This window comes from Scyliorhinus torazame, chromosome 10, assembly GCF_047496885.1.
Source record: "Scyliorhinus torazame isolate Kashiwa2021f chromosome 10, sScyTor2.1, whole genome shotgun sequence".
Taxonomy (NCBI): domain Eukaryota; kingdom Metazoa; phylum Chordata; class Chondrichthyes; order Carcharhiniformes; family Scyliorhinidae; genus Scyliorhinus; species Scyliorhinus torazame.
The window spans coordinates 126,067,895-126,185,600 of record NC_092716.1 but is presented as its reverse complement, the minus strand read 5'-3'; the positions used below and the strand labels follow the sequence as shown (position 1 = coordinate 126,185,600).

General features: G+C 48.6%; 1 protein-coding gene across 1 annotated transcript; it reads left to right on the top strand.

Moving 5' to 3' along the window:
• Positions 1-30,932: 30,932 nt before the first annotated feature.
• Positions 30,933-104,240, top strand: LOC140430909 (uncharacterized). Its single transcript, XM_072518706.1, has 7 exons — positions 30,933-31,007; positions 35,605-36,613; positions 95,822-95,833; positions 98,171-98,784; positions 99,492-99,851; positions 101,276-101,432; positions 101,520-104,240. Exons 2-7 carry the CDS (start codon positions 36,031-36,033, stop codon positions 102,251-102,253), a joined length of 2,460 nt encoding a protein of 819 aa, XP_072374807.1. The 5' UTR covers positions 30,933-31,007; positions 35,605-36,030; the 3' UTR covers positions 102,254-104,240.
• Positions 104,241-117,706: the final 13,466 nt, after the last annotated feature.

Sequence of the window (117,706 nt, the reverse complement as noted above, 5' to 3'; positions counted from 1 at the left end):
CAGCGCGAGAGGGCAGCACGGTAGCCTTGTGGATAGCACAATTGATTCACAGCTCCAGGGTCCCAGGTTCGATTCTGGCTTGGGTCACTGTCTGTGCGGAGTCTGCACATCCTCCCCGTATGTGCATGGGTTTCCTCCGGGTGCTCCGGTTTCCTCCCACAGTCCAAAGATGTGCGGGTTAGGTGGATTGGCCATGATAAATTGCCCTTAGTGTCCAAAATTGCCCTTAGTGTTGGGTGGGGTTACTGGGTTATGGGGATAGGGTGGCGGTGTTGACCTTGGGTAGGGTGCTCTTTCCAAGAGCCGGTGCAGACTCGATGGGCTGAATGGCCTCCTTCTGCACTGTAAATTCTATGATAGGAGAGAAAGCCGGGACATTGAAAACAGCGCGAGAGGAGAGAAAGCCGGGAGATTTTAAAAGCGCGGGAGGAAAGAGAGCCGGGGCATTGAAAACAGCGCGAGGGGAGAGAGAGCCGGGACATTGAAAACCGCGTGAGAGGAGAGAGAGCCGGGAGATTTAAAAAACACGGGATATTTAAAAAGCCCGCGGGAGGAGAAAGAGCCGGGACATTGAAAACAGCGCGAGAGCCGGGAGATTTAAAAAGAGCGGGAGATTTTAAAAACGCGGGAGCTGCGAATCAGAGCGGAGATTTTAAAAGATCGCGGCCTAGTTTCGGGAGCTGTTCGGAGGAGGAGGAGCAGTCTCTGTCAGGGAGAGAACCTGAGAACATCTAAGACACTCAGAAGGTAAGTAAGTGATTTTTACTCATTTTTACTTTTATACCTTTTTCAAATTGCGTGTGTCAGGGGGAAACAGAAAAGCTGTGACCTGAGAGGCAGGTTGGGAATCTACACTAAATTAAAAAAATTAAGCATTGGTAACTAATTAAACATAATTCTTAATTATAATTTAATGGGGTATCTAAGCCAGAGATCAGAGAGTACTATATTTAGCTTTCGCATTTATATTAGAAATCTAGTGCTAGGAAACAGATGGTTAACAGTAACTTTAAAAAATATATATTAAAAACATTTTTAAACTTTTAATTTTAATTAATTGACGCAATGTCAGTTAGAGGGGTGCAGTGCTCTGACTGTGAGATGTGGCAGGTCTGGGAGGCTTCCAGCGTCCCGGATGGCTTCATCTGCAGAAAGTGCACCCAACTGGAGCTCCTCACAGACTGCATGGTTCAGTTGGAGCAGCAATTGGGCTTAGATGGGGCGGAGTTTGTAAGAACCATCCAGGAGGGCTTCTTAAAACAATATGTGGACAGTCCAACTAGGGAAGGGGCGGTACTGGACCTGGTATTGGGGAATGAGCCCGGCCAGGTGGTAGATATTTCAGTAGGGGAGCATTTCGGGAACAGTGACCACAATTCAGTAAGTTTTAAAGTGCTGGTGGACAAGGATATGAGTGGTCCTAGGATGAATGTGCTAAATTGGGGGAAGGCTAATTATAACAATATTAGGCGGGAACTGAAGAACATAGATTGGGGGCGGATGTTTGAGGGCAAATCAACATCTGACGTGGGAGGCTTTCAAGTGTCAGTTGAAAGGAATTCAGGACCGGCAAGTTCCTGTGAGGAAGAAGGATAAATACGGCAATTTTCGGGAACCTTGGATAACGAGAGATATTGTAGGCCTCGTCAAAAAGAAAAAGGAGGTATTTCTCAGGGCTAAAAGGCTGGGAACAGACGATGCCTGTGTGGAATATAAGGAAAGTAGGAAGGAACTTAAGCAAGGAGTCGGGAGGGCTAGAAAGGGTCACGAAAAGTCATTGGCAAACAGGGTTAAGGAAAATCCCAAGGCTTTTTACACGTACATAAAAAGCAAGAGGGTCCCCAGGGAAAGGGTTGGCCCACTGAAGGACAGGCAAGGGAATCTATGTGTGGAGCCAGAGGAAATGGGCGAGGTACTAAATGAATATTTTGCATCAGTATTCGCCAAAGAGAAGGAATTGGTGGATGTTGAGTCTGGAGAAGGGTGTGTAGATAGCCTGGGTCACATTGAGATCCAAAAAGACGAGGTGTTGGGTGTCTTAAGAAATATTAAGGTAGATAAGTCCCCAGGGCCTGATGGGATCTACCCCTAAAGGAGGCTGGAGAGGAAATTGCTGAGGCCTTGACAGAAATCTTTGGATCCTCACTGTCTTTCAGGTGATGTCCCGGAGGACTGGAGAATAGCCAATGTTGTTCCTCTGTTTAAGAAGGGTAGCAAGGATAATCCCGGGAACTACAGGCCGGTGAGCCTTACTTCAGTGGTAGGGAAATTACTGGAGAAAATTCTTCAAGACAGGATCTACTCCCATTTGGAAGCAAATGGACGTATTAGTGAGAGGCAGCATGGTTTTGTGAAGGGGAGGTCATGTCTCACTAACTTGATAGAGTTTTTTGAGGAGGTCACTAAGATGATTGATGCAGGTAGGGCAGTGGATGTTGTCTATATGGACTTCAGTAAGGCCTTTGACAAGGTCCCTCATGGTAGACTAGTACAAAAGGTGAAGTCACACGGGATCAGGGGTGAGCTGGCAAGGTGGATACAGAACTGGCTAGGTCATAGAAGGCAGAGAGTAGCAATGGAAGGATGCTTTTCTAATTGGAGGGCTGTGACTAGTGGTGTTCTGCAGGGATCAGTGCTGGGACCTTTGCTGTTTGTAGTATATATAAATGACTTGGAGGAAAATGTAACTGGTCTGATTAGTAAGTTTGCAGACGACACAAAGGTTGGTTGAATTGCGGATAGCGATAATGACTGTCAGAGGATACAGCAGGATTTAGATTGTTTGGAGACTTGGGCGGAGAGATGGCAGATGGAGTTTAATCCGGACAAATGTGAGGTAATGCATTTTGGAAGGTCTAATGCAGGTAGGGAATATACAGTGAATGGTAGAACCCTCAAGAGTATTGAAAGTCAAAGAGATCTAGGAGTACAGGTCCACAGGTCATTGAAAGGGGCAACACAGGTGGAGAAGGTAGTCAAGAAGGCATACGGCATGCTTGCCTTCATTGGCCGGGGCATTGAGTATAAGAATTGGCAAGTCATGTTGCAGCTGTATAGAACCTTAGTTAGGCCACACTTGGAGTATAGTGTTCAATTCTGGTCGCCACACTACCAGAAGGATGTGGAGGCTTTAGAGAGGGTGCAGAAGAGATTTACCAGAATGTTGCCTGGTATGGAGGGCATTAGCTATGAGGAGCGGTTGAATAAACTCGGTTTGTTCTCACTGGAACGAAGGAGGTTGAGGGGCGACCTGATAGAGGTCTACAAAATTATGAGGGGCATAGACAGAGTGGATAGTCAGAGGTTTTTCCCCGGGGTAGCGGGGTCAATTACTAGGGGGCATAGGTTTTTGGTACCTGGGACTTCGATGTTGTGGCCATTTCGGAGACATGGATAGAGCAGGGACAGGAATGGATGTTGCCGGTTCCGGGGTTTAGGTGTTTTAGTAAGCTCAGAGAAGGAGGCAAAAGAGGGGGAGGTGTGGCGCTGCTAGTCAAGAGCAGTATTACGGTGGCGGAGAGGATGCTAGATGGGGACTCTTCTTCCGAGGTAGTATTGGCTGAAGTTAGAAACAGGAAAGGAGAGGTCACCCTGTTGGGAGTTTTTTATAGGCCTCCTAATAGTTCTAGGGATGTAGAGGAAAGGATGGCGAAGATGATTCTGGATATGAGCGAAAGTAACAGGGTAGTTATTATGGGAGACTTTAACTTTCCAAATATTGACTGGAAAAGATATAGTTCGAGTACAATAGATGGGTCGTTTTTTGTACAGTGTGTGCAGGAGGGTTTCCTGAAACAATATGTTGACAGGCCAACAAGAGGCAAGGCCACGTTGGATTTGGTTTTGGGTAATGAACCAGGCCAGGTGTTGGATTTGGAGGTAGGAGAGCACTTTGGGGACAGTGACCACAATTCGGTGACGTTTACGTTAATGATGGAAAGGGATAAGTATACACCGCAGGGCAAGAGTTATAGCTGGGGGAAGGGCAATTATGATGCCATTAGACGTGACTTGGGGGGGATAAGGTGGAGAAGTAGGCTGCAAGTGTTGGGCACACTGGATAAGTGGGGCTTGTTCAAGGATCAGCTACTGCATGTTCTTGATAAGTATGTACCGGTCAGACAGGGAGGAAGGCGTCGAGCGAGGGAACCGTGGTTTACCAAGGAAGTGGAATCTCTTGTTAAGAGGAAGAAGACGGCCTATGTGAAGATGAAGTGTGAAGTTTCGGTTGGGGCGATGGATAGTTACAAGGTAGCGAGGAAGGATCTAAAGAGAGAGCTAAGACGAGCAAGGAGGGGACATGAGAAGTATTTGGCAGGAAGGATCAAGGAAAACCCAAAAGCTTTCTATAGGTATGTCAGGAATAAGCGAATGACTAGGGAAAGAGTAGGACCAGTCAAGGACAGGGATGGGAAATTGTGTGTGGAGTCTGAAGAGATAGGAGAGATACTAAATGAATATTTTTCGTCAGTGTTCACTCAGGAAAAAGATAATGTTGTGGAGGAGAATGCTGAGCCCCAGGCTAATAGAATAGATGGCATTGAGGTACGTAGGGAAGAGGTGTTGGCAATTCTGGACAGGCTGAAAATAGATAAGTCCCCGGGACCTGATGGGATTTATCCTAGGATTCTATGGGAGGCCAGGGAAGAGATTGCTGGACCTTTGGCTTTGATTTTTATGTCATCATTGGCTACAGGAATAGTGCCAGAGGACTGGAGGACAGCAAATGTGGTCCCTTTGTTCAAAAAGGGGAGCAGAGACAACCCCGGCAACTATAGACCGGTGAGCCTCACGTCTGTAGTGGGTGAAGTCTTGGAGGGGATTATAAGGGACAAGATTTATAATCATCTAGATAGGAATAATATGATCAGGGATAGTCAGCATGGCTTTGTGAAGGGTAGGTCATGCCTCACAAACCTTATTGAGTTCTTTGAGAAGGTGACTGAACAGGTAGATGAGGGTAGAGCAGTTGATGTGGTGTATATGGATTTCAGCAAAGCGTTTGATAAGGTTCCCCACGGTAGGCTATTGCAAAAAATACGGAGGCTGGGGATTGAGGGTGATTTAGAGATGTGGATCAGAAATTGGCTAGCTGAAAGAAGACAGAGGGTGGTGGTTGATGGGAAATGTTCAGAATGGAGTACAGTCACAAGTGGAGTACCACAAGGATCTGTTCTGGGGCCGTTGCTGTTTGTCATTTTTATCAATGACCTAGAGGAAGGCGCAGAAGGGTGGGTGAGTAAATTAGCAGACGATACTAAAGTCGGTGGTGTTGTCGATAGTGTGGAAGGATGTAGCAGGTTACAGAGGGATATAGATAAGCTGCAGAGCTGGGCTGAGAGGTGGCAAATGGAGTTTAATGTAGAGAAGTGTGAGGTGATTCACTTTGGAAGGAATAACAGGAATGCGGAGTATTTGGCTAATGGTAAAGTTCTTGAAAGTGTGGCTGAGCAGAGGGATCTAGGTGTCCATGTACATAGATCCCTGAAAGTTGCCACCCAGGTTGATAGGGTTGTGAAGAAGGCCTATGGAGTGTTGGCCTTTATTGGTAGAGGGATTGAGTTCCGGAGTCGGGAGGTCATGTTGCAGCTGTACAGAACTCTGGTCCGGCCGCATTTGGAGTATTGCGTACAGTTCTGGTCACCGCATTATAGGAAGGACGTGGAGGCTTTGGAGCGGGTGCAGAGGAGATTTACCAGGATGTTGCCTGGTATGGAGGGGAAATCTTATGAGGAAAGGCTGACGGACTTGAGGTTGTTTTCGTTGGAGAGAAGAAGGTTAAGAGGAGACTTAATAGAGGCATACAAAATGATCAGGGGGTTGGATAGGGTGGACAGTGAGAGCCTTCTCCCGCGGATGGATATGGCTGGCACGAGGGGACATAACTTTAAACTGAGGGGTAATAGATATAGGACAGAGGTCAGAGGTAGGTTCTTTACGCAAAGAGTAGTGAGGCCGTGGAATGCCCTACCTGCTACAGTAGTGAACTCGCCAACATTGAGGGCATTTAAAAGTTTATTGGATAAACATATGGATGATAATGGCATAGTGTAGGTTAGATGGCTTTTGTTTCGGTGCAACATCGTGGGCCGAAGGGCCTGTACTGCGCTGTATTGTTCTATGTTCTAAGGTGAGAGGGGCAAGGTTTAGAGTAGATGTACGAGGCAGGTTTTTTACGTAGAGGGAAGTGGGTGCCTGGAACTCGCTACCGGAGGAGGTGGTGGAAGCAGGGACGATAGTGACATTTAAGGGGCATCTTGACAAATACATGAATAGGATGGGAATAGAAGGATACGGACCCAGGAAGTGTAGAAGATTGTAGTTTAGCCGGGCAGCATGGTCGGCGGGGGCTTGGAGGGCCGAAGGGCCTGTTCCTGTGCTGTGTTCTTTGTGGCGGCGGCGGCGGTGGTGGTGGTGGTGGACACGCCACGCTGCTCCGACGCCAATTCTGAGGCGACCGGAGAGAATCGGTGCCAATTGCGTTCGTACAGTCACCACGGCACCGGCCGGGGGCGGTTGAAAGCAGCCCCCGCAGCAACTCTGCGCGCTTGAGGGGCCGAGTGCCCGCTGAGTCCCACTGCCATCGTTTGCGGCGGGACTTCGGAGTTCAGGCTGCGGGGGCTGTCCTGGTTGGGGGGCGGGGGGAGCCGACTCTGGGAGGGGCGTCCGCGGTGGCCAGGGCCGCGATTGGGGGCAACCGATCGACGGGCGTGCTAATTCTGGGGGCCCTATGTTCCTCCGTGTTGGGCCCCTGTAGGGCTCCGCCATGTTGCCTGCGGGCCGGCGCGGAGACGGCCGTGGCAGCTTGTGCTGACCCGCTTCGGCCATGGCGCGCATGCGCGATCACGCGCCGGTTGCGGTGGACCAGCTTTTGGCGCCGGTGCAGCGCACAGCATTCTGTCACTGTTCTAGCCCCCGAGGACGGGGAGAATAACTGGGTCTGGAGACCCGTTGACGCTTGCGCCGCTATTGATGCCGGCATCAACACTTGGCCGGGATTTCGGAGAATCCTGGCCAGGGAGTCTGGTAGTAATAGCTTTGTTGAGAATGTGGAGGCAGTTTCGCCAGCACTTCGGGTTGGGGTCAGGGTCAAGGGAAATGCCGATTCGGGGGAACCATAGATTAGAGCCAGGGAAGTGGGATGGAAATTTTCGGAGATGGGAGGAGAAAGGAATTAGGACACTAAAAGATTTGTTTCTTGGGGTTGGTTTGCGGGATTGAAGGAGCTGGAAGCGAAGTATGGGCTGGAGCAGGGGGAAATATTTAGATACATGCAGGTTCAAGACATTGCCAGAAAGGAGGTACTGAGCTTCCCAGTAGAGCTGGCTTCCACATTGCTGGAGGAGGTGCTGACGACAGGGGGACTGGGGAAGGGGATAGTATCGGTGGTTTATGGGGTTATTTTGGAGGAGGAGAAGGCACCACTGGAAGGGATTAAGGCAAAGTGAGAGGAAGAGTTGGGAGAGGGTATGGAGGATGGTTCTGGTATGAGGTGCTCCAGAGGGTGATCGCCTCCACCTCTTGTGCGAGGTTGGGGTTGATACAGCTGAAGGTGGTGTATAGAGCACACCTTACAAGGGCGAGTATGAGCCGGCTCTTTGAGGGGGTAGAAGATGTTGTGAACATGGTTGGGGGGGTGTAGCCATCTGGGATGGCAACTTTCAGAATACAAAATGGACACTCATAAAGAATATAGGGAAATATGGACAATAATAAGCAACAAGCAGGCACAGAGCCTGAATGTATATTTGGGAAGCAGTCAGCAGACGGAATCGAAACTCTAGGGTTGATTAACATATTGATGGCCCATCTCCGGGAAACAAAGGACTAATACTCAGGTAGCCGATACTGTCGCAGACATCCCGGCGCCAGTACCCCAACCGACAGGCACAGACAAAGCAAGACCAACGGCCACCTAAGTCACGCCCAGCCATCAGGGCACCCACCACTTTATTGGTTTAGATTGATGACAATGATCAAGAAGCTGCCCAATTAATTGGGACCAAGTTTAAGGCCCGCCTAAAAGCGCACAAAGCCCCTCCAAGTAAAAAAGGAACCCCCGACAAAGATTCAGTTTCTTGGATTCGGCTCTCAAAGCGGAGAGACCCATCCACCAGCATCACCAGAAGCAAGTAAGTTCAAGGTCAACGCTCGCTACCAGACGGACGACCTTAGCTGTTCTCCTGTTTCTCTTCAAACCCAAAAGCCTCAGATCCGAACAACGGCCATTGTTCCTCTGACTAAGTGGGCACCCGAAGTTAAGTATAGGTGTTAGTGTTAGAGATAGTTTAGTTTGTAGTATTATCGTGCATGAGTAGATCTTACTGTGTGTGTAAATAAATACCATTGACTTTGAACTAACTAACTGGTGTACTGGCTCTTTGATCAGTATTCAGGTTGAACCTTGTGGCGGTGTCGAGAGATACCTGGTGACTCTGAAAGTACATCCATAATTAGGATTAAGAAAGGCGGCCATATTGACCGCCATATTTATAACCAAATAAATATAGCAACATTACGGGGGGCGGTGCCCACAAACCATGTTCTGATGTTTTGGTCCTGTCCAAAGTTGGACGATTACTGGAAGGAGGTTTTTAGGGTAATCTCTAAAGTGGTGCACATGACCCGGGCCATCTGGAGGCCTTATTTGGGGTGTCGGGCCAGTCTGGGTTGGAAACACCACGGGTGCAGATGTAGCCAGCACCTCGTTAATCGCCCGAAGGCGGATCCTGATAGGGTGGAGGTCAACCTCTCCGCCCTGTGCCCTGACATGGCGGGGGTACCTGCTAGAATTCTTGACGCTTGAAAAGGTCAAATTTGAACTGAGGGGAAGGATGGACTACAATTATAATAATAATCATCAATAATAATAATCACAAGTAGGCTTCAATGAAGTTACTGTGAAAAGCCCCTAGTCGCCACATTCTGGCGCCTGTTCGGGGAGGCTGGAACGGGAATTGAACCCACGCTGCTGGTCTTGTTCTGCATTACAAGCCAGCTGTCTTACCCCACTGTGCTAAACCAGCTCCTGGGCGTTATTGGATTGGATTGGATTTGTTTATTGTCACGTGAACCGAGGTACAGTGAAAAGTATTTTTCTGCGAGCAGCTCAACAGATCATTAAGTACATGAGAAGAAAAGGGAATAAAAGAAAATACATAATAGGGCAACACAACATATACAATGTAACTACATAAGCACTGGCATCGGATGAAGCATACAGTGTGTAGTGTTAATGAAGTCAGTCCGTAAGAGGGTCATTTAGGAGTCTGGTGGCAGTGGGGAAGAAGCTGTTTTTGAGTCTGTTTGTGCGTGTTCTCAGACTTCTGTATCTCCTGCCCGATGGAAGAAGTTGGAAGAGTGAGTAAGCCGGGTGGGAGGGATCTTTGATTATACTGCCCGCTTTCCCCAGGCAGCGGGAGGTGTAGATGGAGTCAATGGATGGGAGGCAGGTTTGTGTGATGGACTGGGTGGTGTTCACGACTCTCTGAAGTTTCTTGTGGTCCTGGGCCGAGCAGTTGCCATACCAGGCTGTGATGCAGCCTGATAGGATGCTTTCTATGGTGCATCTGTAAATGTCGGTAAGAGTCAATGTGGACATGCCGAATTTCCTTTGTTTCCTGAGGAAGTATAGGCGCTGTTGTGCTTTCTTGGTGGTAGCGTTGATGTGGGTGGACCAGGACAGATTTTTGGAGATGTGCACCGCTAGGAATTTGAAACTGCTAACGATCTCCACCTCGGCCCCGTTGATGCTGACAGGGGTGTGTACAGTACTTTGCTTCCTGAAGTCAATTACCAGCTCTTTAGTTTTGCTGGCATTGAGGGAGAGATTGGTGTCGATACACCACTCCACTAGGTTCTCTATCTCCCTCCTGTATTCGGACTCATCGTTATTCGAGATCCGGCCCACGATGGTCGTATCGTCAGCAAACCTGTAGATGGAATTGGAACCAAGTTTTGCCACGCAGTCGTGTGTGTACAGGGAGTAAAGTAGGGGGCTAAGTTCGCAGCCTTGCGGGACGCCAGTGTTGAGGACTATTGTGGAGGAGGTGTTGTTGTTCATTCTTACTGATTGTGGTCTGTTGGTCAGAAAATCGAGGATCCAGTTGCAGAGTGGGGAGCCAAGTCCTAGGTGTTGGAGCTTTGATATGAGCTTGGCTGGGATTATGGTGTTGAAGGCGGAGCTGTAGTCAATAAATAAGAGTCTAATGTAGGAGTCCTTGTTTTCGAGATGCTCTAGGGATGAGTGTAGGGCCAGGGAAATGGTGTCTGATGTGGACCGGTTGCAGCGGTATGCGAATTGCAGTGGATCAAGGAGTTCTGGGAGTATGGAGGTGATGCGCTTCATGATCAACCTCTCGAAGCACTTCATTACGACTGAAGTCAGGGCCACTGGTCGGTAGTCATTGAGGCACGTTGCCTGGTTCTTCTTTGGTACCGGTATGATGGTGGTCTTCTTGAAACAGGTGGGGACGTCGGAGTGGAGTAGGGACAGGTTAAAGATGTCCGTGAATACCTCTGCCAGCTGGTCCGCGCAGGCTCTTGAGTGCACGACCAGGGATCCCGTCTGGGCCCGTCGCCTTCCGAGGGTTCACTTTCAGGAAGGCCTATCTGACTTCGGAAGCTGTGATGGTGGGTATGGGTGAATTATGGGCTGCTGGGGCACTCGCCAGCGGATTGTTGCTTACCTGCTCGAACCGAGCATAGAATGCATTGAGTTCGTCGGGGAGGGGTGCGCTGCTGCCAGAGATACTGTTCGGCTTCGCTTTTTAGCCCGTTATGTTGTTTAGTCCTTGCCACAACCGCCGAGAGTCTGTCTGTGACTCTAGCTTGGTTTGATATTCTCTCTTGGCATTCCGGATGGCTTTGCGGAGGTCGTACCTGGATTTCTTGAAAAGGTCACGGTCGTCTGCCTTGAACGCCTCAGATCTGTCCTTCAGTCGGGAGTCAATCTCGCGATTGAGTCATGGTTTCCGGTTGGGGAACGCACGTACTGCTTTCTTTGGCACGCAGTCGTCCACACATTTGCTGATGAAGTCTGTGACGGTGGTGGCATACTCATTTAAGTTGGTCGCTGAGTTCTTAAATATGAACCAGTCCACTGTCTCTAAGCAGTCACGTAAGAGTTCCTCTGTCTCCTCGGACCAGCACTGCACAGCTTGAGTTTCTGCTTGTATGCCGGGAGAAGGAGCACCGTCTTATGGTCTGATTTCCCAAAGTGCGGTCGGGGGATGGAACGGTAGGCGCCCTTGATTTTTGAGTAGCAGTGGTCAAGAGTGTTGTCGCCCCTGGTGGGACAGGAGATGTGCTGGTGGAATTTTGGCAGTACACTCTTGAGGCTGGCCTTGTTGAAGTTTCCGGCCACGATGAACAAGGCCTCCGGGTGTTCTGTTTCGTAGTTGTTTATTACTGTGTGTAGTTCGTCCAGCGCCTTCCTCACTACTGCCTGGGGTGGGATGTAGTCTGTGATAATGGCTGAAGTGAACTCACGTGGAAGATAATATGGGCGGCACTTCACGGTCAGGTATTCCAGGTTCATTATGCACTTTCGAGAATTGGATAACATCGAACATTAGGGCGCATGGGGCTGGGAGGGTTGGGGAGAGGGAGATTGTATGTGTTCATGGTGACTATGGGTGATTCCTGATTCCTTTTTGTCATTTGTTTATGTTAACATGCGGGCTAATGTTTTGGGTTTGGTGGGAGGATGGGATCGTTGTTATTGATATGGAGATTGACATTGCATTCGTTACTGATTATTGTTGTGTGTAAATTTGGGAAAAATATGAAAAAGGAGAATAAAAATATTTTTTTGAAAAGCCTGCCTCATTACACTTCACCAAATCCAGAATTGCCTGTTCCCTAATCGGCGTTGTCACAAGCTGTTCCAGAAAACCATCTCTGAGACATTCCACAAATTCCTTTTCTTGGGATCCACTACAAACCTGATTTTCCCAGTCCACCTGCATATTGAAGTCCCCCAGGATTATTGTAATATTGCCTTTTTTACTTGTCTTTTCTATCTCCTGATTTATTTTCTGCCCCACGTCCTGACCACTGCTCGGGGCCCTGTACATAACTCCCATCAGGGTCTTTTTACCTTTGTGATTACTCAACTCTACCCACAAACATTCTATGCCTTCTGATCCTATATCGCCCCTTGCTATCGATTTAAGTTCATTCCTTACTAACAATGCAACATCTGCCTTTTGCCCATCTGCCTGTCCTTTCGATAGGACACATATCCTTGTATAGTTAGATCCCAGACCTGATCCCCTTGCAGGCACGTCTCTGTGATGCCCACAACATCGTACTGGCCAATTTCAATGTGCGCAACAAGTTCATTTACCTGTTCCATATACTGCGCGCATTAAGGTACTACACCCTCAGTCCTGCATTGACCACCTCCCTTCTCACACTTGTCACATTTTTTGCTCTGCCTGAGGGTGATAGAACAAAGAATAAAAGAACAAAGAAATGTACAGCACAGGAACAGGCCCTTCGGCCCTCCAAGCCGGGGCCGACCATGCTGCCCGACTAAACTACAATCTTCTACACTTCCTGGGTCCGTATCCCTCTATTCCCATCCTATTCATGTATTTGTCAAGATGCCCCTTAAATGTCACTATCGTCCCTGCTTCCACCACCTCCTCCGGTAGCGAGTTCCAGGCACCCACTACCCTCTGCGTAAAAAACTTGCCTCGTACATCTACTCTAAACCCTGCCCCTCTCACCTTAAACCTATGCCCCCTAGTAATTGACCCCTCTACCCTGGGTAAAAGCCTCTGACTATCCACTCTGTCTATGCCCCTTTTGTATAATTTTGTACACCTCTATCAGGTCTCCCCTCAACCTCCTTCGTTCCAGTGAGAACAAACCGAGTTTATTCAACCGCTCCTCATAGCTAATGCCCTCCATACCAGGCAACATTCTGGTAAATCTCTTCTGCACCCTCTCTAAAGCCTCCACATCCTTCTGGTAGTGTGGCGACCAGAATTGAACACTATAATCCAAGTGTGGCCTAACTAAGGTTCTATACAGCTGCAACATGACTTGCCAATTCTTATACTCAATGCCCCGGCCAATGAAGGCAAGCATGCCGTATGCCTTCTTGACTACTGTAGCGCACAAAGACTCACGAGAGACGAATAGAGATGAAATCGATGAGGCTTTATTAAGCGTGACTTGTTCCCCGCAGTTCAGTAACAGACTGGCCTGCGGGGGAGAACTCCTGGTTCTTATACTCTGCCTTCAGGGCGGAGCTAGAGGTCAACAGCCAACCAGGACCCGGGATCTGTCAGCCAATGGCATCACGGCTTCACAGTCCCACATGACCCCTAATGCATACTACCACATTCACCCCTTGTTAAAAATGAACCCGGCGGGGTGGTGCTTCGCATGGTGGTAAGGGTTTACAAGGCTGGTCCTGGGAGGAAAACTTTTGCATGTCATCACAGTATGTACAGGGTTTTTTTGTTTTGCACTATTTACAGTGGTCGTAAGGGGGAAAGGAAAAAAAGTTCTCGTTAAAGTCCACAACATTGTAGTGTTACATCCGTGCCACGAGTCGGTCGGGCGGTCTGGTCGTTCTTGTCGATCGCCTCGGCCCCGGTGGTGGTGCTTGTTCCCGTGTTGTCGTCTCAGCTTCAGCTTCACTTCTGGTCGGACCTGGGAGGAGGACCGATCCTCCCGGGAAGGGGTAGGTGGCGGGGTGCGCCGGTGGCAGGGAGGGGGTGATTGGTGTCGGGGGGGGTGTGCGTGTTGCCGGCGGGCGCCAGATCTCGCAGGGAGACCGTGTCCTGTCGGCCGTCAGGGTACTCCACATAAGCGTACTGCGGGTTCGCGTGGAGGAGGTGAACCCTCTCGACCAACGGGTCCGACTTGTGCGCCCGCACATGTTTTCGGAGCAAGATGGGTCCTGGGGCCGCCAGCCAGGTCGGCAGCGACGTTCCAGAGGAGGACTTCCTGGGAAAGACAAGGAGGCACTCGTGAGGCGTTTGGTTAGTGCTAGTACACAGTAGCGACCGGATGGAGTGGAGGGCGCCTGGGAGGACCTCCTGCCACCGTGAAACTGGGAGGTCCCTGGACCGTAGGGCCAGTAGGACGGTCTTCCAGACCGTGCCGTTCTCCCTCTCTACTTGCCCGTTCCCCCGAGGGTTGTAGCTGGTCGTCCTGCTCGAGGCTATACCGTTGCTGAGCAGGAACTGGCGCAGCTCGTCACTCATGAAGGAGGACCCCCTGTCGCTGTGGACGTATGCGGGGCAACCGAACAGTGTGAATATGGTGTTGAGGGCTTTAATGACTGTGGCCGCTGTCATGTCAGGGCAGGGGATGGCGAAGGGGAAACGGGAGTACTCGTCCACCACATTCAGGAAGTATGTGTTGCGGTCGGTGGAGGGGAGGGGCCCTTTGAAATCCAGACTAAGGCGTTCAAAGGGACGGGAAGCCTTGATCAGGTGCGCACCATCCGGCCTGAAGAAGTGCGGTTTGCACTCTGCGCAGATGTGGCAGTTCCTTGTGACTGTACGGACCTCCTCCACAGAGTAGGGGAGGTTGCGGGACTTTATAAAGTGGTAGAAACGAGTGACCCCCAGGTGGCAGAGGTCCTCGTGGAGGGTTTGGAGGCGGTTAATTTGTGCGTTGGCACATGTGCCGCGGGATAGGGCATCGGACGGCTCGTTCAGCTTTCCGGGACGGTACAGGATCTCATAGTTGAAGGTGGAGAGCTCGATCCTCCACCTTAAGATCTTGTCGTTTTTAATTTTGCCCCGCTGTGCATTATCGAACATGAAGGCTACCGACCGTTGGTCCGTGAGGAGAGTGAATCTCCTGCCGGCCAGGTAATGCCTCCAATGTCGCACAGCTTCCACTATGGCTTGGGCTTCCTTTTCCACTGAGGAGTGGCGGATTTCTGAAGCGTGGATGGTTCGGGAGAAAAAGGCCACGGGTCTGCCCGCTTGGTTAAGGGTGGCCGCTAGAGCTACATCGGAGGCGTCGCTCTCGACCTGGAAGGGGAGGGACTCGTTGATGGCGCGCATCGTGGCCTTTGCGATATCCGCTTTGATGCGGCTGAAGGCCTGGCAAGCCTCTGTCGACAGAGGGAAAGTCGTGGTCTGTATTAGGGGGCGGGCCTTGTCTGCGTACTGGGGGACCCACTGGGCGTAATATGAAAAGAACCCCAGGCAGCGTTTTAGGGCTTTTGAGCAGTGAGGGAGGGGAAATTCCATGAGGGGGCGCATGCGTTCGGGGTCGGGGCCTATTATCCCATTGCGCACTACATATCCCAAGATGGCTAGCCGGTTTGTGCTGAAAACGCACTTGTCCTCGTTGTATGTGAGGTTCAATAAGTGCTAGTACACAGTAGCGACCGGATGGAGTGGAGGGCGTCTGGGAGGACCTCCTGCCACCGTGAAACTGGGAGGTCCCTGGACCGTAGGGCTTTAGCGGTCTGGAGGAATTTTTGGAGGTTGGCGTCGTGGTCCTGCTGATCGTGGCCGCAGATGGTTACGTTGTCGAGATACGGGAACGTGGCCTGCAACCCGTGTTGATCAACCATTCGGTCCATCTCTCGTTGGAAGACCGAGACCCCGTTTGTGACGCCAAATGGGACCCTTAGGAAGTGGTATAATCGCCCGTCTGCCTCGAAGGCTGTGTACTTGCGGTCACTTGGGCGGATGGGGAGCTGATGGTAGGCGGACTTGAGGTCCACGGTGGAGAAGACCTTATATTGGGCAATCCGATTGACCATGTCGGATATGCAGGGGAGAGGGTACGCATCTAGTTGTGTGTACCTGTTGATGGTCTGGCTATAGTCTATGACGATCCTTTGCTTCTCCCCTGTCTTTACTACTACCACCTATGCTCTCCAGGGACTATTGCTGGCCTGGATTATGCCTTCCTTCAGTAGCCGCTGGACTTCAGACCGAATGAATGTCCACTCCTGGGCGCTGTACCGTCTGCTCCTCGTGGCGACGGGTTTGCAATCCGGGGTGAGGTTTGCAAACAAGGATGGGGGCTCAACCTTGAGGGTTGCGAGGCCGCAGATAGTGAGTGGGGGTATTGGGCCGCCGAATTGGAAGGTTAGGCTCTGCAGATTGCACTGGAAGTCAAATCCCAGTAATGTGGGCGCGCAGAGTTGGGGAAGGACGTAGAGCCTGTAGTTTTTAAACTCACTCCCTTGCACCGTTAGGGTTACTATGCAGAAGCCTTTAATCTGTACGGAGTGGGATCCTGCAGCTAGGGAAATCTTTTGCGCACTGGGACGGATGGTCAAAAAACAGCGTCTTATCGTGTCGGGGTGGATGAAGCTTTCTGTGCTCCCGGAGTCGAGCAGGCATGGTGTCTTGTGGCCGTTTATCAGCACCGTTGTTGTCGTCGTCTGGAGCGTCCGGACGCTTGGTCCAGCATCATTGAGGCCAGACGTGATCGTAGTGCTTGAGCGTCTTGAACGAACCCCGTGGAGCCGTCGACACTGGGGTCCGTTGTTGCCGTCCAAAATGGCGGCGGGGGTGGACAAAATGGCCACCCCCATGCGTCGTACAGGGCTGGGGGGTCCCAAGATGGCGGCGGCCCTCCTCCCCTCGTGGTGGCCGGGACCCAAAATGGCGCCGCCTGCGGGTTGCACATGGGGCGCTGGGGGGGTTGGGGAGCGTTTGAAACGTGCAGGACTCCGTGTTCTCCGGGGACAGCGGTGGCCGGGACCCAAAATTGCTGCGCTTGCGGGTCGTACATAAGGCACTGGGGGGGTTGGGGAGCGTTAGAAATGCGCAGGACTGCTTCTTCTCCTGGGACAGCGGCGACCTCCCGGGACCGGCACACAGCCGCGAAATGGCCCTTTTTCCCGCAGCTTTTGCAAATCGCTGCGCGGGCCGGGCAGCGCTGCCGGGGGTGTTTCGCCTGGCCGCAGAAATAGTAGCGGGCTCCCCCGGGACGACTTGGAGTCTGGACCGCGCAAGCCTGTGGGGTGGGGAGGGGGTTGTCGCGACGGGGGTCCACAGAGCCCAAGGGGCTGCCGCGCGGTCGGGGCCGTACGCGTGGGCGTTTCGCGCGGCTACATCCAGGGAGGCTGCAAGGGCCCGTGCCCCTGAGAGTCCCAGCGACTCTTTTTCCAAAAGTCTTTGGCGGATTTGGGGAGAGTTCATACCTGCGACAAAAGCATCGCGCATCAACATGTCCATGTGTTCAATCGCGTTTACCGGCGGGCAGCTGCAGGCCCGTCCCAAAATTAGCAGCGCGGCGTAGAATTCGTCCAGCGATTCTCCGGGACTTTGCCGTCTCATTGCGAGTTGGTAGCGTGCGTAGATCTGGTTCACTGGGCGAATATAGATGCTCTTTAGTGCTGCGAACGCCGTCTGGAAATCCTCTGCGTCTTCGATGAGAGGGAAAATTTCCCGGCTTACCCTCGAGTGCAGGACCTGTAGTTTCTGGTCTTCTGTGACCCGGCCGGGGGCCGTTCTGAGGTAGGCCTCGAAACAAGTCTGCCAGTGTTTGAAAACTGCTGCTGAGTTCACTGCGTTGGGCTGATCCTCAGGCATTCCGGGATGATCCTGAGCTCCATAGTCCTTTAAGCACGCTTAATAAATTGTAGCGCACAAAGACTCACGAGAGACGAATAGAGATGAAGTCGATGAGGCTTTATTAAGCGTGACTTGTTCCCCGCAGTTCAGTAACAGACTGGCCTGCGGGGGAGAACTCCTGGTTCTCCTGACCTAGAGGTCAACAGCCAACCAGGACCCAGGATCTGTCAGCCAATGACATCATGGCTTCACAGTCCCACATGACCCCTAATGCATACTACCACAACTACCTTCTCCACCTGTGATGCCCCTTTCAATGACCTGTGGACCTGTACTCCTAGATCTCTCTGACTTTCAATACTCTTGAGGGTTCTACCATTCACTGTATATTCCCTACCTGCATTAGACCTTCCAAAATGCATTACCTCACATTTGTCCGGATTAAACTCCATCTGCCATCTCTCCGCCCAAGTCTCCAAACAATCTAAATCCTGCTGTATCCTCCGATAGTCCTCATCGCTATCCGCAATTCCACCAACCTTTGTGTCGTCTGCAAACTTACTAATCAGACCAGTTACATTTTCCTCCAAATCATTGATATATACTACAAAGAGCAAAGGTCCCAGCACTGATCCCTGTGGAACACCACTGGTCACAGCCCTCCAATTAGAAAAGCATCCTTCCATTGCTACTCTTTGCCTTCTATGGCCGAGCGAGTTCTGTATCCACCTTGCCAGCTCACCCCTGATCCCGTGTGACTTCACCTTTTGTACTAGTCTACCATGAGGGACCTTGTCAAAGGCCTTACTGAAGTCCATATAGACAACATCCACTGCCCTACCTGAATCAATCATCTTAGTGACCTCCTCAAAAAACTCTATCAAGTTAGTGAGGCACGACCTTCCCTTCACAAAACCGTGCTGCCTCTCACTAATACATCCATTTGCTTCCAAATGGGAGTAGATCCTGTCTCGAAGAATTCTCTCCAGTAATTTCCCTACCACTGAAGTAAGGCTCACCGGCCTGTAGTTCCCGGGATTATCCTTGCTACCCTTCTTAAACAGAGGAACCACATTGGCTATTCTCCAGTCCTCCGGGACATCCCCTGAAGACAGCGAGGATCCAAAGATTTCTGTCAAGGCCTCAGCAATTTCCTCTCACGCCTCCTTCAGTATTCTGGGGTAGATCCCATCAGGCCCTGGGGACTTATCTACCTTAATATTTTTAAGACACCCAACACCTCGTCTTTTTGGATCTCAATGTGACCCAGGCTATCTACACACCCTTCTCCAGACTCAACATCTACCAATTTCTTCTCTTTGGTGAATACTGATGCAAAGTATTCATTTAGTACCTCGCCCATTTCCTCTGGCTCCACACATAGATTCCCTTGCCTATCCTTCAGTGGGCCAACCCTTTCCCTGGCTACCCTCTTGCTTTTTATGTACGTGTAAAAAGCCTTGGGATTTTCCTTAACCCTATTTGCCAATGACATTTCGTGACCCCTTCTAGCCCTCCTGAATCCTTGCTTAAGTTCCTTCCTACTTTCCTTATATTCCACGCAGGCTTCGTCTGTTCCCAGCCTTTTAGCCCTGACAAATGCCTCCTTTTTCTTTTTGACGAGGCCTACAATATCTCTCGTCATCCAAGGTTCCCGAAAATTGCAGTACTTATCCTTCTTCCTCACAGGAACATGCCGGTCCTGAATTCCTTTCAACTGCCACTTGAAAGCCTCCCACTTGTCAGATGTTGATTTGCCCTCAAACATCCGCCCCCAATCTATGTTCTTCAGTTCCCACCTAATATTGTTATAATTAGCCTTCCCCCAATTTAGCACATTCATCCTAGGACCACTCTTATCCTTGTCCACCAGTACTTTAAAACTTACTGAATTGTGGTCACTGTTACTGAAATGCTCCCCTACTGAAACATCTACCACCTGGCCGGGCTCATTCGCCAATACCAGGTCCAGTACCGCCCCTTCCCTAGTTGGACTGTCTACATATTGTTTTAAGAAGCCCTCCTGGATGCTCCTTACAAACTCCGCCCCGTCTAAGCCCCTGGCACTAAGTGAGTCCCAGTCAATATTGGGGAAGTTGAAGTCTCCCATCACCACAACCCTGTTGTTTTTACTCTTTTCCAAAATCTGTCTACCTATCTGTTGGGAGGCCTGTAGTAAACCCCCAACATTGTGACTGCACCCTTCTTATTCCTGATCTCTACCCATATAGCCTCACTGCCCTCTGAGGTGTCCTCCCGCAGTACAGCTGTGATATTCTCCCTAACCAGTAGCGCAACTCCGCCTCCCCTTTTACATCTCCCTCTATCCCGCCTGAAGCATCTAAATCCTGGAACGTTTAGCTGCCAATCCTGCCCTTCCCTCAACCAGGTCTCTGTAATGGCAACAACATCATAGTTCCAAGTACTAATCCAAGCTCTAGGTTCATCTGCCTTACCCGTAATACCTCTTGCATTAAAACATATGCACTTCAGGCCACCAGACCCGCTGTGTTCAGCAACTTCTCCCTGTCTGCTCTGCCACACTGTCCCTATTCCCTAGTTCTCCCTCAATGCTCTCACCTTCTGACCTATTGCTCCCGTGCCCACCCCCCTGCCATACTAGTTTAAACCCTCCCGTGTGACACTAGCAAACCTCGCGGCCAGGATATTTATGCCTCTCCGGTTTAGATGCAACCCGTCCTTCTTATACAGGTCACACCTGCCCCGGAAGAGCTCCCAGTGGTCCAGATAACGGAAACCCTCCCTCCTACACCAGCTGTTTAGCCACGTGTTTAGCTGCTCTATCGTCCTATTTCTAGCCTCACTGGCACGTGGCACAGGGAGTAATCCCGAGATTACAACCCTCGAGGTCCTGTCTTTTAACTTTCTGCCTAGCTCCCTGAACTCCTGCTGCAGGACGTCATGCCCCTTCCTGCCTATGTCGTTAGTACCAATATCTGCCTGTTTGCCCTCCCCCTTCAGGATGCCCTCTACCCGTTCGGAGACATCCTGGACCCTGGCACCAGGGAGGCAACATACCATCCTGGAGTCTCTTTCACATCCACAGAAGCGCCTATCTGTGCCCCTGACTATAGAGTCCCCTATTACTATTACTCTTCTGCGCTTTGACCCTCCCTTCTGAACATCAGAGCCAGCCGTGGTGCCACGGCTCTGGCTGCTGCTGTTTCCCCTGATAGGCTATCCCCCCCGACAGTATCCAAAGGGGTATACCTGTTCGAGAGGGGCACAACCACAGGGGATTCCTGCACTGACTGCCTGCCCTTTCTGGTGGTCACCCATTTCTCTGCCTGCACCTTGGGTGTGACCACATTTACATAACTGTGATCTATGACGCTTTCCGCCACCTGCATGCACCTAAGTGCATCCAATTGCTGCTCCAACCGAACCATGCGGTCTGTGAGGAGCTCCGGTTGCGTGCACTTTCTGCAGATGAAGCCATCCGGGAGGCTGGAAGCCTCCCGGACCTGCCACATCTCACAGTCAGAGCACTGCACCCCTCTAACTGACATTGCGTCAATTAATTAAAATTAAAATTTAATTTTTTTTAAAAATATTTTTTTTTAAATTTCAAAGTTACTGTTAACTATCTGTTTCCTAGCACTAGATTTCTAATAGAAATGCGAAAGCTAAATATAGTATTCTCCGATCTCTGGCTTAGATATCCCTCTAAATTATAATTAAGTAATTATGTTTAATTAGTTACCAATGCTTAATTTTTTTAATTTAGTGTAGATTCCCAACCAGCCACTCAGGCCACAGCTTTTCTGTGATGTCACTTCAGTTTCCCCCCGACACACACAATTTGAAAAAGGTATAATAGTAAAAATGAGTAAAAATCACTTACTTACCTTCTTACCCTCTGAGTGTCTTAGATGTTCTCAGGTTCTCTCCCTGACAGAGACTGCTCCTCCTCCTCCGAACGGCTCCCGAAACTAGGCCGCGATCTTTTAAAATCTCCGCCATCTATAATGTCATAGAATTTACAGTGCAGAAGGCGCATCGAGTCTGCACCGGCTCTTGGAAAGAGCAACCTACCCATAGTCCACACCTCCACCCTATCCCCATAACCCAGCAACCCTACCCAACACTATGGGTTGCCAACCCTCTGCTATTTACATCCTCAAACATTTGGATGGTAAACCCCACAGTCTGCGAGACGGCTCGCACTGGTTCAGTATTTGTTCTCTTATTTTTGTTTTCTATTTCCCCTTCAGTTATTAGACCTTCTAAACTAATGCTCTGGGTCCCACCCCCCCTGCCAAACTAGTTTAAATCCTTCCAAGTGATTCTAGCAAACCTCCCAGCCAGGTTATTGGTGTCCCTCCAGTTTAGATGCAACCTGTCCTTCTTGTGCAGGTCCCACCTGCCCCAGAAGAGATCGCAATTGTCAAGAAATCTGAAACCCTCCCTCCCACACCACCAGTTTAGCTGCACTATCCTATTTCTAGCCTCACTGGCAAGTGGCACAGGGACTAATCCTGAGATTACAACCCTAGAGGTCCTGCTTTTTAGCTCACTGCCTAACTCCCTGAACTCCTTATGCAGGACCTCATCACTCTTCCTGCCTATGTCGTTGATGCGACCATCAATTCATTCGAGATGGGAGTAGAAGTAAACTGTGGCTTTAATCAACTTAGAACAGTGCCTGCCTGCGACTGATCCAATACTTAGAACCACCTACAGGTCGACTGCTCTTTATACCTCCCTTCAAGGGGAGGAGCCATGGGCAGAGCCCATACAGGCCTCAACATGTTCCCCTATGGATAATGCCACACAATAGTCCAGAGGAGGAGCCCACAAGGGCAACAGCATAACACAGATATAAATACAAGGGCAACAGCACAGATACAATTACAATGGTGGATTATTGGCATAATGCATTCACTACATTCACCCCCTGTTAAAAAAATGAAGTCCGGCGGGGTGACGGGTTCATAAGCTCAGTCGGTCCGGCGCACGGATTGTGCGCTGTGATCGCCGAAAGCTCTGGCGTTGTTGCTGGCCCGGGTGTCGAGCCCGTCCATGCTGGCATCGGTAGTGAGGGCGCCGGTGCGGGTACAGATGTGGACTCCGGGATCGTCTCTTCTGGAGCTTCATTCCTGTGGATCGGTGAAGGGGGGATGGCGGGCGGGAGGTAGCGCGGGAGCCATATACGGACGGGGCGCTGTTCATGGTAGGTTGGGCAGGATATGGTGGGGGGGGGGCGGTGGTGGTGGTGGGACCGGCGGGCGCCAGGTCCCGGAGGGAGACTGTATCCTGTCGGCCATCGGGGTGTTCGATGTAAGCGTACTGGAGGTTGGAGTGTAGGAGCTGGACCCTCTTTACCAGAGGATCAGACCTATGGCTCCTGATGTGTTTTCTGAGTAAGACTGGCCCCGGTGTCTTCAGCTAGGATGGAAGCGAGGCCCCTGAGGTGGATCTCCTAGGGAAAACAAATAGGCGGTCATGAGGGGTCTTGTTTGTGGACGTGCAAAGTCCCTACTTTGCACGGCCACAAACGAGACTCCTCATGACCTAATAGAGTAGAGCGCCTTGGGGAGGACCTCTTGCCAGTGAGAAACTGGGAGATTCCTGGACTGCAGGGTCAGTAGGACGGTCTTCCAGACCGTTGCGTTCTCCCTTGCCACCTGCCCGTTTCCCCTGGGGTCATAAGTGGTAGTCCTGCTCGAGGTGATGCCCTTACTGAGCAGGTACTGACGCAGTTCGTCGGAGAACTCATCAATAATGTTGAGGAAATATGTATTGCGGTTACTGGAGGGGAGAGGCCATAAGACCATAAGACATAGGAGCGGAAGTAAGGCCATTCGGCCCATCGAGTCCACTCCACCATTCAATCATGGCTGATTTCAACTCCATTTACCGCTCTCTCTCCATAGCCCTTAATTCCTCGAGAAATCAAGAATTTATCAACTTCTGTCTTAAAGACACTCAACGTTCCGGCCTCCCCCGCCCTCTGTGGCAATGAATTCCACAGACCCACCACTCTCTGGCTGAAGAAATTTCTCCTCATCTCTGTTCTAAAGTGACTCCCTTTTATTCTAAAGCTATGCCCCCCGGGTCCTAGTCCTGCTAATGGAAACAACTTCCCTACGTCCACCCTATCTAAGCCATTCATTATCTTGTAAGTTTCTATTAGATCCCCCTCACCCTCCTAAACTCCAATGAATATAATCCCAGGATCCTCAGACGTTCATCGTATGTTAGGCCTACCATTCCTGGGATCATCCATGTGAATTCTGCGCTGGACCCCCTCCAGTGCCAGTATGTCCTTCCTGAGGTGTGGGGCTCAAAACTGCTCACAGTATTCTAAATGGGGCCTAACTAATGCTTTATAAAGCTTCAGAAGTACATCCCTTTATATTCCAAGCCTCTTGAGATAAATGACAACATTGCATTTGCTTTCTTAATTACGGACTTACCTTTAGAGAATCCTGGACTCGGACTCCCAAGTCCCTTTGCACTTCAGCATTATGAATTTTGTCACCGTTTAGAAAATAGTCCATGACTCTATTCTTTTTTCCAAAGTGCAAGACCTCGCACTTGCCCACGTTGAATTTCATCAGCCATTTCTTGGACCACTCTCCTAAATTGTCTAAATCTTTCTGCAGCCTCCCCACCTCCTCAATACTACCTGCCCCTCCACCTATCTTTGTGTCATCGGCAAACTTAGCCAGAATGCCCCCAGTCCCGTCATCTAGATCGTAAATATATGAAGAGAACAGCTGTGGCCCCAACACTGAACCCTGCGGGTCACCACTCGTCACCGGTTGCCATTCCGAAAAAGAACCTTTTATCCCAACTTTCTGCCTTCTGCCTGACAGCCAATCGTCAATCCATGTTAGTACCGTGCCTCGAATACCCTTTGAAATCGATACTGAAGCGCTCAAACGGCCGGGATGCCTTCACCAGGTGGGCCTTATCTGGTCGATAGAAGTGCGGTTTACACTCCGCACAGATCTGGCAGTCCCTGGTCATAGCTCTGACCTCGGTGGAGTAGGGCAGGTTGCGGGCCTTGATATAGTGGATAAGCCGGGTGACCCCCGGGTGGCAGAGGTCATTGTGGATAATTCGTAGTCGGTCATCTTGCACGCTGGCACATGTGCTGCGGGACAGGGCATCTGGAGGCTTGTTGAGCTTCCCAGGACGATATACTATATCGTAATTATAGGTGGAGAGTTCGAGCCTCCACCTCAAGATCTTATTGTTCTTGATTTTGCCCCGCTGCGTATTGTCGAACATGAAGGCTACCGATCGTTGGTCGTTGACGAGGATAAACCTCCTACCAGCGAGGTAGTGCCTCCAGTGCCGTACGGCTTCCACGATGGCTTGGGCCTCTTTTTCGACTGAGGAGTGCCGAATTTCGGAGGTGGTGAGGGTGCGCGAAAAAAACGCTACTGGTCTGTCTGCTTGATTGAGGGTAGTGACGAGAGCGACCTCTGATGCGTCGCTCTCCACCTGGAAAGGGACGGACTTGTCCACCGCGCGCATCGCGGCTTTGGCGATGTCCGCCTTGATGCAGCTGAAGGCCTGGCGGGCCTCAGTCGCCAGGGGAAGATGGTGGCCTTGATTAGTGGGCGGGCTTTGTCCGCATCGTTGGGGACGCACTGGGCATAATATGAAAAGAACCTCTTCAGGGCCTTGGGGCAGTGGGGGAGGGGGAGTTGCAGGAGGGGGCGCATACAGTCAGGGTCGGGTCCCAGAACCCCGTTTTCCACAACGTAGCCGAGGATGGCTAGTCTGGTTGTGCGGAAACGCATTTCTCCTTGTTGCACGTGAGGTTTAGGGTTTGGGCAGTTTGGAGAATTCTGTGGAGGTTGGCGTCGTGGTCCTGCCACAGATGGTGACACTGTCCAAGTACGGAAATGAGGCCCGCAGTCCGTACCGGTCCACCATTCGGTTCATTGTTCGTTGGAACACCGAAACCCCATTCATGATGCCAAAGGGGACCCGGAGGAAGTGGAAAAGGCAACCGTCTGCCTCAAAAGCCGTGTAGTGACGATCCTCCGGGCGGATTGGGAGCTGGTGGAATGCAGACTCCAGATCCACCATGGAGAACACCCGGTAGTGTGCGATCTGGTTTACCATGTCTGCAATCTGGGGAAGGGGGTACGCATCAAGTTGCGTGTACCAGTTTATGGTTTGGCTGTAATCTACAACTATCCGGTTCTTTTCCCTAGTCTTGACGACCACCACCTGAGCTCTCCAGGGGCTATTGCTGGCCTCGATGATTCCCTCCCGCAAGAGTCGCTGGACCTCGGACCTGATAATAGTCCTGTCCTGTATGCTATACCGCCTGCTTCTGGTTTGCAGTCGGCGGTGAGGTTTGCGAAGAGTGGGGGAGGGTCGACTTGTAGGGTCGCGAGGCTGCATATGGTGAGTGGGGGTAGGGGCCCCCTGAACTTCAGGATTAGGCTCCTGACGTTGCATTGGAAATCTAGTCCCAATAGGAGAGGAGCGCAGAGGTCTGGGAGCACATATAATTTAAAATTGGCGTACTCGGCGCCCTGTATTGCTAGGGTTGCGGTAGTGCACCCTCGGATTTGCACTGAGTGCGACCCAGAGGCAAGGGAGATGGTTTGGTGCGCCGGGAAAATTGGGAGCGAGCAGCGTCTTACCATGTCCGGGGATGAAGCTCTCTGTGCTCCCGGAGTCGAAAAAAGACGGTCATCATGGAGCTCCGGAGGTGCTTGGGTCGCGACTGGTCCAGGGTGACCACGCTGAGTTGCGGGTAGCCGGCATGGTCGGAGTGCTGGGTCGGTTCCGCGATGGCTGCCCTTGCTGATCGTACGCATCGAGTGGCGTAGCAGATGGCCGGCCGCGTGGGGGAGGATGGCCAAGATGGCGGCCCCCGTGAGTAGCACGTGCTGTGAGGGCTGGAAGATGGCTGCCCCCGCGGACAGCACGAGGCTGATGACGTGTCTACAGGGGGCGGAGTCGGCAGACACGCTGCCACACTGTGGGGTCTGCGGGCCTGTGAGTCTGAGGATCGGGCCTGTGAATTAGAGTTCTTGGACCTGGCCAGGCAAACTTTGGCGAAATGTCCTTTTCTCCCGCAGCTGCTGCAGTTCGCGTTATGGGCCGGGCATGCTGCCGGAGGTGTTGGCACTGGCCGCAGAAATAGCAGGGTAGACCCCCAAGGTTGGCACAGGCCTGTGGTTGTCTTTGGTCGGGGGTCCACGAGGGGGTCGCGTGGTCAGCCGGGAACGCGTTAAGGCTCTGGAACGCTACTTCCAGGGAGGAGGCTAACTTTACCGTCTGATCCAGGTCCAGGGCCCCCTTTTCGAGTAGGCGCTGTCTCACGTAGTTGGACTGGACTCCCGCCACGTAGACGTCTCGGACGGCGAGTTCCATATGTTGAGTGGCCGTAATGGCCTGGTAGTTGCAGCTGCGTGCGAGGGCTTTGAGGTCGCGTAGGTAGTCTTCTAGCGATTCCCCGCGGCGCTGGTGGCGAGTAGTGAGGATGTGTCGCGCGTAGACCTCGTTCACGGGCCGTGCATAGAGGCGTTCGAGCATCACGAGGGCGTCTGCGTAGGAGGAGACCTCGTCGAGTTGAACAGAGATTCGATGGCTCATCCATGTGTGGAGGAGGGAGGCTCAGCTTCTGTTCATCGGTGACGGAAGGCGTGGAGGAGGCTGCGAGATAAGCCTTGAAGCAGCGGAGCCAGTACGAAAAAATTTCTTTCGCCTCCGCGGCCTACGGATCGAGTTCCAGTCGGTCAGGTTTGAGGGCCGATTCCATAGTTGCGTTTAAGTTGATTAAATTGATGCAACCATCAATTCACTCAAGACGGGAGTAGAAGTAAACTGTGGCTTTAATCAATTTAGAACAGTGCCTGCCTGCGTCTGATCCAATACTGAGAACCAGGCCGACTGCTCTTAATACCTCCCTTCATGGGGAGGAGCCACGGGCGGAGCCCATACGTGCCCCAACATGTTCCCATATGGATAATGCCATACAATTGCCCATAGGTGGAGCCCACAAGGGCAGCAGCATAGCACAGATACAAATACAAGGGCAACAGCACAGATACAAATACAATGGTGGATTATTGGCATAATACATTCACCACAGTCGTTAGGACCTATATGTACTACGACCTCTGGCTGTTCACCCTCCCCCTTCAGGGAGGTACTACGACCTCTGTTCGTTCAGTGGCATCCTTGACCGTGGCACCAGGGAGGCAACACACCATCCTGGAGTCTCTTTCACATCTACAGAAGCGCCAATCTGTGCCCCTTACTATAGCGTCCCCTATAACTATCGCTCTTCTGCGTAATCCTCTGCTGAACAACAGAGCCAGTGGTGGTACCACTGTTCTGGCTGCTGTTGTCTTTCACTGATAGGCTATCCTCCAACAGTATCCAAAACTGTACACCTGTAAGAGAGGGGGACAGCCACAGGGGATTCCTGTGCTGACTGCCTGCCCTTTCTAGAGGTCACTTATCTGTATGCCTGCATCTTGGCTGTATAACTCCTATCTATGACACTTTTTGCCACTGTTGCTGATGTTGCCTTAGTTCAATTGCTCTGTTTTATTACCTTTGCTCTCGAGTCGCCAGGTATCTTTATGATACCACCACGAGGGACAAGTCAGAGTATTGATCAATAATCCAATACGCCGATTAGTAATGTTTAAAACAAAGCACATTTATTATACACAGTAATCGCTACTAATGCACAAATTCTACGTCTAAGCTACTTCTACAACTAACAGGCCTCAACTTAACTTGGAACTGGCCCACCAGGTCAGGGAAACAAATGGCCTTTCGTTCGGGTTCTGAGCCTGCGGGATTCGAAGTTGGTACAGGTTGGTAGCTAGGAGCGCCTATCTCGTAGCGAGCGTTGAATTAAACTTGCGAGTTTGATCTTCACTGCTCCGGTCATTGTCACTGTTGGTTCGTTGTTGCTGGGTGACCTGGGCAGGATGAAGAGCGCGAAGAGGTGGAGAGGAAAAGAGAAGAGTGAAGAGCTGGAGAAGCGGTGGAGAACAGAGCAACTTGAACTTGGGGCTCAAGTCTTATAGTCCCCAGGGGCTTCCCGCCTTTCGGGGCGGACCCTGTACCAGGTCCCAAGTAATTGGACTTTGTCCCAATCGCTTGGTTCGATTTTCTCCAATGCTGGAGCGGTTCCCTGATCGATGGGCGGTCTTGAGGTGCTCGTTCACCTCCTTTTGTGTCGGCTTCTGCTGGCGCCGAAGAATCTGGTATTGCTTTGTGGGTCTAAATGTTGCTTACTGTTCCTGGGGATTGCTCATTAGTATGCAGATGCCCTTTTGGCATCCTCCACCTCTCCATCTTTTGCTGCCAATTTCCTTCTCAATTCCAAATTTTCCTTTTCTACCTCGCTTACATCGACATTACTCATTCGATGTATGGCCTCAACTTCTTTCCAGAGCGTCCTAACGACCTCCTCTATGCCTCGCAATTGTGCCAAGCAGGACACGATTGCCATCGGCTTGCGAGCTTTCCCTAAGCTCTTTTTGTGGATATCGCTCAGGTTCTCCCACCAAGTATGTCCTATACTCCCGGGACCTGATTCCTCGTTGTCACAGAATTCATTCCAAAGGGGCCATCCTTTCCCTTTGAGATATTTCCTGATCTCTTCCTCCCAAATGGGACATTGTCCCACTCTACTGCTGCTGGTCGCTGCGACCGCAAATTCCTCTGGGTTCATTAGGCTTTGCATTGCCTGCATTGCCATCTTTCCTATCCGAATGCTGCTCTTCAAATTTGGGACAGGGGTATTAATCCGAATGCTGCTCTTCAAATTTGAGACAGGGGTATTAAGGCGGTGCTGTAAATGCGGGTACGGCTAGCGCTACTTTCCGAAATGTAAACTTCCGACAGTTTTGTCGCAACAAAAAATCTATCAGTTTTACCTTATCGCCCTGTTAGTTACGCATGCATACACACACTTCCGAATTCTGAGTATTGATCAGAACTGCTTGAACACTTGTGGTTTTCTGTTTCCAACTGGATCTCTAATTCAAATTCTGGGTTCTCCCGGAGTGGTTTTCCACTTCTAGTTCGGGTCCCACCAGAGTCGCCAAATAATGTTGCTGATTTTGCCTTAGTTCAATTGCTCTGTTTTATTACCTTTGCTCTCGAGTCACCAGGTATCTTTATACCGCCACGAGGTTCAAGTCCGAGTAATGATCAATAATCCAATACACCGGTTAGTAAGGTTTAAATCAAAGCACATTTATTATACACAGTAATGCACAAATTCTATGTCTAAGCTACTTCTACAACTAACAGGCCTATACTTAACTTGGAACTGGCCCACCAGGTCAGGGAAACAAATGGCCTTTCGTTCGGGTTCTGAGCCTGCGGGATTCGAAGTTGGTACAGATTGGTAGCTAGGAACGCCTATCTCGTAGCGAGCGTTGAATGAAACTTACGAGTTCGATCTTTACTGCTCCGGTCACAGTCAATGTTGGTTCGCTGTTGCTTGGTGACCCGTGCAGGACGAAGAGCGCGAAGAGGTGGAGAGGAAGAGAAGAGAAGAGTGAAGAGCTGGAGAAGTAGTGAAGAGAGCGACTTGAACTTGGGACTCAAGTCTTATAGTCCCCAGGGGCTTCCCGCCTTTCGGGGCAGAACCTGTACCTGGTCCCAAGTGATTGGACTTTGTCCCAATCGCTTGGTTCGATTTTCTCCAATGCTGGAGCGGTTCCCTGATCGATGGGCGGTCTTGAGGTGGTCATTCACCTCCTTTTGTGTAGGCTCCTGCTAGCGCCGAAGAGTCTGGTTTTCCTTTGTGTGTGTAAATGTTGCTTATTGTTCCCGGGGATTGCTCATTTGTATGCAGATGGCTGTGTTTTGTTATGCTGATGGTTGCTGGTATCGATAGTGTCTGGCCTTTCCAGAGGTAAATACACAGCCAACCTGCAGCTGCTCGTTTGTGTCTTGTTGGCTGACTTTCCCATCAGCCTTTGCCGTTCGCCATTTTGAATCGGGAGTTGGCCATTTTAAGTGGCTACATTACCTGCATGTTCCCAAGTGCATCCAACTGCTGCTCCAATCGAACCACGTGGTCTGTGAGGACCTGCCAATGGTTACATTTCCTGCAGACGTGTAACCATTCTCGTGCTCATTGCACCTCTTGCGCCATCAGAGGATCCATACAGGTGAGTAACTGTTCAGGTGTGAAATTTCTGCCAAAATCATCATGGTGCTCGAAATCTCTGTTAAACGTTTACTGGGTGAACTGAGACAGCAGCTCTTTAAGTGATGTTTTATTCAGATGGGACAATGACAAGTTTAAATCGCCTCCTGATCTGCTGATCAAAGTCGCCTCTGTTTCACGGTCAGTTTGCCAAGCTTCAGGAAACTCCTGTCACTCCAGAAATATTTGGATTGGCTGTGAGAGACGACAATCAGAGAGAGTCCACCCACTCTGCCCATTCTCTCCTCTTCCTCTTTCACAGCTGCTTCACATCCTGTAGGGACTGCAAACCAAGTGAGGAGATGGTGAGTGAAGGAGCAGAATTTATAATAATTACATTGCACAATGTCCACACGAATGTTCAGGCAGTCTGACTATCCTGTGGGAATCAGGTGTGGAAATGCCCCTTATGCTGTGTGAGAAGCTGCAGCTGAGAGACCTGGTTACTCGCTGCTTTGTGCTGAGCTGTTTGATTGACTGTGTTGGATATTGAGTGTGTTTATTGGAAGCATTTCCCTTCTGATTTACAGCTGAGATTTGTTGATGGGTCATTACTGAATATGAGAAGGTGAGGTGTAATTATCTGGGAGGGGCAGAGACACATTTATTCAAATGTCTTTTAATGTTTTCTTTAAAGATTTTACCTGAAGGCCTCGGCCTTTCCTGAAAGCCTGGGCTTGGATTTGATATTTTTACCCGGTGCTGTGTGAGAGCTGAATTTGCGATGTGCAGTCTGAGTGAGAACCGTATCTAATTCCCAGGATAAACCTTCAGTCAGCGACACTGAAACAATATTTTCTTCAGCTTCCAGCACTTCCTGCCCAGATGGACAAAGACGAGAGTGGTCCTAAAGAAAGAGTGCTAAATTGGGGAAAGGCCAAGTATAATAAAATTCGGCAGGAGCTAGGGAATGTGGATTGGGAGCAGCTCTTTAAGGGTAAATCCACATTTGAAATGTGGGAGTCTTAAGGAACGGTTGATTAGAATGCAGGACAGACATGTCCCTGTGAAAATGAGGGATAGAAATGGCAAGATTAGGGAACCATGGATGACGGGTGGAATTGTGAGACTAGCTAAGATGAAAAAAGAAGCATACATAAGATCTAGGCGACTTAAATCTGATGAAGCTTTGGAGGAATATCGGGAAAGCAGGACAAATCTCAAACGTGCAATAAAGAGGGCTAAATGAAGGGTTTAGCACACAAGGGGCTGGTTTAGCACACTGGGCTAAATCGCTGGTTTTTAAAGGAGACCAAGGCAGGCCAACAGCACGGTTCAATTCCCGTACCAGCCTCCCCGAACAGGTGGCGGAATGTGGTGACTAGGGGCTTTTCACAGTAACTTCATTTGAAGCCTACTTGTGACAATAAGCGATTTTCATTTTCATAAAAGAGGTCAAAGAACAAGAACAAAGAACAAAGAAATGTACAGCACAGGAACAGGCCCTTCGGCCCTCCAAGCCCGTGCCGACCATACTGCCCGACTAAACTACAATCTTCTACACTTCCTGGGTCCGTATCCTTCTATTCCCATCCTATTCATATATTTGTCAAGATGCCCCTTGAATGTCCCTATCGTCCCTGCTTCCACTACCTCCTCCGGTAGTGAGTTCCAGGCGCCCACTACCCTCTGCGTAAAAAACTTGCCTCGTACATCTACTCTAAACTTTGCCCCTCTCACCTTAAACCTATGGCCCCTAGTAATTGACCCCTCTACCCTGGGGAAAAGCCTCTGACTATCCACTCTGTCTATGCCCCTCATAATTTTGTATACCTCTATCAGGTCGCCCCTCAACCTCCTTCGTTCCAGTGAGAACAAACCGAGTTTATTCAATCGCTCCTCATAGCTTATGCCCTCCATACCAGGCAACATTCTGGTAAATCTCTTCTGCACCCTCTCTAAAGCCTCCACATCCTTCTGGTAGTGTGGCGACCAGAATTGAACACTATACTCCAAGTGTGGCCTAACTAAGGTTCTATACAGCTGCAACATGACTTGCCAATTCTTATACTCAATGCCCCGGCCAATGAAGGCAAGCATGCCGTATGCCTTCTTGACTACCTTCTCCACCTGTGTTGCCCCTTTCAATGACCTGTGGACCTGTACTCCTAGATCTCTTTGACTTTCAATACTCTTGAGGGTTCTACCATTCACTGTATATTCCCTACCTGCATTAGCCCTTCCAAAATGCATTACCTCACATTTGTCCGGATTAAACTCCATCTGCCATCTCTCCGCCCAAGTCTCCAGACAATCTAAATCCTGCTGTATCCTCAGACAGTCCTCATCGCTATCCGCAATTTCACCAACCTTTGTGTCGTCTGCAAACTTACTAATCAGACCAGTTACATTTTCCTCCAAATCATTTATATATACTACAAAGAGCAAAGGTCCCAGCACTGATCCCTGTGGAACACCACTGGTCACAGCCCTCCAATGAGAAAAGCATCCCTCCATTGCTACCCTCTGCCTTCTATGGCCTAGCCAGTTCTGTATCCACCTTACCAGTTCACCCCTGATCCCGTGTGACTTCACCTTTTGTACTAGTCTACCATGAGGGACCTTGTCAAAGGTCATGAAATATCTTTGGCTAACAGGGTTAAGGAAAATCCCAAAGTCTTTTATTCGTATATAAGGAGCAAGAGGGTACTAGAGAAAGGATTGGCCCACTCAAAGACAAAAGAGGGAATTTATGTGTGGAGTCAGAGGAAATGGGTGAGATTCTTAATGAGTACTTTGCATCGGTATTCACCAAGGAGAGGGACAGGACGGATGTTGAGGCTAAGGACGGATGTTGAGGCTAGGGATGAATGTTTAAATACTCTAGGTTAAGTCGGCATAAGGAAGGGGGAAGTTTTGGGTATTCTAAAAGGCATTAAGGTGGACAAGTCCCCAGGTCCGGATGGGATCTATCACAGGTTACTGAGGGAAGTGAGGGAAGAAATAGCTGGGGCCTTAACAGATATCTTTGCAGCATCCTTGAGCACGGGTGATGTCCCGGAAGACTGGAGAATTGCTAATGTTGTCCCTTTGTTTAAGAAGGGTAGCAGGGATAATCCAGGGAATTATAGACCTGTGAGCTTGACATCAGTGGTAAGCAAACTGTTGGAGAAGATACTGAGGGATAGGATCTTTTCACATTTGGAAGAAAATAGATTATCAGTGATAGGCAGCATGGTTTTGTGCAGGGAAGGTCATGTCTTACAAACCTCATAGAATTCTTTGAGGAAGTGACAACGTTAATTGATGAGGGAAGGGCTGTTGATGTCATAGACATGGACTTCAGTAAGGCGTTTGATAAAGTTTCCCATGGCAGGTTGATGGAAAAAGTGAAGTCGTATGGGGTTCAGGGTGTACTATCTAGATGGATAAAGAACTGGCTGGGCAACAGGAGACAGAGCGTAGTGGTGGAAGGGAGTGTCTCAAAATGGAGAAAGGTGACTAGTGGTGTTCCACAGGGATTCGTGCTCGGACCACTGTTGTTTGTGATATACATAAATGATCTGGACGAAGGTATAGGTGGCCTGATTAGCAAGTTTGCAGATGATACTAAGGTTGGTGGAGTTGCAGATTGCGAGGAGGACTGTCAGAGAATACAGCAAAATATAAATAGATTGGAGAGTTGGGCAGAGAAATGGCAGATGGAGTTCAATCCAGGCAAATGCAAGGTGATGCATTTTGGAAGATCTACTTCAAGAGCTGAATATACTGTCAATGGAAGAGTCCTGGGGAAAATTGATGTACAGAGAGATCTGGGAGTTCAGGTCCATTGTACCCTGAAGGTGGCAATGCAGGTCGATAGCGTGGTCAAGAAGGCATACAGCATGCTTGTCTTCATCAGACGGGGTATTGAGTACAAGAGTCGGCAGGTCATGTTACAGTTGTATAGGACTTTGGTTAGGCCACATTTTGAATACTGCGTGCAGTTCTGGTCGCCACATTTCCAGAAGGATGTTGATGCTTTAGAGAGGGTGCAGAGGAGGTTCACCAGGATGTTGCTTGGTATGGAGGGTGCTAGCTATGAAGAAAGGTTGAGTAGATTAGGATTGTTTTTGTTGGAAAGACGGAGGTTGAGGGGGGACCTGATTGAGGTCTACAAAATTATGAGAGGTATGGACAGGGTGGATAGCAACAAGCTTTTTCCAAGAGTGGGGGTGTCAATTACAAGGGGTCACGATTTCAAGGTGAGAGGGGGAAAGCTTAAGGGAGATGTGCGTGGAAAGTGTTTTACGCAGAGGGTGGTGGGTGCCTGGAACGCTTTGCCAGCGGAGGTGCTGGAGGCGGGCACGATAGAGTCATTTAAGATGCATCTAGACAGATATATGAATGGGCGGGGAACAGAGGGAAGTAGATCCTTGGAAAATAGGTGACAGGTTTAGATAAAGGATCTGGATCGGCGCAGGCTGGTCAGGCCAAGTGCTGTAATTTTCTTTTTTCTTTGTTCAGATTGTTTCCTTCAAATAATTTGGGAAAATAGGTGGGGAAATTAGAAAATCTCCATTGAATTAACATTCCTCCTGAGTGGTTTTATATTTAACATATTCTCGAAGGGTAAAACTGGTCTTCGTCAGCACGACTCAAGCTCATCGTGAATTGACAGCCCGTTTTACACTCTGCCCGACCGATTTTACCATTGTCCTCACGGTGCCTGGGAAGATGGTGGGCTGGGCTGAGAAAGAAAGTAGCCACGTTGTCTGCTCCTGGTCACTATCCAGTGTCCCTGCTGGAAACAGAGGGTGTGACAGTCAAGTGAGGAAAAAGAAAGGTCTTGTATCTGAGCCCACATTGGGGAATAGCAGACTGACACTTAATGTGGAACAGTCTCTAACTGAAGAGTCAGCCCCTTCAGCAAAGGAGGAGAGGGAGTTGGAGGAAATCATGTTTCCTTTTCCTGTTTTACAGAAGGATTGCATCGTACTACACCAGAGAATACCGAGAGGATAGACTCCACAGATAGATCCTGACCATCACCCAAGGAACAACTGCACAACTGTGGGAAGACACCCAGTCCCTTCACAGCATTGCTCAACACAGAGACGGTTAGACCGTGAAACCATCATCTGGAAATCGGTCGGGTCAGGGGCACTTTGACATCTCATCAGATTTGAAACTGGTCAGTGGTGTGGAACCTTCCATCAGAACTAACCTTTCCGAAGGTTTAACTGTAGGTGATTGGTCAGGGTGAGGCTGGGAAGAAGTGTGAGTGAGCTCCAAGTGTGGTGAGAGCTCCAATCATTCATCGAGCCTCAGGAACCACCGACTCATTCCTGCAGGCGAGAGGCTGTTCCAGTGTGCGGAGGGCTGCACAGGCTCCCATGACCTCTTAACATGGAAGAGAAAATGTTCAAATGTGACGTGTGTGATCGAGCCTTCAAACGGTCTTCGACGCTTGTGAAGCACCAACACATTCATGCTGTGGAGAAACCATTCAAGTGTGATGTGTGCAACAAAGGGTTTGCAGAATCATGGGGCCTGGTGAATCACTGGCGCATTCACACTGGAGAAAAACCATTCACATGCAAGGTGTGCAACAAATCATTCTCAGACGTATCGAATCTCCATGCACATCAACGTATTCACACAGGGGAGAGACCATTCACATGTGAGTTTTGTAATAAAGCTTTTGTGACATCTTCGAACCTGCTGCTGCACCAGAGGATTCACACAGGAGAGAAACCATTCAGGTGTGAAGTGTGTAAGACAGCTTTCACTTACTGCTCTGAACTCGTGACGCACAGGAGGATTCACACAGGGGAGAAACCCTTCAATTGTGAGATGTGTGACAAATCTTTCACACGATCGTCAACCCTCCGCGCACACCAATGCATTCATACAGGAGAGAAACTATTCATGTGCAAGTTGTGCGACAAATCATTCTCGGACTCAGCAAACTTCCGCAGGCACGAACGCAGTCACAAGGATGAAAAGCTGATCAAGCGAGACCTGTGACAAATCATTTGCAGAATCATCAAATCTCCTGCTCCATCAGACTACACACACAGAGAAGTAACTATTTCAGTATCTGATTTATGATAAAGCTTCTGTGATGCCTTAGAACTTCTTCGGACACCAGAAATATCACACGGGAGAAGCCCGATTAGTGTGAGTTCTGTATAAAACCTTCGCACAGTTGTTGGACCTCCTGGAACATCAGTGAACCCACAAGGGAATCCGTATGAGTTCATGGAACCTTGATGTGAGCAGAACTCCAGCAGCTTGGAAGCCCTCAGCTGGAATATTATCAGGGCTAACAGACTTTGTTATTTATCATCTGTCTGATTGGTTTGTTGCAGCTCTCCCATTGATGGTAACTCACACTACCACAGGCACTGGGGGATAGACTGGACAATATCAGCTGTCACTGTGGTTGAGGAGTGTTGCTCTTTTTAACCTTAGTCTATTTGCTCTGTTTACGTCACCTTTGCTCATGAGTCGGCAGGTATCTTTATGATACCGCCACGTGGTTCAAGTTCAGGTTATGATTAATAATACAGCACACCGCTTAGTAAGGATTAAAACAACGGTCATTTATTATATACAAGCAATATTAATACCCTAATACTACTATTTATATAATAAACCTATCACTACTGGCCAATACTTAACTTAGGAAGAGCCCACCAGGTCAGGGAAACACATGGCTTGTCCAATCAGATCTGGCCCGCGGGATTCAAAAGGCTGCTACAGGTCGGTGGCTAGGTGTCTCTACCAGATAGCGATCGCTGGATTCAAACTTACTGCTGCCGGTGGCTGGTCTTGCGAAGGTCTCGAGCAGGCGAAGAGGAGAGAGAGAGAGATCTGAACTTGGACCTTCACTTTTATAGGGCCCAGGGGCTTCCCGCCTCCCGGGGCGGCCCTTGACCCTGAGTCCCAAGTGATTGGATTCTGTCCCCAATCTCTGGGGTCGATGTGTCCAATGGTGAGGCGATTCCTCGATCGGGGGGGTGGTCGCTCACCTGTCTTTGTTTCGGCCACTGCAGGCGCCGACAGGTCTGGCCCGGTATTCAATTGCTAATATGTTGCAATTGTTCCCGGGGATAGCCGATTTAACTGTGGATGTCTGAATAGATTGGCTGCAAACAGTCCTGAATGCAACTGTGAATACCTGGGTTGATGGGCTGTTGATAGCCCTGAGTATCGATCTGGGCTACCTTCCCAGATCCGAATATGCAAAACTGTCTGCAGCTGCCTGCTTGTGTCTTCTTGGCTGCTTTTCCCAGCAGTCTTTCGGGTTAGCCGTTTTAAACTGGGTTTTGGCCAGATTAATCGGAACGCACCATTTTACATGGCTACATTCCCGCCTTGTGATCCTAACGCGAAGTGTGAAGGATCACATAAATTTTGTCCTCTTCGTTTCCCGACTGGGGGGGGGCACCTCCCACATGGCCACTACTCTGACCCTAGCTATGCAAAAAAATTTACCTAAACAATTCTTGAGGGTGCTATGTCAGGCAGGGGCATGTGACTGGAAAAAAATAAACTGTGAACCTCTAATTTTACCTAGACAATTCTTCAAGTATTATACAATCTTATCTCTCTAAACATACAATAACAATTACAACATTTAATATATTCTTTCCTGGCTTGGCAGTCAAGCTCAGGATCATACATTTCCACACATTCTCTTTTTATTTACAGGAAAAACCGCCAGTGCATGTTTTATTATTCAGATGTCGCAGGGGTCTGGGGTCTGGTTGTAGCCGAATATCGGGGCTTGGATCCGATAGACCGGGGTTCGAGCGCGGTACGCTCTCCTTTTCCACTTGCGGAGGTGCATGGTCTGTACTGCACAACTGAGTATAGCCAATGCCAACAGTGCCTCAATGATGTACGATAGTTATGAACTTGGCACACCAGGATAATGCAGCGTGGTTGGTGACTGGGCCTCGGTACTACGGGGCAGTGAAGCGTTAACGGTAAAGGGGTTTGGAGTGATGGGGTCCGCGTTCCCGCGCAACCAAATGTCCACAAAGATGTTGAGCACGATGAAAGGAGTCCTCATGGCTGTCCTCTTTCTTTTCTTTTCCTGTTTTTGCTGGTTTTCTCTGGACTTGGAGCTTCTGGAGTTCTGTAAGACAAGCGTAGTGTGTGTAAATATTTTGGGTTAATATCTGGTGTGTTAGTGTGTCTGTCCTTCTTGGGGCCAATTAAACCTTTATAATTGGTCACAATATGTGACTCTCCCCCCATTTTTTTTCAAAACAAATGTTTGGACACGGCACACTTCCCAATGGTGGACCAGTGCTAAGTTTATCATCCAAATGTTCTAGGATGTAAATAGCATGTGGCAGCAACCCAAAGGTTGCCTAAATAAAATAAAACGGTTTTTGAAAGAAAAGTTTGAATGAGGTGCGTGTGGGCTGCGACGGGTACGATTTGGGTGGAGTCCCCGGGTAGGACGGCTACCAATACCGTATCTTTCCTACCCGAGCGTTTTTGACCAACGGGGGGTCAAGACAGGGCGGGTCTCACGCTGTTTCTCCACTGCCTGAGCGACCAAAGAACGGACAAAAATGTAGTCATCATGGTGGGGTTACTGTTCTGATTCTACCATCAAATCAGAAGAGTAGTTACGATCGGGTGTCTGAGGCAAGTCCTCAGAGGTATCGGCCGAATGGGCGTGTGGCGGTGGGTGTCAGTGGGAAAAGTTAAAAGTTCAGGTGAATGGGTGTGGGGCGATGAGAACATTCTCCTGTCGGACAAACAATATTTAACAAACAGACAGACAACATAAAACATTTAATAAACAGACAGACAACGTAAAACATTCTGCAGGTTCCATCAGAAAGGACAACACTTTTCACCAAGTGTCTCCTTTAAATCATCATGTGGACACCTCAGTTCTCGGTTGCGAACAGGGTCGCAAAAGGGTTGGCGGAGTCAGGCCCAAGGTCGTCACCGTCTCCCGGGTGCCAAACTCTGGAGTGGATCAGGGCGGAAAGGGCTGCGTGGTGTGAGTTGGGATCGTCCTCGTCGTTGCGGACGAGTCTGCAGGAGTTGTCGCGGTGCCAATGAGTGGTGTTGAGTTGGGTGGGGACAAAGTCGGGGTCGTCCGTGTAGTTCGGTGGTCGGTGGTGGGGTTTATTTAAGTAGGTGATGAGGAAGGGGTCACTGGAGTCGAGGTCGGAGTTGCTGGGTGTGGGACCAGGATGGTAGGGAGGCGTGCTGTGGCTGTCGTCAGAGTCACAGTCGCTGTCTGTGCTGCTGCAGTCTGTGGGCGTTCCGGGGCGGAGCGTAAAGTTTGTGGGTGGAGTCGGTGGCGAGTCCGTGTCTGGGCTGGACGTGGAAGGGGTGGGAGTGGTCACGTTGGATGTGGGCGGGGTTTGGTCAGCTGCGTCAAGCATGACGTGGTGGGAGTGGTTTGACTGTGCTCCATAAACCTTGAGCTGGTTTATGTGAAACCATGCAGTCTTATCATTTTGGTATTTAATTTTATATACCGACGGGCTTATTTTGTCCGTAATTGAATAGGGACCCGAGTATTTTGGAGACAGAAACGTGCTGGGGTTGTACACAGACAACATTAGGGATCAGGGATAGTCAGCATGGCTTTGTGAAGGGTAGGTCATGCCTCACAAACCTTATTGAGTTCTTTGAGAAGGTGACTGAACAGGTAGACGAGGGTAGAGCAGTTGATGTGGTATATATGGATTTCAGCAAAGCGTTTGATAAGGTTCCCCACGGTAGGCTATTGCAAAAAATACGGAGGCTGGGGATTGAGGGTGATTTAGAGATGTGGATCAGAAATTGGCTAGCTGAAAGAAGACAGAGGGTGGTGGTTGATGGGAAATGTTCAGAATGGAGTACAGTCACAAGTGGAGTACCACAAGGATCTGTTCTGGGGCCGTTGCTGTTTGTCATTTTTATCAATGACCTAGAGGAAGGCGCAGAAGGGTGGGTGAGTAAATTTGCAGACGATACTAAAGTCGGTGGTGTTGTCGATAGTGTGGAAGGATGTAGCAGATTACAGAGGGATATAGATAAGCTGCAGAGCTGGGCCGAGAGGTGGCAAATGGAGTTTAATGTAGAGAAGTGTGAGGTGATTCACTTTGGAAGGAATAACAGGAATGCGGAATATTTGGCTAATGGTAAAGTTCTTGAAAGTGTGGATGAGCAGAGGGATCTAGGTGTCCATGTACATAGATCCCTGAAAGTTGCCACCCAGGTTGATAGGGTTGTGAAGAAGGCCTATGGAGTGTTGGCCTTTATTGGTAGAGGGATTGAGTTCCGGAGTCGGGAGGTCATGTTGCAGCTGTACAGAACTCTGGTACGGCCGCATTTGGAGTATTGCGTACAGTTCTGGTCACCGCATTATAGGAAGGACGTGGAGGCTTTGGAGCGGGTGCAGAGGAGATTTACCAGGATGTTGCCTGGTATGGAGGGAAAATCTTATGAGGAAAGGCTGATGGACTTGAGGTTGTTTTCGTTGGAGAGAAGAAGGTTAAGAGGAGACTTAATAGAGGCATACAAAATGATCAGGGGGTTGGATAGGGTGGACAGTGAGAGCCTTCTCCCGCGGATGGATATGGCTGGCACGAGTGGACATAACTTTAAACTGAGGGGTAATAGATATAGGACAGAGGTCAGAGGTAGGTTCTTTACGCAAAGAGTAGTGAGGCCGTGGAATGCCCTACCTGCTACAGTGGTGAACTCGCCAACATTGAGGGCATTTAAAAGTTTATTGGATAAACATATGGATGATAATGGCATAGTGTAGGTTGGATGGCTTTTGTTTCGGTGCAACATCGTGGGCTTTCTATGTTCTATGTTCTATTACTTGCTGTCCTATGTTGTACTCCGTGGCATGTACTGCCTTAGCAAAACAGGCCTTGCTCTGTTTTCTTTTAGTGCCCAATTTAACAGCGGCTGCTAGCTGAGCCGTTTTTATATTTGCAAGTAGTTGTTCCACGGCCTTCTCGTAGGTGAGGGCCGTGACTTCGGGGCTGGCTAGGTCTAAACCTAGCAAGTATTCTGTCCCTTTCATGGGGCGTCCGGTCATGAGAGTGTGTGGGGTGAAACCTGTGGAGGTGGAAACAGTGTTACGTAAAAACATCAGCGCAAAGGGGAGGACCGAATTCCAAGTGGTGTTGTTTTGCTGGACCATTTTTCTAAGGGTGGTTTTTAGGGTCCGATTCATGCGCCCCACGATACCACTCGACTGAGGGTGGTACGCAATGTGAAATTTTTGGGTTATGCCAAATATCGTGAGGACGTTCTGCATGACCCGTCCCGTAAAGTGAGAACCTTGGTCCGATTCAATACTGCGGGGGAGTCCCCATCTTGTAAAGATGTGGTGGGTTAGGATTTTGGCGGTGGTTTTCGACGTGTTGGTGCGGGCTGGAAATGCTTCCACCCACTTTGTAAAAGTGTCAATGACCACCAGAACATATTTATAGCCATTCCTGCAAGGGGGCAATGGACCTATAAAATCGATCTGGAGGTTAGTCCAGGGGTCGTTAACGGGTCGGGTGTGGCTGAGATGTGCCTTTTTGGCATACCTATCTGGGTTGTTTTGCACGCAGATGAGGCAATTTTTGATGTAATGGGATACATCCTCTTTAAGATTTGGCCACCAACAAAGCTGCTTGAGGTGGGCTGCGGTGGGTTCTATTCTCTGGTGTCCATGGCCGTCATGGAATAGACAGATCATCTGATTCCTATCTTGTACAGGAACCACGTAAAGGCTGTCTTTTAGCACCACACCATCATGTGTGATTATGGTATTCTGGAACCTCTCGTATGAGGCTGGAAACTTCCCTTTCACAATCTCAGTGAGAGCACTATCCTGCTTCTGGGCCGCTACTAGATCCTCGATCCTAGTCTGCGCGACCTGAACTGCACTCACTGGGGCGCTCCCGGGGGGCTTCCAAAAGTACCCATGCCTGGATCCTGCCTTAGCCAGCGCGTCGGCTTTTACATTTCCAGGGGGGGAAGAACGATGGTGGCTGCGGACTTTTATAATGCCAAAAGTCCTGTTCTTGGCCTTTTCCAGAATATGGCAGAGTAATGGGGCTGAGGGGAGGGGTTTTCCATCCGCGGAAACAAATCCTCTTGTTTCCCAGAGGGGCAGAAATTCGGTGAGGCTGTTGCAGACGTACAGACTGTCTGAATATATGTCTGCTGGGCTGGGGAAGGAATCTGGGTGGTCTACAATGTAGGCGATGGCCGCAAGCTCTGCAGCCTGCGCGCCTAAGTGTCCGGGCAATTTTAATGCGATTTCTTCGAGGGCGCGTCCCTGCGCGTCCTCCACATAAATCCCACAACCTGTTATGCGTTGCCCATCCAGGATTGTGGAAGATCCATCCACATAAATCCTGATGGGGTCACACGTGTCCGGGTAAGGGGGGTTCTGAGATGGGGTGGCTAGTTTTCTGGGGGGTGTTCTGGCTATAAAGGGGCCTGTATTATGGTGGGGTGAGATGATTTCACACTCATGGGGGGTTCCGGGGTACTGTAGATTGTCCGCTAAGTATGTGTGAGTCTTTGTCCGTTTTACTGTGATGTCCCGTCCTTGTAAGAGAAGGGTCCACCTAGCAGCGCTGATATGGCTGCCGATACCGTCTTTAAGTCGTCCGTCCAGTAAAAGTTGTGTGGGGGTGTGTTCGGTCAAGATGATGGTGGGGTTCAGTCCGGTAATGTAGGAAAAGTACTGGACTGCCCAGAAAACTGCGAGCAGGTGCCTCTCACAGGCTGAAAATCCCTGCTCCACAGCATCTAAAATTCGTGAGGCATAAGCCACGGGTCTTAGCTGGTCGTGCCGTTCCTGCAGGAGCACGGCTGAAAGGGTGCGGTCTGTGGTCGCTACCTCTATGGCGAAAGGGGAAAGCGGGTCGGGAACTTCTAGTGCGGGGGCGGCTATGAGTGCCTGTTTTAGTGATTCCACAGCCTCCGTATGCTGCGGAAGCCACTCCCAGGGAGCTCCTTTCTTTAGGAGGTCTGAGAGGGGCGCTGCCTTGCTGGCGAAACCGTCAATGTGGTTTCGGCAGTAGCCAACCAATCCTAAAAGCGACCGGAGGGCTGACACATATTGGGGAAGGGGCAATTTAGCGGTCGAGTCAATTCTTTTGTGCTCAATCTCGCGTTTGCCGTGTGTGATGATAGTACCCAAATATATCACCTTTTCTTCCAATATTTGGGCCTTTTTGGGGTTTACTTTACAGCCAATAAGAACATAAGAAAATAAGAACTAGGAGCAGGAGTAGGCCATCTGGCCCCTCGAGCCTGCTCCGCCATTCAATGAGATCATGGCTGATCTTTTGTGGACTCAGCTCCACTTTCCGGCCCGAACACCATAACCCTTAATCCCTTTATTCTTCAAAAAACTATCTATCTTTATCTTAAAAACATTTAATGAAGGAGCCTCTACTGCTTCACTGGGCAAGGAATTCCATAGATTCACAACCCTTTGGGTGAAGAAGTTCCTCCTAAACTCAGTCCTAAATCTACTTCCCCTTATTTTGAGGCTATGCCCCCTAGTTCTGCTTTCACCCGCCAGTGGAAACAACCTGCCCGCATCGATCCTATCGATTCCCTTCATAATTTTATATGTTTCTATAAGATCCCCCCTCATCCTTCTAAATTCCAACAAGTACAGTCCCAGTCTACTCAACCTCTCCTCGTAATCCAACCCCTTCAGCTCTGGGATTAACCTAGTGAATCTCCTCTGCACACCCTCCAGTGCCAGTACGTCCTTTCTCAAGTAAGGAGACCAAAACTGAACACACTACTCCAGGTGTGGCCTCACTAACACCTTATACAATTGCAGCATAACCTCCCTAGTCTTAAACTCCATCCCTCTAGCAATGAAGGACAAAATTCCATTTGCCTTCTTAATCACCTGTTGCACCTGAAAACCAACTTTCTGTGACTCATGCACGAGCACACCCAGGTCTCTCTGCACAGCAGCATGTTTTAATATTTTATCATTTAAATAATAATCCCTTTTGCCGTTATTCTTAGCAAAATGGATAACCTCACATTTGCCAACATTGTATTCCATCTGCCAGACCCTAGCCCATTCACTTAGCCTGTCCAAATCCCTCTGCAGACTTCCAGTATCCTCTGCACTTTTTGCTTTACCACTCATCTTAGTGTCGTCTGCAAACTTGGACACATTGCCCTTGGTCCCCAACTCCAAATCATCTATGTAAATTGTGAACAGTTGTGGGCCCAACACTGATCCCTGAGGGACACCACTAGCTACTGATTGCCAACCAGAGAAACACCCATTAATCCCCACTCTTTGCTTTCTATTAATTAACCAATCCTCTATCCATGCTCCTACTTTCCCCTTAATGCCATGCATCTTTATCTTATGCAACAACCTTTTGTGTGGCACCTTGTCAAAGGCTTTCTGGAAATCCAAATATACCACATCCATTGGCTCCCCGTTATCTACCGCACTGTTAATGTCCTCAAAAAATTCCACTAAATTAGTTAGGCACGACCTGCCCTTTATGAACCCATGCTGCGTCTGTCCAATGGGACAATTTCCATCCAGATGCCTCGCTATTTCTTCCTTGATGATAGATTCCAGCATCTTCCCTACTACCAAAGTTAAGCTCACTGGCCTATAATTACCCACTTTCTGCCTACCTCCTTTTTTAAACAGTGGTGTCACGTTTGCTAATTTCCAATCCGCCGGGACCACCCCAGAGTCTAGTGAATTTTGGTAAATTACCACTAGTGCATTTGCAATTTCCCTAGCCATCTCTTTTAGCACTCTGGGATGCATTCCATCAGGGCCAGGAGACTTGTCTACCTTTAGCCCCATTAGCTTGCCCATCACTACCTCCTTGGTGATATCAATCCTCTCAAGGTCCTCACCTGTCATAGCCTCATTTCCATCAGTCACTGGCATGTTATTTGTGTCTTCCACTGTGAAGACCGACCCAAAAAACCTGTTCAGTTCCTCAGCCATTTCCTCATCTCCCATTATTAAATCTCCCTTCTCATCCTCTAAAGGACCAATATTTACCTTAGCCACTCTTTTTTGTTTTATGTATTTGTAGAATCTTTTACTATCTGTTTTTATATTCTGAGCAAGTTTACTCTCATAATCTATCTTACTCTTCTTTATAGCTTTTTTAGTAGCTTTCTGTTGCCCCCTAAAGATTTCCCAGTCCTCTAGTCTCCCACTGATCTTTGCTACTTTGTATGTTTTTTCCTTCAATTTGATACTCTCCCTTATTTCCTTAGATATCCACGGTCGATTTTCCCTCTTTTTACCGTCCTTCCTTTTTGTTGGTATAAACCTTTGCTGGGCACTGTGAAAAATCACTTGGAAGGTTCTCCACTGTTCCTCAACTGTTTCACCATAAAGTCTTTGCTCCCAGTCTACCTTAGCTAGTTCTTCTCTCATCCCATTGTAATCTCCTTTGTTTAAGCACAAAACACTAGTGCTTGATTTTACCTTCTCACCCTCCATCTGTATTTTAAATTCCACCATATTGTGATCGCTCCTTCCGAGAGGATCCCTAACTATGAGATCCTGAATCAATCCTGTCTCATTACACAGGACCAGATCTAGGACCGCTTGTTCCCTCGTAGGTTCCATTACATACTGTTCGAGGAAACTATCGCGGATACATTCTATAAACTGCTCCTCAAGGCTGCCTTGACCGACCTGGTTAAACCAATCAACATGTAGATTAAAATCCCCCATGATAACTGCTGTACCATTTCTACATGCATCTGTTATTTCTTTGTTTATAGCCTGCCCCACCATAATGTTACTATTTGGTGGCCTATAGATTACTCCTATCAGTGACTTTTTCGCCTTACTATTCCTGATTTCCACCCAAATGGATTCAACCTTATCCTCCATAGCACCGATGTCATCCCTTACTGTTGCCCGGATATCATCCTTAAATAACAGAGCTACACCACCTCCCTTACCATCCACTCTGTCCTTCCGAAAAGTTTGATACCCTCGGATATTTAACTCCCAGTCGTGACCATCCTTTAACCATGTTTCAGTAATGACCACTAAATCATAGTCATTCACGATGATTTGCGCCATCAACTCATTTACCTTATTCCGAATACTACGAGCATTCAGGTAAAGTACACTTATGTTGGCTTTTTTTACCTCTGTTCTTAATCTTAACACCTCGATCAGTAACCTCTCCTAAGTTATATTTCAAGAACAAAGAACAAAGAAATGTACAGCACAGGAACAGGCCCTTCGGCCCTCCAAGCCCGTGCCGACCATACTGCCCGACTAAACTACAATCTTCTACACTTCCTGGGTCCGTATCCTTCTATTCCCATCCTATTCATATATTTGTCAAGATGCCCCTTAAATGTCCCTATCGTCCCTGCTTCCACTACCTCCTCCGGTAGCGAGTTCCAGGCACCCACTACCCTCTGCGTAAAAAACTTGCCTCGTACATCTACTCTAAACCTTGCCCCTCTCACCTTAAACCTATGCCCCCTAGTAATTGACCCCTCTATCCTGGGGAAAAGCCTCTGACTATCCACTCTGTCTATGCCCCTCATAATTTTGTATACCTCTATCAGGTCGCCCCTCAACCTCCTTCGTTCCAGTGAGAACAAACCGAGTTTATTCAATCGCTCCTCATAGCTTATGCCCTCCATACCAGGCAACATTCTGGTAAATCTCTTCTGCACCCTCTCTAAAGCCTCCACATCCTTCTGGTAGTGTGGCGACCAGAATTGAACACTATACTCCAAGTGTGGCCTAACTAAGGTTCTATACAGCTGCAACATGACTTGCCAATTCTTATACTCAATGCCCCGGCCAATGAAGGCAAGCATGCCGTATGCCTTCTTGACTACCTTCTCCACCTGTGTTGCCCCTTTCAATGACCTGTGGACCTGTACTCCTAGATCTCTTTGACTTTCAATACGCTTGAGGGTTCTACCATTCACTGTATATTCCCTAACTGCATTAGACCTTCCAAAATGCATTACCTCACATTTGTCCGGATTAAACTCCATCTGCCATCTCTCCGCCCAAGTCTCCAGACAATCTAAATCCTGCTGTATCCTCAGACAGTCCTCATCGCTATCCGCAATTCCACCAACCTTTGTGTCGTCTGCAAACTTACTAATCAGACCAGTTACATTTTCCTCCAAATCATTTATATATACTACAAACAGCAAAGGTCCCAACACTGATCCCTGTGGAACACCACTGGTCACAGCCCTCCAATTAGAAAAGAATCCCTCCATTGCTACCCTCTGCCTTCTATGGCCTAGCCAGTTCTGTAATTTCTGTACAGAAATACAGTTCTGTATTTCCTCTTAACCTTTCTCCTAATTTTCCTTGTCGTCGAACCCACATCTTCCTGTAACAACCTGCCGCATCGCTTACCATTAATGTTTTCACTTCCCGTTTTATTTCTTTTAGTATTCCTGGTCCTATTCACTGAGCTCCCCTCAGTCACTGTACCTTGTACTGTCGCCCTTTTTGATTTTTGACTATGGCTTCTCTGCCTTACACTTTCCCCCTTACTGCCTTTTATTTCTGTCCCTGTTTTACTATCTTCCAACTTCCTGCAATGGAGTGTAATAACTCCAGGAGTTCGGACAGAAGCTCAATGTGCTCTTCCTTTGTGTCTGTCTGCAGTAGTAGATCGTCTACATACTGTACCAGACATTCGGGGCGAGAAAATTTTGCAATCCATTTGCCAGCTGTCGGTGGAAAATGGAGGGGGAGTTGTGGAAGCCTTGTGGCAGGCATGTCCACGTGTACTGCTGAGCTCGGAAAGTGAAGGCAAATTTGTACTGGCGCACCTTTGCCAATGGAATGGACCAGAACCCATTACTGACGTCCAAAACCGTGAAATATCGGGCATGGAGTCCCTGTTTGAGCATGGTCTCGGGACTTGTTGCAACGGTGGGGGCTGCTGCGGGGGTGACTTTATTGAGTTCCCGATAATCAATGGTTAAACGCTATGATCCGTCGGGTTTCCTTACTGGCGAAATCGGGGCATTATTAGTTGAGGCTACCGATCTTAGGACGCCCTGCTCTAATAAGCTTTCTATGACCTTTAGGATTTCTCCCGCTGCTTCTAGGGGAAATCCGTACTGTTTTTGGGGTCTAGGGTCCGGTCCGGTTATCTGTACGGAACCGGTCATCCGACCACAGTCGTGTTTGTGGGTTGCAAATGCTGCCCTGTTCTTTTGCAGGACTGCCCTAACCTGTCGGTCCGTGCTGAGTGTGGTGGGGTTGAACCAAAACTCGCCTACTGCGGTAATTTTGTTCATGTAATCCCCTATAGTGAGCGTTGCGGGGGCTCTAGCGGATTTCGCCATCTTCCAGACACACTGGTTGACTGATCGAAAGAGAGGTGGTGTGAGTTCATAAAATCGATCCCTAAAATGTGCTCTGCTGTTGGGGGCAGGTCGACTTACACTACGGGGTGCTTTGTGGTCATATTTCCGATCTGGATGGGTACAGGGGTCGTGATATGCCCCTGTTGTGAGTGGCCTGTGAAGCCGCTGAGGGTGATAGTGGATGTGGTGGGCCACTTGTCCTTACCAAGGGTGGAGGAATTTAAGGTTGTGCGGGACCCTCCTGTGTCCCAGAGAAGCTCGATCGGCTGTCCCCTGACCTTTGCTGCGACTACGGGTCGTCCTGACCTATCCCAAAGGGTATCGCAGACTCAGCTGGGGGAGCCTATATACCGTCATGCCGTTCCGGTCGCGTCTGTCTGATCGGACTGGGCGCTAACGCTATGTATGGGCTCTGCCTTTTTCTTATTGGGAGTGCCTGTTTGTTGGGCTCTCTGTGGTTTCTTAGGGCCATTGCATTCTTTAGCCAAATGTCCCAAGTGTAGCACTCTTGTGGTTTGGGATTGTGGAGAGTGGTTCTTACTGCTTGCACGTCTGCGGCGGCTTGGTTTTCCTCGGGGGTTCTAGTGGCTGATTTGCCGTGAGCCGCTTGTTCCCAAACAATCTCTTGACCACCCACTTCTCATTATGAGCCTCCTCTGAGGGGTCATAATTGCTACAGGCATTCTGTCCTGCTTCCGTGGCATAGGAGACAAGGGTGCGGGTCCACTTGGCCATATTGTCTGGGGACAAATGGGCACGATCTACGTTGCCGAAAACAGCTTAAAAATGAATCCACAAGCGAATGAATCCACAATGAATCCTGCGAACGCTGTGGGGTGTTCAGACTTTTTCTGTCTGCATTTATTCAGACCGTCTATGGGGTCGCCCCGGTTGTACCCGATCGCATCCAGGATCGCGGTATGCATTTCTGCAAGGGTGCCTCCTACATTCTGTGGGTCGGGAAGGGCTGCTGCGACCGATGGGTCTAAGCTGAGGACCGTGAGCTTTACCTGCTCTTTCTCATCCAGGCCGTACATGGTCGCCTGGTGTTTGACGGTGTGGGTCTGAAGCGGGGAGGAATGGTGTGATTTTGGCACACGCGTCCCGTAATTGGGTCACTGTGAGGGGAGTGGAATATAAGACTTCCGCCTCATCTGCTGTGGCGGTGCGGTGGGTTGTTACAGGGTTCATGGGAGCCTGTATTATCTGTTGTGTTGGGGGGTGGGGGTGATTTCTTCCTTTGGGGTTTTCCCTGCGCACATGCTCCCTGAACATATCTCTGCGCTGTCTCTTGCAATTCTTCCCAATCAGGGCCGTCATCCTGTTCTAAACTTTCCCCAAAGGTTTCTTGAAATCCCTTTTGGACAGAAAGCAGTGTTTTCAAGTCTGCAACCTGCTTTCGGCACTTTGCATGGTCTAAAGTACTCTGCCTTTGTTCCGTTGTTGTGGCGTGGAGTGCTCTCAAGGCTGCCTTGAGATCACTGCATTGTTTCTGGAGCTTCTCTAACTGGTTTTCTGTTTCTTTCTTTATCTTTCTTTACCAGGACTGCACGCTGCAGGTCCTGATAAGCCTTCTCATATTGTGACTGGAAACTACTCAAGTGCGCCAGACAAGATTGGTGACCCCGTTTGGCGTCAGCCACCTCTTCGTCTTTGCTGCTAATTTCCCTTTTAACTCCAGGTTCTCTTTCTCAATTTCGCATACATCGATTTTACTCATCCGATGTATGCCTTCTATTTCCTTGCGGAGCGTCCTGACGACCTCCTCTGTGCCTCACAATTGTGCCAGACAGGACACAATTGCCATCGGCTTGCGCGCTTTTGCTAAACTCTTTCTGTGGATCTCACTCAGGTTCTCCCACCAAGTATGCCCTATACTTCCAGGACCTGAGTCGTCGTTATTGCAGAAATCCTTCCAAAAGGGCCATCCTTTGCCCTGCAGAATTTGCGGATTTCCACTTCCCAAACGGGACACTGTCCTGCTCCTACGCTGCTGACTGGTGCGACAGCAAAATCTTCGGGGTTCATGAGGCGCTGCATCACTTGCATTGCCTGCATGGCTCTCTCTTATCTGCTCGGTACGTTCGAATTTGGAACGGGGGGCTAAGGTGGTGTGGTAGATGCGGGTACGGCTTGCGCTAATTTCCGAAATACCAACTGGCGATAGTTTTGATGCAACAAAAAATCTATCAGTTTTGCCTTATAACCCTGTTAGTTACGCATGCATATACACACTTCCGAATTGTGAATTATTAACCAGAACCGCTTGAACACTTGTGGTTTTTTTTTTTTGTTTGTTTCCGATTGGATTCTAATTCAAAATGTTGGGGTTCTCCCGGAGTGGTTTTCCACTTCTAAGTCGGGTCCCGTCAGGATGTCGCCAATTATGTTGCTCTTTTTAACCTTAGTCTATTTGCTCTGTTTACGTCACCTTTGCTCATGAGTCGCCAGGTATCTTTATGATACCGCCACGTGGTTCAAGTTCAGGTTATGATTAATAATACAGCACACCACTTAGTAAGGATTAAAACAACGGTCATTTATTATATACAACAAGCAATATTAATACCCTAATACTACTATTTATATAATAAACCTATCACTACTGGCCAATACTTAACTTAGGAAGAGCCCACCAGGTCAAGGAAACGAATGGCTTGTCCAATCAGATCTGGCCCGCGGGATTCAAAAGGCTGCTACAGGTCGGTGGCTAGGTGTCTCTACCAGATAGCGATCGCTGGATTCAAACTTACTGCTGCCGGTGGCTGGTCTTGCGAAGGTCTCGAGCAGGCGAAGAGGAGAGAGAGAGAGATCTGAACTTGGACCTTCACTTTTATAGGGCCCAGGGGCTTCCCGCCTCCCGGGGCGGCCCTTGACCCTGAGTCCCAAGTGATTGGATTCTGTCCCCAATCTCTGGGGTCGATGTGTCCAATGGTGAGGCGATTCCTCGATCGGGGGGTGGTCGCTCACCTGTCTTTGTTTCGACCACTGCAGGCGCCGACAGGTCTGGCCCGGTATTCAATTGCTAATATGTTGCAATTGTTCCCGGGGATAGCCGATTTAACTGTGGATGTCTGAATAGATTGGCTGCAAACTGCCCTGAATGCAACTGTGAATACCTGGGTTGATGGGCTGTTGATAGCCCTGAGTATCGATCTGGGCTGCCTTCCCAGAGCCGAATATGCAAAACTGTCTGCAGCTGCCTGCTTGTGTCTTCTTGGCTGCTTTTCCCAGCAGTCTTTCGGGTTAGCCGTTTTAAACTGGGTTTTGGCCAGATTAATCGGAACGCAGTCATTTTACATGGCTACAGGAGTTATTCGAAATGTCCTTTCCAGTCTTAACAGACGACATTGTCATCCTGAAAAAGAAAAACACCATCCTGTGAACAAAGAGTATTTTGTCTATTTGACCTCAGTCTGTAGATTGGCCCTGGTGACTTCAATAAAGATTCTCATATCATGATGATCAGATCTCTTGGAATCGCAGAAGAGGCCCTTCGACCCATCGAGCCCTACCGACAAGTAAAAAATACCTGAATTGCCGACCTAATCCCATTGACCAGCACTTGGCCCATAGCTATGACGTATCAAGTGCTCATCCAGGTACTTTTTAAAGGATGTGTGGCAACCCATCTCTCCCACCCTCCCAGGCAGTGCATTTGTAGCCATCTGGGATGGCCACGTCCCGATTACAAAGTGGACACTTGCAAAGAATGCAGGGAAAATTGGACAATACTAAGAAACAAGCAGGTGCAAGCTCTGTCTGTTTATTAGAACCTTAAACTCTCAGACAGGACAGAAACTGCCAAGCAATCTACATACTCATGAGCCATCTCCAGGGACAAAAGGGAAACATTTAGACACAATGTTAAGGCAGACTCCCTGGTGCCAGAAGAGACTAAGACAAAGCAAACCAACGGTCACCTAGGACACGCCCAGCGATCAGGGAACCACCCCTCTATTGGAGGAAGATCGATACGACTGATTGGGAAAGACCCAATTAATTGAGGCCAAGTTCATGGCCCGCTCAAAAGCGCGCAAAGCCCTTTTTAGTATAAAAGGTATTCCCCAAGAGAGAATCTTTCTCCTTTGGCTTTGGCTCTCAGAGACCAGAGAGAGACCAGCCTAGCAGCTGCATCAGACCAAGTAAGTTCCAAGTCAACGCACGCTACGAGATAGACGCTCCTAGTTACTACCCTGTAAACAGCTCAACCCAGCAGCCTCAGAACCGAGCAACGGCCATTGTTCCTCTGACTGAGTGGGCACCCGAAGCTAAGTATAGGCTTTAGTAATAGTGGTAGTTTAGTTTGTAGAGTTTATGCATGAGTAGATTTGACTGTGTAAATAAAGGAGCATTGCTTTTGAGCTTACTAACTGGTGTATCGAGTCATTGATCAGTATCCGGTTCTGAGCCTTGTGGCGGTGTCGAAAGATACCTGCCGACTCTTGAGCAAACGCAATTAAACAGAGCCAAATTAAGAGCCAACCAAAGAGAGCAACACATTCCAGACCATCACCACCCTCTGGGTAAAAAGGTTTTTCCTCACATCCTCCCTAAACCTCCTGCCCCTCACCTTGAACTTGTGTCCCCCTCCTGACTGACCCTTCAACCAAGGGGAGCAGCTGCTCCCTATCCATGCCCCTCATTAGCTTGTACACCTATATCAGGCAGCCCCTCAGTCCACTCTGCTTCAGCGAAAACAACCCAAGCTACCCAGTTTCTCTTCATAACTTAAATGTTCCATCCCAGGCAACATCCCGGTAAATCGCCTCTGCATCCGCTCCAGTGCAATCAAATCCTTCCCACAATGTTGCCATCCGAATGCACACAGTACATTCTGTGTACATTTGGCCTCACCAAAGTTCTATCCACCCAACATGACCTCCCTGCTTTTGTAATCTTTGCCTTGATTGATGTGTCCCATATGCATTTTTCACCACCCTATTAACCTGCCCTCCCGCCTTCAGAGATCGGTGGACAAACATGCCGCGGTCCCTTTGTTCCTCGGAACTTCCCAGTGTCATGCTGTGCATTGAATACCTCCTTGTCAAATTTCTCCTTTCAAATTGTATCACCTCACACTTTTCAGTGTTAAATTTCATCTGCCACTTATCCGCCCATTTGACCATCCCATCTATATCTTCCTGTAACCCAAGACACTCAACCTCACTGTTAACCACCTGGCCAATCTTTGTGCCATCCACAAACTTATTGATCCTACCCCACACATAGTCATCCATGTTGTTTATAGAAATGACAAATAACAGGGGACCCAGCACAGATCCCTGTGGTACACCACTGGACACTGGCTTCAAGTCACAAAAGCAGCTGTCTGTCATCATCCTCTGTATCCTACAAAGCCAATTTTGAATTCACCTTATCAAATTACCCTGTATCCCATATGCATTGCCTTCTTTACAAGTCTCCCATGTGCGTCCTTGTCAAATGTTGTGCTGAAATCCATACAAACTACATCAACTGCACTCATCTAGGTCTCTGGCACTGAGCCTGGCTCTGTGACTCAGAAGGGCAGGCGGGAGAATAGAAAAGCAATAGTGATAGGAGACTCAATGGTTAGGGGAACGGATAGGAGATTCTGTGGTCACGAACGAGACTCCCGAAGTTTTGTTGCTTCCCGAGTGCCAGGGTCAGAGATGTCTCAGATCGAGTCTACAGGATTCTTAAGGGGGAGGGGGAGCAACCAGAAGTCGTGGTGCACATTGGCACCAACGAAATAGTTAAGAAAAGGGATGAGGATCTAAAAAGTGATTTTAGGGAGTTAGCTTGGAAGCTAAAGAGCAGAACCAGCAGAGCAGTGATCTCAGGATTGCTACCGGTGCCATGCGCAAGTGAGGCAAGGAACAGAGAGTGAGTGCAGCTGAACACGTGGCTGCAGGGCTGGTGCAGGAGGGAAGGCTTCAGATATGTGGATCATTCAGATACCTTCAGGGGAAGGTGGGACCTGTACACGAAGGACGGGTTGCACCTAAACTGGAGGGGCACCAATATAGTGGGTGGGAGGTTTGCTAGAGCTCTTCGGGAGGGTTTAAACTAGTTTGGCAGGGGGGTGGGAACCAGTGCTATGGATCAGATGATAGGATAGCTGTTGAACAGGCAGAAATAGTATGCAGCGAGTCTGAGAGGAAGGATAGACAGTTGATATGGCAAAGTTGCACTCAGTGGAATGGGTTAAAGTGTGTCTGTTTCAATGCAAGGAGTGTCAGGAATAAGGGAGATGAACTTAGAGCATGGATCAGTACTTGGAACTATGATGTTGTGGCCATGACGGAGACATGGATTTCACAGGGGCAGGAATAGTTGTTAGATGTTCCAGGGTTCAGATGTTTTAAGAAGAATAGGGAGGGAGTCAGAAACAAGAAAGGAGCAGTCACTTTATTGGTTTTTTTTTATAGAACCCCCCAATAGTAGCAGAGAGATGGAGGAACAGATTGGGCGGCAGGTCTTGGAAAGGTGCAGAAGTAACGAGTTGTTGTCATGGGTGACTTCAACTTCCCTAATATTGACTGGAACCTCCTGACTGCAATGGTTTGGATGGAGCAGATTTTGTCAGGTGTGTACAGGAAGGATTCCTGACTCAATATGTAGATAGGTTGACTAGGGGGGAGGCCATATTGGACCTGGTGCTCGGCAACAAACCAGACCAGGTGTCCGATGTCTTGGTGGGAGAGCATTTCGGTGACAGTGGCCACAACTCCTTGACCTTTACCATGACTATTCATGGAGAGGGCTAGGAACAGGCAGTATGGGATGGTATTTAATTGGGGGAGGGGAAATTATACTGCTATTAGACAGGAGCTGAGGAGCATAAAGTGGGAACAGTTATTCTTGGGGAAATGCACAACAGTAATGCGGGGGTTGTTTAAGGAGCACTTGTTGCGAGTGCTGGATGGTTTTGTCCCACTGAGATGAGGAAGGAATGGTAAGGTGAAGGAGCCTTGGATGACAAGAGAAGTGGAGCTTCTAGTCAAGAGGAAGAAACTTCGGTAAGGTTGAGGAAGCACGGATCTGGCACGGCTTTAGAGGGTTACAAGGTAGTCAGGAAGGAACTCAAAAATGGACTGAGGAGAGCTAGAAGGGGGCACGAAAAAACCCTGGCGGGAAGGATTAGGGAAAACCCCAAGGCGTTCTACATTTATGCGAGAAATAAGAGGAGTTAAGAGTGAGAGTAAGGCCAATCAGGGATAGTGGAGGGAACTTGTGCCTTGAGAACGGTAGCATTGTGGATAGCACAATTGCTTCACAGCTCCAGGGTCCCAGGTTCAATTCCGGCTTGGGTCACTGTCTGTGCGGAGTCTGCACATCCTCCCCGTCTGTGCGTGGGTTTCCTCCGGGTGCTCCGGTTTCCTCCCGCAGCCCAAAGATGTGCAGGTTAGGTGGATTGGCCATGATAAATTGCCCTTAGTGTCCAAAATTTCCCTTAGTGTTGGGTGGGGTTACTGGGTTATGGGGATAGGGTGAGGTGTTGACCTTGGGTAGGGTGCTCTTTCCAGGAGCCGGTGCAGACTCGACGGGCCGAATGGCCTCCTTCTGCACTGTAAATTCTATGATAATTCTATGATAGAGTCTGAAGAGATGGGGGGGGGGCCCTAAATGAATATTTTGCTTCAGTATTCACTGGAGAGAGGGACCTTGTTGCTCATGAGAACAGCGTGAACCAGGTTAATAGACTCGAACAGGTTGATATTCAGAAGGAGGATGTGCTGGAAATTGTAAAAAACAGGATAGATAAGTCCCCATGGCCTGACGAGGCATACACAAGGTTACTTAGGGAAGCAAGGGAGGAGATTTCTGTGCCGTTGGCGATGATCTTTGCGTCCTCATTCTCCACTGGAATAGTACCGGATGATTGGAGGGCGGCGAATGTTCCTCCCCTGTTCCAGAAAGGGAATAGGGAAATCTCTGGGAATTACAGACCAGCCAGTCTTACGCCTGTGATGAGCAAAAGATTGGAAAGGATTCTGAGAGATAGGATATATGATTATTTAGAAAAACATAGTTTGATTAAAGATAGTCAGCATGGCTTTGTGAGGGGCAGGTCATGTCTCATAAGCCTCATTGAATTCTTTGAGGATGTGACGAGACACATTGATGAAGGTCGGACAGTGGATGTGATGTATATGGATTTGAGTAAGGCATTTGATAAGGTTCCCCATGTTCGGCTCATTCAGAAAGTTAGGGGGATACAGGAAAATTTGGCTGTCTGGATACAGAATTGGCTGACCGAAAGAAGACAGCGAGTGGTAGTGGATGGAAAATATTCCGCCTGGAGGTCGGTGACCAGTGGTGTCCCGCAGGGATCTGTTCTGGAACCTCTGCTCTTTGTGGTTTTTATAAATGACTTGGACGAGGAAGTGGAAGGATGGGTTAGTAAGTTTGTCGATGACACGAAGGTTGGTGGAGTTGTAGATTGTGTCGAGGGCTGTTGCAACAGGAAATTGATAGGATGCAGAGCTGGGCTGAGAAGTGGCAGATGGAGTTCAACCTCGATAAATGTGAAGGGATTCATTTTAGAAGGTCGAATTTGAATGCTGAATACAGGGTTCAAGGCAGGATTCTTGGAAGTGTGGAGGAACAGAGGGATCTTGGGGTCCACTTACACAGATCCCTCAAAGTTGGCACCCAGGTTCATGGGATTGTTAAGAAGGCGTAGGGTGGACTTCCGGGTGCGGCGATGACCAGCTCAGTCGCACGTTTCGGCAGCTGCCGGTGGAAAGGACTTTTGGGCTCTTAATAGGAGCCCCAACGGCAATTTTAACGGCTAAAAACACTGTGCGGTAAACCGGAAGGGAATCCCCCCTGGACACGGATGGAAAAAGGAGAGGAAAGTGGCCAGATTGCGGTGGATCCTCTAGAGCAGCGGCCAGGAAGGCAGGCACAAAGCAAGATGGCGTCGGAAGGAGGCAGTTTAATATGGGGCCCTGACCAACAAGAGTTCCTGCGGCGTTGCATGGAAGAACTTAAAAAGGAGATGAAGAAGGAGCTGTTGGCCCCGATATTACAGGCGATTGAAGGGCTAAAGGAGGAGCAAAAGACCCAGGAGCAGGAACTTCGGGTCGTGAAGGCAAAGGCTGCTGAGAATGAGGACGACATACAGGGCCTGGTGGTGAAGACAGAGATGCACGAGGCACAACACAAAAGGTGTGTGGAAAGGCTGGAGGTGCTGGAGAATAATGCGAGGAGGAAGAATTTAAGGATTCTTGGTCTTCCCGAAGGTGCAGAAGGGGCGGACGTCGGGGCATATGTGAGAACGATGCTGCACTCGTTAATGGGATCGGAGGCCCCGACCGGCCCGTTGGAGGTGGAGGGAGCCTATCGAGTTATGGCGCGAAGACCGAGGGCTGGAGAAATTCCTCGAGCCATAGTGGTGAGATTTCTCCGATATAAAGACAGAGAGATGGTCCTCAGATGGGCAAAGAAAACTCGGAGCAGTAGGTGGGAGAACGCGGTGATCCGCGTATATCAAGATTGGAGTGCAGAAGGATGGCAAGCTTTAATCGGGCCAAGGCGGTGCTGCACAAAAGGAAGGTTAAATTTGGAATGCTGCAGCCGGCAAGACTGTGGGTCACACATCAAGGGAAACACCACTACTTTGAAACGGCAGAAGAGGCGTGGACATTTATTGTCGAGGAGAAACTGGAATGAGCGGGCTAGAAAAAGAACGTTTGGGACAAAGTGGTGGGGCGAATATGTGGGGTGAAGAGGGGGAAAAGGGGGAAGAGATGATTTCCCAAGTTGTTAATCCTGCGACCCTGTAACTTTTCTCTCTTCCCCATGTCGTGGGGGAAGGGGGGGGGAGGGAGGAGGAGGAGCTGGGGGCGCCGGCCATTTGGGGCGGGGCCAAATGGGAAGCGCGGGCTTTGTTCCCGCGCTATGGTAATCATGGCGGGAACAGGGAAGCAGGAAGGAGGGGGCCTCGCACAGTGGGAGCCGAGGTCACGGGGGGAAGCCGAGGTCGGCCAGAGTTTGCTGACTTCTGGGAGCAACATGGGGGGTGCAATTACGCGAGTGAGGGATCTAGCGGGGGTGGGGGGGGGGTTAACTGGGTTGCTGCTGCTGGGGAGAAGGGGGAGCTGGTATGGGGTGGGGTGGTCGGGGCGGGAGGGCGCCGTTGGGGGGAGATACGGCTACGTGGGAACCGGGTGAGGAGATGGCTAGTCGACAAGGGGGGCGGGTAAAGAGCCCCCCAACCCGGCTGATCACGTGGAATGTGAGAGGGCTGAACGGGCCGATAAAGAGGGCACGGGTACTCGCACACCTAAAGAAACTTAAGGCAGATGTGGTTATGCTGCAGGAGACGCATCTGAAACTGATAGACCAGGTCAGACTACGCAAAGGATGGGTGGGGCAGGTGTTTCATTCGGGGCTAGACGCAAAAAACACGGGGGTGGCTATACTAGTGGGGAAGCGGGTAATGTTTGAGGCAAAGACCATAGTGGCGGATAGTGGGGGCAGATACGTGATGGTGAGTGGCAAATTGCAAGGGGAGGTGGTGGTCTTAGTGAACGTATATGCCCCGAACTGGGATGATGCCAACTTTATGAGGCGTATGTTAGGACGTATCCCGGACCTAGAGGTGGGGAAGTTGGTAGTGGGTGGAGATTTTAATACGGTGTTGGACCCAGGGCTGGACAGATCGAGGTCCAGGACCGGAAGGAGGCCGGCTGCAGCTAGGGTGCTTAAGGACTTTATGGAGCAGATGGGAGGAGTAGACCCCTGGAGATTTAGTAGACCTAGGAGTAAGGAGTTTTCGTTTTTCTCCTATGTCCACAAAGTTTATTCACGGATAGACTTTTTTGTTTTGGGAAGGGCACTGATCCCGAAGGTGACGGGGACGGAGTACACGGCTATAGCTATTTCGGATCACGCTCCACATTGGGTGGACCTGGAGATAGGGGAGGAAAAAGAACAGCGTCCACCCTGGAGAATGGACATGGGATTATTGGCAGATGAGGGGGGGTGTTGAAAGGTACTTGGAACTCAATGATAATGGGGAGGTTCAGGTGGGAGTGGTCTGGGAGGCGCTGAAGGCAGTGGCTAGAGGGGAGCTGATATCTATTAGGGCACATAAAGGAAAGCAGGAGGGTAGGGAAAGGGAGCGGTTGTTGAAAGAACTTCTGAGGGTGGACAGATAATATGCGGAGGCACCGGAGGAGGGACCGTACAGGGAAAGGCAAAGGCTACATGTAGAATTTGACTTGTTGACTACGGGTAATGCAGAGGCACAATGGAGGAAGGCACAGGGTGTACAGTACGAATATGGGAGAAGGCGAGCAGGTTGCTGGCCCACCAACTGAGGAAAAGGGGAGCAGCGAGGGAGATAGGGGGGGTGAGAGATGAGGAGGGAGAGATGGAGCGGGGAGCGGAGAGAGTGAATGGAGTGTTCAAGGCATTTTATGAAAGATTATATGAAGCTCAGCCCCCGGATGGGAAGGAGAGAATGATGTGCTTTCTGTATCAGCTGGAATTTCCTAAGGTGGAGGAGCAGGAGAGGGCGGGACTGGGAGCACAAATTGAGACGGAGGAAGTAGTGAAAGGGATTGGGGAGCATGCAGGCGGGTAAGGCCCCGGGACCAGACGGATTCCCAGTTGAATTCTATAGGAAATATATGGACTTGCTGGCCCCGCTACTGATGAGAACCTTTAATGAGGCGAGAGAAAGGGGGCAGCTGCCCCCGACTATGTCAGAGGCAACGATATCGCTCCTCCTAAAGAAGGAAAAAGACCCGCTTCAATGCGTGTCCTATAGGCCTATTTCCCTCCTGAATGTGGACGCTAAGATTCTGGCCAAGGTAATGGCAACGAGGATAGAGGATTGTGTCCCGGGGGTGGTTCATGAGGACCAAACTGGGTTTCTGAAGGGGAGACAGCTGAATACAAATATACGGAGGCTGCTAGGGGTAATGATGATGCCCCCACCAGAGGGGGAAGCGGAGATAGTGGTGGCGATGGATGCCGAGAAAGCATTTGATAGAGTGGAGTGGGATTATTTGTGGGAGGTGCTGAGGAGATTTGGCTTTGGAGATGGGTATATCAGATGGGTACAGTTGCTGTATAGGGCCCCGATGGCGAGCGTGGTCATGAATGGACGGGGGTCTGATTATTTTCGGCTCCATAGAGGGACGAGGCAGGGATGTCCTCTGTCCCCGTTATTGTTTGCACTGGCGATTGAGCCCCTGGCCATAGCATTGAGGGGTTCCAGGAAGTGGAGGGGAGTACTCAGGGGAGGAGAAGAACACCGGGTATCTCTGTATGCGGATGATTTGTTGCTATATGTGGCGGACCCAGCGGAGGGGATGCCAGAGATAATGCGGATACTTGGGGAGTTTGGGGGTTTTTCAGGTTATAAATTGAACATGGGGAAAAGTGAGTTGTTTGTGGTGCATCCAGGGGAGCAGAGCAGAGAAATAGAGGATTTACCGTTGAGGAAGGTAACAAGGGACTTTCGGTACTTGAGGATCCAGATAGCCAAGAATTGGGGTACATTACATAGGCTTAATTTAACGCGGTTGGTGGAACAGGTGGAGGAGGACTTTAAGAGATGGGACATGGTGTCCCTGTCACTGGCAGGGAGGGTGCAGGCGGTTAAAATGGTGGTCCTCCCGAGATTCCTTTTTGTATTTCAGTGCCTCCCGGTGGTGGTCACGAAGGCTTTTTTCAAAAGAATCGAGAAGAGTAATATGAGTTTTGTGTGGGCCGGGAAGACCCCGAGAGTGAGGAGGGGATTTTTGCAGCGTAGTAGGGACAGGGGGGGCTGGCACTACCGAGCCTAAGTGAGTACTACTGGGCCGCCAATATTTCAATGGTGTGTAAGTGGATGGGAGAAGAGGAGGGAGCGGCGTGGAAGAGATTGGAGAGGGCGTCCTGCAGTGGGACTAGCCTACAAGCTATGGTGACGGCACCGTTGCCGTTCTCACCGAAGAAATACACCACAAGCCCGGTGGTGGTGACTACATTGAAAATTTGGGGGCAGTGGAGACAGCATAGGGGAAAGACGGGAGCCTCGGTGCGGTCCCCGATAAGAAATAACCATAGGTTTGTTCCGGGGAGAATGGATGGGGGATTTGGAGCATGGCAAAGAGCAGGGGTAGCACAATTGAGAGATCTGTTCGTAGATGGGACGTTTGCGAGTCTGGGAGCGCTGACGGAAAAATATGGGTTGCCCCAAGGGAATGCATTTCGGTATATGCAACTGAGGGCTTTTGCGAGGCCTGTTGGTGAGGGAATTCCCGCAGCTCCCGACACAGGAGGTGCAGGATAGAGTGATCTCAGAGACATGGGTGGGGGATGGTAAGGTGTCGGACATATATAGGGAAATGAGGGACGAGGGGGAGATAATGGTAGATGAGCTGAAAGGGAAATGGGAAGAAGAGTTGGGGGAGGAGATTGAGGAGGTGCTGTGGGCTGATGCCCTACGTAGGGTAAACTCATCGTCCTCGTGTGCCAGGCTAAGCCTGATACAATTTAAGGTGTTACACAGGGCGCATATGACTGGAGCACGGCTCAGTAAATTTTTTGGGGTAGAGGATAGGTGTGCGAGATGCTCGAGAAGCCCAGCGAATCACACCCACATGTTCTGATCATGCCCGGCACTACAGGAGTTTTGGGTGGGGATGGCAAAGGTGCTTTCGAAGGTGGTGGGGGTCCAGGTCGAACCAAGCTGGGGGTTGGCTATATTTGGGGTTACAGAAGAGCCGGGAGTGCAGGAGGCGAGAGAGGCTGATGTTTTGTCCTTTGCGTCCCTAGTAGCCCGGCGCAGGATATTGTTAAGGTGGAAGGAAGCCAAACCCCCGGGTGTGGAGACCTGGATAAACGACATGGCAGGGTTTATAAAGTTAGAACGGATTAAGTTTGTACTGAGGGGTTCGGCTCAAGGGTTCACCAAGCGGTGGCAACCGTTCGTCGACTACCTCACAGAAAGATAGAGGGAATGGAAAAGAAGAGACAACAGCAGCAACCCAGGGGGGAGGGGGTGGGGGGAGGAATCGGACAGACTCTCAGGGATGTTATTGTATATGTATAGGCACTTGTTTTAGGTAATGTATATTGGACTGTTGGATTGTATCTTTGGAGAGTATTTATTTTTGACAAGGCAGTTGCCATTTAGTTTGGTTTTTGTTTCTGTTCATATATTATTTATTTATTTGTTTAAAACTGGCCACTGTTATTTATATTGCTTTATTGTTGTTTAAAAGAAACACTACATACTGTTATGTTTGGCCAAAAAATCTTGAATAAAATATATTTTTAAAAAAAGAAGGCGTAGGGTGTGTTGGCTTTCATGAACAGGGTGATTGAGTTTAAGAGCCGCAAGGTTTTGCTGCAGCTTTATAAAACCCTGGTTAGACCACACTTGGAATATTGTTCCAAGGGGCTTTTCACAGTAACTTCATTTGAAGCCTACTTGTGACTATAAGCGATTTTCATTTCATTGTGTCCAGTTCTGGTTGCCTTATTATAGGAATGATGTGGATGCATTGGAGAGGGTGCAGAGGAGATTTACCAGGATGCTGCCTAGACTGGAGGGCATGTTTTCTGAAGAAAGGTTGAGGGAGCTAGGGGTTTTCTCACTGGAGCGAAGAAGGAAGAGAGGTGATTTGATCGGGATTTTGACAAGGTGATGAGAGGCATGGATAGAGTGGATGGGAGAAGAGGAGGGAGCGGCGTGGAAGAGATTGGAGAGGGCGTCCTGCAGTGGGACTAGCCTACAAGCTATGGTGACGGCACCGTTGCCGTTCTCACCGAAGAAATACACCACAAGCCCGGTGGTGGTGACTACATTGAAAATTTGGGGGCAGTGGAGACAGCATAGGGGAAAGACGGGAGCCTCGGTGCGGTCCCCGATAAGAAATAACCATAGGTTTGTTCCGGGGAGAATGGATGGGGGATTTGGAGCATGGCAAAGAGCAGGGGTAGCACAATTGAGAGATCTGTTCGTAGATGGGACGTTTGCGAGTCTGGGAGCGCTGACGGAAAAATATGGGTTGCCCCAAGGGAATGCATTTCGGTATATGCAACTGAGGGCTTTTGCGAGGCAACAGGTGAGGGAATTCCCGCAGCTCCCGACGCAGGACGGAAATGACTGTCACGAGGGGACATCATTTTAAGGTGATTGGAAGAAGGTATAGGGGAGATGTCAGAGGTCTTTAAACAGAGAGTGGTGGGTGCATGGAATGCACTGCCAGCAGAGGTGGTGGAGTCTAAGCGCCATTAGGGACATTTAAGCAACTTTTGGACAGGCACATGGACAGCAATAAATTGAAGGGTCTTGGTTAGGTTGATCTTGGATTAGGATAAATGGCGCAACATCGTGGTCCGAAGGGCCTGTACTGTTCTATGTTCTAGCTACACACCTTGTCACCTCAAGAAATTCAATCAAATTTGTTCTGCATAACTTCTGTCTCACAAAGCCATATCCCTTATCAAACCTTGCCTCTCCAAGTGGAGATAGATTCTCTCCTTCAGATCTCTCCACTAGTTTCCCTACCACTGACATGAGATTCACTGGTCTGTACAAAGACCAATACTGCACAGAACGGACCCTTCGGCCCTCCAAGCCTGCACCGACCATGGTACCTGCTTAAACTAAAACCGTATGCATTTACGGAGTCCGTATTCTTCAATTCCCACCCAATTCATGTATTAAATGCCCCTTAAATGCTGCTATCGTACCTGCTCCCACCACCTCCCCGGCATCGCGTTCCATATATTTACCACCCTGTGTAAAAAAACTTGTCTCGCACATCTGTTCTAAACTTTTCCCCATGCACTTTAAACCTATGTCTCCTAGTACTTGACTCTCCGACCCTAGAAAAGAGCATCTGTCCATGCCACTCAATCTTATGGACCTCCATCAGATTGCCTCTCAACCTCCGTCGTTCCAGTGAGAACAGACCGAGTTTATCTAACCTCCCCTCATAGCTAATGCCCTCCATACAAGGCACCATCCTAGTAAACCGCTTCTGTACCCTCTTCAAAGCATCCACATCCTTCTGGTAGTGTGGCAACCAGAATTGTACACAATATGCCAAATGAGGCCTAACTAAGGTCCTGTACAGTTGCAACATGACTTGCCAATTTTTATATTCAATGTCCCGACCAATGAAGACCAGAATGCCGTATGCTTTCTTATCCACATGCGTTGCCACTTTCAGTGATCGGTGGATCTCTTTGCTTGTCAATACTTGCAAGAATATAGCAGTTCCTTGGCTTGTCTTTGTAACCCTTCCTCAATAGTGGAACTACATTTGCTGTTCTCCAGTCCTCGGGCACATCCTCCGTGGCCAGAGAGGAATTAAAATTTGGTTCAGAGCTGCTGCAATCTCCTCCCTTGTCTCCCACAGCAGCCTGGGACACAATTCACCTGGACCTGGATATTTGTCCACTTTTAAGCCTGCAAACTCATCCAGTACCTTTTATGTACAAACATATATGGAAAATAGAAGCAGGTGGAAGCTATTCAGCCCTTCGAGCCTGCTCCACCATTCATTCTGATCACAGCTGATCATCAAGTCCGCCTTCCCCCCCCATATCCCTTGAACCCTTTAGCCCCAAGAACTATATCTAATTCCTTCTTGAAATTACACATTTTGGCCTCAACTACTTTCTGTGGTAGAGAATTCTACAGATTCACCACTCCCTGGCTGAAGAAATTTCTCCTCGCTTCAGTCCTAAAAGGTTGATCCCCTTATCCTCAAACTATGACCCCGAGTTCTGGATTCCCCCACCATTGTGAACGTTCTTTTTGAATCTCCATTGTTTAATCCTGTTAGAATTTTATAAGTTTCTATGAGATGCCCTCTCACTCTTCCAAACGCCAATGAATAAAGTCCGAACCGACTTAGTCTCTCCTCATATGACAGTCCACCATCCCAGGAACCAGCCTGGGAAACCTTTGCTGCACTCCCTCCATAGCAAGAACATCGTTCCTCAGATAATGTCAATTTGTTGAAGAACCTCTGGGATACCTCCTCCTTTTTTTTTTACAACTTATCTATTTGTTTGTCCCGGATAAGCTTAAATTTTACCATGTTGTGGTCGTTATCACTAAAATGATCGCCCACCAACACGTCAACCACCTGTCCGGCTTCATTCCCCAGTACAAAGTCCAGCACTGCACCATCCCTTGTTAGACCCTCTAAATATTGAGCTAAAAAGTTCTTCTGTGCATTTTAAGAACTCCACTCCATCTAAACAGCGAAAACAGCGCCGGAGGAGAGAGCCGGGAGATTTAAAAAGCGCGGGAGGAGAGAGCCGGGACAGCGAAAACAGCGCGGGAGCAGAGAGAGCCGGGACAGCAAAAACAGCGGCGGAGGAGAGAGCCGGGAGATTTAAAAAGCGCGGGTGGAGAGAGCCGGGACAGCGAAAACAGCGCGTGAGCAGTAAGAGCCAGGTAAGCGAAAACAGCGCCGGAGGAGAGAGCCGGGAGATTTAAAAAGCGCGGGAGGAGAGAGCCAGGAGTGCTGGGAGAGGTGAGTGCACAAAAGGTGTGGCAGGAGTGCCTTTAGGAGGGCTGATTGGAACAGAGTGCATCTGAGTTTAGGTGAGTGACTGAGTTCGGGTGAGTGGCTGTGTTTTTGTTGGTGTTCGGGTTTATCCTTGAGGTTCGATAAATAAATTTTTTTTAAAAAAATATTTAAATTAATTAACTAGTTGAATATGGCTGGACAGGTGATGTGCTGTTGCTGTATGATGATGGAACTGGTGGATCCCATTGAGACCATCAGTGACCACATCTGCAGCAAGTGTTGGCTGCTCGAGGAACTTCGGCTCAGAATTGATGAGCTGGAGACCGAGCTGCACACACTGCGGCACATCAGGGAGGGGGAACATTACCTGGCCGCTTTGTTTCAGGAGGCAGTCACACCCGGTAGAATAAGTTCTGTTAATTCGGACAGTGGTCAGGGACAGAGTGGTGTGACTGCAAGGGAGGCAGGTAGGGAGATCCTGAGTTTAGGAGTTGAGGAGCCTCAGCCCTTGCCCTTGTCCAACAGGTATGAGGTACTTACTCCCTGTGTGGATGAGGAAGAGGGCTGTAGGGAGGATGCGTTGACTGACCACTGCACCATGGTACAGGAAGCCATTCAAGAGGGGGGAGCAAAAAGACAAGTGGTAGTTGTAGGGGATTCTATAATTAGGGGGATTGATGGCATCCTTTGTAAGCCAGATCGAGAGTCCCGCATGGTATGTTGCCTGGGGACTAAATTAAACACTAGGGACTAAATTAAAGAGCAGGTCCTCCAGGGTTATAATCTCTGGATTACTACCCGAGCCACGTGCCAATTGGCATAGGGTTGAGAAAATTAGAGAAGTTAACACATGGCTAAAGGAGTGGTGCGGGAAAGAGGGATTCCATTTCATGGGGCATTGGCATCAGTACTGGGGCAGGAGGGACCTGTACTGTTGGGACGGTCTTCACCTGAACCATTCTGGGACCAGTGTTCTAGCGAATAGGATAAATAGGTTGGTCACAAGGACTTTAAACTAGCAAGTTGGGGGGAAGGGAAGTGTAAAGCTATCTACAGTATAATGGTTAATGGAGATCAAGGCAGCAGGTTACGTGACAGGTTATTATGTAGAGATATGGGTTCAAAGACGAGGAAAATTAGGAGAAAGGGGAAGAAGAAAAATAAATTGCAAAAAGTTACTGATCAAGGAGTTAGGATTCATAACAAAGACATAAAAAACAGCATAAGTGTACTTTACCTGAATGCTCGTAGTATACGAAATAAGGTAAATGAGTTGAAGGCGCAATTCATCGTGAATGACTATGATTTAGTGGCCATTACTGAAACATGGTTAAAAGATGGTCACGACTGGGAGTTAAATATCCAAGGGTATCAGACTATACGAAAGGATAGAATGGACGGTAAGGGCGGTGGTGTAGCTTTGTTGTTTAAGGATGGCATCCGGGCAATAGTAAGGGATGATATTGGTGCTATGGAGGACAAGGTTGAATCAATTTGGGTGGAAATCAGGAATAGTAAGGCGAAAAGGTCACTGATAGGAGTAGTCTATAGGCCACCAAATAGTAACAGGATGGTAGGGCAGGCAATAAGCAAAGAAATAACGGATGCATGTAGAAATGGTACAGCGGTTATGGGAGATTTTAATCTGCATATCGATTGGTTTAACCAGGTTGGTAAAGGCAGCCTTGAGGAGGAGTTTATAGAATGTGCCCGGGATAATTTCCTGGAACAGTATGTAATGGAACCTACAAGGGAACTAGATCTGGTCCTGTGTAATGAGGCAGGATTGATTAATGATCTCATAGTTCGGGATCCTCTTGGAAGGAGCGACCACAATATGGTGGAATTTAAAATACAGTTGGAGGATGACAAGGTAAAATCAAACACTAGTGTTTTTCATAGATTATCATAGAATTTACAGTGCAGAAGGAGGCCATTCGACCCATTGAGTCTGCACCGGCTCTTGGAAAGAGCACCCTACCCAAGGTCAACACCTCCACCCTATCCTCATAACCCAGTAACCCCACCCAACACTAAGGACAATTTTGGACACTAAGGGCAATTTATCATGGCCAATCCATCTAACCTGCACATCTTTGGACTGTGGGAGGAAACCGGAGCACCCGGAGGAAACCCACGCACACACGGGGAGGATGTGCAAACTCCGCACAGACAGTGACCCAAGCCGGAATCGAACCTGGGACCCTGGAGCTGTGAAGCAATTGTGCTATCCACAATGCTACCGTGCTGCCCCTGTTTTGTGCTTAAACAAAGGCGATTACAATGGGATGAGAGAAGAACTAGCTAAGATAGACTGGGAGCAAAGACTTCATGGTTAAGCAGTTGAGGAACAGTGGCAAACCTTCCGAGTGATCTTTCACAGTGTTCAGAAAAGGTTCATACCGACAAAAAAGAAAGACGGTAGGAAGGGGAAAAATCGACCATGGATATCTAAGGAGGTGAGGGAGAGTATCAAATTGAAGGAAAAAACATACAAAGTGGCAAAAATTAGTGGGAGACTAGAGGACTGGGAAGTCTTTAGGGGACAACAGAAAGCTACTAAAAAAGCCATAAAGAAGAGTAAGGTAGACTATGAAAGTAAACTGGCTCAGAACATAAAAGCAGATAGTAAAAGCTTCTACAAATATATAAGACAAAAAAGAGTGGCCAAGGTAAATATTGGTCCTTTGGAAGATGAGAAGGGAGATTTAATAATAGGAGGCGGGGAAATGGCTGAGGAGCTGAACCGGTTTTTTGGGTCAGTCTTCACAGTGGAGGACACAAACAACATGCCAGTGACTGATGGAAATAAGGATATGATAGGTGAGGACCTTGAGATGATTGTAATCACTAAGGAGGCAGTATGCGCAAGCTAATGGGGCTAAAGGTAGACAAGTCTCCTGGCCCTGATGGGATGCATTCCAGAGTGTTAAAAGAGATGGCTAGGGAAATTGTAAACGCACTAGTGATAATTTATCAAAATTCACTAGACTCTGGGGTTATCCCAGAGGATTGGAAAGTAGCAAACGTGACACCACTGCTTAAAAAAGGTCGGCAGAAAGCGGGTAATTATAGGCCGGTAAGCTTAATTTTGGTTGTAGGGAAAATGCCGGAATCTATCATTAAGGAGGAAATAGCGGGGCACCCGGAGGGAAATTGTCCCATTGGGCAGACGCAGCATGGGTTCACAAAGGGTAGGTCGTGTCTGACTAATTTGGTAGAATTTTTTGAGGACGTTACCAATGCAGTAGATAACGGGGAGCCAATGAATGTGGTGTATCTGGATTTCCAGAAAGCTTTTGACAAGGTGCCACACAAAAGGTTGCTGCATAAACTAAAGATGCATGGCATTGAGGGTAAAGTGGTAGCATGGGTAGAGGATTGGTTAACTAACAGAAAGCAGAGAGTGGGGATAAATGGGTGTTTCTCTGGTTGGCAACCTGCAAGTAGTGGGGTCCCTCAAGGATCAGTGTTGGGCCCGCAGTTGTTCACAATTTACATAGACGATTTGGAGTTGGGGACCAAGTGCAATGTGTCAAAGTTTGCAGATGACACTAAGATGAGTGGTAAAGCAAAAAGGGCAGACGATACCGGAAGTCTGCAGAAAGATTTGGATAGGTTACGTGAATGGGCTAGGGTCTGGCAGATGGAATTCAATGTTGCCAAGTGTGAGGCTATCCATTTTGGGAGGAATAACAGCAGAATGGATTATTATTTAAACGGTAAGATGTTAAAACATGCTGCTGTGCAAAGGGACCTGGGTGTGGTGCATTTTGGAAGGGCTAATGCAGGTAGGGAATATACAGTGAATGGTAGAACCCTCAAGAGTATTGAAAGTCAAAGAGATCTAGGAGTACAGGTCCACAGGTCATTGAAAGGGGCAACACAGGTGGAGAAGGTAGTCAAGAAGGCATACGGCATGCTTGCCTTCATTGGCCGGGGCATTGAGTATAAGAATTGGCAAGTCATGTTGCAGCTGTATAGAACCTTAGTTAGGCCACACTTGGAGTATAGTGTTCAATTCTGGTCGCCACACTACCAGAAGGATGTGGAGGCTTTAGAGAGGGTGCAGAAGAGATTTACCAGAATATTGCCTGGTATGGAGGGCATAAGCTATGAGGGGCGATTGAATAAACTCGGTTTGTTCTCACTGGAACGAAGGAGGTTGAGGGGCGACCTGATAGAGGTATACAAAATTATGAGGGGCATAGACAGAGTGGATAGTCAGAGGCTTTTCCCCAGGGTAGAGGGGTCAATTACTAGGGGGCATAGGTTTAAGGTGAGAGGGGCAAGGTTTAGAGTAGATGTACAAGGCAAGTTTTTTACGCAGAGGGTAGTGGGTGCCTGGAACTCACTACCGGAGGAGGTAGTGGAAGCAGGGACGATAGGGACATTTAAGGGGCATCTTGACAAATATATGAATAGGATGGGAATAGAAGGATACGGACCCAGGAAGTGTAGAAGATTGTAGTTTAGTCGGGCAGTATGGTCGGCACGGGCTTGGAGGGCCGAAAGGCCTGTTCCTTTGCTGTACATTTCTTTGTTCTTTGTTCTTTGTGGTGGTGCACGAGTCGCAAAAAGTTGATGTGCAGGTGCAACAGGTGATTAAGAAGGCTAATCGAGTTTTGTCTTTCATTGCTAGAGGGATGGAGTTCAAGACTAGTGAGGTTATGCTGCAATTGTATAGGGTGTTGGTGAGGCCGCATCTCGAGTATTGTGTTCAGTTTTGGCCTCCTTACCTGAGAAAGGACATATTGGCACTGCAGAGGAGATTCACTAGGTTGATCCCAGAGTTGAGGGGATTAGATTATGACGAGAGGTAGACTGGGACTGTACTCATTGGAGTTTAGAAGGATGCGGGGGGATCTTATTGAGACATATAAAATTATGAAGGGAATAGATAGGATAGATTCGGGCAGGTTGTTTCCACTGGTCGGGGAAAGCAGAACTAGGGGGCATAGCCTCAAAATAAGGGGAGGTAGATTTAGGACGGAGTGTAGGAGGAACTTCTTCACCCAAAGGGTTGTGAATCTCTGGAATTCCTTGCCCAGTGAAACAGTTGAGGCTCCTTCTTTAAACGTTTTTAAGAAAAAGATAGATGCCTTTCTAAAGAATAAAGGGATTCGGGGATATGGTGTACGGGCCGGAGAGTGGCGCTGAGTCCACAAAGATCAGCCATGATCTCATTGAATGGCGGAGCAGGCTCGAGGGGCCAGATGGCCTACTCCTGTTCCTAGTTCTTGTGTAAACGTTTGAAAAGTTGAAATCATCTAATATAATAATTATAATCTTTATTATTGTCACAAGTAGCCTTAGATTAACACTGCAATGAAATTACTGTGAAAAGTCCAGGGTTTCTCCCCTGTGAAGGGGGAAAAGAAGCCAGAACAAAAAGCAACAGAAACCACCTCCAGGCCAGAAACACCTACAGCTTTTTAAAAATTGGCTGATGCTTACATCTTGCAGCTTACAAACGTCTTGGAGAGTCTGGTGGTAGGGAAAAAAGGAAAAGCAGAATGATGCTTTTCAACAACACAGGAAATGGTTATATGTTTGAAGTATTTTATTTATATATTAACATAGAACATACAGTGCAGAAGGAGGCCATTCGGCCCATCGAGTCTGCATCGACCCACTTAAGCCCTCACTTCCACCCTATTCCCGTAACCCAATAACCCCTCCCAACCTTTTTGGTCACTAAGGGCAATTTATCATGGCCAATCCACCTAACCTGCATGTCTTTGGACTGTGGGAGGAAACCGGAGCACCCGGAGGAAACCCACGCAGACACTGGGAGAACGTGCAGACTCCGCACAGACAGTGACCCAGCGGGGAATCGAACCTGGGACCCTGGCGCTGTGAAGCCACTGTGCTATCCACTTGTGCTCTTCTATGAAGAAGAATTATTTTCATGAAGGTTTCTTTGACTTCCACACCCCCAAAGCACAAGTCCTATGTCTTGGAACCACTGAATAATTTTGTGAATGCTCGGTCCATTTTGCTAAAGAAACCATCCTCTACCACTGTAGTTACAATATTACATAGGATCATAGATCAACAGTGGTAACATGAAAAAAACATTGATTGAAATTCAACAAAGGTACATAATAATACTAATCTTTATTATTGTCACAAGTAGGCTTACATTACACTACAATGAAGCTACTGTGAAAATCCCCGCGCCGCCACACTCCGGCGCCTGTTCGGGTACACAGAGGAAGAATTCAGAATGTCCAATTCACCTAACAAGCAGGTCTTTCGGGACTTGAAAAGACTTGTGGAAGGAAACCGGAGCACCCGGAGGAAACCCACACAGAGACGGGGAGAACATGCAGACTCCACACAGATAGTGACCCAAGCCGGGAATCGAACCTGGGACCCTGGCGCTGTGAAGCACGATGCTAATTACCCTATTATTATTTTTACACACCTCCGCGGATTGTGCACAAAAGTGCTTCGGATTTACTGCTAACCATCTGGGGGTCTATAATAAACACCTAGCAATGTGATTGTCCCTTTTTTATTCCTAAGCTTCACCCACAAAGCTTCATTTGATGCCCCCTCCAAGATATGGGGCTGGACTCTTCATTCCTGCAGCTAAGTGCTGGCTCGAACAGAGACTCCTCGGGAGGTTTACGTGAAAAAAATTGGTCTGAGCGCCTCACTGATTCCGGTACCAGTGAGGGCCTCACACCGGCTGAAACCTCCGCCTCCTGCAGCAAAAATGGCCGGAGATTGGCCGGGTCCTGGGCCACGCATGCGCACAGCTCACGGCCTGCAGCGGCCACGCCGTACAACATGACGCCGGCCGTGCACGGACCCAACCTGCTATCTGTGACCCCACAGCCCACCCCTTGGCCACCCACTACCAGTCTCCCCAGCCCTATCAGAACCCCCCCCCCCCCCCGGCCAGCGGCATGGATCCCAGCCGAGTGTAGCGTCACTGGACACAGTCCACAGCCGCCACGCCGGGTTCACAATTTGTGTGACCACACGTGTCCCGCGTCATCGGGAACTCAGCCCATCAGAAGCAGAGCATCGTGCGCATCATAATGACGCCATTTTGGAGGGGCCGGAGCATGGATGACCAGCGTCAAACTGGTGCCGGCCATGATTTCGACGTCGGAACCCATTCTCCACCCGATTGCTGAACACGATTGTGGCGTCGGGCAACGGAGAATCACGCCCATCATCTTTCCTTACTGCAGTAATTGACTCCTTAACTAATAATACAATGCATCCTCCTCTTTTATCGTCTCCTCTGTCTCGATTGACGATTCTATATCTCAGGATGTTGAGCTGCCAATCCTGCACTTTCCTCAACCACATTTCTGTGATGGCTACCATATCATAATTCCACATGTTCATCCTCGCCCTTAACTCATCCGTTTTACCTGTAATACTCCTGGTATTAAAGTAGAGGCCATCCAGTCTTGCCTTACTCCCTTGAAACTTAATATAGCTGTATTTCCTCTGACTTGATTGCTTTCCTGTATTATGCAGAGTCCCTATTCTGCTAACAGCCTGTGTCCTGTTCCCGTGCTGAATCAGTTTAAATTGCTCCCAACAACACTCCAGAGACCTGAGCATTGACGCTGACAATTCAGTGCAGGACTGAGGGAGTGCGGCATTGTCAGAGGTACCACCTTTCAGATCAGTTAAACTAAGGCCTGTCTGCCTTCTCGGGTAAATGTAAAAGATCTCATGACATTACGTTGTATAAAAGTAGGGGGGTTATGTCCTGGTCAGTATGATCCTGGTCAATATGGATCCTGCAATTAACGTTAGATATTTCAGTAAGCTCAGGGAAGGTGGTAAAAGAGAGGGAGGGGTGGCATTGTTAGTCAAGGACAGTATTACGGTGGCAGAAAGGACGTTTGATGAGGACTCGTCCACTGAGGTAGTATGGGCTGAGGTTAGACACAGGAAAGGAGAGGTCACCCTGTTAGGGGTTTACTATAGGCCTCCGAAAAGTTCCAGAGATGTAGAGGAGAGGATTGCAAAGATGATTCTGGATAGGAGCGAAAGCAACAGGGTAGTTGTTATGGGGGACTTTAACTTTCCAAATATTGACTGGAAACGCTATAGTTCGAGTACATTAGATGGGACCGTTTTTGTCCAATGTGTGCAGGAGGGTTTCCTGACACCGTATGGAAATAGGCCAATGAGGGGCGAGGCCATATTGGATTTGGTACTGGGTAATGAACCAGGACAGGTGTTAGATTTGGAGGTAGGTGAGCACTTTGGTGATAATGACCACAATTCGATTAAGTTTACTTTAGTGATGGAAAGGGATAGGTATATAATGCAGGGCAAGAGTTATATCTGGGGGAAAGGCAATTATGATGCGATGAGGCAAGACTTAGGATACATCGGATGGAGAGGAAAACTGCAGGGGATGGGCACAATGGAAATGTGGAGCTTGTTCAAGGAACAGCTACTGCGTGTCCTTGATAAGTATGTACCAGTCAGGCAGGGAGGAAGTGGTCGAGTGACGGGACCGTGGTTTACTAAAGCAGTCCAAACACTTGTCAAGAGGAAGAAGGAGACTTATGTAAAGATGAGACATGAAGGTTCAGTTAGGGCGCTCGAGAGTTACAAGTTAGCTAGGAAGGACCTAAAGAGAGTGCTAAGAAGAGCCAGGAGGGGACATGAGAAGTCTTTGGCAGGTAGGATCAAAGATAACCCTCCAGCTTTCTATAGATATGTCAGGAATAAAAGAATGACTAGGGTAAGAGTAGGGCCAGTCAAGGACAGTAGTGGAAAGTTGTGCTTGGAGTCCGAGGAGATAGGAGAGGTGCTAAATGAATATTTTTCGTCAGTATTCACTCAGGAAAAAGACAATGTTGTCGAGGAGAATACTGAGATTCAGGCTACTAGACTAGAAGGACTTGAGGTTCATAAGGAGGAGGTGTTAGCAATTCTGGAAAGTGTGAAAATAGATAAGTCACCTGGGCCGGATGGGATTTATCCTAGGATTCTCTGGGAAGCTAGGGAGGAGATTGCTCAGCCTTTGGCCTTGATCTTTAAGTCATCTTTGTCGACAGGAATAGTGCCAGAAGACTGGAGGATAGCAAATGTCCCCTTGTTCAAGAAGGGGTGTAGAGATAACCCCGGTAACTATAGACCAGTGAGCCTTACTTCTGTTGTGGGCAAAATCTTGGAAAGGGTTATAAGAGATAGGATGTATAATCATCTGGAAAGGAATAATTTGATTAGAGATAGTCAACACGGTTTTGTGAAGGGCAGGTCGTGCCTTACAAACCTTATAGAGTTCTTTGAGAAGGTGACCAAACAGGTGGATGAGGGTAAAGCAGTTGATGTGGTGTATATGGATTTCAGTAAAGCGTTTGATAAGGTTCCCCATGGTAGGCTACTGCAGAAAATACGGAGGCATGGGATTCAGGGTGATTTAGCAGTTTGGATCAGAAATTGGCTAGCAGGAAGAAGACAAAGGGTGGTGGTTGATGGGAAATGTTCAGACTGGAGTCCAGTTACTAGTGGTGTATCACAAGGATCTGTTTCGGGGCCACTGCTGTTTGTCATTTTTATAAATGACCTGGAGGAGGGTGCAGAAGAATGGCTGAGTAAATTTGCAGATGACACTAAAGTCGGTGGAGTTGTGGAGAGTGCGGAAGGATATTACAAGTTACAGAGGGACATAGATAAGCTGCAGCGCTGGGCTGAGAGGTGGCAAATGGAGTTTAATGCAGAAAAGTGTGAGGTGATTCATTTTGGAAGGAATAACAGGAAGACAGAGTGCTGGGCTAATGGTAAGATTCTTGGCAGTGTGGATGAGCAGAGAGATCTCGGTGTCCATGTACATAGATCCCTGAAAGTTGCCACTCAGGTTGAGAGGGTTGTTAAGAAGGCGTACGGTGTGTTAGCTTTTATTGGTAGAGGGATTGAGTTTAGGAGCCATGAGGTCATGTTGCAGCTATACAACACTCTAGTGCGGCCGAATTTGGAGTATTGCGTGCAATTCTGGTCGCCGTATTATAGGACGGATGTGGAAGCATTGGAAAGGGTGCAGAGGAGATTTACCAGAATGCTGCCTGGTATGGAGGGAAGATCTTATGAGGAAAGGCTGAGGGACTTGAGGCTGTTTTTGTTAGAGAGAAGAAGGTTAAGAGTTGACTTAATTGAGGCATACAAGATGATCAGAGGATTGGATAGGGTGAGAGCCTTTTTCCTCGGATGGTGATGTCTAGCACGAGGGGACATAGCTTTAAATTGAGGGGAGATAGATATTTAGGTTCTTTACTCAGAGAGTAGTAAAGGTGTGGAATGCCCTGCCTGCAACAGTAGTGGACTCGCCAACACTAAGGGTATTCAAATGGTCATTGGATAGACATATGGACGATAAGGGAATAGTGTAAATGGGCTTTAGAGTGGTTTCACGTGTCGGTGCAACATCGAGGGCTGAAGGGCCTGTACTGCGCTGTTATGTTCTATGTGTTGTGTGTGTTGATTGGTCTTGCTGTGTGTCCATCAGTATGTGCGTCTGCACCATGATATACTGGTGTATATCCCCCCTGGGCTAGTGACATCCCCCCCTTTTATTAAAAAAATGTATGTGTGTGGCAATAAATAATGCGTGGTGAGAATGTTCCTAACTACATGTGGGGTGCGAAGACATATTTACAGGAGTACGTACATGAGAACTAAGCTATTTACATGGGAAGGTGCCTGGTGCAGAGAAGCAGTATGCAACAAGAGTAACAAGATCAACACGATATACAAACCAGGGAAACGATCAAACAAAGAAAAGAAACAATTCAGAGAGTCCATAAATTCGAAAAGTTCATAAATTTAGTCTCTGAGGTGGGCGACGAATGCTGGTTGACCGCCTCAAGGGTGGGTCGAGAGCTGCCGGTTCAGGAGCAGGCTGAACTGCGTCAAAGTCAGGGGGAGGCAGAGTGACAGGGAGCTCTGCATAGTCCGTGGCAGGGTCAACAGGAGGGCGAGGCGACAGTGGAGGATCACGTGGTGAGCGTGGAACGAGACAAAGGGCGCGTCGATTGCGGTGCAGAATAGAGCCATCCGGTAGACGAACCAGGCACGAGCGGGGGGGCTACCTGCCGAAGGACAACAGCGGTTGCAAACCAGCCACCATCCGGAAGATGGGCGCGGACGTTGTAATCTGGAGCCAGAGCAGGGAGATCAGTTGCACGGGAGTCATGAGCCGCCTTGTGTTGTGCACGAGACAGCTGCATCCGGCGAAGGACCGGAACGTGGTCGAGGTCTGGGACATGGATGGACGGCACTGTCGTCCTCAGGGTGCGACCCATGCGTAACTGGGCTAGTGACAGGCCAGTGGACAGTTGGGCAGAGTGATAGGCCGGCAAGGCAAGGTAGAAATCGGAGCCAGCATCGGCAGCCTTGCATAGGAGCCGTTTGACCATAGAACATAGAAAAATACAGCACAGAACAGGCCCTTCGGCCCACGATGTTGTGCCGAACTTTTGTCCTAGATTAATCATAGATTATCATAGAATTGAATTTACAGTGCAGAAGGAGGCCATTTGGCCCATTGAGTCTGCACCGGCTTTTGGAAAGAGCACCCTACCCAAAGTCAACACCTCCACCCTATACCCATAACCAAGTAACCCCACCCAACACTAAGGGCAATTTTGGACACTAAGGGCAATTTAGCATGGCCAATCCACCTAATCTGCACATCTTTGGACTGTGGGAGGAAACCGGAGCACCTGGAGGAAACCCACGCACACACATTCACCTTAAATTTATGTCCCCTTGTAATGGTTTGTTCCACCCGGGGAAAAAGTCTCTGACTGTCTACTCTATCTATTCCCCTGATCATCTTATAAACCTCTATCAAGTCGCCCCTCATCCTTCTCCGTTCTAATGAGAAAAGGCCTAGCACCCTCAACCTTTCCTTGTAAGACCTACTCTCCATTCCAGGCAACATCCTGGTAAATCTCCTTTGCACCTTTTCCAAAGCTTCCACATCCTTCCTAAATTGAAGTGACCAGAACTGTATACAATACTCCAAATGTGGCCTGACCAAGGTTTTGTACAGCTGCATCATTACCTCACGGCTCTTAAATTCAATCCCTCTGTTAATGAACGCTAGCACACCACAGGCCTTCTTCACAGCTTTATCCACTTGAGTGGCAAATTTCAAAGATGTATGAACATAGACTCCAAGATCTCTCTGCTCCTCCATATTGCCAAGAACCCTACCGTTAACCCTGCATTCATATTTGTCCTTCCAAAATGGACAACCTCACACTTTTCATGGTTAAACACCATCTGCCACTTCTCAGCCCAGCTCTGCATCCTATCTATGTCTCTTTGCAGCCGATAACAGCCCTCCTCACTATCCACAACTCCACCAATCTTCGTACCGTCTGCAAATTTACTGACCCACCCTTCAACTCCCTCATCCAAGTCATTAATGAAAATCACAAACAGCAGAGGACCCCACTGGTAACTGGGATCCAGGCTGAAAATTTGCCATCCACCACCACTCTCTGACTTCTATCGGTTAGCCAGTTCGTTATCCAACTGCCCAAATTTCCCACTATCCCATGCCGCCTTACTTTCTGCTTAAGCCTACCATGGGGAACCTTATCCAGTGCCTTACTAAAATCCATGTACACTACATCCACTGCTTTACCTTCATCCACATGCTTGGTCACCTCCTCAAAGAATTCAATAAGACTTGTAAGGCAAGACCTACCCCTCACAAATCCTTGCTGACTATCCCTAAGCAAGCAGTGTCTTTCCAGATGCTCAGAAATCCTATCCCTCAGTACCCATTCCATTACTTTGCCTACCACCGAAGTAAGACTCACTGGCCTGTAATTCCCACGGTCATCCCTAGTCCCTTTTTTGAACAGGGGCACGACATTCGTCACTCTCCAATCCCCTTGTACCACCCCTGTTGACAGTGAGGATGAAAAGATCATTGCCAACGGCTCTGCAATTTCATTTCTTGCTTCCCATAGACTCCTTGGATATATCCCGTCAGGCCCGGGGGACTTGTCTATCCTCAAGTTTTTCAAAATGCCCAACACATCTCCCTTCCTAACAAGTATTTCCTCAAGATTACCAGTCTGTTTCACACTGTCCTCTCCAACAATATGGCCCCCCCTCATTTGTAAATACTGAAGAAAAGTACTCGTTCAAGACCTCTCCTATCTCTTTAGACTCAATACACAATCTCCCGCTACTGTCCTTGATCGGACCTACCCTCGCTCTAGTCATTCTCATATTTCTCACATATGTGTAAAAGGCCTTGGGGTTTTCCTTGATCCTACCCGCCAAAGATTGTTCATGCCCTCTCTTAGCTCTCCTAATCCCTTTCTTCAGTTCCCTCCTGGCTATCTTGTATCCCTCCAGCGCCCTGTCTGAACCTTGTTTCCTCAGCCTTACATAAGTCTCCTTCTTCCTCTTAACAAGACATTCAACCTCTCTTGTCAACCATGGTTCCCTCACTCGACCATCTTTTCCCTGCCTGACAGGGACATACATATCAAGGACACGTAGAACCTGTTCCTTGAACAAGTTCCACATTTCACTTGTGTCCTTCCCTGACAGCCTATGTTCCCAACTTATGCACTTCAATTCTTGTCTGACAACATCGTATTTACCCTTCCCCCAATTGTAAATCTTGCCCTGTTGCACGCACCTATTCCTCTCCATTACTAAAGTGAAAGTCACAGAATTGTGGTCACTATCTCCAAAATGTTCCCCCACTAACAAATCTATTACTTGCCCTGGTTCATTACCCAGTACTAAATCCAATATTGCCTCCCCTCTGGTCGGACAATCTACATACTGTGTTAGAAAAGTTTCCTGGACACACTGCACAAACACCGCCCCATCCAAACTATTTGATCTGAAGAGTTTCCACTCAATGTTTGGGAAGTTGAAGTCACCCATGACGACTACCCTGTGGCTTCTGCACCTTTCCAAAATCTGTTTCCCAATCTGTTCCTCCACATCTCTGCTACTATTGGGGGGCCTATAGAAAACTCCCAACAAGGTGACTGCTCATTTCCTATTTCTGACTTCAACCCATACTACCTCAGTAGGTAGATACTCCTCGAACTGCCTTTCTGCAGCTGTTATACTATCTCTAATTAACAATGCCACCCCCCCCCCCCACCTCTTTTACCACCCTCCCTAATCTTGTTCAAACATCTATAACCAGGGAGCTCCAACAACCATTTCTGCCCCTCTTCTATCCAAGGTTCCGTGATGGCCACCACATCGTAGTCCCAAGTACCGATCCATGCCTTAATTTCACCCACCTTATTCCTGATGCTTCTTGCGTTGAAGTATACACACTTCAACACATCTCCGTGCCTGCAAGTACTCTCCTTTGTCAGTGTTCCCTTCCCCACTGCCTCATTACACGCTTTGGCATCCTGAATATCGGCTAACTTACTTGCTGGACTACAAATCCAGTTCCCATTCCCCAGCCAAATTAGTTTAAACCCTCCCGAAGAGTACTAGAAAACCTCCCTCCCAGGATATTGGTTCAGATGCAACCCGTCCTCCTTGTACAGGTCCTACCTTCCCCAGAATGCGCTTCAATTATCCAAATACCTGAAGCCCTCCCTCCTACACCATTCCTGCAGCCACGTGTTCAACAGCACTCTCTCCTTATTCCTAGCCTCGCTATCACGTGGCACCGGCAACAAACCAGAGATGAAAACTCTGTCTGTCCTGGCTTTTAACTTCCAGCCTAACTCCCTAAACTGGTTTGTTACCTCGACACCCCTTTTTCTACCTATGTCGTTGGTACCAATGTGCACCACGACTTCTGGCTGCTCCCCCTCCCCCTTAAGGATCATGAAGATATGATCCGAGACATCCCTGGCCCTGGCACCCGGGAGGCAACATACCTTCCGGGAGTCTCGCTCACGACCACAGCATCTCCTATCTATTCCCCTAACCATTTAATCTCATATTACTATTGCTTTTCTATTCTCCCCCCTTCCCTTCTGAGCCCCAGAGCCAGACTCAGTGCCAGAGACCTGGCCGCTAGGGCCTTCCCCCGGTAGGTCATCCCCCCCCCCCCCAACAGCTTCCAAAACGGTATACTTGTTTTGAAGGGGAACGGCCACGAGGGATCCCTGCACTGTCTGCCTGTTTGTTTTCTTTCCCCTGACTGTAACCCAGCTACTCTTGTCCTGTACCTTGGGTGTGGTTACCTCCCTGTAACTCTTCTCTATAACCCGGTCTGCCTCCCGGATGATCCGAAGTTCCTCCAGCTCCAGTTCCCTAACACTGTCTCTGATGAGCTGGAGTTAGGCGCACTTCCCGCTGGTATAGTCAGCGGGGACACCGGTGGTATCCCTCACCACCCATATTCTACAGGAGGAGCATGCAACTGGCCTAGCCCCCATCCCCTCTTACCTTACAGAATATAGCTGCCCAGTGGACCAACTGGATCTCCGCCCTCCGACTCTGCTCCCAGTCAGTTGCACTCTGTAAACTCCTGGCTCCCTTCTCGCTCGTTGCGGAAATGTAGGAAACAAAATGGAAGGAGCACCTTACTCACTCCTCACCTAACTCCCTCAGTCACCAAACTCTCACTATAGCACTCAAATGCACCAAATTCAGCACTTCCTCAGTCACCAAACTCTCACTATAGCACTCAAATGCACCAAATTCAGCACTCTCTCAGTCACCAAACTCTCACTATAGCACTCAAACGCACCAAATTCAGCACTCAGTGCAGTGGATCACTTTTATACTGTGAATCTAGCCTCTGAAAACTGGCCTAATCCAATTAACTAATTAACAAGCTCCAGCTGCAAGTACCTACAAGTAGAACCTTTGTTTAAAGCTGATTGAAAATTCACCTTTTTCTAAACCAAATAGCAACTTTTAAGTTAATTAATTAAATAAAAGACTAGACTTTAGCTAAAAATTAACCCTTATACTCCCTCAGTCACCAAACTCTCACAATAGCACTCAAATGTACCAAATTCAGCACACAGTGCAAACGATATGTACTCCCTTCTCCGCTTTGCCATTGGATTGGGGGTACAGGGGACTGGACATCACATGGGCAAAATTGTACCGCCTGGCAAAGTTGGACAATTCTTGGCTGGTAAAGCAGGGGCCATTGTCCGACATAACTGTGAGCGGGATGCCGTGTTGAGCAAAAGGTTTCTTTACATGCACGAATGACTGCAGACAAGGTGAGGTCGTGCAACCATATCACCTCCGGGTCATTCGAAAAGTAGTCCACGATCAGGACATAGTCTCTACTCAGCGCGTGGAACAGGTCGATGCCCACCTTGGTCCATGGTGACGTTGACGAATGTGATATAAAATAGTTACTTTGGAGATATTAGTAAATTAGTAGATATAGGCCGGTCTGATTCTGTTAGTTCACAGACAAAGGATTTCAGAATGCATGGCAAAGCAAGGGGGAGGGGTGTCCAGCTAAGGAGGAGGAAGGGATGAGAAGTGAGCCAATCAGGATGTATGGCCAGGTCAGGAGGGGTATAGGATGACCTATGGGAATCGTGTATGTGAAACTTGATGCCATTTCAATGCATTGGTAGAGATTTCTTTGTTCTACAGACTCACTCGATTCCGGAGATGCAGGAGGCAGAATGCATTCTGTGTCTGTGTGAAATGAGTCAGACTTGCAAGTCAAATAAAAATAACTAATGCTATGCCTGCAAATCCATCTCGAGTTTTATTGAGGCCAGACTGACGGGTAAAGAATTAATATTCTCAATGTGACCAACTCATGGGGCTGCAGGATCTCACGTGGTTGGGCCGGCTGGAAGCGCTGACAAGTGGGGCAGTTGAGCACTGTTCGGGATGTCCTCATTAATGCCGGGCCAGTACACTGTCTCTCGGGCCCGTCGGCGGCACTTTTCCACGACAAGGTGGCCCTCGTGTAGTTGTTCCAGGACAAGCTGGCGCATGCTATGCGGGATGACAATGCGGTCCAGTTTTAGAAGAACCCCGTCTATTACCGCCAGATCATCTCTGACATTATAGAATTGAGGGCATTGGCCCTTGAGCCACCCGTCCGTTAGGTGGCAAATGACACGCTGTAGCAAGGGGTCAGCCGCCGTCTCGCAGCGAAATTGGGCGAGGCGTTCATCCGAGGCATGTAGATTGGAGGCCGCGAATGCCACATGAGCGGCAACCTGGAAGACTAATCCCGCTGGGTCACATGGAGTGTCGACTGCCCTGGAGAGAGCGTCAGCAATGATGAGGTCTTTGCCTGGGGTGTATACCAGCTGGAAGTCGTATCGCCGGAGCTTGAGAAGAATACGCTGGATGCGAGACGACATGTCGTTCAACTTTTTCTGTATTATATTGACCAGCGGGCGATAGTTGGTCTCGACGGTGAATTGAGGAAGCCCGTAGATATAATCGTGAAACTTAACCACACCGGTCAGAAGGCCCAGGCACTCCTTTTCTATCTGCATGTGACTGCAGACCATGGAGCTGACCCAGTCGTTCGGTTCCGTGACTTTGGAAATCACTCCTTGATTCTGGAAATCCTGCAGCTGCTGCTTGAGGCGGTCCTTAAGGGGTTCTGGGACCCTGCGAGGTGCGTGCACCACAAGCGTGGCATTCAGTTTTAATAAAATCTTGTAGGTGTACAGGAGTGTGCCCATGCCCTTGAAGACGTTGTGATAATGGCGTCGAGCTGTGCCCTGAACTCGGTGTCCTGAAAGGCAGACGTCTCAGCAGGAGAGAGAGAGTGAACTCTCTGAACTAGGTTCAACAGCTTGCATGCCTGCGCGCCAAGCAGGGAGGCTTTCGAGGAGCCCACGATTTTAAAGGGAAGGATGGCTTTGCGTGACCTGTGCGTCACTTCAAGTTGGCAGCAATGGCATTGCCATTATAATCTAATAGCTGGCAGGCTGATGGGAGGATGGCTGGTTTGACACAAAGGCTTTGGAGGTCAGACTGCGCAATGAGATTGGCGGAGGCACCAGTGTCCAGGCAGAATCGTATTTGGGACCGGTTGACCGTAAGGGTGGCACACCATTCATCGTCTGGATCGATGCTGTATACCGATAGAGGCTGGATTCTTTGCTTCGGGGACACCCTGCTTTTTGTAACGATACCGACTCGAAAAGGCGCCTTCGGGTCCTCGGTGTCAATATCAGGTAGCAGGTCCGAATCGGACTCGGTGACCATAGGTTGAATGGCCCGGACATTCCTGTGAGGCTGGCTGGAGTGACAAGAGTTGGCAGGCTGAGCCGATCTGCATAAAGCAGCATAGTGGCCAAGTTTGCTCCATCTCAAGCATCGTCGGGATTTGGCAGGGCATTGCCGCTTTAGGTGGGTGGAGCCACAGTTGCCGCACGTTGTACCGTCAGTACGTTCGCTGCGCCACCGCAATACGTTCGTCGACGTCGCCGTCCCCTCGTTCGGTGCGCACAAGCGCGGTAGTCCGCGAAAAGCGCGCGAAAAGGCCGCCCTCATCCAGGCTGAGGCCCTGGAGTTGCTCGATTGCTTGGACCCGTTCTGCCTCGTGGGGACCTTGCCGCGCCGTTTCAGGCACTTGGATGCGGGAATACCGACTAATGGCGTGTTCATGTATCACACCGGCCTCGATGGCAATCGCTAGGGTGAGCTGCTTTACCTTGAGGAGCTGCTGGATTAGGGGGTACGACTGAACACCAAAAACGATCTGGTCGCGTATCATGGAGTCGAAGGTGGGCCCGTAATTGCAGGACTGCGCAAGTATGTGGAGGTGGGTGAGAAAGGACTGGAAAGGTTCATCCTTACCCTTTTGGAACACATCGCGCTCGAAACTTTCATTCACCTCGATGTTGCAGTGACTGTTAAACTTGCGGAGGACTGTCTTGAATTTTGATTTATCTTCACCATCAGCAAAGGTGAGAGAATTGAAAATGTGGATGAAAAAGGAAGCATACATAAGATCTAGGCGACTTAAATCTGATGAAGCTTTGGAGGAATATCGGGAAAGTAGGACAAATCTTAAATCTCAAAGAAGGCTAAAAGGGGTCATGAAATAGCTTTGGCGAACAGGGTTAAGGAAAATTCCAAAGCCTTTTATTCGTATATAAGGAGCAAGAGGGTAACTAGAGAAAGGATTGGCCCACTCAAAGACAAAAGATACTGAGGGATAGGATCTATTCACATTTGGAAGAAAATAGACTTATCAGTGATAGGCAGCATGGTTTTGTGCAGGGAAGGTCATGTCTTACAAAAACCTAATAGAATTCTTTGAGGAAGTGACAACGTTAATTGATGAGGGAAGGGCTGTAGATGTCAGAGACATGGACTTCAGTAAGGCATTTGATAAAGTTTCCCATGGCAGGTTGATGGAAAAAGTGAAGTCGCATGGGGTTCAGGGTGTACTAGCTAGATGGATAAAGAACTGGCTTGGCAACAGGAGACAGAGAGTAGTGGCGGAAGGGAGTGTCTCAAAATGGAGAAAGGTGACGAGTGGTGTTTCACAGGGATCCGTGCTCGGACCACTGTTGTTTGTGATATACATAAATGATCTGGAGGAAGGTATAGGTGGTCTGATTAGCAAGTTTGCAGATGATACTAAGATTGGTGGAGTTGCAGATAGCGAGGAGGACTGTCAAAGAATACAGCAAAATATAAATAGATTGGAGAGTTGGGCAGAGAAATGGCAGATGGAGTTCAATCCAGGCAAATGCGAGGTGATGCATTTTGGAAGATCTAATTCAAGAGCGGACTATACGTTCAATGGAAGAGTCCTGGGGAAAATTGATGTACAGAGAGATCTGGGAGTTCAGGTCCATTGTACCCTGAAGGTGGCAACGCAGGTTGATAGAGTGGTCAAGAAGGCATACAGCATGCTTGCCTTCATCGACAGGGTATTGAGTACAAGAGTCGGCAGGTCATGTTACAGTTGTATAGGACTTTGGTTCGGCCACATTTGGAATACTACGTGCAGTTCTGGTTGCCACATTACCAGAAGGATGTGGATGCTTTAGAGAGGATGCAGAGGAGGTTCACCAGGATGTTGCCTGGTATGGAGGGTGCTAGCTATGAAGAAAGGTTGAATAGATTAGGATTGTTTTCGTTGGAAAGACGGAGGTTGAGGGGGTTCTTGATTGAGGTCTGCAAAATTATGAGAGGTATGGACAGGGTGGATAGCAACAAGTTTTTTCCAAGAGTGGGGTGTCAATTACAAGGGGTCACGATTTCAAGGTGAGAGGGGGAAACTTTAAGGGAGTTGTGCATGGAAAGTTTTTTACGCAGAGGGTGTTGGGTGCCTGGAACGCTTTGCCAACGGAGGTGGTAGAGGCGGGCACAATAGCATAATTTAAGATGCATCTAGACAGATACATGAACGAGCGGGAAACAGGGAAGTAGATCCTTGGAAAATAGGTGACAGGTTTAGATAAAGTATCTGGATCGGCGCAGGCTGGGAGGGCCGAAGGGCCTGTTCCTGTGCTGTAATTTTCTTTGTTCTTTGTTTCGATGGGTCACACGGTGGCGCGGTGATCAGCACATCTGCCTCACGGCTCTAAGGACCCGGGTCCGATCCCGGCTCCGGGTCATTGTCCGTGAGGAATTTGCATATTCTCCCCAAGTCTGCACAGGTTTCATGCTCACAACCCAAACATGTGAAGGGTAGGTGGATTGGCCACATTAAATTGCCCCTTAATGGGAACATTTTTTTAAAAAATTGGAGCTGAGGAAAGTTTACCTTCACAGCAGTCGATCCCTGGACAGGGCAGTAAGATATCCGACCATGGGGCAGCTACTCACTCAATGAGCCTCAGAACACTCCCTGAGTTGCCAACTCGGCACGGTAGCACAGTGGCTACTACTGTTGCTTCACAACGCCAGGGACCCGGGTTCGATTCCCAGCTTGGATCACTGTCTGTGCGGAGTCCGCACGTTCTCCCCATGTCTGTGTGGGTTTACTCCGGGCACTCCGGTTTCCACCCACAAGTCCCAAAAGACGTGCTTGTTAGGTGAATTGGACATTCTGAATTATTCCTCAGTGTACCCAAACAGGCACCGGACTGTGGCGACTGGGGGATTTTCACAATAACTTCACTGCAGTGTTAATGTAAGCCTACTTGTGACACGATTGAAGATTATTAAGTCATTCTCCCAGGAACAGAGACATTCCCCGATCACAGGGTCAAACACACCTCTCCAGACCCCTCTCGCTTTCCTGTGTCCCTCTCTCCTGTACACGTGCTGATCCCACCACTGGACGTCATCACTGCCTTGGATACTGTGGTCTTGCTCTTCTGATCTGCTGTCAAACACACCCGAGGTTTCACATGCCACACTGATGTTGTCAGTTTGAAAGCCTCCGAGGATGAAGAATGTTATTCCCACACCAGAAATCTCTGTCAAATGGTTACCGGGGGAACTGAGACAGCAGCTGCAATAAGTTAAGTTTTAATCAGATGGGACAATGACGAGTTTAAATCCCCACCTGATCTGCTGATCAAAGTCGCCTCTGTTTCACGGTCAGTTTGCCAAGCTGCAGGAAACTCCTGTCACTCCAGAAATATTTGGATTGGCTGTGAGAGACGACAATCAGAGAGAGTCCACCCACTCTGCCCATTCTCTCCTCTTCCTCTTTCACAGCTGCTTCACATCCTGTAGGGACTGAAAACCAAGTGAGGAGATGGTGAGTGAAGGAGCAGAATTTATAATAATTACATTGCACAATGTCCACACGAATGTTCAGGCAGTCTGACTATCCTGTGGGGGATCAGGTGTGGAAATGCTCCTTATGCTGTGTGAGAAGCTGCAGCTGAGAGACCTGTTTACTCGCTGCTTTGTGCTGAGCTGACTGATTGGCTGTGTTGGATATTGAGTGTGTTTATTGGAAGCATTTCCCTTCTGATTTACAGGCTGAGATTTGTTGATAGGTCATTACTGAATATGAGAAGGTGAGAGACACATTTATCCAAATGTTTTCTTTAAAGATTTCACCTGAAGGCCTCTGCCTTTCCCAAAAGCCTGGGCTTGGATTTGATACTTTTGCCCAGTGCTGTGTGTGAGAGCTGAATTTGGGATATGCTGAGTGAGGGCAGTGTATCTAATTTCCCAGGATAAACCAGAACCCTTCAATCAGCTACACTGAAGCAAATTTTTCCTCAGCTTTCAGCATTTCCTGCCCAGAGTGTTTTCTTCACATAATTTGGGAAAACAAGAGGAGAAATGTCCAAATATCCATTGAATTAACATATCTCCCGAGTGCTTTTTTTATATTAAACACATTCTCCAAGGGGAAAACTGGTCTTCAGCAGCACGACTCAAGCTCATAGTGAATTGACAGCCTGTTTTACATTCTGTCGAGGGCAGCACGGTAGCACAAGTGGATAACACTGTGGCTTCACAGTGCCAGGGTCCCAGGTTCGATTCCCCGCTGGGTCACTGTGTGCAGTCTGCATATTCTCCCCATGTCTGCGTGGGTTTTCGTCCGGGCGCTCCGATTTCCTCCCACAGTCCAAAGACGTGCAGGTTAGGTGGATTGGCCATGCTAAATTGCCCTTAGTGACCAAAAAGATTAGAGGGCTTATTGGGTTATGGGAATAGGGTGGAAGTGAGGGCTTAAGTGGGTCGGTGCAGAGTCGATGGGCTGAATGGCCTCCTTCTGTCTTTTCCATTGTCTTCACGGTGCCTGGGCTGAGGAAAGAAAGTAGCCAAGTTGTCTGCTCACTGGAAACAGAGGGTGTGTGACAGTCAAGTGAGGAAAAAGAAAGCCTCATTGAATTCTTTGAGTATGTGACGAGACATATTGATGAAGGTCGGGCAATGGATGTGGTGTATGTGGATTTCAGTAAGGCATTTGATACGGTTCCCCATAGTAAGCACATTCAGAAAGTTAGGGAGCATGGGATACAGGGAAATTTGGCTGGCTGGCCAAAAGAAGACAGCGAGTGGTCGTGGATGGAAAGTATTCCGCCTGGAGGTCGGTGACCAGTGGTGTCCCGCAAGGATCTGTTCTGGGACCTCTGCTCTTTGTGGTTTTTATAAATGACTTGGATGAGGAAGTCAAAGGGTGGGTTAGTAAGTTTCCCGATGACACAAAGGTTGGTGGAGTTGTAGATTGTGTCGAGGGCTGTTGCAGGTTACAACAGGACATTGATAGGATGCAGAGCTGGGCTGAGAAGTGGCAGATGGAGTTCAACCTCGATAAATGTGAAGGGATTCATTTTAGAAGGTTGAATTTGAATGCTGAATACAGGGTTCAAGGCAGGATTCTTGGAAGTGTGGAGGAACAGAGGGATCTTGGGGTCCACTTACATAGATCCCTCAATGTTGCTACCCAGGTTCATGGGATTGTTAAGAAGGCGTAGGGTGTGTTGGCTTTCATTAACGGGGGATTGAGTTTAAGAGCCGCAAGGTTTTGCTGCAGCTTTATAAAACCCTGGTTAGACCACACTTGGAATATTGTTCCAAGGGGCTTTTCACACTAACTTCATTTGAAGCCTACTTGTGACTATAAGCGATTTTCATTTCATTGTGTCCAGTTCTGGTTGCCTTATTATAGGAATGATGTGGATGCATTGGAGAGGGTGCAGAGGAGATTTACCAGGATGTGCCTAGACTGGAGGGCATGTTTTCTGAAGAAAGGTTGAGGGAGCTAGGGCTTTTCTCACTGGAGCGAAGAAGGAAGAGAGGTGATTTGATCGGGATTTTGACAAAGTGATGAGAGGCATGGATAGAGCGGATAGCCAGAGACTTTTCCCCAGGGCGGAAATGACTGTCACGAGGGGACCACATTTTAAGGTGATTGGAAGAAGGTATAGGGGAGATGTCAGAGGTCGGTTCTTTAAACAGAGAGTGGTGGGTGCATGGAATGCACTGCCAGCAGAGGTGGTGGAGTCTAAGAGCCATTAGGGACATTTAAGCAACTTTTGGACAGGCACATGGACAGCAATAAATTGAAGGGTTGTAGATAGACAGGATTCTTGGAAGTGTGGAGGAACAGAGGGATCTTGGGGTCCCATCGATGTATATCGATCCCTCAAAGTTGCCACCCAGGTTGATAGGGTTGTTAAGAAGGCGTATGGTGGGACTTCCGGGTGCGGCGATGACCAGCTGAGTCGCACGTTTCGGCAGCTCCCGGTGAAACGGACTTTTGGGCTCTTGATAGGAGCCCCAACGGCAATTTTGACGGCTAAAAACACTGTGTGGTAAACCAGAAGGGAATCCCCCCTGGATACGGATGGAAAAAGGAGGTGAAAGTGGCCGGATTGCAGTGGATCCTTTAGAACAGCAGCAAGGAAGGCAAGCAAAAACCAAGATGGCGTCGGAAGGTGGCAGTTTAACATGGGGCCCTGAACAACAAGAGTTCTTGAAATGCTGTGTGGAAGAGATCAAAAAGGAAATGAAGAAAGAGCTGTTGGCCCCGATACTACAGGCGATCGAAGGGCTAAAGGAGGAACAAAAGACCCAGGAGCGGGAGCTTCGGGTCGTGAAGGCAAAGGCAGCCGAGAATGAGGACGACATACAGGGCCTGGTGGTGAAGACGGAGACGCAGGAGGCACATCAGAAACGATGTGTGGAAAGGTTGGAGGCACTGGAAAACAACGCAAGGAGGAACAACCTGAGGATTCTTGGTCTTCCTGAAGGTGTGGAGGGAGCGGACGTCGGGGCATATGTGAGCACGATGCTGCACTCGTTAATGGGAGCGGAGGCCCCGGCGGGTCCGTTGGAGGTGGAGGGAGCATACCGAGTGATGGGCGAGGACCGAGAGCAGGAGAAATTCCCAGAGCCATAGTGGTGAGATTCCTCCGTTTTAAGGATAGAGAAATGGTCCTTAGATGGGCGAAGAAAACTCGGAGCAGTAAATGGGAGAACGCGGTGATCCGCGTTTATCAAGACTGGAGTGCGGAGGTGTCGAGAAGGAGGGCGAGCTTTAATCGGGCCAAGGCGGTGCTTCATAAAAAGAAGATAAAATTTGGAATGCTGCAACCGGCAAGACTGTGGGTCACATATCGAGGGAGGCACCACTACTTTGAGATGGCGGATGAAGCGTGGACTTTTATTGTGGAAGAAAAACTGGAATGAGTGGGTTATTAAAAAGAACGTTTGAACAAAGTGGTGGGGCGAATGTGGGGGGCAAAGAGGGGGGTTAAAAAGGGGGGAAAGAGGAGTTTTATGTACTAATCTTGCGATGTGGTAACTTTTCTCTCTCCCACAGGTGGTGATGGGGGGAGGAGGGGAGGTGGAGGAGATGGGGCGTTGGCCATTGGGGGCGGGGCCAAGGGAGAAGCTTGGTTCCCGCGCCATGATAATCATGGCGGGAATAGAGAAGCAGGAAGGAGGGGGCGTCGCACGGTGCGAGCCGAGGTCACGGGGGGAAGCCGAGGTCGGCCAGAGTTTGCTGACCTCTGGGAGCAACATGGGGGGAGTAATTACGCTAGCGGGGGATCTAGCGCGGGGGGGGGGGGGAATTACTGGGTTGCTGCTGCTGGGGAGAGGGGGGAGCTGGTATGGGGGAGGATGGGCGGGGGGGGCACCGCCTGGGGGAGATACAGCTGCGTGGGAACCGGGTGAGGAGCTGGAAAAAGGTGATGGCTAATCGACAAGGGGGGGGGTAGGAAGCCCCCCAACTCGGCTGATCACGTGGAACGTGAGAGGGCTGAATGGGCCGATAAAGAGGGCACGGGTACTCGCACACCTTAAGAAACTTAAGGCAGATGTGGTTATGTTACAGGAAACGCACCTGAAACTGATAGACCAGGTTAGGCTACGCAAAGGATGGGTGGGTCAGGTGTTCCATTCGGGGCTAGATGCGAAAAACAGGGGGGTGGCTATATTAGTGGGGAAGCGGGTAATGTTCGAGGCAAAGACTATAGTGGCGGATAACGGGGGCAGATACGTGATGGTGAGTGGCAAACTACAGGGGGAGACGGTGGTTTTGGTAAACGTATATGCCCCGAACTGGGATGATGCCAATTTTATGAGGCGGATGCTAGGACGCATTCCGGACCTAGAGATGGGAAAGCTGATAATGGGGGGAGATTTTAATACGGTGTTGGAACCAGGGCTGGATAGGTCGAAGTCCAGGACTGGAAGGAGGCCGGCAGCAGCCAAGGTACTTAAAGATTTTATGGAGCAGATGGGAGGTGTAGACCCGTGGAGATTTAGCAGACCTAGGAGTAAGGAGTTCTCGTTTTTCTCCTATGTCCATAAAGTCTACTCGCGAATAGACTTTTTTGTGCTGGGTAGGGCATTGATCCCGAAGGTGAGGGGAACGGAGTATACGGCTATAGCCATTTCGGATCACGCTCCACACTGGGTGGACTTGGAGATAGGGGAGGAAACAGGAGGGCGCCCACCCTGGAGAATGGACATGGGACTAATGGCAGATGAGGGGGTGTGTCTAAGGGTGAGGGGGTGCATTGAAAAGTACTTGGAACTCAATGATAATGGGGAGGTCCAGGTGGGAGTGGTCTGGGAGGCGTTGAAGGCGGTGGTTAGAGGGGAGCTGATATCAATAAGGGCACATAAAGGGAAGCAGGAGAGTAAGGAACGGGAGCGGTTGCTGCAAGAACGTTTGAGGGTGGACAGACAATATGCGGAAGCACCGGAGGAGGGACTGTACAGGGAAAGGCAAAGGCTACATGTAGAATTTGACTTGCTGACTACGGGCACTGCAGAGGCACAATGGAGGAAGGCACAGGGTGTACAGTACGAATATGGGGAGAAGGCGAGCAGGTTGCTGGCACACCAATTGAGGAAAAGGGGAGCAGCGAGGGAAATAGGGAGAGTGAGGGATGAGGAAGGAGAGATGGAGCGGGGAGCGGAGAGAGTGAATGGAGTGTTCAAGACATTTTATAAAAAATTATATGAAGCTCAACCCCCGGATGGGAGGGAGAGAATGATGGGCTTCTTGGATCGGCTGGAATTTCCCAAGGTGGAAGAGCAGGAAAGGGTGGGACTGGGAGCACAGATCGAGGTAGAAGAAGTGGTGAAAGGAATTAGGAGCATGCAGGCGGGAAAGGCCCCGGGACCGGATGGATTCCCAGTCGAATTCTATAGAAAATATGTGGACTTGCTCGCCCCGGTACTGACGAGGACCTTTAATGAGGCAAAGGAAAGGGGACAACTGCCCCCGACTATGTCTGAAGCAACGATATCGCTTCTCTTAAAGAAGGAAAAGGACCCGCTACAATGCGGGTCCTATAGACCTATTTCCCTCCTAAATGTAGATGCCAAGATCCTGGCCAAGGTAATGGCAATGAGAATTGAGGAATGTGTCCCGGGGGTGGTCCACGAGGACCAAACTGGGTTTGTGAAGGGGAGACAGCTGAACACGAATATACGGAGGTTGTTAGGGGTAATGATGATGGCCCCACCAGAGGGAGAAACGGAGATAGTAGTGGCGATGGATGCCGAGAAAGCATTTGATAGAGTGGAGTGGGATTATTTGTGGGAGGTGTTGAGGAGATTTGGTTTTGGAGAGGGGTATGTTAGATGGGTGCAGCTGTTGTATAGGGCCCCAGTGGCGAGCGTGGTCACGAATGGACGGGGATCTGCATATTTTCGGCTCCATAGAGGGACAAGGCAGGGATGCCCTCTGTCCCCATTATTGTTTGCACTGGCGATTGAGCCCCTGGCGATAGCGTTGAGGGGTTCCAAGAAGTGGAGGGGAGTACTTAGGGGAGGAGAAGAACACCGGGTATCTTTGTATGCGGACGATTTGCTACTATACGTGGCAGACCCGGCGGAGGGGATGCCAGAAATAATGCGGATACTTGGGGAGTTTGGGGATTTTTCAGGGTATAAATTGAACATGGGGAAAAGTGAGTTGTTTGTGGTGCATCCAGGGGAGCAGGGTAGAGAAATAGAGGACCTACCGTTGAGGAAGGTAACAAGGGACTTTCGTTACCTGGGGATCCAGGTAGCTAAGAATTGGGGCACATTGCATAGGTAAAATTTAACGCGGTTGGTGGAACAGATGGAGGAGGATTTCAAGAGATGGGATATGGTATCCCTGTCACTGGCAGGGAGGGTGCAGGCGGTTAAGATGGTGGTCCTCCCGAGATTCCTCTTTGTGTTTCAGTGCCTCCCGGTGGTGATCACGAAGGCTTTTTTTAAAAGGATTGAAAAGAGCATCATGGGTTTTGTGTGGGCCGGGAAGACCCCGAGAGTGAGGAAGGGATTCTTACAGCGTAGCAGGGATAGGGGGGAGCTGGCACTACCGAGCCTAAGTGAGTATTATTGGGCCGCTAATATTTCAATGGTGAGTAAGTGGATGGGAGAGGAGGAGGGAGCGGCGTGGAAGAGATTAGAGAGGGCGTCCTGTAGGGGGACTAGCCTACAGGCTATGGTGACAGCCCCATTGCCGTTCTCACCGAGGAACTACACCACAAGCCCGGTGGTGGTGGCTACACTGAAGATTTGGGGACAGTGGAGACGGCATAGGGGAAAGACTGGGGCCTTGGGGGGGGGGATTGTGGATGGGAAGTTTGCGAGTCTGGGAGCGCTGACCGAGAAATATGGGTTGCCCCAAGGGAATGCATTCAGGTATATGCAACTGAGGGCTTTTGCGAGGCAACAGGTGAGGGAATTCCCGCAGCTCCCGACACAAGAGGTGCAGGACAGAGTGATCTCAAAGACATGGGTGGGGGATGGTAAGGTGTCAGATATATATAGGGAAATGAGGGACGAAGGGGAGACTATGGTAGATGAACTAAAAGGGAAATGGGAAGAAGAGCTGGGGGAGGAGATCGAGATGGGGCTGTGGGCAGATGCCCTAAGCAGGGTAAACTCGTCGTCCTCGTGTGCCAGGCTAAGCCTGATTCAGTTTAAGGTATTACACAGGGCACATATGACTGGAGCACGGCTCAGTAAATTTTTTGGGGTGGAGGATAGGTGTGCGAGGTTCTCGAGAAGCCCAGCGAATCATACCCATATGTTTTGGTCATGCCCGGCACTACAGGGGTTTTGGATGGGGGTGACAAAGGTGCTTTCAAAAGTAGTAGGAGTCTGGGTCGAACCAAGCTGGGGGTTGGCTATATTTGGGGTTGCACAAGAGCCGGGAGTGCAGGAGGCGAGAGAGGCCGATGTTTTGGCCTTTGCGTCCCTAGTAGCCCGGCGCAGGATATTCCTAATGTGGAAAGAAGCCAAGCCCCCGGGGGTGGAGACCTGGATAAATGACATGGCGGGGTTTATAAAGCTAGAGCGGATTAAGTTCGTCCTAAGGGGGTCGGCTCAAGGGTTCACCAGGCGGTGGCAACCGTTCGTCGAATACCTCGCAGAAAGATAGACGGAATGGGAAAAAGAAGGCAGCAGCAGCAGCCCAGGATCGGGGGGGGGGGGGGGGGGAGGAGGAACCAGAAGGACTCTCAGGGTTGTTAATATATACTGTATAGTATGTATAGGTCGTTGCTGCAGATAATTATACATTGGACTGTTAAATTATATTTTTGGAGAGTGTTACTTGTGACAAGGCAGTTGCCAATTAGGGCTAGTTTTCATTTTTGTTATTTATTATTTATTCATTTTTTGTTTATAAAATAGGTCATTGTTATTTGTGTTGTTATAATATTGTGTAAAGGATGCACAATGTACTGTGTTGGTTGACCAAAAATTTTCAATAAAATATTTAATTAAAAAAAAAGAAGGCGTATGGTGTGTTGGCTTTCATTAACAGGAGGATTGAGTTTAAGAGCCGCAGCTTTATAAAACCCTGGTTGGACCACAGTTGGAATATTGTGTCCAGTTCTGGTCGCCTCATTATAGTGTTGCTGATTTTCTCCTTGGTTCAATTGTTCTGTTTTATTACCTTTGCTCTCGAGTCGCCAGGTATCTTTATGATACCGCCATGAGGTTCAAGTCCGAGTAATGATCAATAACCCAATACACCGATTAGTAAGATTTAAATCAAAGCACGTTTATTATACACAGTAATCGCTACTCATGCATACATTCTACGTCTAAGCTACTGCTATAACTAACAGGCCTATACTTAACTTTGAACTGGCCCACCAGGTCAGGGGAACAAATGGCCTTTCGTTCGGGTTCTGAGTCTGCGGGATTCGAAGTTGGTACGGATTGGTAGCTAGGAGCGTCTATCTCGTAGCGAGCGTTGGATTTAGACTTATGATTTTGATGATCACTGGAGTCACTGCACCGGTCACGATCAATGTTGGTTCCTTTTGCTGGGTGACCCAGGCAGAAAGAAGAGAGCGGTGAAGAGAGCTGCTGAAGAGTGCTTAACTCTTATAGTCCCCAGGGGCTTCCCGCCTTTCGGGGCGGTCCCTGTACCTGGTCCCAAGTGATTGGACTTTGTCCCAATCGCTTGGTTCGATTTTCTCCAATACTGGAGCGGTTCCCTGATCGATGGGCGGTCTTGAGGTGCTCGTTCACCTCTTTTGTGTTGGCTCCTGCTGGCGCTGAGGAGTCTGGCTTTGCTTTGTGTGTCAAAAATGTTACTTATTGTTCCTGGGGATTGCTCATCAGTATGCAGATAGCTGCTACTTTGTTATGCTGATGGCCGCTGGTATCGATGTTGTCTGTTTTTTTGCAGAGGTAAATACACAGCAAACCTGCAGCTGCTGGTTTTTGTCTTGTTGGCTGACTTTCCCATCAGCCTTTGTCGTTCGCCATTTTAAATCGGGAGTTGGTCAATTTAGGTGGCTACAATAGGAAGGATGTGGATGCATTGGAGAGGGTGCAGAGGAGATTTACTAGGATGCTACCTGGACTGGAGGGCACGTCTTATGAAGAAAGGTTGAGGGAGCTAGGGCTTTTCTCACTGGAACGAAGAAGGAAGAGAGGTAACTTGATAGAGGTGTACAAGGTGATGAGAGGCAGTGATTGAGTGGATAGCCAGAGACTTTTCCCCAGGGTGGAAATGGCTGTCATGAGGGGCCATAATTTTAAGGTGAATGGAGGAAGGTATAGGGGAGATGTCAGAGGTAGGTTCTTTACACAGAGTGGTGGGTGCATGGAATGCACTGCCAGCGGAGGTGGTGGAGTTGGAGTCAATCGGGACATTTAAGCGACTCTTGGACAGGCACATGGACAGCAGTAAATTGAAGGGGTGTAGGTTAGGTTGATCTTAGATTCGGATAAATGGTCGGCGCAACATCATGGGCCGAAGGGCCTGTACTGTGCTGTACTGTTTGTTCTATGTATCTGATCCCCACACAGGGTAATAGCAGACTGACACTCACTGTGGAACAGTCTCTAACTGAGGAGTCAGCCCCTTCAGCAAAGGAGGAGAGGAAGTTGGAGGAAATCATGTTTCCTTTTCCTGTTTTACAGAAGGATTGAACCGTACTGCACCAGAGAATACAGAGAGGATAAACGCCGCAGATAGATCCTGACCATCACCCACGGAACAACTGCACAACTGTGGGAAGACATCCAGTCCCTTCATAGCATTGCTCAACACAGACGGTTAGATAGCGAAACTATCATCTGGAAATCGGTCGGGTCAGGGAAGCTTTGACATCTCATCAGATCTGAAACTAGTCAATGGTGTGAAACCTTTCATCAGAACCAACCTTTCTGAGGTTTGGCTGTGCCGATCGGTCAGGATGAGGCTGGGAAGAAGTGGGACTGAGAGTTTTAATCATTCGAGCTTCATGAGCCACTGACTCATTCCTACAAGTGAGCGACTGTTCAAGTGTGAGGTGTGTGTCAGAGTCTCCACGGGTTCATAAGATCTTCTGAGGTGCTGCAACTACTGTTACCACAAGGGCAGCCCATGGAAGGGAAACGATTCAAGTGTGATGTTTGTGATACAGGTTTCGTGAATTCGACGATGTTCCTGAGGCACCAGATGATTCACACAGGGGAGAAACCATTCACTTGTGAGGTGTGTGATAAATCATTTGCACGGTCATCAAGCCTCAGTGAACACCAACGGCTTCACACAGGGGAGCAAGACAAACCCTTCAGGTGTGATGTGTGTGACATGACTTTCAGCCGAAATTCCCGTCTTCTATCACACCAACGGACTCACACTGGCGAGAAACCCTTCACATGTGAGGTGTGTGACAGATCATTCTCGGACTCATCCACCCTCTGCCAACACCGACGCATTCACACAGGGGAGAAACCATTCACCTGCGAGCTGTGTGACAAATCATTCTCACACTTATGGACCTTTCGTAATCACCAACGCATTCACACAGAGGAGAAACCATTCAAATGCGAGGTGTGCGACAAATCATTTTCGCAGTTATGGAACCTCCACACCCATCGACGCACTCACACCGGGGAGAAACCTTTCACATGTGAGGTGTGTGACAAATCATTCTCGCTGTCATCGAACCTCCATAGACACCAACATGTTCACACAGGAGACAAACCCTTCCCATACGAGGTATGTGACAAATTATTCTCAGACTCATATAGTTTCTGGCGCACACCGACATATTCACATGTACAATATGTGACAAACCATTTCTAGTCACCCTCCCCCTGCAAAGAGCAACACATTCACATGTATCATTTCTAACAAATCATTCTTGGACTATTCAGCCTTCTGCACACACTGGTGGGAAACCATTCATGTGTGAGGTTTGCAACAAATCATTCTCACAGTCATCAGACCTCCACAGACACTAGCACATTCACACTGCAGCTCACCTGCTCCCCTTACACTGAGAGTTGTCTGTGTTGTTTACCCTCCAGTGCTCACACAGGGGAGCTGTCCTTCCACAGCAGTGTCTGTCTCAGCACTGTCTGTCTCAGCAGTGTCTTGTCTCAGTAGTGACTCTCCAACCTCTCCCACTATCAGTCCAGTCGTTTTAAGATGGTCAATTTAACCTTTTATCAGATCTCCAAACATCACCAGAAGAAGTTGTCAATATGTATAGAAGCTGCTGCTTATGCACAAGTTCCCGTGTTATGGGCAAGAGGGCAATATCTGAATATTTTTTTCAAAGTTCAAATCTGAGATTTTGAGTTCAAAATACAGAAAGCTCACAAGATTTTCTTTGCTAATTTTCCAACATTCGGAAAATGTGTCACATAAACACAGCAAAGTCTGGATCCTGATTTATTTTTCATTTTCATTTCTTCCTGAAGGTAAAGCAACCCATCGCGTGCAAGGTGTGTGACAAATCATTCTCAACGTCATCAACCCTCCGAGTACACCAACGTGTTCACACAGGAGAGAAACCCTTCAGGTGTGAGGTGTGTGACAAATCCTTCTCAAAGTCATCGACCCTCCGTAGACACCAACGTGCACACACAGGGGAGAAGCCCTTTAGGTGCGAAGTGTGTGACAAATCATTCTCGCAGTTATCGAACCTCCACAGACACCAACGCATTCACACAGGGGAGAAATCCTTCATGTGCAAAATGTGTGACAAATCATTCTTATGGTTATCGTCTCTCCATCAACACCAACGTATTCACACAGGGGAGAAACCTTTCCCATGCGAGGTATGTGGCAAATTATTATTGGACTCATTGGTTTCTTTTTTAAAATATTTTTATTCAGGCATTTATAAATAAACATCAAGCACAACCAAAATCAAAAAGGTAACCAAAAGATACCAAATAGGAGATCACACCGTAACTCAATGAGTATAAAGAACAATACAGCACAGGAACAGGCTCTTCAGCCCTCCAAGCCTGCGCCGATCACGTGTCCTATCTAGACCAACTGCCGATATCCTTCTATAACTCATCTGTTCATGTGCCTATCCAGATAAGTCTTAAAGGTCGCTAATGTATCTGCCTCAACCACCTCACTTGGCAGTTCATTCCAGGCCACCACCACCCTCTGTGTAAACAAAAAAACCATCCCCCTCACATCTCCACTGAATCTATCCCCCCTCACCTTGAACTTGTGCTCCCTTATAATTGTCATTTCTGCCCTGGGGAAAAAGCCTCCAACTGTTCACCCTATTTATACCCCTCATAATTTTATAAACTTCTTTCCGGTCACCCCTCAGCCTCCGTTTCTCGAGGGAGAACAATCCCAGTTTATTCAATCTCTCCTCAAAGCTAATACACTCCATACCAGGCAACATCCTGGTAAACCTTTTCTGTATTCTTTCCAAATCTTCCACTTGCTTCTGGTCGTGTGGTGACCAGAATTGGACACAGTATTCCAAATATGGCCTTGCCAACATTCTACATAGCTGTATTTTGCAGCCTATTTATATCCTGCTGTATTCTCTGACAATCTTCATCACTATCTGCACCGATCCCTGCGGAACACCACTAGTTACAGACATCCATTCAGAAAAGCATCATTCCACTGCTACCCTCTGTCTTCTATTGCCAAGCCAGTTCTGAATCCATCTACCTAGTTCCCCCCTGACCCCATGTGATTTAATCTTTTGCACCAGCCTGCTGTGAGGGACCTTGTCAATTGCTTTACTAAAGTCCTTACAGACAACATCCACAGCCCTTCTCTCGTCAATCATTTTTGTCACCTCCTCAAAAAACTCAATTAAATTAGTGAGACATGACCTCCCTCGTACAAAACCATGTTGTCTGTCGCTAATAAGACCATTCACTTCCAAATGTGCATAGATCCTATCTCAGAATCTTTTCCAACAATTTCACTATCACTGACATCAAACTCACTGGCTTATAGTTACCTGGATTATCCTTGCTACCCTTCTTAAATAACGGGACAACATTGTCTATCCTCCAATCCTCTGGAACCTCACCTGTGGCCAACGTGGAAACAAAGATTTCTGTTAGAGGCCCAGTAATTTCATCTCTTGTCTCCCTCACAAATCTGGGATAGATGCCATCTGGCCCTGGAAAATTTGTCGATCTTAAATGTGTCACAAGACAACACAGCAAAGTCTGGACCCTGATTTATTTTTCATTTTCATTTCTTTCTTTAGGTAAAGCTGGTCCATAATGCCCAGGAGCGCTCGTTGACTGGAGGGCGGGTTCCGTACATCAAGGAGCTGAAGGAACAGGAGGAGTTCACCAGAAAGCTGTTTGACCTCTCCAACCCCACGATAACCAATAGCAGATCAGATATGGGGATGAGTGAAGGTGATGTCAGCAGCTGAGTGTTTAAACCATTGGGAGAGTTGATTTATGTGACAAAAGATAATCATTGTGATTTCCTTCCCCTGACAGATACACAGGTGTCCATGGACACATCAGATGGTGATGGAGGAGAGGTGGCAGCAGGGTTCGAGATTCCTGAAAGGGCTGATGAGGAAGGTACAGAGGTTAATACCTCACAGCAATGTTGCATAGCAGCCGCAGTGGAGGAGGGAGAGGAGTGTCAGGAGGGTAAGGTGTCTGATTTGGAGGGTAGTGTTGGTGAGTTCAAGTTAAATATTGTGACCTGTGTGAAGGAGGAGGTCTGTGATGCTCTGGCTGCTGTAGTGGAGGGAGGGAGCTCAGATCCTTCTGGAGGCGAGGAACCTGTGGCTTTGGGAGCAGAAGCTCTGCTGTCTCCACGATCACACGGACAATATCAGGCCCATGCTGCTGGTGAAGAAAATGAAGATGATCTGAAACCTCTTAAGCGCTTACATCAGGAACAGGTTCAAAGTACAGAGAGTTATCGGGCCACGTCTAACTTGATTCAACAAACTTTGACTGAATTTAAGACTGATGTTAATCAGAATCTGCAAATAAACAATGAGATTCTTCAGCATCATCTAAAAAGAAACAATGAGATTCTTCAGCAGCAGAATGAGGTTCTTTGTCAGCTTCTGCAAAGAAGCAATGAAACTCTGAATGAAATGAGGCAGATTCTGTCTCAGATTGAAGCGCCTGCACATTCTGGCCAACAGCCCAGTGCAGAGACATCTGCTGCTGGACAAGACTCTGACACAGGAGAGGTCACGTCACGAGGATAGGGGAGCCAGAGAAGGAATTAGGATCCCTCCCTCCAACACTGCCACCTCTTTATTCTCCTCCTCCTGCATTGTCATGAGGGATATTTTTCTCTTTTTGATCTGTATTTTGCCATGTCATAGAGCCTCTTTGTTGTAAGGACATTGGCAGAAGATACCAGAATCCAGAAGACCCCTCCCCTCGATCATCGCCACCTCCCATTTTCGTGGGGCCAGGGATAGGCCAGGTCTGCATCTTTCACAGAAGCACCTGTCCATAGAAATCAGCAGCTGCCTCCACTTGTGTGGTTTTGGGATGAGAGGAGTCTGAAACCCAACGTGTGCAGATTAAACCCGAGAGGAGTTCGTCTGAACTCTGTTCATTTGTTTGGATAGATTGGGTACCCTTGAGTGTGGAAAGGTACCCCTTTGAATATGGTCACCAGACACCTTGGGGAGTTAGAACAAAGAAAGTTACAGCACAGGAACAGGCCCTTCAACCCTCCCAGCCTGCACCGATCCAGATCCTTTATCTAAACCTGTTGCCTATTTTCCAAGGATCTACTTCCCTCTGTTCCCCGCCTGTTCATATATCTGTCTAGATGCATCTTAAATGATGCTATCATGCCCGCCTCTAACACCTCCGCTGGCAAAGCGTTCCAGGCACCCACCACCCTCTGCGTAAAAAAACTTTTCACGCACATCTCCCAAAGAAATAATAATAGTCGCTTATTGCTGCAAGTAGGCTTCAATGAAGTTACTGTGGAAAAACCCATAGTCACCACGTTTCGGCGCCTGTTCGGGGAGGCTGGAATGGGAATTGAACCCGCGCTGCTGGTCTCCATTATAGCCCACTGTGCTAAACCAGCACCTTAAGGCAGTTAAGCTGCCTTTGCGAAAAAACGTATCATAAATCACAGTGCAGAAGGAGGTCAGTCGGCCCATTGAGTCTGCCCTGACCATTCAAAACACCACCCAACACAGACCCAATCCTCGCCCTTTCCCTGTAACCCCACCTAACCGTTGGGGCCAATTTAGCATAGCCAATCCATCTAACCTGCACCGCTTTAGACAGTGGGAGGAAACCCATTTAGACACTGAGAGAACGTACAAACTCCATACCTGATAGTCACCTGATAGGTCAGAATCGAACCTGGGTCCCTGCCCCTGTGAACCACTGTGCCGCCTGATTCATTTGAGATATTGAAAAATTAGGCATGAATGTGCGTATAAAGTGCGCAAACCTCTTTAGAACTGAGAGCTCATTGAAATTGTCAGAAACCGTTGTCACAAATGTCAAGAAGAGCTGTCAAGGGAGCTGTCCAGCTATACCAGCATTTAAAACTCCTGTCTTTAACTCTTTGAAAAAAACTGTTTGGAATGTTAGAAAATTATTGCCTTTTACTTTGACACAAGCCCTGTTGACTGGGTAAAGGTGCATCCCAGTTTTCACAGTCACCCATTATCACAGAAGGGTGCTGGCCATTTCACAATTTGATTGACAGCCAGAGTGGCTTAGTGGTACTGTCACCAGACTAGTAATTGAGAGACCAAGGATAATGCTCTGGGGACCCGAGTTCGAATCCCACCACGGCAGATTCAATAAAAATCTGGAATTTTAAGTCAAATGATGACCATGAAACCAATGTTGATTGTTGCAAAAACTCATCTAATTCATTAATGTCCTTTTCGGGAAGGCATCCTTATATGGTCTGCACGTTCTGTGACCCTTGAGTCACAGCAATGTGGTCGACTCCTAACTGTCCCCTCAAGGGCAGTTGGGGATGGATCCAGTCAGCAACACCCGCATCACATGAATTAATTTTAAAAAGTGGCTATGGACAGTTTGAAGGAGGAGTACCAATTGTTTTTATAGGAGGTGATGCAATTGAATACAATGTTTGTTGTCAGAAGGGACAATGAAATTGAAAGAATTTAAATGTAATTGCTTTTTTATGAATGAATGTTTAAAAAATAAAAATAAAGTCTGCAACAGACACTTGGAACTTAATTTTATTTAATCTCAGCATGGGTGTTGACGTCTGCCTATTGTGGAAGGTGGGGGTGTTGGTATGGGTGGTGGAAGGGTAGTGGGTGGTGGGCATGAGGTGGTTTTGGTTGGCACTTAGTTAGCACAGAGGCTATAAAGAGGAATGTGAAGTGCCTGAGGGCAGAGGTTGGCATGGAAGGTATGATGAGGCATGGGTGTGGTTGGATGCATAACTTAGCACAAAAAGTATGAGTGGGGGCATGAGATGACATGAGGGGCCTTGGTGGGAGGCAGCTGGGGCATTGTTTGGCATGGATCGGATGTGGGGAATGTGTGAGCTATTTTATATTTCTGACTTTGGTACTGTGCGGGTTCTCTGAGACACGCCTTCCACCCAGCACGGCTCCTCACCCAGAATCCTCATCACCCATTCCAGGGTTACCCGGCTTAACTCCCAGGAACATCCCACCCTGGAATGAAAACCCCAACTTCCAGGCCTTTTTTTCCCGGATTGGGGTTTACTCCAGTCAAACAGCTCAGCACAAAGCAGCGAGTAAACAGGTCTCTCAGCTGCATCTTCTCACACAGCATAAAGGGCATTTCCACACCTGATTCCCCACAGGATAGTCAGACTGCCTGAACATCACTTACTGAATATTTATCCCTGAAAAAGTGCGGATAATCCAGGAAACTATCTCTAAAAAAACTGCTCCTTTCCTGGTAAACGTTTGACATAGATTTCTGGTGTGGAAATAACATTCTTCATCCTCGCAGGCTTTCAAACTGACAACATCAGTGTGGGATGTGTTTGACAGCAGATCAGAAGAGCAAGACCACAGTATCCGGGGCAGTGATGACGTCCAGTGGTGGAATCAGCATATACACTGGAGAGAGAGGAAAACAGGGGGAGAGAACTGGAAAGGAGGGCACATCACAGACAGAGGACAAGAATCTGACATCCCTGCTCTGTACAGGGCTCACCTCCTGTGGAGGTTCACCTTTGTTTTAAAACTTGGAGGCTTAACCTTCACCTTTCTGGTTCCTATCCTGGGATGTCCTGGTCCATTCATCACTTCCAGGGTGACCCCGCCCATTTATCCTTCTGGGAGGTCCCCGTCCATTCATCTCTCCTGGGAGGTCCTGGTCCATTCACCTCTCCCAGAATCTTCCTGTCCATTCACCTTATGGGATGTCCCCGTCCATTCATCTTTCCCGGGATGTCCCCGTGCATTCAACGCTCCCGGGAAGTGCCCGTCCATTCACCTCTCCCGGGATGACCCCGTCCATTCACCTATACCGGGATGCCCCGTGCATTCAACGCTCCCGGGATGTCCCCGTCCATTCATCTTTCCCGGGATGTCCCCGTCCATACACCTATCCCGGGATGTCCCCGTCCATACATCTCTCCCGTGGCGTCCCTGCCCATTCACCTCTCCCACAGTCACAATCACCCTCGTGTACTACACCTTGAACAATATCATTCTCAAAGAAGGTCTAGACTGGGTCAGCCCAGCAGAGAAACCTGGATAGGGGAATGGAATGGGATAATGTGCAACAGGTGAATTCCACAGATTCATCATTCTCTAGGACAAGAAATTTCTCCTTGACTCAGTTCTAACTGGTTTACCCTTATCCTCAAACTATGACTCCTAGTTCTGGACTCTCCCACTGTCGGGATCATTCTTTTTTTCTAATTAAGGGGCAATTAAGCGTGGCCAATCCACCTAACCTGCACATCTTTGGGTTGTGGGGGTGAAATCCACGCAGACACGGGGAGAATGTGCAAACTCCACACAGATAGTGACCCAGAGCCGGGATTCGAACCCGGGTCCTCAGTGCCGTAGCCAGCAGTGCTAACCAGGTGTCCTGGAAATATTTTTCTGAATAGAAACATAGAAAACAGGAGAAGGGGGTGGTCATTTGGCCTTTCGAGCCTGCTCTGCCATTCATTATTATGGTGGCTGATCACCCAACTCTATGACCTGATTCCTAATTCCCCCCCATATCCTTTGATCCTCTTTGTCGCTATATCTAACTGCTTCTTGAAAACGTACCTGGCTGGATTCTCCACCGGCCGGATTCTCCGTTGCGCCAGCTGTGCATCCACACCCATGGGTTTCCCAGCAACGTGGGGTGGCCACAATGGCAGGTGGTGGGAACGGGGAATCCTGCTGCCAGCGAGGGAGCGCCGCCCAGGAAAATGCGGCTGATGGACCGGAGAATCCCGCCTACAATGTTTTGGCCTCAACTACTTTCTGTGGTAATGAATTCTACAGGCTCACCACTCACTGGGTGAAGAAATTTCTCCTCATCTTTGTCCTAAATGGTCTACCCATTATCCTCAGACTGTGACCCCTGGTTCTGGACACCGCCACCATCGGGAACATCCTTGTTGCATCTACCCTGTTTAGTCCTGTTAGAATTTTATAAGTTTCTATGAGATCCCCCTCATTCATCTGAACTCCAGCCACTACAATCCTAACCGACCCAAAACGTCCTCATACATCTGTCCCGCCATCCCAAGAATCAGTCTGGTAAACCTCCGCTGCACCCCCTCTGGAGCAAGAACATTGTTCTTCCGATAAGGAGACCAAACCTGCACACAATGTCAGGTGTGGCCTCACCAAGGTCCTGTATAATTTCAGCAAGACATCCCTTCTCCCGTACTTGATTCTTCTCAGCCAAGATACTGTTTGCCTTCTTTACCACCTGCTACACCTGCATATTTACCTTCACCAACAGGTGTATGAGGACACAAGGTCTTGTTACACATACCCTTCTCCTAATTTATGGCCATTCAGACAATACTCTGCCTTCCATTTTTGCTACCAAAGTGGATTACCTGTCATTTATCCAAATTGTATTGCATGTGCCATTCATTTGCCCATTCAGCCAACTTGTCCAAATCACACTGAAGGATCTCTGCATCCTCCACTCAGCTCACCCTCCCATCTAACTTTGTGGCATCTGCAAATTTGGAGATATTACATTTTGTTCCCTCATCCAAATCAAAAATATATAAGTTGTGAATAGCTGGGATTCCAGCACCAATCCCTGCCATACCCCACTTGTCACTGCCTGCCATTTGGAAAAAGACCCGTTAATTCCTACCCTTTGTTTCCTGTCTGCCAAACAGTTTTCTGTCTATCTCAATACACTACCCCAAATCCGATGCGCATTAATTTTACACGCTAATCTCTGATGTGGGACTTTGTTGAAAGCCTTCTGAAAGTTCAATAAACCACATCCACTGGCTCTCTCTCATCAACACTACCAGTCACATATTCGAAGAATTCTCGTAAATTTGTTAAGCCTGATTTCCCTTTCGTAAATCCATGCTGACTTTGTCCAATCATACCACTGTTTTCGAAGTGCTCTGCTGTAAAATATTCTCAAATTTTCCCCACTACCAACTTCAGGCTTACAGGTCTATAATTCCCTGATTTCTCTCTCCCCTCCTTTTTAAATAGTGGGGTTACTTTAGCTACTTTACTCTCTTATAGAACATAGAACAATACAGCGCAGTACAGGCCCTTCGGCCCACGATGTTGCACCGAAACAAAAGCCATCTAACCTACACTATGCCATTATCATCCATATGTTTATCCAATAAACTTTTAAATGCCCTCAATGTTGGCGAGTTCACTACTGTAGCAGGTAGGGCATTCCACAGCCTCACTACTCTTTGTGTAAAGAACCTACCTCTGACCTCTGTCCTATATCTATTACCCCTCAGTTTAAAGTTATGTCCCCTCGTGCCAGCCATATCCATCCGCGGGAGAAGGCTCTCACTGTCCACCCTATCCAACCCCCTGATCATTTTGTATGCCTCTATTAAGTCTCCTCTTAACCTTCTTCTCTCCAACGAAAACAACCTCAAGTCCATCAGCCTTTCCTCATAAGATTTTCCCTCCATACCAGGCAACATCCTGGTAAATCTCCTCTGCACCCGCTCCAAAGCCTCCACGTCCTTCCTATAATGCGGTGACCAGAACTGTACGCAATACTCCAAATGCGGCCGTACCAGTGTTCTGTACATCTGCAACATGACCTCCCGACTCCGGAACTCAATCCCTCTACCAATAAAGGCCAACACTCCATAGGCCTTCTTCACAACCCTATCAACCTGGGTGGCAACTTTCAGGGATCTATGTACATGGACACCTAGATCCCTCTGCTCACCTTAAGATCCCTCATTACACATCATGAAATCCAGAATTGCCTGTTCACTCGTGGGCTCTACCACAAGCTGCTTCAAAAACATCTCTTAAACATTCCACAAATTCCTTTTCTTGGGATCCACTACCAACCTGATTTTCCCAGTCCACCTGCATATTGAAGTCCCCCATGATTATTGTGATAATGCCTTTTTCACATGCTTTCTCTATCTCCTGATTTATTTTCTGCCCCACATCCTGACATTGAAAACAGCGTGGGAGATTTAAAAAGCGCAGGAGGTGCGAGGCAGAGCGGAGATTTTAAAAGATCGCAGCCTAGTTTCGGGAGCCGTTCGGAGGAGGAGGAGCAGTCTCTGTCAGGGAGAGAACCTGAGAACATCTAAGACACTCAGAAGGTAAGAAGGTAAGTAAGTGATTTTTACTCATTTTTACTTTTATACCTTTTTCAAATTGTGTGTGTCGGGGGGAAACTGAAGTGACATCACAGAAAAGCTGTGACCTGAGAGGCTGGTTGGGAATCTACTCTAATTTTTTTTTTAAATAAAAAAATTAAGCGTTGGTAACTAATTAAACATAATTACTTAATTATAATTTAGAGGGGTATCTAAGCCAGAGATCGGAGAGTACTATATTTAGCTTTCGCATTTATATTAGAAATCTAGTGCTAGGAAACAGATAGTTAACAGTAACTTTGAAAAAATTTAAAAAATATATTTAAAAAAATTTTTTTAAACTTTAAGTTTTAATTAATTGACGCAATGTCAGTTAGAGGGGTGCAATGCTCTGACTGTGAGATGTGGCAGGTTTTCAACTCCTGATCAATCAAAGATGAATATTCCTTTAGCTGTAAGGTGGAACATAGGGGGTTGCCAATTCAAAGAACAAAGAACAAAGAAATGTACAGCACAGGAACAGGCCCTTCGGCCCTCCAAGCCCGTGCCGACCATACTGCCCGACTAAACTACAATCTTCTACACTTCCTGGGTCCGTATCCTTCTATTCCCATCCTATTCATATATTTGTCAAGATGCCCCTTAAATGTCCCTATCGTCCCTGCTTCCACTACCTCCTCCGGTAGCGAGTTCCAGGCACCCACTACGCTCTGCGTAAAAAACTTGCCTCGTACATCTACTCTAAACCTTGCCCCTCTCACCTTAAACCTATGCCCCCTAGTAATTGACCCCTCTACCCTGGGGAAAAGCCTCTGACTAGCCACTCTGTCTATGCCCCTCATAATTTTGTATACCTCTATCAGGTCGCCCCTCAACCTCCTTCGTTCCAGTGAGAACAAACCGAGTTTATTCAATCGCTCCTCATAGCTTATGCCCTCCATACCAGGCAACATTCTGGTAAATCTCTTCGCACCCTCTCTAAAGCCTCCACATCCTTCTGGTAATGTGGCGACCAGAATTGAACACTATACTCCAAGTGTGGCCTAACTAAGGTTCTATACAGCTGCAACATGACTTGCCAATTCTTATACTCAATGCCCCGGCCAATGAAGGCAAGCATGCCGTATGCCTTCTTGACTACCTTCTCCACCTGTGTTGCCCCTTTCAATGACCTGTGGACCTGTACTCCTAGATCTCTTTGACTTTCAATACTCTTGAGGGCTCTACCATTCACTGTATATTCCCTAACTGCATTAGACCTTCCAAAATGCATTACCTCACATTTGTCCGGATTAAACTCCATCTGCCATCTCTCCGCCCAAGTCTCCAGACAATCTAAATCCTGCTGTATCCTCAGACAGTCCTCATCGCTATCCGCAATTCCACCAACCTTTGTGTCGTCTGCAAACTTACTAATCAGACCAGTTACATTTTCCTCCAAATCATTTATATATACTACAAACAGCAAAGGTCCCAACACTGATCCCTGTGGAACACCACTGGTCACAGCCCTCCAATTAGAAAAGCATCCCTCCATTGCTACCCTCTGCCTTCTATGGCCTAGCCAGTTCTGTATCCACCTTGCCAGTTCACCCCTGATCCCGTGTGACTTCACCTTTTGTACTAGTCTACCATGAGGGACCTTGTCAAAGGCCTTACTGAAGTCCATATAGACAACATCCACTGCCCTACCTGCATCAATCACCTTAGTGACCTCCTCGGAAAAACTCTATCAAGTTAGTGAGACACGACCTCCCCTTCACAAAACCGTGCTGCCTCTCACTAATACGTCCATTTGCTTCCAAATGAGAGTAGATCCTGTCTCGAAGAATTCTCTCCAGTAATTTCCCTACCACTGAAGTAAGGCTCACCGGCCTGTAGTTCCCGGGATTATCCTTGCTACCCTTCTTAAACAGAGGAACAACATTGGCTATTCTCCAGTCCTCCGGGACATCCCCTGAAGACAGCGAGGATCCAAAGATTTCTGTCAAGGCCACAGCAATTTCCTCTCCAGCCTCCTTCAGTATTCTGGGGTAGATCCCATCAGGCCCTGGGGACTTATCTACCTTAATATTTTTTAAGACACCCAACACCTCGTCTTTTTGGATCACAATGTGACCCAGGCTATCTACACCCCCTTCAAGGTCTGATCACACTGACTCGTGCCTACTGAGTGGGTCCCATATGTTTTATGATTTTTAAAGCATATACTTCCTTTTGGGACTCCAGTATAATTGGGGAGGATCAACCAGGGCAGTTGACGTGTTATATTAAACCTAGGCTCCCACCATTCCACAAACCTATTCATATTGTATCCAGCTAATCTCCAATCGAACATATTCTGTGTATCTTCACCACGTCCTGTACTATTTTGTCTTAGAGCCCATTCTGCTATCTCTTTACTGGTGAATGGGATAGGTCGCACAGGGAAGCACTGCCCCGAGCATCTGGGAATTTGTGTACAAACCCAACAACTGAATTTATTCACCCTCTCTGCGTATGAGTCCTATACAAAGTCCTATACAACTGTAACATGACCTGCCGACTTTTGTACTCAATACCCCGTCCGATGAAGGCAAGCATGCTGTATGCCTTCTTGACCACTCTATCGACCTGCATTGCCATCTTCAGGGTACAATGGACCTGAATTCCCAGATCTCTCTGTACATCAATTTTCCCCAGGACTCTTCCATTGACCGTATAGTCCGCTCTTGAATTGGATCTTCCCAAATGCATCACCTTGCATTTGCCTGGATTGAACTCCATCTGCCATTTCTCTGCCCAACTCTCCAATCTATCTATATTTTGCTGTATTATCTGACCGTCCTCCTCGCTATCTGCAACTCCACCAATCTTAGTATAGATATAATAGATATGGATAGGAGTTATAGAGACGTGGTCACACCCAAGGTGCAGGCAGACAGATGGATGAACGCTAGAAAGGGCAGGCAGTCAGTGCAGGAACCCCCTGTGGCTGTCCCCCTCTCTAACAGGTGTACCATTTTGGATACTGTTGGGGGGGGGGGGATAGCTTATCAGGGGAAAACAACAGTAGCCAGAACAGTGGCACCACACTAGCTCTGTTGCTCAGCAGATGAGAGCAAAGTGCAGGAGAGCGATAGTTATGGTGGACTCTAAAGTAAGGGGCACAGATCGATCCATCTGTGGAATTAAAAGAGACTCTAGGATGGTGTGTTTCTTCCCTTGGTCCATAATGTCTCTGAACGAACACAGGACATCCAGAAGGGGGAAGGTGAATAGCCAGAGGTCGTAGTACACATAGATAGTAACGACATAGGCAGGAGGAGCGACGAGGTCCTACAGAAGGAGTTCAGGGAGTTAGGCAGTGAGCTAAAAAGCAGGGTTGTAATCTCAGGATTACTCCCTGTGCCATGTGCCAGTGAGGCTAGAAATAGGAGGATAGTGCTGCTGAACACGTGGCTAAACCAGTGGTGTGGGGGGAGGGTTTTAGATTTCTGGACCATTGGGATCTCTTCCAGGCGGGTGGGGCCTGTACAAGAAGAACGGGTTGCATTTAAAATCGAGGGGCACCAGTATCCTGGCTGGGAGGTTTGCTAGTGTCGCTCGGGAAGATTTAAACTAGTATGTCAGTGGGGTAGGAACCAGAGCGTTAGATTAGAAGGTGTCATAACTGAAGGGGAAATAGAGAACACAAATCAGAGAACAACATCACCCTCAGGCAGAGCAAAAAAGGTGAAAGTGTGAAAAGGGAGGTGTCAATGCAGGACTATGGGTATTGTACCTTAATGCGCGCAGTATACGGAACAAGGTAAATGAGCTTGTTGCACACATTGAAATTGGCCGGGATGATGTGGGCAACAGAGACGTGGTTGCAAGGGGATCAAGGCTGGGATCTAAATATACAAGGATATGTGTCCTATCGAAAGGACAGGCAGATGGGCAAAGGGGGAGGGTTGCATTGGTAGTAAGGAATGAAGCTAAATTGATAGCAAGGAGCGATATAGGATCAGAAGGCAAAGAATCTCTGTGGGTAGAGTTGAGGAATCGCAAAGGTAAAAATACCCTGATGGGAGTTATGTACAGGCCCCCTAGCACCAAACAAAGAACAAAGAAATGTACAGCACAGGGACAGGCCCTTCGGCCCTCCAAGCCCGTGCCGACCATGCTGCCCGACTAAACTACAATCTTCTACACTTCCTGGGTCCGTATCCTTCTATTCCCATCCTATTCATGTATTTGTCAAGATGCCCCTTAAATGTCCCTATCGTCCCTGCTTCCACCACCTCCTCCGGTAGCGAGTTCCAGGCACCCACTACCCTCTGCGTAAAAAACTTGCCTCGTACATCTACTCAAAACCTTGCCCCTCTCACCTTAAACCTATGACCCCTAGTAATTGACCTCTCTACCCTGGGGAAAAGCCTCTGACTATCCACTCTGTCTATGCCCCTCATAATTTTGTATACCTCTATCAGGTCTCCCCTCAACCTCCTTCGTTCCAGTGAGAACAAACCGAGTTTATTCAACCGCTCCTCATAGCTAATGCCCTCCATACCAGGCAACATTCTGGTAATTCTGTTCTGCACCCTCTCTAAAGCCTCCACATCCTTCTGGTAGTGTGGCGACCAGAATTGAACACTATACTCCAAGTGTGGCCTAACTAAGGTTCTATACAGCTGCAACATGACTTGCCAATTCGTATAATCAATGCCCCGGCCACTGAAGGTAGGCATGCCGTATGCCTTCTTGACTACCTTCTCCACCTGTGTTGCCCCTTTCAATGACCTGTGGACCTGTACTCCTAGATCTCTTTGACTTTCAATACTCTTGAGGGTTCTACCATTCACTGTATATTCCCTACCTGCATTAGACCTTCCAAAATGCATTACCTCACATTTGTCCGGATTAAACTCCATCTGCCATCTCTCCGCCCAAGTCTCCAGACAATCTAAATCCTGCTGTATCCTCCGACAGTCCTCATCGCTATCTGCAATTCCACCAACCTTTGTGTCGTCTGCAAACTTACTAATCAGACCAGTTACATTTTCCTCCAAATCATTTATATATACTACAAAGAGCAAAGGTCGCAGCACTGATCCCTGTGGAACACCACTGGTCACAGCCCTCCAATTAGAAAAGCATCCTTCCATTGCTACTCTCTGCCTTCTATGGCCTAGCCAGTTCTGTATCCACCTTGCCAGCTCACCCCTGATCCCGTGTGACTTCACCTTTTGTACTAGTCTACCATGAGGGACCTTGTCAAAGGCCTTACTGAAGTCCATATAGACAACATCCACTGCCCTACCTGCATCAATCACCTTAGTGACCTCCTCGGAAAAACTCTATCAAGTTAGTGAAACACGACCTCCCCTTCACAAAACCGTGCTGCCTCTCACTAATACGTCCATTTGCTTCCAAATGGGAGTAGATCCTGTCTCGAAGAATTCTCTCCAGTAATTTCCCTACGACTGAAGTAAGGCTCACCGGCCTGTAGTTCCCGGGATTATCCTTGCTACCCTTCTTAAACAGAGGAACAACATTGGCTATTCTCCAGTCCTCCGGGACATCCCCTGAAGACAGCGAGGATCCAAAGATTTCTGTCAAGGCCTCAGCAATTTCCTCTCCAGCCTCCTTCAGTATTCTGGGGTAGATCCCATCAGGCCCTGGGGACTTATCTACCTTAATATTTTTTAAGACACCCAACACCTCGTCTTTTTGGATCACAATGTGACCCAGGCTATCTTCACCTCCTTCTCCAGACTCAACATCTACCAATTCCTTCTCTTTGGTGAATACTGATGCAAAGTATTCATTTAGTACCTCGCCCATTTCCTCTGGCTCCACACATAGATTCCCTTGCCTATCCTTCAGTGGGCCAACCCTTTCCCTGGCTACCCTCTTGCTTTTTATGTACGTGTAAAAAGCCTTGGGATTTTCCTTAACCCTATTTGCCAATGACTTTTCGTGACCCCTTCTAGCCCTCCTGACTCCTTGCTTAAGTTCCTTCCTACTTTCCTTATATTCCACGCAGGCTTCGTCTGTTCCCAGCCTTTTAGCCCTGACAAATGCCTCCTTTTTCTTTTTGACGAGGCCTACAATATCACTCGTTATCCATGGTTCCCGAAAATTGCCGTATTTATCCTTCTTCCTCACAGGAACATGCTGGTCCTGTATTCCTTTCAACTGCCACTTGAAAGCCTCCCACATGTCAGCTGTTGATTTGCCCTGAAACATCCGCCCCCAATCTATGTTCTTCAGTTCCCGCCTAATATTGTTATAATTAGCCTTCCCCCAATTTAGCACATTCATCCTCGGACCACTCTTATCCTTGTCCACCAGTACTTTAAAACTTACTGAATTGTGGTCACTGTTACCGAAATGCTGCCCTACTGAAACATCTACCACCTGGCCGGGCTCATTCCCCAATACCAGGTCCAGTACCGCCCCTTCCCTAGTTGGACTGTCTACATATTGTTTTAAGAAGCCTTACATGCTCCTTACAAACTCCGCCCCGTCTAAGCTCCTGGCACTAAGTGAGTCCCAGTCAATATTGGGGAAGTTGAAGTCTCCCATCACCACAACCCTGTTGTTTTTACTCTTTTCCAAAATCTGTCTACCTATCTGCTCCTCGATCTCCCGCTGGCTGTTGGGAGGCCTGTAGTATACCCCCAACATTGTGACTGCACCCTTCTTATTCCTGATCTCTACGCCCTCTGAGGTGTCCTCTCGCAGTACAGCTGTGATATTCTCCCGAACAAGTAGCGCAACTCCGCCTCCCCTTTTACATCCCCCTCTATCCCGCCTGAAACATCTAAATCCTGGAACGTTTAGCTGCCAATCCTGCCCTTCCCTCAACCAGGTCTCTGTAATGGCAACAACATCATAGTTCCAAGTACTAATCCAAGCTCTAAGTTCATCTGCCTTACCCGTAATACTCCTTGCATTAAAACATATGCACTTCAGGCCACCAGACCCGCTGTGTTCAGCAACTTCTCCCTGTCTGCTCTGCCTCAGAGCCACACTGTCCCTATTCCCTAGTTCTCCCTCAATGCTCTCACCTTCTGACCTATTGCTCCCGTGCCCACCCCCCTGCCATACTAGTTTAAACCCTCCCGTGTGACACTAGCAAACCTCGCGGCCAGGATATTTATGCCTCTCTGGTTTAGATGCAACCCGTCCTTCTTATACAGGTCACACCTGCCCCGGAAGAGCTCCCAGTGGTCCAGATAATGGAAACCCTCCCTCCTACACCAGCTGTTTAGCCACGTGTTTAGCTGCTCTATCTTCCTATTTCTAGCCTCACTGACACGTGGCACAGGGAGTAATCCCGAGATTACAACCCTCGAGGTCCTGTCTTTTAACTTTCTGCCTAGCTCCCTGAACTCCTGCTGCAGGACCTCATGCCCCTTCCTGCCTATGTCATTAGTACCAATATGTACAACGACCTCTGCCTGTTTGCCCTCCCCATTCAGGATGCCCTCTACCCGTTCGGAGACATCCTGGACCCTGGCACCAGGGAGGCAACATACCATCCTGGAGTCTCTTTCACGTCCACAGAAGCGCCTATCTGTGCCCCTGACTATAGAATCCCCTATTACTATTACTCTTCTGCGCTTTGACCCTCCCTTCTGAACATCAGAGCCAGCCGTGGTGCCACTGCTCTGGCTGCTTCTGTTTTCCCCTGATAGGCTATCCCCCCCGACAGTATCCAAAGGGGTATACCTGTTCGAGAGGGGGACAACCACAGGGGATTCCTGCACTGACTGCCTGCCCTTTCTGGTGGTCACCCATTTCTCTGCCTGCACCTTGGGTGTGACCACATTTACATAACTGCGATCTATGACGCTTTCCGCCACCTGCATGCTCCTAAGTGCATCCAATTGCTGCTCCAACCGAACCATGCGGTCTGTGAGGAGCTCCAGTTTGGTGCACTTTCTGCAGATGAAACCATCCGGGACGCTGGAAGCCTCCCGGACCTGCCACATCTCACAGTCAGAGCACAGCACCCCTCTAACTGACATTGCGTCAATTAATTAAAATTAAAAAAAAAACATTTTTAATTTTTTTTTCAAATTTCAAAGTTACTGTTAACTATCTGTTTCCTAGCACTAGATTTCTAATAGAAATGCGAAAGCTAAATATAGTACTCTCCGATCTCTGGCTTAGATATCCCTCTAAATTATAATTAAGTTATTATGTTTAATTAGTTACCGATGCTCAAATTTTTTTTAAATTTAGTGTAGAATCCCAACCAGCCACTCAGGCCATAGCTTTTCTGTGATGTCACTTCAGTTTCCCCCCGACACACAATTTGAAAAAGTTATAGAAGTAAAAATGAGTAAAAATCACTTACTTACCTTCTTACCTTCTGAGTGTCTTAGATGTTCTCAGGTTCTCTCGCTGACAGAGACTGCTCCTCCACCTCAGAACCTTGACCTGCACAATGCTAATAACATAATAATAATATAATATGGCACTTACCTCACACCAATTATTAGGTTAGAGGAGGAGGGCGGGTGGGAGACACTACACGTGTAGTGTCTCGGGTTTCCTCTCCACCAGAATTTATTGGTTTGGGGGGGGGGGGGGGGGGTGCCTTCCCAGAAGTCCGCGGGTCGAACTTCCGGTTCCCGCCTTATATAAAAAAAAAAAACAGAAAAGAAGAACAGACACGGGACCAGGTAAGGGTTTTTAAAGTAACTACTCACCTCCCAGAAGGCCCCTGCGCACCGCTGCCGCCGAAATCCAAAGGGCTGCTCCTGCAAAGGTAAGGGTTTTTAAAGTCACTACTCACCTCCCAGAAGGCCCCTGCGCACCGCTGCCGCCGAAATCCAAAGGGCTGCTCCTGCAAAGGTAAGGGTTTTTAAAGTCACTACTCACCTCCCAGAAGGCCCCTGCGCACCGCTGCCGCCGAAATCCAAAGGGCTGCTCCTGCAAA

Coding starts and splice junctions, on each gene's coding strand:
- LOC140430909 (XM_072518706.1), top strand. CDS start 36,031: ATGGAAGAGAAAATGTTCAAATGTGACGTGTGTGATCGAGCCTTCAAA. Junction 98,785..99,491: donor ACAAACCCTTCCCATACGAG/GTATGTGACAAA, acceptor TTCTTCCTGAAG/GTAAAGCAACCCATCGCGTG. Junction 99,852..101,275: donor AGAAACCTTTCCCATGCGAG/GTATGTGGCAAA, acceptor TTCTTTCTTTAG/GTAAAGCTGGTCCATAATGC.